Source organism: Lepisosteus platostomus, chromosome 7 (genome assembly GCF_059453375.1).
Source record: "Lepisosteus platostomus isolate fLepPlt1 chromosome 7, fLepPlt1.hap1, whole genome shotgun sequence".
NCBI lineage: Eukaryota > Metazoa > Chordata > Actinopteri > Semionotiformes > Lepisosteidae > Lepisosteus > Lepisosteus platostomus.
Window position 1 is genome coordinate 490,181 of NC_142617.1, and position 129,814 is coordinate 619,994.

The 129,814-nt window shown below is 41.4% G+C and overlaps 6 protein-coding genes and 2 long non-coding RNA genes across 13 annotated transcripts; 4 read left to right on the plus strand and 4 right to left on the minus strand.

Annotated features, from left to right (window-relative positions):
- Nucleotides 1-4,719: 4,719 nt before the first annotated feature.
- Nucleotides 4,720-10,021, plus strand: serpinh1b (serpin peptidase inhibitor, clade H (heat shock protein 47), member 1b). 2 transcript variants are annotated; one of them, XM_088638349.1, is made up of 6 exons: nucleotides 4,727-4,866; nucleotides 5,804-5,847; nucleotides 7,275-7,888; nucleotides 8,137-8,235; nucleotides 8,357-8,589; nucleotides 8,806-10,021. In XM_088638349.1, exons 3-6 carry the CDS (start codon nucleotides 7,306-7,308, stop codon nucleotides 9,106-9,108), a joined length of 1,218 nt encoding a protein of 405 aa, XP_088494475.1. In that variant the 5' UTR covers nucleotides 4,727-4,866; nucleotides 5,804-5,847; nucleotides 7,275-7,305; the 3' UTR covers nucleotides 9,109-10,021. The 2 variants fall into 2 exon arrangements, with proteins under 2 accessions (XP_088494476.1, XP_088494475.1); XM_088638350.1 differs by lacking the exon at nucleotides 5,804-5,847 and having other exon boundaries at nucleotides 4,720-4,866.
- Nucleotides 10,022-13,217: 3,196 nt separating this feature from the next.
- gucy2f (guanylate cyclase 2F, retinal) lies at nucleotides 13,218-34,388 on the minus strand. 2 transcript variants are annotated; one of them, XM_088638347.1, is made up of 20 exons: nucleotides 33,646-34,388; nucleotides 32,442-33,250; nucleotides 28,125-28,426; nucleotides 26,523-26,877; nucleotides 24,429-24,513; nucleotides 24,152-24,248; nucleotides 23,362-23,496; nucleotides 22,637-22,717; nucleotides 22,232-22,408; nucleotides 21,986-22,142; nucleotides 21,619-21,768; nucleotides 20,927-21,075; nucleotides 20,555-20,718; nucleotides 19,572-19,764; nucleotides 18,886-19,060; nucleotides 18,192-18,290; nucleotides 17,702-17,796; nucleotides 17,306-17,391; nucleotides 16,730-16,822; nucleotides 13,218-16,437 (listed from the first exon to the last, which is right to left on the minus strand). In XM_088638347.1, the coding sequence occupies exons 2-19, from the start codon at nucleotides 33,184-33,186 to the stop codon at nucleotides 16,750-16,752; spliced, it is 3,318 nt and encodes a 1,105-aa protein (XP_088494473.1). In that variant the 5' UTR covers nucleotides 33,187-33,250; nucleotides 33,646-34,388; the 3' UTR covers nucleotides 13,218-16,437; nucleotides 16,730-16,749. The 2 variants fall into 2 exon arrangements, with proteins under 2 accessions (XP_088494473.1, XP_088494472.1); XM_088638346.1 differs by lacking the exon at nucleotides 16,730-16,822 and having other exon boundaries at nucleotides 33,646-34,376.
- Nucleotides 34,389-40,929: 6,541 nt separating this feature from the next.
- On the plus strand, nucleotides 40,930-50,189 carry tsku (tsukushi small leucine rich proteoglycan homolog (Xenopus laevis)). 4 transcript variants are annotated; one of them, XM_088638353.1, is made up of 2 exons: nucleotides 40,930-41,680; nucleotides 47,743-50,189. In XM_088638353.1, exon 2 carries the CDS (start codon nucleotides 47,746-47,748, stop codon nucleotides 48,787-48,789), a length of 1,044 nt encoding a protein of 347 aa, XP_088494479.1. In that variant the 5' UTR covers nucleotides 40,930-41,680; nucleotides 47,743-47,745; the 3' UTR covers nucleotides 48,790-50,189. The 4 variants fall into 4 exon arrangements, with proteins under 4 accessions (XP_088494479.1, XP_088494480.1, XP_088494478.1 ...); XM_088638354.1 differs by having other exon boundaries at nucleotides 40,930-41,426; XM_088638352.1 differs by having other exon boundaries at nucleotides 40,931-41,426; nucleotides 47,740-50,189.
- A 363-nt stretch (nucleotides 50,190-50,552) lies between these two features.
- Nucleotides 50,553-54,368, minus strand: LOC148657710 (uncharacterized). Its single transcript, XR_015939970.1, has 2 exons — nucleotides 53,788-54,368; nucleotides 50,553-51,719 (listed from the first exon to the last, which is right to left on the minus strand). It is a non-coding gene; the product is annotated as an uncharacterized LOC148657710 (long non-coding RNA).
- Nucleotides 54,369-56,795: 2,427 nt separating this feature from the next.
- LOC148657711 (uncharacterized) lies at nucleotides 56,796-58,021 on the minus strand. The gene is made up of 2 exons (XR_015939971.1): nucleotides 57,924-58,021; nucleotides 56,796-57,538 (listed from the first exon to the last, which is right to left on the minus strand). It is a non-coding gene; the product is annotated as an uncharacterized LOC148657711 (long non-coding RNA).
- acer3 (alkaline ceramidase 3) lies at nucleotides 57,672-87,051 on the plus strand. Its single transcript, XM_088638355.1, has 11 exons — nucleotides 57,672-58,127; nucleotides 62,929-63,039; nucleotides 67,375-67,427; nucleotides 69,560-69,612; nucleotides 73,694-73,775; nucleotides 74,266-74,301; nucleotides 81,981-82,039; nucleotides 82,159-82,260; nucleotides 82,594-82,698; nucleotides 83,009-83,054; nucleotides 83,338-87,051. Exons 1-11 carry the CDS (start codon nucleotides 58,025-58,027, stop codon nucleotides 83,389-83,391), a joined length of 804 nt encoding a protein of 267 aa, XP_088494481.1. The 5' UTR covers nucleotides 57,672-58,024; the 3' UTR covers nucleotides 83,392-87,051.
- A 13,339-nt stretch (nucleotides 87,052-100,390) lies between these two features.
- On the minus strand, nucleotides 100,391-105,622 carry LOC148657713 (collagenase 3-like). The gene is made up of 10 exons (XM_088638359.1): nucleotides 105,476-105,622; nucleotides 104,783-105,024; nucleotides 104,222-104,370; nucleotides 103,922-104,047; nucleotides 103,645-103,800; nucleotides 103,072-103,192; nucleotides 102,479-102,612; nucleotides 101,915-102,074; nucleotides 101,206-101,309; nucleotides 100,391-100,980 (listed from the first exon to the last, which is right to left on the minus strand). The coding sequence occupies exons 1-10, from the start codon at nucleotides 105,581-105,583 to the stop codon at nucleotides 100,880-100,882; spliced, it is 1,401 nt and encodes a 466-aa protein (XP_088494485.1). The 5' UTR covers nucleotides 105,584-105,622; the 3' UTR covers nucleotides 100,391-100,879.
- A 10,839-nt stretch (nucleotides 105,623-116,461) lies between these two features.
- On the plus strand, nucleotides 116,462-120,611 carry LOC148657714 (collagenase 3-like). Its single transcript, XM_088638358.1, has 10 exons — nucleotides 116,462-116,612; nucleotides 116,801-117,042; nucleotides 117,463-117,611; nucleotides 117,829-117,954; nucleotides 118,292-118,453; nucleotides 118,544-118,676; nucleotides 118,997-119,130; nucleotides 119,342-119,501; nucleotides 119,602-119,705; nucleotides 120,134-120,611. The coding sequence occupies exons 1-10, from the start codon at nucleotides 116,508-116,510 to the stop codon at nucleotides 120,229-120,231; spliced, it is 1,413 nt and encodes a 470-aa protein (XP_088494484.1). The 5' UTR covers nucleotides 116,462-116,507; the 3' UTR covers nucleotides 120,232-120,611.
- Nucleotides 120,612-129,814: the final 9,203 nt, after the last annotated feature.

Consider the following 129,814-nt stretch of genomic DNA (forward strand, 5'->3'; position numbering starts at 1 on the left):
CAATTTTTTTAAATTTTTAACATATTCAATATTTCACATCTTAAAAGGTGATCACATATGATTACACCATAGTCTGAGTGTCCATGCAATGTTACTATAATTCAAGCAGCAAAATGTGCCAAAATGCCAAATCCTCAAACACATTTATACATGTTCTATTCTTGAGTTTTCCTTACTACTAATGCAATTTTAGCATTTAATCGAAACTATATGAATAGAAATAGAATAGAATAGAAAAAAGCAATACAGCAAACGAGTGTTTTAAGCACCTGAGGAGGCCTTCCCTGCAGGGGAGCCACAAGCACAAGCTCTGTTCATGGTGCGAAGACAGTGCTGCACAGAGACTTGCACTCGACGCCCCTGTGTTTGGGAGAAGCTCCACAGGACCGTGCTCAGAACACACAGTTCACTGGGACTACTGCATGGCAGGAATGTACACGCACTGCCTGACTGCTCTGGAGAGGAATAGAGACGGAGGAGCACACAGGGGGCGGTCCCCAACAGAAAGAATCTGAATTCTTATAAAGTTTGTTTGTTTTTGTCCCCCGAAAGCATCAGCTGCATTCCACAGCCTCTGTGTTAGACACAACAGCGGTGTGGTGCTCAGATGGGAGGGAAGATGTCTTCAAAGTTTGCGTCGCCCTGAGAAGAGCAGCCCCACAGACACAGGGACGGATTAGGCAAGCGCTCACTCACACGCGCAGAGGCCTGGAAGGCCATGCCTAGACCTGCCTGTCTTTTCTTTGAAATTCTGTTTAATCACAAATGCTATGCAAGCACACAATCGCTCTACTTTACACAGCTGCTCCAGTGTGTTCTTTTCATCATGGTTTTAGCGATCCAGTGTTTGTATTTTCCAGCTTAAAGTTCTCTTCTTATTAGAAAAGATTAAAATTAAAATTACCGATAAATTTCTAAGTTAGAGTTTAAAGGCGGTTTGTGCAAAATGTCCCCATCTGCCTTCATTCATAATTTCAGACACTAGTATATTTATTTTGATGTATCAATTAAAAGACAGATGCCGTGCATGAGATTGCAGTATTGACAGGTCAGTCTGACACCGAGCACGAGAAGGTGATTTAGATGTTGCTGACAAGTCTTTCCACGCCCATCGCAGGAGCTGCGGACTCCGAGTGGTCAGCATCACTTGTCAGCTCCCCTCTCTTCCCAGCCTGAGCCCCCAGCTAGACTCCACCCTCCGCAACATGTCATTATCGGCTCCAGAGGTCTGTGAAAGGCTATGAGAGCCATCCCACAGGAAGAGTGTTCGTCCCAGCATGTCTTTATAGTTTTACAGTCTCAGAACCTTAGAAGATACACTCATTAAAAAGTTGCAAAAACATAGTTGCATTCTGCTGTACTTGCATCTAATTAACAAGACCTTTACTAATCTAATTCTAAAGAGAGCTACAGATGGAATTTAAATTTCCCATTATAATTTGAAAGCCGAATTACAAAACTCATGAAATACAGTATATGTATGGTTTAGGCTGGAGCTTGTTGTAGAATGGACAGGATATGTAGTGTGATTACCAGTGCAGCACTATGCTGATGGAGTTCAGGCTGGGCAGTTTTCTACATGTTAAAAACAAAGGGGTGATTCATAAGAACATACCAAAGGCTGAAAAGGAGAAAAGGTCATTCAGCCCATCAAGCTCACTTGGGTTTTAATAATTAAGTGCTCCAAGATCTCATCCAGCCATTTAGAAGGAAACCAGGGTATCAGCATTGACAGTGTGACTGGGCAGCTTGTTCCAGACTCACACTGCCCTGCCTTCAAAGACCCTACTCCTGTTCTCAGTCTTAACTGCATCCCTCTTCAGTTTTTCATGACTGAGGTGATTATTCACATACCTTTGATTTTCACAGTATTGGTTAAACCAATGTGAATTTTTTAGACCATTCCTCATTACTGATCTGCACACACAATGTTTTTAGTGCAAAATATCTCAATTTGTATCTGGTATACAGTACCTGTTGCCAAATCAGGACACTCATTCACCACATTCCAACAGATTTTCTGAACAAATGTCTTGGAATCATCTCTTTATGGACAGGGAACCAAAATCACAAAGGTAAGCAAGAATTTCCTAATACAGTAAATTCTGTTTTTGTTGCAATGTAAAGTCCCAGTGAGGAGTAGCTGGAACCTGCAGGCTGAAAAGCTAGGTGTCCTTCACCACACTGGGCTCTGCTGGGCAGCAGCTGGGTGGGAGATCCTCAGGGTGCAGATGAGGAGTTCCGTTATTTCAAATGGCATCAGCACCTGTAGCCATGAGGTTCACACTGAGGCGACAGAGCCCTCTTTAACTCTCGTGAGCTTTCACTGGGTTTTCCCAAGCCTGCGCAACACAAGGTGCTTGTAGTCACTGCACAGAGGCTACCAGGACAGAAAGGCGAAATTCTAACAAGCTTTTTAACCAGTGCAGAGCATGGAAACGCTGTGGTGCTAAGCTAATATTGCACTCGTAAATCAAGTACAAACCTTTACAAAATTATTTCCAAAAGGAAGTTTGTCTATGTCTGAAATTACTCCAGATTTAGTTAGTGCTTCACCTCCATTTTAAAGAGAAAATTTAAGAGTTTAAAAAGCAGGAGTTCTGATAAGAACAAATGACACTTATGAAAAATACAAAATGATCCAGTCTCCTATGTGCTTTGTTAGTTTTACCATGAGTTTAACAAATGTGACAGGACTGCAAAATAAGCTACTTCATTCAGCACAAAACAACACATATACAACTGCTTTCACCAGTTAGGAATATTGTAAGGTATTTCACTCTTAGCATTCTGGAGTAAAAGCCTGCAGCAGCCACATCACAACATGCCCAGGAGATCAGCAGGAATCAGGGAGCACAGAAAACCTTTGCCTTGTCTGAACAGGCTCTCCACAGACAGAGTCTGGGCTGCTTTGTTACTGGAGTGCAGTGGGCTTTTCTTATATGCTTTGCCACATTCCCAGTGATGATTATGATTCCTAGGAGTCCTTCTACACGCAAAGCCTGGGAAGACTGTGACCTTTGTACAGTACAGGCACAAAGCATATTTTCTGTATTCTGGGTCCCAAGCTGAAAAGAAGGGAATTCCTACATATTGTAACAAGAGTTATTATTAATTATCATTGATTTGCTTAGCAGACTCCCTTATCCAAGATTATTTACAATGTGATTTAATGTTAATAATGTCACCAAAGCATTTCATTTTAACTCTTGTCTTCTGTTTAAGCTCAAAGGTGATGGAGAGAACATATGAGCTCCTCCAGTATAATGAGCATTCTTGTGAAATATTTTTTTCCATTTTTATTTTGGGGAAAAAAAAGTCTCGACAAAATGTAAAGTACAATTTACAATGGTGCAATGCTGTACGATGAAATAAGTGACATTTCTGTTCTGATTTCCACATGATATCACTTGCTTTTACAGCATTTGTTGTTTTTTTCCATTTTCAAAAATCTTGAGTAACATTTACCAGTGAAGAGTGGAGCTGGTGTGGTGTCCAGCTGAATGAATCCCTCAGTGTGTGTTGCAACAGCAGTCCTCCGTCTCCTTGTGCGGAGCAGGCTTGCTGAAGGCCTCACATTCACTCTGCGTGCAGCGCGGAGGAAGCTGCCTTCACACAAGCCCCAAAGCCGGGCCCAGACTACGACGTGGCACATCGAGGGGGAGGGGAGAAGAGCACAAGTCTTGTCCATTTTTTTCAAACTAAAAAACACTCTCTCTGCCTTTTTCTAGAACAAACTCTTGCAGCATGCTCCAAGTAAAATGTGTTCCAACCAGTGAAAAAGTAAATTCCAGATGTCAGGCAGCGAAAGTTATCTGTTTTTGTGCTTTCTCCTCCCCCACTAAGATCTGCTTTTAAATTGAAGTTTGTGCATTTATCCCTATATCGCTTCTATTGAAACATAAAAAGTATAAACCTGCACTGCAATCGAGAATCTTACAAAAACTGTTCACTTTCACATGAAATGCAGGATCTGAATTTTAGAAATACCTGTCACATCTTGAGATGAATGTGATCACAATATTCAGTTAATTTCCCAGCTTTTCATTCTTTATCAAAGAGACTCTTATTCCTGGCAGGCGCCACAGCCACCCAGGCCCATCCCAGAGGAATAGGGCCCTATATGGGGCTACACCCTGGATGGGACACAGGTCTATTGCAGAATTTCAAGACACTGATGAGCTCAGCCAGCATGATATGGGTAAGGGGATGAAACTGGGAGCAGAGGGAAAGTATGCATGCTCTATTGAACTCGAGAACTGAACGCTAACCGTCAAGCCACTGTGCCGTATTGTTACATCATAGAAAGAAAGAGTTTCTGGCATCCCTTAATTCTTAGTCATTTACAACATTTCCACTTTCTTAGTTAAAATTAATAATAGAAAAATCTCACTGAGTCAACATACAGTAGATGTGTACAATAGAAGAAAAATGTTTAAAAATGATCCATGTGCACCACACGATTGTATGTTATTTAGAACTCTGTATGAATCTAAATGTTAGAGCATACTGATTCATGTTTGGATATCAGTAGTTCAGAATGAATAAATCCTATGAATGTTTCAAAAGACTTCTGTGTGTTTTTACTGACAGTTTCCTTCAGTAGGAGATCATTTCCTCGCTGTCTTAGGCATTAGGACCCTGCGGGGGGACCGTTTGCTCAGCTGTAGCAACTGGATCCTGTGGGAGGTCTTATCCCTGCTTTGTGAGAAGTTCAGAGTTCCTCATTTAAATATTCCTTTCCCCAGTTCCAGAAATTTCTTTTGTGGAGTATATAGGCCTGGAGCAGGGTCCATCTTTGGAAGCCAACAGGACAGGACGCTCGGGAAGAAGGGGAGAGACCTGTGAAGAGCTGCAGGACAGCAGGTAGGAGCTCGCCAGGCTGGGAAGATCAGCTGGCGGTTGTGAAAGGATCTCTGCTGCTAAAGAGGACAGGATCTTCCTTCACTCACTTTGTAGAAATCTAAAAATAGCGATGATTTTCCTTAGAGCACCGAGTATTTGGGAAAAAAAACTGTGATTGGATTAGTGAGGTATTAGGTTTGAGATAAGATAAGGGTTTGCTAGACAGTCTAACCCAGTCTTTGGTATTTCGATGTAAATATGTCAATATAGTAAATCTGTTTTCTTCTCAAAATGATGATGCCTATACCGATTCTTTCAAGCCTTTCCAATCTTCAAGTCTTGAAGCTAATATTGAAACCAAACTTGTACAAAGTCTTTACATGGAATATATTTGTGCTGCAGAAAATCTAAATTTGTTCGAGTTCTGCTGTAAAGACAGTTAAAGGAAACACCCATCTACAGCATCTTTTCTCCAATATGTTGCTGCAACGTGTTGCCTAACTTGTGGGACTTTGGTTCCGAGTAAACGTTTTCACAGTGTTTATTTCTCATTTTTGAAAATGGTACATTTCAGATCCACTCTATATTACTGTCCCATTTGCTTAATGTAACACTTATAATTTCTGTAAGGAGATGGCGGCTATCATCTCTGTAAAGGGGTGGGGGCTTGTCAGTGTAACAAGATCTCCTTCTAGAAAGGCATCTGACTTTCCACTCTGGCACTACTGATTGGAGAGGTTCATAACTGAGGTCCTTTTCTGCCAATAAGAATATTTTGTGCATACATGTATAGGGATATGGGCTCAGTGAGGTAATACTAAACATTAAAAATACTTTTCCCTCTTATTTTGGGCAAAAAATAAAAAATACCAAGTAATGTTTACTGTAAGTCAGTTTCTCAGTTAGCATTTCCCCCTTTGCTGTATGAAGATTACTGTATACAACTCTTGTCTTTCAGAATGAAAAGGGCAAACGTTGGCTACAATATGAAAACATTTCAAGGTATCCCATGATGTAAAGGTTAAACAAACATGGAAACAGAATCTGTAAACTGACTAGCTAAGCTATTTGCTGCTTTTTTTTGGTCTCAGAAATTTAAAGTGTCGGAGGAAAAGGAAAGAGACTGAACGTGGTCTGTGAAAAAGTGTGACTCGGAAGTGCCTCAGGCTAGGTATTCTGTTCCCTTTGTTTAGATGGCTGGTATGCAGACTGTGCATAACAAAGGGTGCAGAAAGTTTGCCTCAGGCACTAACTGTACTGTTGATTAAAGCACAGAGCCTCTTTTCAACAACACCCTGGTCTGAGCTCTTGCTGATCTCAGTTTGTCTTCCTTTTGACATTGTAATCTATTTCATCTCAGAGTCAGAGATCAGAGTCAAACAGCAGGGGTATCTTTAAGAACAGGGAAAATACATGTACAAAGGCAATGGAGGTTTTGTATCCGAAAGTAAAAAATTCTTATATCTTGCATTAACTTTGTACTTCTCCTAATTTTGTTTTATTCCATTGCTTTCAAACAGTAATACATCATAGGTGCCATTTTGTAGTAATGAATCTAGGCATCTGCCTCACAGCTACAGGGTGCCAAGATATGCCTCTTATGACTGTGAGGTGTTATCTAATATCTTGTTGAAAATCTTCCAAGAATGAAGTTAGTCCTGCCAGTATCTCTCATGGCAGAAAGCCTTTCTTTTTTCTTAATACATCTAATTTAAAGAAGCTGATCATAATCACTGCGGGGTATTTGAAATTCAACTTTATTCAACTTTATTTGTCATTATACTTACACAGGTGCATAGCATAGTGAAAAGTGTTTCTCATTAGTCACTCAGGTACAGTATATAAATAGAACAGAAGATAAGACAATAGACAGTAACACAATAACAATAACAATGTAATAACATAACAGTGTAAACAAAACTGCAAATACAAACAGAGAAAGACAAACAGAGAAAGAATACAACAGAACAAAACAGTGCAAAAGTAATTCGGGGAACAGTGCAAAAATAATACGGTGATTAATAAATATTACAACTAATACAGTTTTAAGTACAATTTTGGCTTACATTCAGCTGTCGTGTATGTAGTGGTGCTGGAGTACAGTTATTGTGGGTACAGGAAGAAGTTAGGAGAGATCATAGCATGATGGGAGGGAGTGGGGTGTCACCAGCTTGACAGCTCTGGGGAAGAAGCTATTTTGGAGTCTAGTTGTGTGCGACTGGAGTGTCCGAGAGAATGATTAGCTATGGATGTGATATTTAATTTACTGTTTCATTTAAAGCCAGGGGAATTCTGTGTGTGGGAGCCCTGCAGACAACATACAGGAAAGGCTACACAGGACAATAGGACATTTAAGAATAAACATCACTAATAGTAAGAGAATAAATACATAATAAAGACGTTGTTTGTTTATTTTGATTGTTTTCCAGGATTGCACAGCTGCCTTCAATCACAGAAAGCATGTGGGTGACCAAGCTCATAGCTCTGAGCCTCCTGGCTGCTCTGGCCACAGCGGAGGAGAAGAAGCTCAGCAGCCATGCCAGCATGTTAGCAGACACCAGCGCTAGTCTGGCCTTCAACCTCTATCACAACATGGCCAAAGAGAAGAACGCGGAGAACATCCTCTTCTCCCCAGTAGTGGTGGCCTCTTCTCTGGGTCTGGTCCACCTGGGGGGCAAATCCTCCACGGCATCGCAGGCCAAGACGGTCCTCAGCGCCGACAAAGTGAAGGACGACCAGCTCCACACGGGCCTGTCGGAGCTCCTCACCGAGGTCAGCAACTCCACCGCTCGAAACGTCACCTGGAAGATCGGCAGCCGCCTCTACGGGCCCAGCTCCGTCAACTTCGCGGACGAGTTTGTCAAGAGCAGCAAGAAGCACTACAACTACGAGCACTCGAAGATCAACTTCCGGGACAAGCGGAGCGCTGTGAAGTCCATCAACGAGTGGGCGGCCCAGACCACGGACGGGAAGCTGCCCGAGGTCACCAAGGATGTGGAGAAGACTGATGGAGCTATGATCGTCAACGCCATGTTCTTCAAGCGTGAGTAGAATTATAATTTGGGGTTTTCAACTCTATGAGGTGAAATGGGGACTCTTAACTAATTACCCATGACTCATAAAGCTTCACAGTTGGCATGTTCATTGTTATATCGAATAGTCAGCCTCTAAACACCATCCATTTACGTTGGCACGTAAGAGGGAGCTGAGAAGCAAACACTATTTCTGAATTTGAGCTAGTCCCTGCTTTACTATGTGGCTTAATACTCGTTCCTTTGTCTTCCGTTACAGCCCACTGGGATGAGAAATTCCACCACAAGATGGTGGACAACCGTGGATTCCTGGTGTCACGCTCTTACACTGTTTCCGTTCCCATGATGCACCGCACAGGTGAGTTTGATAGACTTCAGAGGCTGATTGACTTTTGAAGACCATGTTCACTAAGAGAATGGCTGAAAACAGAGGAAAGGTGAGGTTCATTTTGAATGGATTGTATTTTTTTCCTTCTCAGGACTCTACATGTTCCATGAAGATTCTGAGAAGAGGCTGTACGTGCTGAGCATGCCTTTGGCTCACAAGATGTCCAGCATGATCATCATCATGCCCTACCATGTGGAGCCATTGGAAAGACTGGAGAAGCTGTTGACCCGCAAGCAGCTGGACACCTGGATCAGCAAGATGGAGGAAAGAGCTGTAGCCGTTTCCCTGCCCAAAGTCTGCATGGAAGTCAGTCACAACCTCCAGGTACCTGACTGAGCTTTACTACACTGACACAGCAGTAATAGGATACAGCATGACTGCAATACAACATTGGAATCACTGAGGCATGAATATCAAGGTCACGTCTCAAGAACACAAAAAGAAAAAAGAACACATGATAACTATGTGAGAATTTTTTTTTCTGTGAGAGCTGTATTTACAAAATTATATTCTAATGAACAAAACCGTTGTTTCTTGCAGAAACATCTTGGGGAGCTGGGCCTGACTGAGGCTGTGGACAAAGCCAAGGCCGACCTCTCCAACATCTCTGGAAAGAAGGACTTGTACCTGTCCAATGTCTTCCATGCCTCCGCAATGGAGCTGGACACTGAAGGCAACCCCTTCGACACCAACATTTACGGGAGCGAGAAGCTGAGGAACCCCAAACTATTCTACGCAGACCATCCGTTCATCTTCGTCATTAAAGACAATAAAACCAACTCCATCCTCTACATCGGCAGGCTTGTAAGGCCCAAAGGAGATAAGATGCGAGATGAGTTATAGTTTTGTCTGGCTGTAGTTTGTGTGTGAGATTGAAGTATGACTATGAGAAGCAAAATGTCAGTCACCTCATGATCACATTCCATTAGAAAACCAAAACCTGTGGTACATCCAGTCCTTACACTTTTCAGAAAAAGTAAACATGTCTGGGAGCCACTCTGAAGAGATTTTTGACTTAACAACTGTCTTCCCCAGAGCTGGCCACCAGAAATGTTTGCTTTATTCTGGAATATTTTGAACAATTGTGTTTTGAAAAGCATTCCTATTGGAGACCAAAAAACATACGTTGCCAACTAACTCTACCAATGAGATCAGGCAATCAAGTCACAGGAGACCTGTGGTTAATTTTTTTTTGGATATTTATTGTAGATCACAGATGAGGCCAGTCAGCTTATATTAAGTGTGGTTGTTTCAGGTAATTGCCTCCAGAACAACATTCCTCTCAGGGGTTCTTGAAAGGTTTGGCCACCTTTCCATGACATTCCCCTCGGCTCCTCTTGTGCTGTGTTGGTGAAGTGTTCGGGTGTTTCAATATCTTTAACATTTAAAGTGAACAGGGACAAGAGTTCAGGATTTATTTTGCACAAGTATATTGTGAGGTCTCTGGAGTATTTGGTGCTATAATTGACTCTGCGGAAAAACAGTCTTTTATAGTTGCATTTTGTTCATGGAGAGTACGCTTCTTCCACCTGCACTGACGTCCCTGGTCTTGTGCTCCAGCCAGCCTGCAAACACGAGGCAGTAGCTGTGGCAGCCGTTTGACTGGACTTTTCTCTTCCTGTGCTCCTGTGCTGTCTCAGGACACCTCCCTGGTGCTTCTGGCACACTCCCTCCTTTGGAATGATGTGATAATGTGTGACTGTTAAACCTTAAGTTTTGTTTTCATATTTTTTTCAATAAAATATATTTAAAAATATGTTTGTGTTACGTATCGGTCTTTGATGTTTTTCCCCATCAGAGGCTTTTGCAGGTCTAGAATCCAGAAGATCACACTTGATGCTTGGCACACAGCAACACAGTTGTTTAAGAAGGAGCTTACAAGGTTTCTAGTCATTATAGGTAATTTCACAGGAAGCGCCAACAACTGAAAAGTTGTGTATCATTTTGATCATTGTTGTAGTGCCTCATAGTAAAATGAACACCCAGTTACAGTCTCAGGACACATACAGTGACAGTGACAGGACACACATAGAATAGCCAACTGTCTGTGCTGCTGTGGGGCACAATATTCTGCTCCAGTAATGCAGTTATTTCACATTTAACTCATGTACCACACAATACAGCATTTCGACTGGCATTCTGGCCAGAACAAAACTCACAGAAAGAACCACAACAGCATCCCACCCAGGTAAAATGAATGATCCACAAACAAATTCAACAGCTTGAATATATGTTCTTCATGGTGAAATTGAAAGGGAAGTCCAGTGTGAGTACACACCACCCCCTGACAGTCTGGTAGCTTGTGTAAACCAAGAGCGGAGCCTGAAAAGATGTTCCCAGCAAACCCTCCAGGCTGAGAAGCTACACACTGGTTTAATCGAGAAGGGACACACTGGTGATGCCGAACTTGCCTCACTGCCTGCCATTTCCTCTTCAGGAAAAAAGAAAAAAAAACTGTGCCTAAATTTTCCATCTCAAAACACAGGGAAGCCTAAAGCAAATGTCTCGTGAATGAAATAGACACTGAAGACTTCTGCACATTTGAGAGCAGGCTATGATGGGTGTGGAGCAGAGGTCAGGCTGCGGAGCCTGAGCCCGAGGGTCTCAGCCTCACTTCTCATGCAGAGGCTGCTGGGGTGTTCAGCAAAGCTGAGTGTTTGCCCCTGTTCAGCCAGCTGTGTAAACATGCAGCTGTCAGGATTTCCTGGGGGTGGGGGGCAATCTGTTGAATGGGTTCCCACTGGGGGGAGAAGGGCGGGGTCACGTCCCCTCTGTCCACTCAGTGACGAGCTCTGGCGCCGTGAGCTGAGCAGTTTTCACTCTGAAGACACAGTCTTAAGCTCATGTAGAGGACCAGTCACCACTACCTGGGCTAACACCGTGCAAACCACAAATCAGGCACTAATCAGGTTCAGGTTTGTTTTTCAGTTGTGGTACACAAAATCAGACTACAAAGCCAGGTGGCAGGTCTTTCCAAAACACATGCTTTATTTCCAACTGTAAATTATCTTTGAAAAAGAGAGGCCTGAGCCCTTTACATGCTAAACTCTGAACATATATGTACATTACATATATGTGATCGTTTCACATAACATTCATTCAACAGCACTAGAAACATCTTTTTAACACGTTTTTTTAAATCTGTGTCAAGAACTGTCGGTGCCTTCACAAAAGAAACGGCAGCTCTCTGACCGTCTGCAGTAGCAGCAGCAGCACAGGAAGTGGAGCTGTGGGATCGGGCCCTGCTGTTCGGAGGAACAGGAGGAGCTCAGGGTTAACATGGTTACCGACAGCGTTTCCACACGGAAAAGCTCTCCACGCTTTAGAGTTCCAAAAAGCCTTTCTCACCGTGAAGAATGTGACTATTTATCAACATATTTTAGAGCAAAAATGCTAGGTGTTAAATTAAGACAACATTTTCTCCAGCATACGATCATGTTACATTCGAACATAAAACATGAGAAGCGATTGTTCATACCTTCTGGCTGTCCCTAGCAATATTCGTATTTTCTGTTGTGTTTAAATTCCAATTGAAATAAAAAAGGAGAACTTCCTCAAGAATAAAACTAAAATAACTTTTATTTTTTCTTCCGCAACTGAGCAAGATTTTCTCTCTCCCTCCTCCTCCAGATGAGCTCCTGTGTATTTCAGGTGTCTCTGGGATAGAGCTCGGTCTTCAGCAGCCCGTCGGCTCCCAGCCCCTGGCGGAGCAGAGGCTAGGATTCCTGGCGTCCAGCTGGAAACGCTGGGCTGCTGTGATCACAGTGCTGAGCAGGCAGCTACTCAACCTGCTAGGTTTGTCGGTGTCTCGAATTTGTTTTTTAACAGGTCTCTCTGTTGAAAGATCAAGGTTAATCCTGCCAGCAGAAATTCATGGGTCCTAGTGCTGGAAGCATCTCTGAAAAGCTGGACCCTTTGACACACGTTTGCCCCCTGTAGGACTGAACCTCTCTCTATGCATTTCAAAACGGTTTAGAGCCAACCCTATCTCTAACCCTAACCCAGACAAATGAAAAACAATTGCAATTAAGGTGTTTTTTTTATTATAGTCTTTTAAAAATACAGGGAATATACTAATGCGACAGATGTTTCAGGACTATTTCTGCATTAATGATAGTGTTGAGTCCACACTCTCTATACTATGTGAAACGAGTTCTGTCTTTATAGAGCTCAATTTCTTCATACTTATTTACCGTTCAGAGTTGTTTTAAAACAGTTTTATGTGTTTGTCTGTATGAGGTTTGGACTGTAATTGCAAGCAATTTGAAAGAATGACAACATTAATTCAAAATGTGTGTCCATTATTGCACTGAACTATTGGGCAGGTTTACCTTCGCTGACAGAGCTCTTTCCCCTGAGTCGTTGGGGTTTGTTCCTAATCTCACCTCAAAGGAGATTTAAAAATATGACAGAACATTGAAGCTGCTCAGGAGAATCCTGGTCTCAAAGGCAGAGCTGTCGTGTACTAATGTACAGTATTATGTAGCTTTACTACCATCTATTGGTGAAAGTGTAGTCCTACAAGTACTTCCAAAGAAACTGAATAGGAAATAAATGTATTTCAGTCTGAACAGAATAATTGCTTTGATTTATATAGGATTCCAATCCACTTTATATCTAAAAGGTTAATACGTTATGTGCAGAAATGAGAAATCGATTCACCTAAATTACTGCTCTTGTTATTACTGTCTTTTTCAGGAAAAATAAATAAATGTTAAAGGAACAGCTTATTTGCATGTCTGGATTTGCATTACATGAACATTTTTACATTATTTTCACTAATGTTAATATCATATTAATATCTCATGATGATCATTTCCATTAAAGTCTAAGGGAAGAGGCTGTTCTTATGCAAAGGCAAGCTGTTCCAACTGCAACAAGGATGTAAAAGTTCAACAGCATTGCAAACCTTTCCTTCCACTCCAAAGTGTCCTTCAATCAAAGACAACAAGTTAAAAATTATCAGGTTTGTTTATTTACATTTCAATTTTGTGTTACACAAAGATCTAAGAAAATACACCATAAAATATAATTGTACCTTTCAAAAGTATAAAGTACACTCTAAAAATAATCCTCTAGTTATCAATATGTCTTGTATAATTACATTTTGTACAATAAAATCTAACAATTTTAACAGCATATCATTTAAGCCAGTTTTTCCTAAGAATGCCCTACTGCAAATTCAGATTTATATTTGGACTTTATTTCCCAGGACCACAAGTGAGTGAGCCTGGAAGATTGCTAAATAATTTTTGAAACCTTCAAATTAGTTTACATCACTGATATATGGCTGTTTAATTCTTGTAAAGTTTGACATTGTGTATAGTTCAGAAAATAAGAGTTGTTTAACTCTTACTGTTGACATGTAGTTTAGGATTTGTTTGCATGTTTGTCTTACAAATCTAAGGATGTTTAAAAGCCTATGGTACATCCGCATAGCTGCACTATCATTATAAATATGAATTATTTCAAGAACCACTTTCTCTCAAAAGTTCCTATTAGAAAAAATAAATATTGCCTTTAACCAATATAATTACTTAGGATACTTTTGTGCTTCGTATTGAGCTATCTAACAAAAACATTCATAAGATCTTTACCATTATGCCCTAAAATAGGACAGACTTAGTTTTCAAAGTGCATTAAACAAATGCAGTATCTCAGTCTGCAATATGTTCACCTGATTACATATTGCAGCTTACATGTTAACAGTGCATGCAGCAATATATTTATCTTTTTAAAAATATTGCAGACTAATTGCAGACTACAATTGCTGAAAGTACAATATGCAGGCTGATTTAAACATTTTGCAGATCTACTTAAGGTTGAACAGTTCAAAGTGATGTGTGTTCTGTAGCTGGTTTCCAATTCAGTGATATACAAGCCTTTTAAATCAACACAAGGTGTTCATTTTACTTCCACTTAGATATTATGTAAAAACGACTAGTGTGAAAGGAACTTCTTCTCATTACCTACACTCACTAGGAGAGATAAATGTTTAATATATTTGAATTTGGAGAAAATAGAAAAAGATACTCATCAGCCTTCAGTTATTAAAAAATGTTAACACTTTTTAGTTAGTTAATAATTTTTCTATTTTACTGTCAGATTTTGCAGAAACATCTGACACATGTAAGTCAAAGGTTGTGAGAAGAACTGTCCCACTTGGAACACTCATCCAGAGTGATAATCATACCACTGAGAGTTACAGAGCTTTGTATTGAAAAGATAGGTCACTGATACCCAGATGTTTGTCCAAGATTATATTTCTTTCACAAATATTTACAAAGCGACATGAATAATGATTACTTCCTGTTCGTGTTTATGGGAGTCCAGTAAATTCCTTGTGCCGTGCCAAACATTGACCAGCTTTCTCTGAAAAACATGAAAGATTTTTAAGGGTGTTCAAGCAAAGCAATCAAGATGTTATCTTGTTCAAGATTCATAAAGGAAAAATGTTTTTAAGTTATTCAAGTATCTCTTATTATGTCCTGGGTTACAAGCCAGTTCACTGCAGCTCTTGTGGATCCTTTCTGATTCCTGATTCATGAGAATAAGGTGTCTTCTTACATCCTCCTGTTTCCCTGTGTCTTTTCTGTGTCACAGAAAAATATCCCCCTTTTCCATGTGGGGTTAATTCCATCTCCAATTTGTCTGTTATTTCTGCCGAAGGTCTTTCTTTTTTCTGCCTGTGGTCTTTTCAGGAAACATCTCCTCTTTAATTCATATTTTTAATTTTGATGAGATTTTGACTTGACTTTTTTCAACCTGTTCAAGCAGCAGCTGTAATGAGAAAGTCTCGCACTTCTGCTCCTCTTGCTTTCTCACAGTTTTCCAAAGCACTGCAGGAATAAACCTTTTGATACCTGTGTTTTCTTTTCAACCCGTCTGCAAGCAAAGATACTTAATATGACTTTGCACTCTTTTTTATTTGGATCTTTGGAAATCATTCTTTACCAGGTCGACCCTAGAATGCACTCAGTCCCTTTCTGTTCTCTCCCTGAGAAGGATCTTTTACTCAAATAAAGTATCATAATAAACACATACCTCTTAAGAATAAATCAATAAAAACATTTCCCTGAGAGATGACTTTCTCCAACAGTTGCTGAATGACTTCCACTGATGACTTTAACAGAAAAACAAAATATTATATTAGCAATACACAGCTGAATTAACGGAGGGGCAACTTCAGTGCTTGAGAGTTGAAGTCCTACGATTTTTATAGATATTTTAAAATTAGTAACTGATTAAGATCTATAAACAGCTGACCTGAGTTCTTAACTAAAGAATCAGTTCAGTGAAGACAATAAGAGGATGTTGTATTTAGGATGATGTAGATTGTATTCCCAGGAAGAGTGGGCTGTGGAACATTGAGGGACTGGTATTCTGGGTATTCTGGTGGTTTCATTCTTGGGCAACCTGGGAAAATCTCATGAGATTAGTAAGGTGCCAGAGTTCAGTCTCGCTGCCTGTTTCTGTTCCACTGAAACTCAGAGATGAAAGGGAAGAGAGAGCACATTTTTCTACCAGTAAAGACAATATTCCCCCTCTGTGATGTAGAATACCAACGACACTGAACATTTACATGAACTGCCACTGTTACAGTATTAAATTAAAACATTAACAAAAAAGTTGCAGTATATTTTAGTTTAAAAATGATATTCACAATAGGATTCACAAGCAGCTCTTTTGACATCCGTCTCCAGTATACAATCAAAAACACAATTGACATTACAATGATGATGAAAATGAAGTGGCTGAAGTGTTCTCACTCTTGAACGTTTTAACTTAACTCTTACTAAGAGCCACTTGGTGGCCAAAATTAAGAAAGGGAGCAGCTGCATGTTTCAAAATCCCTTTCAAAGGGGAATAATGTATCAGACTTGATTACATACTCCTATCTCCTACTCTGCAAAGCCCTTTAATTTTGTTACCGGTCTGTGTTTTTCTGCTGTGCTGGGCAAAATGGGATTAAACAGGCTGTGATCAATCCTATTAAAGTGCTCTCTGTAAGCTGCAGCAAATGGCCTCTGTCCCTTCATCACGCAGCCCCCTGGCTGGACTTCACACACCACGCCGGTCCCCTTCTCTCAGATTTTAGGTTTGTCCACCTTCCTGTTGGCCTTTCGGAAGATTGTTTTGATCTCGTCAGTCACCATTTCCTGCCAGTTGTCCCTGAAAGAGTGAGATGCAGATTTCTGTCAGCCACCTTCACAGTGAGACAGGTACTGGTCAGAACCAACCCCAGGTGAGAATACTTTGCAAAACAGTACAAATTCAGTGCATTAAAGTCAATGGTCAAGCAGGGTCCAAATTTCCGGCCATGTTTATTGTGGGGCTTTTGGCTCAGAGCATATTTAGACCCTGTGCAAAATGTGTACACAATCAACACCACCAGACACAAACACACAACAACAGCAACCTTCACAACACTGTTTTTCACATGACAGCGCATGCAGAGCACTACCTCCTCCTCTCCCCTTGATATCAAGCTTTTTTCTCAGCTTGCTTCCTTGCGTACTGGGCTATGTCTTCAAGAGGCAGGCCGTGATTAGCACTCCTGCAGCAGGCACAATACACAGAGCTCAGCACAAGCCCCATTTGTTAGCGGTACTAAACCCGCCAGCAAAACAAACATGGCATATAGTGCCTGACACAGTCTCTCTTTTGCCTCTAGAATGTTCTTATTGTGGCTGTTAAAAGAAAAATGTTAAAAAATATCTCTTTTATATCACATTTTAGTTTACGTCTCAGTTACACTTGACTACAGCACAAATAATATTTTAGCAGATTACATTAATGTTACTATTTATAAAATATTACATATGGTTCAGGCTGTGTTTAGGATGATGACTTTGTGACTAACACCCTGTTCATACACTCTAGAGGCTGGTGACCACTTGTGTCACCCAATTCTTACATTAAAAATGTATATTTAATTTATAAAACATTTCAAATTGCAATGTGCACAGCCTGATTTGAAGTGCTGCCTCTGTTTTTATCTCTTACACTGTCATGCAAAATACCCAATAGTAGCGTTTACCCTGGTTTGATTTCTGGAGGCTTTGGCAAAGGTTTCAGAAAGTCAGCTTTTCCCACCAGCCAGTACGTTTCTTCAATGCCCTTTCCCTACAGTAAAGGAAAAGTTGAACAGTAGGGGGAAAGGCAGAACGAGCAATGTCACAAAGCCAAGTACACATTTAGATTGATAAATCTTTATACTGAATTATTGAGTGTGTGGCCTCCTGCTGAAATGGTACATTTATGACTTAACACAGAAATCTATTGTGCCTGCATCCTGCATTGTTCAACGGACGTGTCTCATAGCAAGGGAAGCTGGGGGAATGGAAATCAGATCTATAACACTGTGATACAAAGGAGCTCTGGGGCTGGTAATAGCAAATGGGATTCTGAACAGTGGGACAGAGGAAGTCAATACCTTTAGCTCTGTTTTCCCTCTGACTTCTATCTGGTACCCCTCATTCAGAGACCGGAGGATCTTCACAGTGCTTTGATTAACATGAATTCTATAAGCTGAAAACAACCACAACAACAGCATAAATAACTAAAAGAAAATTTACACACACTGTATTGCAAGCTAAGATACGTAATGAAAAATAAGGGTGTGCATACTGCACATCAAATATTGAAATTGTTAACTTAGTTCTTTTGAGCTAAAGTACTTCTCAGTCACGGTGAAATTACTCCCTGTGCTGTCCTGTGTCCCTGTGTGACCTACTGTATGTGCAGCAGAGCCCCTGACAGAGAGTGGCATGAGGGGTGCCCACTGGACTGGGCACCACATGAGAGCACACTGGAGTTGCCACATGCCGGCCCAGTCAGGCTCTCGGCAGTGCCCAGTGAGATCTCTGGCGTGCTCTCCAGGGTGTGCGCAGGGCCTCTCTCCCGCTGCTGAGCGCTGTACTCACGCAGGCCGGTGGATTCCATGCGGGAGGCGGTGTTGACCGTGTCTCCGAACAGACAGTACCGGGGCATGGTCAGGCCCACCACGCCCGCCACGCATGACCCTGGGGACACGAGAAACCGGGTGAGGACCAGTAGGAGTCACAGCGACACAATGTAACATTTTCCCTGTTGTCGGTGCCTGAAAAAGTCATGTTGTCGGAAATAGAAGATGACACGCCTGTGAACTTTAAACAACAATGTTTTTATGCAATATATAATGTGGAAATGATTTTGTGAAGTATGAAAAATATTTCTCTTTCCTGTAATAAAAATTAATGAATATAGTTGCTTACTATGAAAAAGCAAAACTAAATCAGAAATTGAATTAGCACAATAAAGGTTACAAATTCATAAGATCCCCAATATTCCTTTCATCTTATAAAATACTGACTACTGTACCCAGAGCGGATTTGGACATTCCCCTGCAGTTCCAGTAAAGCCACATTTTACAGACCACAAAAGATTCAGCATCAATTTCCTGTTCAAGATATGGTTGATCTAGACATGCACAACTTAGTTGTAAAGAGTGACACTAAATTCCTAAGCTTTCCAAGATGTTTTTGGGAGCACAGCTCTGACTTAATAGCAGTACTCTGTGTGCTCTGAGCAGTGAGAGGGAGCAGAGCTGTGCAGTGAGAGGGAAGCTGTCTTCCTCACCGGAGTGTATTCCTATTCGTATCTTCACAGGCACATCAGGCATGTGCCGCATCTTGAAGGTGCCCACAGAGCTGAGGATGTTGAGAGACATGTTGGCAATCTCTGCCGCGTGCTTGTTGCCATTCCTCTTCGGCAGGCCTGAGGCCACCATGTAGGCATCCCCAATAGTTTCCACCTGCAGGGGAAAGGTCAGGGGGTTACTCAAGTTTAACTTATGTTTAATCCATTATCAGTCAAAACACAAATGCTTGTTTGGCACTCTTACTTTTTTAACTTAAAGGTCTCCTAACCAATAGACAATAAAAATAAAAAATTGGAGCCTGTTTACCTGCTGTATCATGACTCTGAGAACTCAGAGTATTTATTGAACTTTCATTCATTGGGAAGAAATTGACGTTCAAAAGTAGACATCTACAGAGCTTAGCTTGACCAAAAATAGCAGCTTTCATTTCCTCAATAGGTAGAGGTAAAGGGAAAACTCCTCCTAACTGATGCTACAGGGCAAAGACAGACATAGATACAAGCTAATAAACAAGAAAATGTTTTTTTATTATTATATTATAGCTTTATCATTTTATTTTCAGTAGGTGTCACAGAGCATATTTGCTAATGTATCCGTATTCACAGGTCTCTTTTGCACTACACTCAGCGGGCTGAGAAATACATGCTGTCTTCCTTCAGCTTACTTTGTAAACATCATGGTTGCACAGCACTGCATCAAAAAGCGTGTAGAGGTCGTTGAGGAGGTCGACCACCTCAATAGGCTCACTGAGAGCGGAGATGGTGGTGAAGCCGACGATGTCGCTGAAGTAGATGGTCACCTGGTCAAAGTACTCCGGCTCCACTGTGGCCCCAGTCTTCAGGGCCTCTGCAACAGAGCTGAAAAGACAGGATCAGGATGTGGAACTGACTGCCCGTATCGACGTACTATTATTTACGGGAGGAGATAGCAATAATTATTCAAATGTGGTTCAGACTGACTCACAAAACTAAGCTGTCCAGCATGGAGCACATTAAAAACTTCAGGTCGGGTGGTGTGTCTCAGACAGGGCTCCTCCAGCTGTCTGCTGTTGGCTTGCAGTGACACTGGGAGACTCACTCACTCTCCTGTAAGGCCACAGCAGGAATGGCTCTGACAGGAGGGCGTGTCAGTGGAACAGTCCTCAGTCCACGAGCTGAACTGAAGCAGTGGCTGCAAATCTGACTCTTACAAACAGTTTGCATTCCAAATGGAGGCTTGATACTGTATATGACAAATGAGTATTGTCTATTTCACACTTTCACACTAAAAACAATCTTTAATTTGACATATTTCCTGTCATGTTCCCTTGGAGACTTGCTTGATGTGTTGGTTACAGGAAGGAAACAACTCGATTTTTCCACTGACACAACAGGAACACGTTGCTAAATAGTGTGAAAAAGGACATTTGGACCTTGAGAAGATGCTCTTTTTAGCATTGTGTCTCTATCCATTTGCAACACTGTGCTGATGCCTTTCATTACAGCACTTAGTCCACCAGGTGCCTCATCTCTCTCTGAGCGCACTGAGCACATCTGCAACCTCAGCTCACTTCACAGCAGCATGGCATTCAGATCATCCAAAGGAGCACTAGAGAAGGAAATGAATCAATGTGGCATTACAGCCTGTTCAATGGCTTCAGCTACTCACGGGGGCAGCATTTCAGAGAGGAGCTTCTCTGTTCTCTGCTTCTCCACCTCCAGCTCCTCGGTCCTCTCTCTGATGAGGTCCTCCAGGTTGCTGGAGTACTGCTCCAGCATGCGCAGCATCGAGTCGATGATGTTGGTCTTCTTGCCCTTGTTAATGGTCTTGAACTAGAAAGCAAAGGCAGTAAGAGAGCCCTTCTTACTCCATCAGCTTTCTCATCGGGTGTCTAACATCAGACTAGACATGCGACGGGCAAAGCTCCACAGGCAGAGCATGACCTCTCGATGGCAGGTCTTTGCACAGCCTCCTGACATGGGAGTTTTGATGAGCTGGATGAGCAGGAGGAGCAGGAGAAGGGAGGCGTGAGGCGCTCACCTGGTCAAAGATGTCCTCGAAGGCTGGCCGCCGGTCAGGCTGCTCGCTCCAACACTGCTTCATCAGCTGGATGCACTCCAGGGGGGCCTGGTCGGGGGCGACTGTGGGCCGGCACATCGGTGGTGGCTTCTTCACCTTCCGGATGATTTCTGGGGGAAAGACACAAGAGCCGCATGGGAGGCAGGCCACACGCGTCCAGCTCCTGTGTGGGCTTGGGTGGCAGGGTCTGGAATAGGTGCCGTATATGGAAGAAAATATATTTCCCCCTTACACAACAGGTGACAAAGTTGAAAGCATTCTAAAATCTCTTTGTAAGTGTTAGTATATTGTTTAATCTATTTGTAAGTTACTTTGAACATTACCGCAACTACTGGAAACTCCAGCACCTCTACTATTACAGTGGAAGTAGTGTAGGGGTCATTAGTACTATCATAACAAATTATTCAGTCCAATTCGAAGTCATTAGTTGTAAATCGCCTGCCAATACGCTACTCTGTACTTTGTGCTGTTCATTAAATACAAGTATGGATAGAAGTCTGTCCTCTTCAGTGTAAACTGTAACACACACGGGCAGTTCACTGCCCCATTATTTCAGTCTTTACACTGAAAACAGCGTAAGGGATTTACTCCAGTCTCCAGCAGCAGCAGTGCCTCATGACTGGACCTGGGCACAGCGTCTAGTCACTCCTTACCTGCAGGGGGGAGCCCCAGCATGCAGTAAGGGGGGCCACGAACTACCACTTCCTGCAGAATGATGGCAAAGCTGTAGACGTCCCCTTTATATGTGCCCTTCCTAGAGTTGTCCAGGTCCCTGAGCAGCTCAGGGGCTGTCCAGAACAGATCTGAAAAAAGAAAGAGCAGGGTATCAAAAATCAGGAAGATGCAGTAGCTTTCAACTCCTGTTAAGGTGTTTTCTTTGGGATGGAGATGCCATCACACGTTACCCTGGGGTGTGGCTTTGTGTGTTCTTTGCGTGTTCTGGTAGTTTTCTCGTTCAGCTGCCAGGGCGCAGTCCAAGGATCCAACCTGCAAAACCAGCCTAGCGGTCTGAAACAGTACCTTCGGGAGGTGGCTGTGCTCTGGGAGCTTTCTGGGAGTCCAGCAGCTCGTTGTAGCCGTAGTCGGTGATTTTCAGGACAAAGCGGCCGTCCACCACGCAGTTGCGAGACTTCAGCCGCCCGTGGGGAAACTCGCGGTGGTGAAGGTACTTCATGCCCTGAGAAGATAGAACCGAGAGTGACCACCCACGATGCCTCTGACGCTTGGGCCCTGCGTCTGGACGGGGGAGACGCTCGGAGGGGGCACCTTGATGAGGTCCAGGAGGAGGGAGGACTTGAACATCCAGTCCAGCTTGACGTCGTCGTTGCGCAGCAGGTCCTGCAGGCTCCCCCGAGAGCAGTGCTCCGTCACGATGGCGAACATGCTGCAGTCCACAAAGAAGCCCAGGAACGGGTTGACGTTCTCGTTGCGGAGGTCCTTCATCTGGACAGGTCAAGCACAGCACAGACCCAATGTTAGAGCTCCCTGCCAGCCCGGCGCACTCCAGCCATCGGTCAGCACTGGGATAAAGCCTCACAGCTGACCTCCATCAGACGATGACACATGCAAGCAGGAGCAGTGTACGGGAGGTGAAAACGAGACACAAGTGTCTGTGAAGTGTCCTTAACAGTGTGAAGTGCTGATAAAAACGTTGTATGTAAGCAAGCACACCTTGGTCAAAATCTTGGTCGAGCTTGGCCTGAGTTCCTTGAAGGTGCCATCCTCAAACTTTTTTAACCAGACCCAGTCTCCCTGGAAAAGAAGAAAAACTGGACTATCAGAATAACCTTAGGGATGATAAGACGTTTTTGGAGATTTTAAGAACTTGCTGAAAGTGGAACAGAACTGAACAGTTCATTAATATTCCTGAGGATACACGGATATTTGAAAAAAAGCAAACAGCGCATTTTAAACCCAAAACCTAAAAGTATACCTTTACATTGTTTGTACTATTGTACAGAATTATACTCAGTGGCTTTATTTCAAAACTTCACTATTCAATAAAATAAATCCTACACCATATAATGAACACAGATCAATTTATGTGGGGTTCTTTAAACCAATAATATTCAGCATCTTTAAACACTGTTTAAAGATTAAAGTTTGAACACTGTTGTACAAAGTATGTGTATCAGTGTTGCTACTGGCCCAAGAGCCACACAGTGTCCCAGTCCTCCCCTGCAGCACTGTGCACTGTGGTGAACAACACCGCCCCCTGTATCACCATCACACCAGCACTGCTCTTCCATCACTGTGGATTTAACAGCCTGATGAAGCTGTGTCATACAAGCCAAACAAGCCCTATTAATCACATCAGACATTGATGTCAATGGACAATTCAAAGTTTGCTCCTGCTTTTTAAAAAGCGGATGCATTGCGTTCCGTTGTCCACACACCTCATAAACAGCGACATTCGAGGACTCGTGTGTCGCGGCTGTGATGCTGTTGACAGACTGAGACTGTGCCATGGACTTCACACTCTTTCCCTCGATGGTGCTCTTGGAATCACTCAGGTCGTCCAACGTGAGTTTCTGGAAGACACAATTAGAAGAACAGAGAGAAGTGTTGCCAGCTCCTCCTTTCGCCTTTGGCTCCCCGATCTATGAAATCCAGGTTTTAAAAAAGTTCATTTCACTGTAAACTTCCTTTATGAGATCTTCATGATCTTTATTAAAATCACTGAAGTTGTTAACAATGTATAATTGTTATATGAAACAACTTTTACAGCTGTTTGAGTATATGAAAAACAGCTTGACTGTTAATCAGTTCCACTATAAAGGCAGCAGGGAGCAGTAGTGCTTTGTGCTTTAGGCTTGTAACTGGAAGGTTGTGGGTTCAAATCCCAGGAGAGACACTGCTGTTGTACCCATGAGCCAGGAACCTCACTCCGATTGCTCCAGCAAAATTCACTGCTGTATAAAAAGGAGCCAATGCAAGCTGCTTTGAATAAAATGAATTATAATACGTAAAATACTATGCATAACAGCAATAATGAATTCCCTCTTAATATGTATCCCCCTTCAACATTGCTCGCTGAAGCTTCTTGTAGCTACAGGAAAGGAAACAGGTTTGTGAGAGAGGCTGGACAGCTCCTGAATGATTTCCTGGTTTAGGAAAGACTGTGTTTGAGTTATATTTGCTTCTTTACTCTACTACTGTGGACTGAACAAGTGCCACCGGGCTTACCCTCTTGCTCAGCTGTGGGTTGATGAAGGTGAGATCCTCCAGAGACAGGAGGATCCTGTTGGGTCCCTTCACAAGCTGGATCTGCTGGATCCTCCTCCTGGAAAACCAACGTCATGTCAGAGTGATCACCTGCCACCCGACACTCACACCCCCTCCTTTCTTTCTTAAAGAACAAAATCGTTAAGTTTCAATGCCAGCGTTAAAATGCAGCAGTTCAAACTTCCTGGACTAATTAACGTTTAATGGCGGAGGAATGTCAGAGGGGACACACAGTCACCTAATGAGGAAGGCGAGGCCCAGACCACCCACAGCCAGGAGGAAGATGAACACGAACACCAGGATCACAAAGGTCAGCTCCACCCCTGCAAGAAGAGAAGACTCCTTCAGTCCTCAATATTATCCTTTCGCTCGGTGTGCCATTCAATCCAAGCCAGTGAACAGAGAGACAAAAAGCCTTAACATGAAATAGAAACAAAAACAGAGCTCTTTCAAAATCTACACAAGCTTCATGTTTTGGTTTTTATTTTTCCCCAGATCTGAGGAAGGTTGTTTAGTAACTGTTGTGCTTTTACTGAGGGTTAATTGCTGATTAAATAACAGCTTTAATCCTCCCGCACACAAAAAAAGAACATGCAGAGTGTGCATGTTAATAGGATTTAATTTGTTTTCATTATCTGTGTTCTTTTCTAATCAAATATTAGTAGAAGGACAGCAGGCACTCAGTGAGGATTATAAACAAATTGTTAAGAAATGAGAAAAAAAGACTTCAGGGTATTTAACAACAAGAACAAAATATAAAGATGTTTTATCTCACAAACAAATTGCAGCACTGAAATTGTTATTTTTGTGTGAATATCTTTAATTGAGGAAAATTGCTGATGCACCTGTCTTCTTCACTGTCGACTGGTGTGCATACGCTCTGTATACTGGGTATACAGGTACAGGGTGATTTATCAGGGACAGGAAAACACACAGCCTGGGAGTGAAGCTGATACACTGGCTTCTTTCAAGAAACAGCTGGATAAGATCCTGAGATCAAATAACTACTAACTACCAAGCAAGCTGGATGGTCTAAAATTAATTCCCTCTGTTTGCTTGGAACCTTTCTTATCTTCTCATGAGTGGAGAGACCAACTGACCTGAACTGACTTACACAGCGCTCTGCCCACTCTTGCATATAGCATATGTGCAGGCCCAGCTGAAACGAGGTAAATGAGCTCCATTAGAATTCAGAACCCTGAGGACTCGGACACAGGTTCCTGAAATTTTCCTAAACATGTCTGAGGTCCCCTGAGTTGACATGGGGGTCAGCACCACAGCAGCAGAGCACTCAGTCAGCTCTCTTTCAGCTGAGAGGTGGAGGTAAAGAGAATAATGACACTATAAGCATTTCTGTTACATTTTGGGAGTGTAACAGATGGCCATTTTTTCAGAGTAATAACCCCATATTTTTCTCTTCAAAATCATTCACAGAGGGATTACAAATTGTCAGGCCCACATCTTTCTTCAGAATGCTCCAAGTGAAGCAGTAACACGAAGTGAAATGTTCCATTTGCCTTCTCATGCTGCTACCACTGTTCAGAGACGACAGCATCTGTATGATCAGGGAGACATCAGTGTGACCCTTGTTCCCCTGCACTTCCCCTGACTCCCTGCAGGATTGAGCTGTAACACAGTTACTGTCTCCGCAGAGCCGCTGAGATTATCCTTGACCCACACCAGGGCACTGGTGTTTTACTGTCAAACAGGCCTAAACCCTCCCAGGTCTACAAGCAGTGCTTTTTCTCTACAGACATCACTAAAAAAGGAAACTTGTTCTTCTGTTCCTACCCCTGTGTGCCTTGTGAAAGCTGGCTAAAGTGAAGTTCGGGGGCAGTGCTTCTATTGTGTGGTTCACTTCCCATGAATATGACATTGAATGTTTCTAGTGACAGTTTCACATTGAGGGTAATAGATTATCCCTATTGTGACCCAAATTCACACATTTCTAGTGATTTATTGATTGACAGAAAATAATCAAAACCAGACCTTACTCAAAGGTATCGACAAAGTCAGCCCAACAGATTTCTTCGGAATGAACAGTAAAACACCAACCAGGGGACTCAAGTGGAAACTGCAGGGAAGTGCATTTAAAACAGAACAGGAGGTACTTCGACAAGGGGCTGTGGCAGTGGGGAACAAGCCATGTTGCTGAAGCCAATACCCTGACTTCTTCCAAGAAAAGATGAGAACCCGGAGTGTATAAACTACTAACTACCAGACAGCCCAGAAGACCCTGAAGGCCCCCTCTTGTTTGTAACCATTCCTCTGGTTGTACAGATGAAGGATGGCGTCAGGAAACACTTCTGCTGCTTCACAGAGAACACATTACCTCCAGTGCAGATAGCGTTGGGTTCAAACCAGCAGCTGGAGTCCGCACTGGGCGGGGAGCCTCCTGGGAAGTGAATGCGCCGGCCTGCATAGAGCACGAGGTCAGAGGTCATGTCCACCAGGTAGGTGCGGTACAGCTGGCTCCCCTGCCCGTCTGTGTCCAGGATGACATAGTTCGTCAAACCCTCCCCTCGACTGTCTGTCTGGATCCTCTGGTTGAAACCTTTAAACGTCATGTTCTTGGTGTACGAGGCCAAGTTAGTTCCAGAAATCCACTGGCCAGACCTCCTGGCATTGTGGATGGCATTGGCCATGAGGTAAATGCCGTTATAGATGGTTCCGAATAATGGTGAAACCTGGATTAGAAATACAAGACAGACTTGAATCAACTCCTTCTGCCAAGAAGAAAAATTAAATTAAACGTCGTCAAACGTGTCGAGATAAAATATTTTTAACTTGAATGACTTGAACTTTAAATCATAAATCTACTGCACCAATGTGGCCACACTTATAAAGATAAAAATGTTTTGTTTTTGTGCATTATGCCTTAAGTTTTCCAAACTTCCTCAGATCAAAACCCATGGCAGCAGAAAGACCAAGAAGCTCGGGATTGAATCCCTGTGCACACTGCAGGCTTGTGTGCCTGAAAGCATGAGAAGGAGGACCTGCTCTTTTGTTCTCTGCATTTTCATTAGACGAAATGAATAAGCCACAGTGGTCAATAATAGTAATAATAAATAATTGCTTACATTTATCTAGCGCTTTTCTGGACACTCCACTCAAAGCCCTTTACAGGTAATGGGGACTCCCCTCCACCACCACCAATGTGCAGCATCCACCTGGATGATGCGATGGCAGCCATAATGCGCCTTATACTCAGAATAAGAGTTTCTACCAAGATCAGTCTGCACATAATTAAAAAATTACAACTAAGACAGTCCCTCTAAGGATTTCAGATTAACACATATATGAGCAGTGGTAAAAATAAAAGCAGTAACAATAATAAAAAAATTAATTGAGACTTCATCCACTGTGCAGTTGAGACAGAACCAGCATTTGTGTGAAAACTAAAGTCCCCTGTTAATAAAGTGTCAGTACCAAGAGGAGGTCCAGTCCATTTGATAAATGTCTGTCCCCTACGTCAGCGAATGTCATCTTAGAATACAAATGACATGAGTCAGGAGACCAATGGCTTGAGAACGAGCGACTCATGATTCAGACAGGCTGGGCTTTGCAAGACTAAACAGGAGTTCTGATGCAATTGTTTAGTGTTTCTGTGAGGCCCTGATAAATGTGACTGCCAGAATTGTTTATGTTTGGACAACAGAGGCATAGATCTCCTCTAAGTGCACTTTGTTCAGTTTATATTGCTGTAAATACAGGACTCATCAGGGGTGCTAAAACATTGACTAGCTGTGGCTCATTCATTGAAGCCATCAAAAGGCATGGCTTTCTGAAAGAGGTACACGAAGACTACTTGCACAGGCCAGCTGCAGATACACATCAGACTCAACAGTTTGACAATGCTGTCTGCTTCTCAGGTTCTCTGGCAAAAAGGCCATGAGACTGTGGAGGCTGACCAATGTCAAAAAGCAGAACATACCCGACTTGGGTCTTGAGGTGCTGTTATTTCGCCCATAGCTCTGGCCTCGTTGAAGGCTTCATTGAACGACTTCTCGTCGGACTCCACAGTGATGGTGAGGACAGAGTCATAGGCCTCCTGTAGCTTGCTGTCGTTCCTCAGTAGGAAGAAGGAGCTGTTCTGGTATGGAAGGCTGTACAGGAGCGTGTCATAGGGCACGAAGACATATCTGCCACTGGTGAGGCCCATCTCGCTGGCTCTCAGCAGGAAAGCTGCCTGCTCCTGTCCTCCGATCAGTAGGGAGTGCATGCACATGATAATAACTGCAACAGACAAAGCAGTGGCTTTTACTGGTCTTGTCATCACTGTTCAGCATTCTGGCAAATTGTTGGATTCATTTCATTACTTTTTCACAGGCATTGGTGAGGATCTGCAGCTGCACACGGACCTCTAGGTTCAGCAGATCTAAACAAATCTCAAAGCAGCTTATGGAGTTTTCAACACCCTGACAGAAGGTTTGTGTGGCAGCATTATGGCATCAATTAAAAAATGCTTCTTGTACTAACTCAGTTTCTGTTGGTGGGGGGTTGTTAGGGGAGGCTGGATTTAATTTAAGCAGATTTCATTTTTTTGTGCAATGAGACATCTTATCTTAGCAGGTAACACTTACAGCCACACAGAGACTGAAAATGCATTAAGAACCTTTTCTTCAGTTTTCAGTTTAGTTGTTTTAGTACCACTGGTGGGTGAGATAGTCCTGAATCATGCATTGTGGTCTTCACAGGTCAGATTCAAACAGATTTAAAATGGGGATCCCCTCCACCCTCACCAGTGTGCAGCCCCACCTGGATGATGTGACGGCAGCCACAGTGCGCCAGATCGCTCATCACACATCAGCTATTAGTGGGGAGGAGAACAGAGTAACGAAGCCAGTAAAGAGATGGGGATTATTAGGAGGCCATGATTGTTAAAGGCCAATGGGAAATTTGGCCAGGACGCCAGGGTTACAGCCCTACTCTTTTCAAGAAATGGGATTTTTTATGACCATAGAGAGTCAGGACCTCGGTTTTACGTCTCATCCAAAAAACGGTGTCTTTTTACAGTATAGTGTCCCCGTCACTATACTGGGGCACTAGGACCCACATAAACCGCAGGGTGAGCACCCCCTGCTGGCCCCACTAACACCTCTTCCAGCAGCAACCTTAGTTTTTTCCAGGAGGTCTCCCATCCACATACCGACCAGGTTCACACCTGCTGAGCTTCAGTGAGCTGCCAGTTGAGTGTTGCAGGTTGATACGGCTGCTGGTTAAAAATATATTTCAATAATCCTGTAAGCACTTGTACCAATTAGCACAGTCACGTGTCCTGGGTAGCAGAAACCAATGGTGATTGTCTTCCTTATGATGCCTTAAGTGTCTGATTGTGAGGAGATCCTTTTCTCCACAGCATGTGTGGCACTGAAACACCCTATTTCCTGGCAGTCTCCTGCAGAACAGAGAAGGCCGTAACGACCATGGTGTGGCCACTTGAGGTCGACAAAGAGACACTGTTCTCTTGCAAGTATATCGTCTACACCTCTTGTGAATTGTTCAAATGAGCTGCTAAAATGAATGACTTAAAAAGTGGAATGTGTTTATATAAAAAAAGATCATCTCACTGTGTGTTATTTTAGAGCAGTTTGAGTAAGGTTGGTAGACCAGCTCTGGGGCTGGGGGCTGGCTTGACATTTTGTAAATGAGTGTCAGGCTTTGCCCAAAGAAACCTTTTGTGTATTTTGCTTCAGCTTTAAATAATAAATCGGGAATGGGCCTGGTGTGCAGACTGTTGTTTCTGCAAAGCCTTCCTAAGTATCTTCCTTTATAGGTGATCGTTTACAATATTGTTCGACTACGCCAATAACAGTCCACCACCATCATGGCCCAGCATAGTTTTCACTTTTGAGTTTTGAAAACCAAAAGGCACAACAAAGCTAATAAAATGTACTCTCCAGTTCAGTTCTGTTGGACTTCAGTGCCAGCGAAAATACTGCCATATTCCCCTTGCTTCCAACAGACTGGAGAGTTGACATATCTGGTGCTGCTCTCTGGTGGTTCAGCTCTCAGTCCTTGAGAGAGAACAATATCTCTCTGGGTGGGTTTAGGTCTGCTGCTTAGCCAGGCTTGTCTGACGCCTGTCTGGGTTCCACACCTGGTCCTGTTCTGTGTGGTTTATTCATGCTTCACTTCTGTGGCATTTTGCAGCCTCATGGTATGAAACTCAGTCTTTAAACTGATCATATTCATATTTATGTTCAAACCACCACTGACACTGAAGTGACTGCATTTGTGCAAGTAAATTGTAAAACTGATATTATACTTCAGATGCAACATAATTTTTGCAGCTGAGGTAAATTTACTAGGTTTTCTGCATCCAATGCAAGAATCAAAAAGTCTTAGTATACAGTAGCTATCAATGATTTTTGAATTGATTAACGTGATAAAGTGAAAGGTTCTGGAAGCATTTATGGCCTTAGTTTGAACTCAAAATGTTTCATTTGCATGTCCAGCACATCACTATTGTCTGTCAATATCTGCTGCAGAGAAAGTAGTACATGTTTGTGTTTCATCCAGACTTGTTTGCTGTGATGCACTGCATGCCAGGTTGTCATAGAGCACTTTACTAAAACCCAGGTGTCCTGAGAACGCAGCATCTCCAGTCTGGAGCTTGGTCTTATTCTAGTGGAAATACAGCGAGACTATGAATCTGTGAGAGAGCCCACATCTGCTGTGCGCCCAACCTGAGGAAGACTCTTCCCTGTAAGATCAGACCTCCCCAGTCCCTGCCTCTTTTCATATCTCACTGCAAATAGAACTTTGGTATAAACTGACATTCACATTTATTTTATTACATCTATTATCTGATATATACTGATACTTTTTGTTGAATTTTTATTTAGATTTTACATTTTGGTCCTTAAAGAATGATTGTACAATACTATTCATTTTTATGAAAGGCAGCTAATCAATGAAGTTTAATTAATTCTAACAATTTCTTTCTTCTCTTGGAGAAACTTGAACTAATTGACCTTGACTTGGTGATTGCTCTCCACTTTTCTCAATGAGTTTACCCTTGCTAATTCCTCCCGGGTTCCCAGGCACTGTGGTGTGTCACACACCCCGTGGAGAAGGCTCTGGGCTCTGCAGGGCACAATACTGTGCACAGGGGGTATCTGCACTGCAGTGATGAGTAATTAGACAGATCACCATGTGCCTGGAGAGAATGTCAGCTTCTGAAATCTTCAACCCATTCTCTGTGTTAGTTCTGAAACAGGCAAGAGCTGTTGCTTGATTTCATATGCATTTGTTATGTCAACTCGCCAGACTCACACTGGTCTGCAATAATGTGTTTACAGTATAATCGTGAGCCTGGCATTCAAGGCAATCAGATTGTGTACTTCTTGACACCTGTTTTGCCTTTGCTGAAGTGTCAGACATTCTGAAAAGGGTATCCTCCTTGATTGAGTCTAAATTGTCTTAGCTGATGTCAAAGCTTTGTTCCTCACTCACAGTAGTGATGCCAAATCACTACTTTGTTCCTCACTCACAGTAGTGATTTCAAGAAAAAAACACAATCTGGGAAAATCACACCTACTCTTTAGCAAGACCACAAAAACTAATTTTCTGTTATTTAACTTCTTGAATGATTAAGTAGGATACCTCTAAGTCATAAAGATGAGGGAAAGCAATATATTGTTACGTCCTACATTTACCTAATTAAGATTAGGATTACCATAGCTATACCATAACTGATGTTAAGGAGAACATGTGGGTTGAGAAAGTAATTAGGAACAAATTGCAAAAATTGTTTGCCTCAAAATCACATTTACTATTTTATAGAAAGTTTTCTAAATGTATCGTATTGCAACCTTCACTCACCAAACTCTTTATTCTTAGTTTTATTAACTAATATATATATATATTTTAAGAACTTGCCAACCTGACAATTGTCTTGTCACAATTTCAATGAGAAATACGGCTCCAGTTTTCAGCAATGGCAACTGGTCCCACAATTTTATTCTTTGCCATCCAACACAAACCACAGTGGTCTGTCAGCATCGTGCTCAGCTGTGCCGTGGAAGTCTTTCTCATCTAATTAATTAAAAGGGGCATGTCCTAGGTGCATGTATTTTCTTTAAAATATTGTTATGTAAATACAACCCTCGCTTGTATTCACACATTAGCAGCAAATGATTTAAAACCTTTAAAGACTTAACGAAAGTCTGCATGAATGAGCACCTCTGCTTAAGCACTCCAGGCTCATCACGACAGTGACACACCTTGCCGGCCAGAGCACACTTACTTTTTAACTCTCCAGCTGCTTGAATTTTCTGCAGCGCTTGTTCGATCCCCTGGGTCCCTTCTCCCACGGACGTTACGATGCCCACAGGAAGCCCGAGGCTCCGGAGGGAGTTGGCCACTTTACTGGCTGTGTCCACCCATATATCCTCGTTGGACGAGACGATGCCGATGTTGGCCCAGCTGAAGTGCCGCATCACATTGAAGAGCACCCGTGTGGGCGAGGGCAGGGTGCGGGCAAAGGTGGGGTAGCTCTGGATCTTGTCCAGCTCGTAGTTGATGCAGGCCCAGGAGAAGATGGCCTTGTCCCAGTTCTTGCCCAGCAGCGTGGCCGCGTCGCAGTATCCAGGATTCAAAGGGCCCACGAACGCGGAGGCGAGTTTCTCGTACTCCACGAACCCCGTCAGAGCCTTGGAGGTCTCGCACGCCTCCTCCAGGACCACGAAGTCCAACCTGCACCCCAAGTCCAGGGTGACGTCACTGTTGATCCGGCTCACCGCCAGCGCAGCGGCCTCACTGGGAAGAGCTTTCAAGAACAGCGGGTCGCAGCTCCAGGGCCCCAGGACCCCCACTTTGAAGACGAGGCATTGCACGCTGGAGGGGAGCACCAGTACCCCCAAGAGGGCCCAGAGCACACAACTGGAGAATGGCAGGGCTGGGAAGGAAGGGGTGCTTCTCAGGGGGGGCCACCGGGGGTGGTGAGATATCGCCAACAGAAAGCCTCTAGCATGGACTGCGATCTTTCGCATTGTCCCCCGAGCGTGCCCAGATCCAGAAGGAGGGTGATTCAAAGCCTTAGAGAAGGAGACTCCTCTGTAAAAGAGAGCAGGTGGGTTTATCAGCGAGCCTTGCAAGCTCACAGAGACACTGCAGGTCCTGCCTAGTGGAAACGCACACAAGCACACAAGCTCCATGTCTGAGAAACTCCTGCCTGCATCCACACACAGACTTCAATACTTCAGTCCCAATGGTTCTAACTGTTTTCTGCACCTTAGCATTAATTTCTGTTCATTCAAGTTTGTTGAAGATAAATAGCCATCTATTCTGTCACCAGCAGGAGGATTCTATTACAAGAATGTAACTGGCATCAGTAATTTCAAGCATCTGTCAGACTTTCAAAAGGCCAAAACTGTGAAGAAGCAGAAATAAAGTGAAAACTTTATTATTATTATTATTATTATTATTATTATTATTATTAGGTCACTTACCATCTTCTGGACTGGTTAGAGATTTGATTCAGGAAAAATACATCTTTAGTAGCTGTCCTGCACACGTATATTTCGTATCTCCTTCGTCGTTGGCCTTCTTTACAAAGAATTGAGGCGTTTGACTCCCATGTCCTTAACATTCCCCAAACATGCCGACACTACAAAGCAGGGGCTGAGTTCACCTTCACGCAAAAACACCTCTCAACACAACTCACAACCGGTGCTGGATAAACATGACAGCCGGGAAGGGCTTCTCGGAGCGTGTGAAATGGAAGGAGATGGTTTGTTGCGTCGTCAGAGCCCGAGGTTAGAGGCAACTTCAGCACTTGGGAGACCAACGAACTTCAGACGCATTTTTTGCGGATATGGTACACCACGATGCCTACTGCGACAACTAGCGAGCCACTGCAACATTTTGACAGCTTGTTCAATTTATTTGATAGTATTTTCACATTTTCTCGTCTTCAACAAATGTATTCCTCGGAATTATTGCAGTAGCGGGTCGGGATCACACATATCCTTTCAAGTCCTTACAATGTGACCTGCGGTCGAGCTGCAGGAGGGACACGCAGACCTAATCCATATCTGTCCAGGTAGATTGTAAGAGGATTGCATTTCTACGTTGGAGCTTCGGAAACAATTTGCAACCTAGAGAGACTCGAAAGACGACCAGCTAAAACGTGACTTTAGCTGCCCCTGTGGACACAGATCGATAAACATCTTTCTTTGTTGTCTTATTTAAGACTTTACCAATAAAGGAAAAAATCGAAAGTTTTTTTTTTAATGTGTTGTTGTTCTAACCTTAATTTGTACATAAAAATAACATCACTATTCCCTACCCGTTATTTACGAAATAATTAATTACGCTCACACGTCGACCCCGTTGATTCGAAAACTATTATATCCCAATACTGTCTTAAACAGCAAGGAAAGAACGCGAGCTCTGAGGTACAAATTATCGCGTAAAGCAGAATGATTTTTATTTTTTTTTAATTAAGAAAAGGTGTTCAAAAGAAGATCGCTACGCTTCCCGCATATTTTTAAGTGCATCAGTTATCTATTTAAATTGAAACGTTATTACAGCCCATATCGGTGCGTTGTGCTCTCCTGCCCTCCTGCTCCCCTGCTGCCCTGTTGCAGAGAGTAGGAATGGGCTTAATTATTCTTTCTGGTCTACAGTTTCCCACATGTGTTGTTGTGCTCTTTACATTTACATATTTAAAAACATGCAACAATGTATTATTTTTGTTTAAAAATATAAATTTAATAAGTAAGGACAATATCCTTTCCCTTCTGCTCCCTGTTTAGACATGAGAGCTGGCCTCTTCATCTCAATATGTGATAAAGGGAAATGAATCGACAGGAATACTTTTCAGACACATTCAGAGCCGTGAGAATGCTCTGACAGATTTGTCCTGGTGAACACACCTATATCTCCACTGAGTCACCGGCTTGGCCGAGCATCACATTTGCAGCCAGTGCCAGGTTTCAGCCTCGGCTCTTGAGCAGTGCAGCTCTGGCTCCTCAGTTCACACGCAGCACGTTAACAGCTTGCGGTGCTTTCTTCCAGAGACAGGCTCTCTGTGTCAGCGCAGCGCGGGGCTGCGGAGCTCTGGAAACTGGGAAGCTGAGTGTGGGGCTTTGCTATGGAGACACAGCCAGATGCATGAACATGTCTAAGCATGGGGTGCTGTAATTGGACTCATGTATTCAAAACAACAATCTGCTCTGCTGTTCAATTGAATTAGCACGCAGCTCCATATGGAATAATTAAAGTAAACAGAGAGCTCCCTTGTACATCATCCCTCGAGTTCATCTCCATTTTCATGCATCAGTTAATTTGTTTATTTCAAGTATTCCTTAAGGGCTCAACCAGGAGACTAAGAGATCATGGTCACAAAGCTGAGATTGCACATTTGTTTAAAGAAATAGAGGAAGCTCGAATATAGTAGTGACTAATAAATTACTTGCCAAGAGGTGATGCTGAAGAAGATTTACATTAATTTTCTTGTGTTTTCTGCAAACATTGTGCTTCACTTTCTGTAGATACCATGCAATAGGAACCACTTTCTATGTTATTCATTTTTTATTGTTTAACTATGTTAAAAACAGTTTGTAATGTTCCAACCCTGGGAGAATAACTGAAATAAATTTACTTCTAACTGAGTAATGAAAGGGTACAATATCTTATTCTACAAAAACTAAAAGGACTTTTAGAACATTAAACCGTATGGTGTCTACCCATCAGGGGTTTCTGCTGCTTGTATCCAGAGTTTCTAGCTTGTAGCAGACATTCTCACTTCAGCTCGTTAAAGGTTTAATTAGACTGTGGGTTTCCACCGTGTTAATGTTCTGTGCATCTGAGTGAGTTGAAGACCTTCGGGGGCCAGCTGGAAACACTCCCAGAGCCCCTCCTGGACAGGTGAGTGCTCAGGCCCTCAGTCAGCGGCAGTGAGGGATTCCAATTCCCTGCTGACCTACATCCCTTAAGCTGATGAGCCTCTTATGAATTACACCTTGACACCTCTGTCCTGCCTCCAGAAATAGACGGTAAGGAGTTCTGTACGCTCAGCAGAAACAGAGCACAAAGCATGTAACCACTGTAACCGGCCGAGAGCGGCACGATGCTTTGCGAAGAGCAGTCCCCGTGAGGCGAATGATGAAGATCGAGTTCCACCGCCCGACTGAGACCCAGGGGCTTCACTCTGTTGTCTGTCCTGGCAAGTTTAGTAACAGACAGCTGTTCCTTTTGGGAGACAAATATCCCATATCAGTGACTGGGATTCTCTTCAGACTGCAGTGCAGCAGGTAGACAGCAGTGAAGGGCAATGGCCTTCAGGGTCTTCCAGAAGGTCCCTGTATGAAAGTCTCTCACCTGTGGGTGTCGTGGATTAGGAACAGAAGATCCACATGTACAGTATAATGGAACAAATGTTTATATTCATGTTGAATAGAATAGATTGTGAGTTTCTTTTAACAATAACAAACTTCCGGTGAGCACAGTTTTCTAATGAAGTAACTGGAAAACTACATCAATCTGTCCTACCTGTCTTTCTGCAGCACAGGTGCTCATTTGTATATCCCCCCTGTCATTCTGCTCTTGTCATGTAGAATACAATTCCTTCTACAAGGCCATTGTTACCCAGTAACACAGTAGCCTCTTGTTCTTGCATTTTATTCCTTATACTGTACGTCTGTCTCGCCTCCGGGTACAAACCTGGTTAAGGATGGAAGTGCTTTTTGTTTTAATTTCTTTCCATGCTGCTTTATGCTCTCTGGATTCCACCAGAATTGGAGCTCCCAATTCCCCTATCCTGGTCTATAAACTCCTCAGCCGCTCTGTGAAAGCATGTTCCCAATACTGTATATCGCTGCCCCTGGGGTTCAAGGGCAGCCCACTGTGTTTGTACAGGACCCCTTTGTGCCAGAAAGACTCCCATTTCCCCCCTCTGGTCCCCACGTGTCCTCTCGTGTCCCGGGGCTGAGGTCAGTCGGCTGTACACTGGGCATGACCAGGATCTGCAGCTGAATTGCCTCACAACCTTTTCAAAAGTAGTTTTTTTTCCTGCATGGACCATGACAGCTGGATCCTCCGTGGCTCCAGAGCATCCATGTGCTCAGGGTGGACAGCAGCCTGGGCACAAGGCTCATGAATACTACACTGACAATAGCTTGTGTGACAAAAAGGGTTATTGCTAAATAATCAATAAAGTTACAACACAATGTAAATGTTGTAATTTAAAAGCATATGGAAGATATTTTTGGGTGGCTCTCAATTATTTGTTTTTGTATTTGTGTCTTACAGTTCATTTATTTTGCACATTTTCTGCTCTCTGTTGGGGAACATTATTGAGTTTTTCAATGTTATTATTTTCTGCCTGTGATGTAATGGTGTCGCGTCCGTGTCAGGAGCAGTTGTGTGCTTTCTGTGCTGTCATCTTCAGGAAGAGAGGTCAGGTCGCAGAGTACCTGACCAGAAATGCTTTCAGATGGCTCTGTGGCTCAGGAGCTGTGCCGGTGGCTGGAAGGTTGCTGGTTCAAACCCCACAGCTGGCAGAGGAATTCTATGAGCACGGCCCTTCACCCCAGCTGCTCCAGGGGTGCTGTGTAAATGTCTGACCCTGTGCTCTGACCCCAAGCTTCTCTCCCTGTCTGTGTGTCTCATGGAGAGCAAGTTGGTGTATACAAAAAGACAAATTCCTAATACAAGAAACTGTATATGGCCAATAAAGGGATCTTATATCTTACATAACAGAAGTGTGGGTGGATAAAAATTACACTCCTAAAAACTGATTTAGATAATAGCTCAAGCCTGAGTAGTTTTTATCACGTGAAAAAAATGTTTATTAAAAGTAATTCAAACCAATTTAAACAGAAAAACGGTTATAGTTTTTACAAGGTATTTTATCAACTTTTTGATCTTGGTTGAACTTCTATGTCTGCCCTGATCTCTGCCGCCCCCGTGTGGAGAAAAGCGAGATTAGCGATAAACCGGGAGGAGGCAAAGGGTTTCAGCTAATTTGCGGAGTTGATGTTTTAATGCACCACGCTGCTGAAGAGATCTGAGCTCTGCAAGGGAGAGGTACTACTGTGGGATGGGACACTTGAAAGGAAACCAGATTGCTGTTGTTTTCCCGAGACACACATTTCCCAACCAGTCACCCAGTATGTTCACTGAGGTCACTCTGCTGTTGTTAGATGTGCTGTTAAACCAAGGTGATGATTACTTGGTTACTCAAGCAAGTGCGTCATTAGTGTGTTAACTCCTGTATCCCGGTTAAATTGTTCTCTGGGTTTGAACTGCCTGGCCTGCCTCGAGCTCGCTCTTAATTGAGCTGCTGGAGCAGTTTCTCACTCCCCCCCTGCTGTGCACTTTTAGTGCAGAAGAGCTGCCGTGAGTCTCCTAGGTGAGGCTGCTTCTATGAGTAGAATATTTTGGGATCCTTCAGGGTGAAAAGCACAATGTAATTACAAGAAAACATGACCTCACATATTAAAAATAAAAAGGAGCACAGATATCTTTACCTTGAACTATGCAGTTTAGCGGTGATTCGCTTACTTTGGTCTTGCAAAGGGGTGTGAGATTCCTGGCTCCTACAATAAAACACCTCCTGTTCTCAGTCTTAAACACACTACCCCCATGTCGCGGTGCGCTCAAACCCTCATTAAGGCGGAGAAGAGGTGTGAAAACGCTGGGTTTTACTGGGACGGCTATCCTGGAGCCGCAATGGCCGGGCTGTCAAACTCCCACCTCCCGCTTACAGTGAAGGAGATTCAATCCCCTTCGTCTCCAACTCTGTCAGACACTTTTGGGATTGTTTAACCTTGCATTGCAACTCTGCTGACAAGAGCAACATCAAAGGATTAAAATAGGATTAGTTTGAGAACATTGCCTAATAACTTAACAAGATTCAGAAATCACAGGATTCTCTCTCAAACATGTTTAACTCTCCCCGTCAGTCGGCAGCATCAAGCATGACACAGCTGGGGGAATGGAGCGCAGACAAAGCTCTTCTAGGACAGTAATATTTGCAAGCCAGTCACATCCTGATATGTGCTTGTTTTTACAGAGATCTCACTGTCTCTTGGGCAAAACTGCACCGTCCTGGACTTAAATTCTCCCAACAATGAACGAACGGTCTCCTCTCATCAAAAATGACTTTTGGGATACCCTATATAGCACAACACAGGGCTAAGCTGCTTCATTAAGCAGAGACCTTCTAGTAACTGGTAACATAGATGGACATAAAGATATTCTAAACAAATCATTTCCTTGAGCGCCTACCACCATCATTATACGGATGAATTCTTTATAAGGAATTTTATCAAAGGTATTTCGAAAATGTAAATATTTCATATCATTTTCTGTGTCTACCCACTGTTGCTGTCTTCTCCCAGAACTCTAATAACCCAGTTAACCTCCCTTATCTAAATCTAGAATGACTTCCCCTCGAACACTATTTCCACAAAGGTGATACTACAGATAAACTACAGTAAATCCTCTCGTTTCGTTTTTTTAAGAAATCTGAACAGATCTGAAATGGTCTATAATCATTTGGGTGGACTTTGCCACAATTTCATGCATAAACGCTACTGAAGCAAACGCCCAGTATTACCCGTGTCTCGGACGGGAGGGTTTATTAGCGGTGTATGGCTAACAAAGCTAATTTTCTTAAGCACAATTGGTACCATACCATCGGGTCCGGCAGATTTGTTAAGAGATGCACAAATCAGTTAGGCAGAAATGTGTAGATTGTATACACGTTTTATATGTATAAAAATGTGATTTTTATACAGCAGTTGAAACTGTTGGAGCGCCCCTTTCCCTGCGAGCAGAAACTACCCGTTCAAACCCCCAGCCTCGCGTCCTGGGCGTGAGCCCACATCTGCGCTGTGCTGCAGGCGGAGGGCGGCTCTGAAAACTTTTAGGGCATGTTGTGAAACTACGCATCCTGCCGATAACGTTTACAAGGTTTTTTTCTCTTTCTCATGCGCCATCAATTAAAACCGTGCGTCAAAAATTAAAATCACCTCATTAATGAATTTGCCATTTTGCAAAATCTCTACTGCAGATATGAGTAGCGCCACGTAGGAGTACTACAGACATGTGGTGCCCATTGACATTTTACGCTTTCCAGTTTTCCTCCATTTGAGACCCCAAGAACATCCTTTTAAACCGCCAGAAAACGCGTGAAGGGTGAAATATTGTAAAACTGAAGTAGTGACGGAATCGACTGAAGCAGTTCGGGTAGGGAGCTGCGTCATCATCCGTAAGACGCAAAGGGACAGGTTAGGGCCCATGGTCCCGGCCGACAGGGAAAGAAACACGCGGTGCCTGTGCTGCGGCCCGTGTGTGAGAAACACGCCTGCACGGTTCCTTCGCAGTCACGAAACACGCAGAGAAATGTGACCCGGTGCGCTTTGCCGAAGATGGGTCATGCATGAATGGCACTACCTGCTTAGCCGGTTTATGTTCTATTACAGTTTAAGGTTTCAGAGTCTAGGTGTTTAAGGATAAAGTTAGATATATTACCTTGATTCACTAATTCAAATTAAAGCTTAACGGGTTTAATTTTCAACTGTGGGTACAAAGTCATATTTAATCGACCCGATAGAAAAGCGCAATATAAGTGTAAGGAATAATAATAATATACTAGAGAAATGCACAATTCTCTAATACTGGTCCTGGCGGAATGTGTTGGGTTTGGTTTAAGTTCTTATCGTTCCAATCAATGGCGTCATTCAGCTCATTATTTGTCAAAAGGAGAAATTACACAGCTCCTTGCAGTTCTTCGGGCCACGGTGTTCTCAGGAGACCTAGTGTGCTGCAAAACCTGTTGACACGCCCGCTGTCCCAAACCAGGAGAAGATGCGTTTGATCTCAGTCATTGATTGGTTAGATCAATGACTTTATTGAACCAATTAATTGGACGCGAGACCAATCAGCCTTTTTAAAAAATTTTTTTGCTGGTCTTAATCAGGTGCTAATCGAAAGGGGTTTCTTACACCCGGCCACCGGTGGACTCGGGGGGTACCTGGCGTTCTGCCCAGACGGGGTGCGTGTGTAAGTGGGGCAGGTAGATGACATCACAGGAGTCCGTGCTGTTTTCGTTTTCGCGGGGAGTTGGCTCTTTCGAGCTGGCCCCTGGGCGGATCTCGCCACTAGAGAGCGGTGTGCGTGTGGAGCGGTCAGACTGGAGCAGGCACCGTGCGGCCGGGAACTGTTAGCCATTGGGTCTCGGGCAGACGGGACGCAGGACGACTCCGAAACTGGACAAAAGGTGGGATCGTGTGGGGGGATTGTGCCGTTTGGCAGCTGGGACAGACCGTGCCTGTGCAAATAAAAGGAGCGACGCCCACTGAACTCTAAAGACTCAGCTGTGCTCCGCAAAATATGAGATTTAAAAGTAAAATCGCGACAAGAGTATCTGCTCGATTACAGGAGAACCTTAAAAAATAAAGAGCGCTAAACAGACCATCCTGGGGGAAAAGAGCGAATCAAACAACTTGTGGACCGGCTTCTGTTCTCTGTAAGGTAAGGAAGTAGAAAAGGAATATGTTTAAAAGGTTATTCTAAACTGCGTAATTGCTTTATTTAAAACGAGTGCACGCTTAAAATCATGCTTAAATGTAGTTAACTCATTGACGATAATGCGGTTTAGCGATTGCTTTGAGTGGAATACACAGAAAGCTTTACGCGTTTCAGGCGTTGTGTCGCGTTATTTTATAGTGGTCCTTTTTTTGGCGTGAATTCATTTTTACACTGAGTGCAGATGTTTGAGGGCGCCGGGGACTGGACAGCGGAGCACGCGTGGTTTCAGAACCGAACTGCCCTCTCGGGTCTGAAAATGTGGCATCGCCGGTGCCGGTACCGCCTGCACAGCTCCGGTACCAGACCTGTCGGGGACCGAGGCTCGGCAGTCGGGGAAGCAGGAGTGCGAGCCGGAGCCAGCTCGCTGCAGGACGCGCTCTGCCACGGCTGCAAGTAATTTGATAGCGGCGGCGCGAGCACCCGCACGGCCCCCTCTGGAGCGGTCCGTCCACGGCTCGGCTCGGCTCGGCTCGGCTCCTCGCTGCCCTGCGCCCGCCGGACCAGTGGCTTCGTGACCCGCGTCGATACGAAAGGGGTCACCTGGCCAGCATGGCGTGACCAACGTTAGGTGGCAGGGACTTCCAAGCCTGGCACCTGAATTGCGCTTGGTAAAGACACGAACCGGGCTAAGAAGGGAGTGAAGTTATTTCTGCACATTGAAGTTGGTTGCAGGTCAAATGCCTCTCTGTTCTTTCAGGGATAATTTGTCCTTTCATAAAATGAGACCTGGTCGATTTGTGGTCCGGCGTGGATTTTTTTTTAAAACTAATTGTATTATTGTTGTTGAAGATTATTTTCGGTTCTGCGGGTTCAGGCGCGGAATGCCGCTGCGCTCTCCCACAAACGAAGCAACGAGTTTCACAAGTTCTTTGTCAAAATTATTTTTATTCTGTTGAATATTTCAGTGTTCTTCGTGTACGCCTGCCGTTTTGTGGAAAAGTGATCTTTACGATGGCTCTTTTGTGAAATGTTTGAGACGGGTTGGTGTACTGGACTCATGCCCGACTGAGGTACTGAAAGGACGCAGGAATCGCAGTAACTTTTTTATACATCTATACGCTTTTATACTTCCCTCACACCGACTTTCTTCAGACGTAGTGTCACAGGAACATATTCAGTAACATTCTTAAAGCTTTTTAAGTCATTTCTGTTTCCTTAATGCGCAAGGGACAAGTCTTTAATAGCAGTTACTCAATGTGCCCCGAATCCAGTTGAAAAGAGGGGCGCTGCTTAATGTCTGGATCAGGGGTTCCCCGCTCTGCGCTTTGGGGTCTGGAATCCTGCAGGTTTTATGTCATTTTAAATCACCAGTATCTGGAGGGGTTTAAACCTTATCATTGATTTTTGTCCTCTGGTGAAGAGCTGGGTGTAGCTGAAGAAGAGGCAGTAACTCTACTGCATTGGCGACTGTGGGGTCCAGAGTTGAAGACCACACTTTCTATATTTGCTGTAGTAACCGTATGTAATTACATCTCTTCTATGGCAGTCCTAAGAATGGCAGTACAAGTGTACGTCAGTGGCACAGTCAGTGTTTGGTTTTGGGTGCCTTTTCTACAGCTTGTTCCAGAGTCTGTACATCTGGTTCAGGACCACTTGTCCCAGTGCCTCTCGTCAGCCTGTCTTGGCTCAAATCGAAGGCACAGCTGCCCTCGGGATCTTCGCTGTGTGTTTTGGTCTGGTCAGCTTCGTCGGCTGCAATTAGCCCCTGCAGAATAGTCCTGCCTGTCCTGATGGTGGTGGACTTGCCCATGACTTCTTCCCAGTCTCATTGCCAGGAAATAGCTGGAGAGTTCGTCTTTAGACAGTGGATTCTGAAAGCGTACACAAACTTGCATTCCTAGAGAGTCTAACATGATTGTTTTCCCCAGACTGTGCAAAGGGATTTGGCCTTGGTGTCCTGGTATTCAACAGTGTCTTGAGTGGTGTCAGCAGTCCAGACCGTGGATGCAAAGCCTTTGTCAGTCCTCCCAGCAGGCCAAGGCCTTGTTCAAGTGTGTTAAGTGCACCTTCATATTTTCTTGCATCACTTCCAGCACATTGAGTCAGCATGACGAAGTAGCTCATCCAGGCCCGCATGAGGAAAGCACATGTTATCACTGATCAGCAAGCTGCGTCCTTCCAATAAGAGCAGAGTATCTGTGTTCTAAGGTGAAATGGTGAGTTGAAAGCACAGAAGCTGAGTTTCCTCTGCTGTCGAAGAGGAGTTGCTCTTGTCTGCACAGGACTGCTGCCTTGTGGATGTAATTCTTTTGGAGGACAGCGATGTGTGCAGTAAGTTAATAGCCATGAGAAAGTCATTTGCTATTGCAGTAGCAAAGATGTGTTTAGGATATGTTTGGTAAGCCGTTAGCTTCCACACCACATGCCGATTCAAATCTCTGATACGAGACGAAACAAAAATCATCTTGCTCAGACTGTGACCTGTTTAATTATTTTTTTTCCACTAAAAGACTTTTAGAATTGCAATGTGTCCCATTTCCAAATCTGTGACTTTAAAACTTCAGCTCGTTAAACATTAAGGCCATCAACTGATGGCATGTTTACTTTGTGGCCTTAATACGTAGCCCATCTCTGTCTTCAGTTACTGATTTGTTCACAAAATTAGTAGGGAAAGGGCAGTAGGTAAAATTTAAAGAACATATCAAAGAGGAGGGTGTGCTGCACGTAGTTTTTAATGCTTTGCAGATTTTCAAGAAAACACATCAGCTGTTTATATGTGCTTTGCTGTGTAACAGTTTAAAAGGGATTTGATGTAATTATTTCTAATCCTTGATCTGAATCTGCAGAACTCTGGCTTTGTGGCAATTCTGACAAGAAAAGAAACACGTCAGCGCCGCGTAGATGGGAAATGTAATGAGTAAATCCCACATGAAACACTTTCACTTGGCAGATACAACTTGGAATGAGATGACTTTTTTTCCTTCTGCATCTCCACCCTAAATAAAACATAGCTTTTTGTGGCTAAAAAGAGTGTGTCGTACAAAACAATCATAAACCGACCGTCAAATATGAAATTCGCTTAGATCCAGCTGCCACCTGTTTCCTGATAGGCTTTTCTTACACCTGCACAGTGACGCACTGTGGCACTAGAGCAGACGGACAGCTGGATGTTCGGACACACTCGGTTAATCTGGCCAGTCCTTTTGCTCTATAGTTGGTACTGAGAGAAAACCGCAAATCATGGCTACACCCAACGTTTGGTAAATTACAGATTTCTAGTTTTGCTCATTGTAAATGTCCTATCATTTCATCAGACGCCGGGATGATGCTAGTCTGCCAGTTAGGATTGTGTAATCGCACAATCACACAGGCCATCATGTATGGAGCCTCTGGAACTTTCCCACCCAAAGCAGTCTCGTTTCTGGATTTTGCACTTTTTCGCATTGGATTCCAGTAGGATTATGCAACATTTGCTGATTTATTAACTGCTTACAAGTAAAATAACTTGACCCACTGTCAAGGCACTCTCATGCCATTTGTTAAGGTTCTATTGAGATTGTGTGAAATCTCTTCATACAATCAATACGGCACACGTAAGTCTGATACCGGCTGGTTCTTTGTATACAATTGCTGTCGTGAGTCTCCAGCAGCCTCTTCAGGTGTGCGCAAAGAAAAGACTTGGCATCACAAATGTCTGCTTCTTTGTCCCACGAGCATTAATATTGAGTGCGTTCAAAAGACGGACATTAATTCCTTTGTATGTGGGGAAACCTATAATTCAAAATTGGGGTTCTTGGAAATTTAGAAATGAAACAAGATTATGAACAATTATCCTCCAGGAATTGCATTGGCTGAGCTCCAGAAGTTTTCATTCTAAAGAACTTTGCACCTGGTTTTTGAACAGCTAACAATTCAGTGAAAGTTGAATAGAAACCCAGCTTGACTTCAAGTGGGCCTGGCTTGCTTGTTTTTGCTTCTTCAATGATGTAACTTTACCTTTATCCTAAAAAGATGGCTAAGCCACTGTGTATCCAACTCGGATAAAAGCAGTAACCTCTTGTCTACTTCAGCAGTAAGCATTGCTTGGCATGCAGTGCCTTGTCATAGCCACCCAAGTTAATGATTGCCTTAGAGGGGATGTCATACTTACACGGCCTCTGTGAAGGAGTGTGAATATGTTGCAGTTTTGTTTTCCATTCAGTCAGTGTTTTGTGATGCTTTTGTTGCCAGGCACTGTCAGAGGCTTACCAGTAGGTTACAGGGATTTAGAATACCAACTACTGCTCAGTGCTCTCAGGAGTGTTTAATTTCTTTCAAGCCAGCTCATATTGTCCTGTTCCAGTGTGAGAGTGCATGCGGAGCCTACTGGCACCATGAGTGTCTGTGACGGTGTTACTGGCACACAGCAGCTGTAGAGGTTCAACGCAAGCTTATGTTAGACCTTCAGAAAGATGACATTCCTTTAACTGTAATACTGGATAAAGGAAAGAGACTTTGATCTGCAACAATCTTTTACCTAGAAAACATGCATTTTATAACAGAGGTTATAAAAACATTGGTTGCAATACACCAGTATGAGCTGAATTTGTGGGATGATTGATATCTAGGAAGTACTATTCTTGTTTGCTTAGCAAATGCCCTTATCCAGGATGAGTGGACACAGGTACACGAAGTTCACATTACGTGGTCAGTTAGCAGACTCCATTGCACCATTGTAGGACTGACGTGAGGTCTGAGGTTTGCAATATTGTGATGAAGGCAAATGTACTCTGGCCTTTTGTTCTAAACATAATGTAGGAAGTGATGCCCCAAATTGCCTTTAAAATGTGATTTATTCCCCAGCCAGACTATTGTGGAGCTCCTTCTGAGGATAAAGGAAGTGTGAAAAAGTAGACACTTTCACAGTTGATGTTCAAGTCAATGGCCGACCTGTTCACACCTGCAAACTTTTACTTTGTAGTTCTTACCATGTTCCCACGGTCACATAACAAAGGTCATAAAACACTGAAGGTTTCATTTGGCATTTTTCTGACCCTCGCATCACTCTACTGAATGCAGAAACCATTTGCTCAATCCACTGAGCTGTTCTTAAAGATATCTACTCACTGGTTAAATAGTCTGTGCCACTATCATAAAAATCGATTTGTTTCCAAAACAGAAAGTTGATAGATGTTCCTTCAGTATTGTTCTTTGCTGAAGAGCTATGGAGTTCTCCATCAGTATTGGCACTAACCACTCAATATCCTCTGAAGAATTAACTAGTGTTTGCTATTGTGTTCTGTATCTCACTCATTGAAAATTATGTGGATCTATGTATACTCATTTCAAGCAGAGCTGATTGCTCTATACCTCCAAATAGAGATATCCAAAGCTAAAGTAGTTGTTTCCAGTGAAGTCATGTAAGGATGCATGCAAGCAAACTGCTATCAGATAAATGTGAGCCCTGTGTTTATGGGAACTGGCTTTATTTGGAAATAGCAGTCTATGATTTAGTCTTTTGGTTATTGGGCTCTCGCTTCAAAACAGCAATTCCTATTAAGCATACAAGATCCATGTCACCAGGAAAATTCTGTTTTTAACACTTGTTAATAGCTGTTATGAATTGTCTGCAGATGTTTCAGGTGAAAACCAATCTAGACCCACTTAGCTCATTAGACGTCTCAGAAAGACTGACTCCTTTTCAGGTTAAAAAACCATTGCTACCTTGACCACTACAATCAGTTCTACAAACTGTAAATTTGTCCAACAGACTGCTAAGAGCCATAAAGTGGAGAGCAGGGTGGCTGTGTGTTTACTGAAAGTCTATGCATTAGTGCTTTGAATTTTGAAGGTAATATAAAGTGTCTGAGGGCATGAGATGCTATGGAATATTGTTTCTTTACATGTCATTCTATGTAATCAAGCAGAACCTTTATTTGCATTCTGCCCTTTCTCTGTTACTGGAGTCTGCTGCTTCTTGTGAGCTGTGGTCAGGAGGTCAGAGAATTTGCCAGAGCTGAGATCCCCCTGCCCGTCCCAAGGAGCAGAATGTACTCATGTCCTGTTTTTTCTCTTTCTTGCAGCAGGAGATGGCTTTGACCCTGTGGATAAGCCTGTGTCTGCTTTTCAGTCTTTATGTGGGAGCAGTAAGGAACTGCTACCCTGGGTGCCGGTGCGAGGTGGAGAGTTTCGGACTGTTTGACAGCTTCAGCCTGACCAAGGTTGACTGCAGCGGAGTGGGTCCTGATGTGGCCCCAATTCCCATTCCTCTGGATACCACCTATTTGGACCTGTCTTCCAACTCCATACGCACCATCCCGGACTCCATGCTCTCTGGGCCGGGCTACACCACGCTTGTCAGCCTGGACCTGAGCCACAACCACATTACGGGGGTCAGCAGGAGCACCTTCTCCAAGCTGCGGTACCTTGAGACCCTGGACTTGAGCCACAACGCTCTCGAGGATCTAACGGACGGGTGCTTCTCGGGCCTCCCACTCTCCGAGGTGGACCTGAGCCACAACAAAATCCGCGAGTTCAGGCTGGACATCCTCACGTCCCAGGGCCACGGGAAGCCAATCAGCGTGGACCTGTCCCAAAACCTCCTGACCGCCGTCTGGAGGAGCCCCCAGACTCCCCCTCCAAACATCCAGTCCTTGAGCCTGGCGGGGAACCGGCTGACGTCTGTGCCCAAGCTGCGGGACGTTCCCTTGCGACACTTGAACCTGGATGGAAATCCGGTCGTTCGTATAGAAGGGGATGCGTTTGCAGGGTTGAAGGATCTGGCCCACCTTTCCCTCAGCAGCCTTCCTGAGCTTTTGGAGCTCCAGCCTCACAGTTTTAGGGGACTTGAGAGCCTCCAGGTTCTGGACTTGTCAGGCAACCCAAAGGTGAAGTTCCTCAGCCCGGAGGTGTTCAGTGGCCTTGTCTCCTTACTGGAGCTCAACCTGTCCCACTCTGGGGTGATGTCCCTGCCAAACAGCGTGCTGAGCCACCTGCCCAGCATCAGGAGAATCACGCTGCGGAAGGATGTCCACTGCTGGAAGACCCAGAAACAAGAGCAGTTTCACTGGCAGGTTGGACGGACCAAGGGCGGGGAAGTTCTGACCTGCGAGGTCGCGGGCTTAGTCTCGTGAAGTGAGCTCGTCTGCCGCAGTGCCATTACTTGAGGTTGTTCAAAGCTGAATTGTGCCTTTTTACTCATTTTGAGGAAACCACAAAGCAACTTTTGAAATTATTCCTGCCAAAACTTGATTATTTTTGTAATATTTTATCTTGTAATTTAAGAAACAAAATTTGCACATTATTTCTTTCAACCTTCGCAAGTCCAGCTAGCTAATTATTCTTTCCAAGAATAATTTATGCTTGTTCTTTTAGCCAGTATTCCCTTATTCAATATCCACAGCACTAGAAGACCACAAAAAAATAAAACATACATGAACTGTGGGGCGTCTTGGAGGCAGAATGAGTGCACATTATATTTTTCTTCAGTGGCATTTAATACTGCTCACATTAATGTAGCTCACAGTTCTCTGGCTTGGGAGATCACTGGCAGACGTCTGGACCAAAGTGGCCAAGATCTGGTTTCTAAACCAGCTACTGCATACTTAATCTACAAATGAAGTAATTCCTTATATAGATTAGAGACCTAAAGCCTGTAAGTGTGGATACACATCACTGACGAGCTGTTACAAATCATTTGACTCTGCAGGGGTTCTGATCAACTTTTCCCCCAGAAATGAGCTGAAGTGCCTTAAGTGGATTTTCTGTGCTGAACGTATTCAGGTCGCTGCTGTAGCTGAATAACACAAGTTGTGGAAAGGCCAGAAGCCCAAATCATCACATGTCAACAGAAGGCAAACCTGGAAAGTAAAATGCATCTGAAATTTAAAGCACAATTTACAGAAGTAAAAGCTGTTATTTTCTGACTATACCCAAGTCTGCAGAGTGCCATTGGAAAAGCTCTGTGGTTTGGACAGGTTTAAGATCCTTTTACCTGCGGGGTGCTTGCAGAACTTCTTTTAACAGGCTTTTAGGGTTGGGATCTGCAGTGAAGCGGTTTGGATGCACATGCTTTCACATTGAGCATGATGGACATTTCATGTCCAATCGTTTTTTAAAGCACACTTGCATTCCTTGGAGTTTCGTCCATGAGCTTTTAGCAGTTTGCAGAAATGGGCTACTGGGGATCACTTCTTTCTACACAATTTTCATAGAAAGGAATAGAAATGCTCTTTTCCCTCCCCTCACAACCTGGGCTTTGCTTTTTGTATAGCATTTTATCCCATAGGTGGTTTAAAACATCCGTTTACTTGTAAAGCTAAACTTGGATTGTTAGAAGCAATGTGCTGTGTAATTTTCCTTTCTTATTTGACTTCCTGGCAAAGATCCACTGTGTCGTCACAGTATTTCTACTGTTTCAGAGCCTTTCACTGATTCGTTCCTTTAACAATACATATACATGTTCTCCTTTTTTCTTTTCTGCTGGCAGAAAACGTTTTATTCTAATAAATCATCTTTGCATACATGGCTAATACGGATGGTGTGTATACTGTATTTTTTTGTTTGCTGTTGTTCTTATACTTGGGGTATCTTACAAACCTTCCAGCTTTGTTCATGAGGAATGTGGATAAAGAACCAGTCAGAGCCTAATAAGCAAGTCTCTGTGTAGAAGGCCGTCCTGTATAGTTCTGCAGTTATACCTCATGTCGGATGAGCATTCTTGTGATGCCTTGGACACAGTGCCGCAATCATCTGTTCCCGTGTGTTGGAAGAGGACTTTTTTATTTAATCACTGTAAATACTGACAGACAGATTGCAAGCATCTCTGATACTTCTAGAGATCACTTAAATGGCCCAAGTTGAGCTTTTAATGTTTCCATAAACCAGACATGTTCTGATTAATTAGTGTTTCAGGGTACAACATGGCTCATAGGTGAGCTAAGACAATAGGCATTATATTTTGAACCTTAATAAAATGAAGACATTATTTTAAAATGAAGACCTGTCTGAAAAGAATTTGAAAAAAGTGGAATGAGTGATGTGGCATGAATGATGAATAACCAGCTGATTACTTACAACAGGTTTAAAAATAAGTAAAGTTCTTAAAAAAGAAATGTATTTAAAGACGAATTAGCAACTCACCCTTTGTTTCTCAGCTGGTTCTGGTTAAATGTTGACCCAAAGGAGTCAGCATTTAACCAGAACCAGACATTCATCATGTTTGGCTCTGCATCAGTGGACTGATGTCAGAGGGGGATCAGACAGGGAAGGAAGGTTTAATCACTGCAATAACGGCTTGAATTCCGCTGTTTGTTTATACAGCTTCATATCCAGCCCTGCTCCAGGTCCCAGGGTCCTATAAAACAACCTCTCCAAACATGTCAGGGTATAATTAATCATTCTTTAACCACTTAAAGAAATTGCTGCATCCTGAAAGCCCCTGGGCCTGGATCTTCCCGGAACACGCAGGAAAGTCTGAGAATGATGCACCAAGAGGAGAAACTCCAGCCACAGGAGAATCCTGCACGGCACTCCCATCTGGCTCAGATCCAGCCCTGAAAGAAGTGTGTTGTGAAAAAGAGTTCTTGTGAACGGGTCTCTCAAACTCCAAAGGCGCATGTTCAACTGGACACACAGGAGAGCCGGGAGCTTCCTGGGCGGGGACAGGTGTGCGACTGGCCAGAAGCTCCCCCCTGAGTTGGTCATTCAGACAGATTCTGACTAGAGCTGGATTTCTGCTGCAGGAGCCCACTGGTAGCAACGGGGCTCGGCTTGCTTTTAAAAAGCTACAGTATATCCACATCTCTCTCAGTTTCTGTCTGCCAGCGTGTCAGTTCCTCGCATCTCTTTCTGCTTTGCAACGTTGTTACCCCCTGTAACCTTCTCTAGGGTTAAAAGGGCCTGCAGAGTCTCCACCTTGCTCTAGTGTAAAGCATGTAGTGGTCAAGGCTTGGGAGAGGAGGTCAGAGATTTGTGGCCAGGTTGTCCTGGAGCTTCAGTGCTGCTGATGTTACAGTATCTTCTGACGCAGCCCACCAGGTACTCCTGCAGTACTCCTTTCCCCCTGCAAACGATTAAAAAAGCACTGAGCAATGGAAGTGGGTTTCCTTGCTGAATTGCTTATCTTACACATAAATACAAGAGAACGCAGATCCTGACACTGAAGGAAGGATCATCGGAGGCTGACAGTGCAGTCTGACAGCATTCCTGCCAGAGCGCTGGAGGTGCTGACTGTGGGAGCTCAGCGGAGGGCTTCAGTCTTGAAACTCTAGATCACTTTTGACTTTAAGACAAATAACTCAGATTTCTTTCTTTTTTTTTCTTTTCTCTATTCATTAAATATCAGGAATGATCACTCACTCCTTCAAAAAAGTAGACATCTCTTTTTTTTTCTCCAAAGAGTTGCTTCTTGTTTTGAAATACTATCCTTAGCTAAGAGGATGCAAAGCAAAGCCTGAAGCCACTGCAGACGCAAGGAACTCCGGCTGAGCAAGATTTAAACACATTGTCATTGCTCATGAACACGCACAACCCCTCCCCCTCCCCTGTCTCCTGCCCAGGGGAGAAACCGCACCTGCAAAATGGTCTCGTGCCGCCTAGCGAGATCATGTCGGCTGTACGCACTGTGTTCAGGTAAGAGAACGCGGCCTGAGCTCCACCGTGGTGAGGAGGGAGTCTGGGCTTTTCACTGGCCGGCCGTGAAGAGTGAACTGCACCCTGCTGTAACGAAGGGGCAAAGACCGCGATTGTCGCGCATCTCCACAACCGGAATGAGCCACAGAAACTCAGCCCTCGCTTCATGGACAGCACGTGAAAGCGGGGAGTGGGTCATTTCGCCTGCATCACGTGAGAAGGAAAAATAAAAATCCCTTTTTGTTTGTATTCTTGACCCATCAACAATAATAGTGAGGAGTGATTTTTTCCAGCCTACCTCAGATCCCACTGATGTCTCTAGGGGGATTTTTATTTGGTTTAGCAGTTTCATCATCATTACCTGGGAAATGTTTTTTTTCCATTTTTCCCATTTTAGTAAAAGTATGTTTCCAGAATAGTGCAGGCCTCTCATCACACATATTTAACAGGGTGATTGATATTTGTTTGGAGAAGAGATCTTGTTTTTTTTATCCGAGGCAAGTCAGTGTATTGTTTAGCTTAATATTAAAATGATTTCTGGAGTAAGTAACTTAACTTTGGAAAGTGTGTGTTTTTCAGTAACATCATGTTCTTAAGCTAACTATGAATGGGTTCTCTATTTAATAATGTTAAGACAGTTAAGCCATTTACTTCACTTGACTTTTCTCTCATAACAACACCAAAAAGGTGAATAAAATAAACGATTTCAGTTGTTTCTGTTGCAAATGGAGGTGAATCCCAGCATGTGCAGTTGCTAATTAACCTAGCAGTGTGGCTGTGGGAGGAAACACGAGCACCTGGAGGAAATGTACGCAAACACAGAGAGAACATTCAAACTCAATGCAGATAGCACCCCAGGACCCCCGCACTGATACCCACTGCACTGCCATGATGCCCTCCAGTGTGGAAACTATTACAGCTTATCATTGCAAAAGCAAACTTTCCGAAAGGTTCAGAGAATGGGGCTCTCTGTACACGGAGTGCACTACACTACAAAGTCACAACACGTTCCTACTCCAGAAAATAAATGCCTTAAAAAACTTCATTTTGTGTCTTGCAGAACATTTAGTGAATCTGCTCAGGAAACAGCATGGAACTCAGATTAGATAGAACGCTGTGCCTGCAGCTACCCGGGTAAAGAAAACACTTCATTCTATTAAAAAAACACAGATTTTAGAGTGTAGGATTTGAGGCATACAGAGGGGAAGAAGACCCAGCCATTTGCACTTAAATCGCAGCAGAGTTAGTTTGGGTGTTTATTAGCAGGAAAAAATCTACAGCTCTAAACAAACACTTCAGCAGTCAAGATCATCTTCCTGTGTTTATCATTAATGTTATTTAATGTCTGTCTCTAATCTCTAAATTGGGAATATGCATTTTTTGAAAACTTGAGAAATGTATGGCTTAAGAAATGCATACATTTGCATACATTAGAGTGTGATAACAAAGGCGATGACATTTGTTTTCAAGTGGACTGTTTTTAACGAACAATGATTTACCAGTTCACCACGGGGGTGTGGCAGCTGGTGCGGACTCTCAGCTCTGGGGTCCTGGGTTCGAATCTGGCCTGTGTTGCCCTCTGTCCCCTGTGTGGAGTCTCACGATCGTCTGCGGCCACATGGACTTTCTCCGCTGTCTCTCCGCTTTCCTCACCCGGTCCAGACACAGGCTGTCTCGGACAGGTCTAATCAGCGATCAAGTGGATTTATCAGTCAGGCTGGGAAATATTGATGCAGATGTTTAAGTTCAGAAATACACTTCAGGAAACATTCCTGTAGGTGGAGACTGTGGTTGAAATCAGTTCAATACATTAGTCTATATCAGTATTTCTGTTTTTGTCAGTATTTATATTTGCTGTAAAGAGGGGTTTCATGTTACCCGTTCAGTATGAGCATGAGCACTATAATATCACCTGACCTGTTAACCTGGCTCCTCTCCTCTCTGAGTTTGAACAATTCAGCTGGTGATGTTAAAGTCTCACTTTCCTCCTCGATGTTCTGTGCAGTGGGGCTGCTGGTGCAGAATGCCTGTCGTGTGTCTCCTAGGTGGGGCAGCATTTCATTATGGCACCAAGCTGATCCCTTCCTATATACTTTATAGGGAATATTTTGGATGTCAAGCACTGTAGTAATGCAAGGAATTATTATTATTATTATTATTATTATTATTATTATTATTATTATTATTATTACACATGTGAAGCAATCTTAGCAGGAATTTTAAAACTATTGCAGTAAATAATTAAATTGATTAAATTGATTTCTTTCCAGGCAGTAAAGTAGTTAAGTAGTTACATTTTTTATGTATTTAGGTGTTTTGCATCTTCATTGAAAGATAACAGACTAGTCCTTTGACTGCTTAAAGCCCTTTTCCTAGGCAGTACCAACAGCTAAGAAAGAAGATGACTTGTAAATGCAGCCATTTCACTTCACAGTGAATTACAGCTAAGTAAATTTGAGTTCACGCCCTACATTTCCATGAAGCAGTGAATTTTATTTTAAGGATGCTTGCAGATCTGGTGTCTGTTGACACTTCGCTGTGTGTTAGAATGGTAAGTCCACGAACACAGATGAGCACTTATAGAATCACTCCAGTACTCCTGAACTAGAAGTATTGACAGATGATTAAGAAATATTCCAAAGACACAATGTCCCAGCCATCCAACTAAAATTGTACACAGCCAATTCAGTTTGGCCAGGAAATCAAGTCTAATCTCTTAATAGACTAATGTTGGCTAGGAAATTCAGCAGTTTTAGTCTTAATTCCTTTTTGCGGCAGATTCTCTGTGGGCATGTACAACAAGGCTGGAACATTTAATAATGTATGATGAGATCTGGAGTGTATTTCCCTGGAATTTCCAGTCCTGAAGCACAGAACATTATGAATATACAGAGGAGTGTATTTCTGAGCAAACCACTGTTTGATTTGGCTCGACAGAAATCACTTGGCTTCATCAGTTCTACTGCAGGGCTGATCTAATGCAGATATTACTAATGAAGCCAGATTAAACACTTTAAAAAAAGCATTATTTTAAATTGGTGCAAAAGCACACAGGATACTGCATGCCAAGATCTTGACTGGCGGAAATTTAAGACTAATTCTCTGCAATAATCTGCAAAGCCATAACAATGAATACCTTTCCCAAACAGATCCAGACCATCCGCAGTTCCTGAGATTCAAAGTGCCTTTCTCCTCTGTAAAAGATTCTCAAATCATTGTTGGGTCTGGCAGCAGCACAACCAAGACTGCCCAGAGAATTTCCTTGGCTGGAACATTCTCATTGTATCTGCAAACACTGGTCTTGTGTGTCTGCAGTGCAACTCACCCCAACAATCAGAAACCAGTCATAGTATGTCCTGTACGTAGATTATTCCATAAAACCACCGTAGCTTTTATGTACATGCGTTTCCATTCAGTGCCTCCTTTTCTTGGTGGGTATTGTCTGTGTTCCTAAATGCTGCTCTGGGATTTCTTGACCTCTTGCATGTAAGTTCAAGCGCCATGTATCTGTTATCAATGGTAATAAATCCTCAAGTCTTCTCTTGCCAACTGTAAGAGATGACACAGTGTCCTTCCTCGGTTGAGAGTGAGGGGACAAAAAATACTCTCAGTGTTCATCATGTGCAACCACTCGAAGACCTTGTTTCTTTTCATCTTTTCTGCCCTGATATAGACTACAAATAAATTACAAAACTGCTAGAACAAATACTTTCCAGATGGTAAGAAACAAGGAAAAAAAATGAAACTCTGTGGAATCAGAATCACATATCAAGATAACATGAATCCAAGTGAAATTGAACTGCTCTGGAGAATGCCTTAAGCCCTGAGTGGTTATCTTAGATAAGCAACAGAAAAAAAAAACACAGAAGTGATTTCATGTTACGTGTGCTCTTTCTGATGTTTCACTACCCTGTTTTCAGAGATACCGTATGCAGCCACATGTCTGTAAAAGGTCAGTGATGTGTTGTGAGAGCACGTCTTAGAAAACTGTGCTACAGGAATATACAGTAGCTCTTTATACAGTACTGTATATAGTAACTGTATAGTATAAACTGTATATAATAATGCGAAAAGAAGGATGAATTCTGCTTTGCAGAGTTCGATTGGATGCTTGTGAATTCTCCGCAGATGCGCCTGTTTGAGTCCCCCTGCTGTGTGGTCTCTGGTGGACAATGACACTACTGGCCGGCTGGTGTTAATCACAGAAGAGCGATTTGCCTGCAGCTCATCTGCAGTGGAACCACTGCCAGTGGAACACAGCCTGTGGCCAGATTTAGAAATGACCTCTAGGTTCATCTGGCTCCTCTTGGTGTCCGTTCCCTCTGCTGTTCAGTGGATGGAAACACTGATGCAGTGTCACAATGATGTCATTAATTCCCAGCCAGGGAACAAAGGGAGGAGCTCCTGGTGTGCCTGCTGTGGCAGAGAGCAGCAAGAGTGGGAAGAGAAATCTGTGCACACTGTGCTGCTCAGGTTTGGTTTGGTGAGCTCAAACAGTTAAAAGGCATTCAATACAAACGTATAATATGTCTTTAACATTTACAATATACAGTACACCATACACGTGTTTATATTGTTAAATGTATAGTATTGTATATAAACACAGTATATGTCTTATCCGGGGCTCTGGAGAACTGAATCATAAACACATTTTCCAAACTGAGATTTTATTTTTCATGATACCAGTCTGGCTCTTTCTTGTTGTTTTGCTGGTTTTGTCGGGTCTGGAGCCTACATTCCTTGCCCTGGTCTTGGGGGAACTCCGTCTCTTCTGGGCTTTGTTCCAGCTGAGCCCTGTCTTCAGTGCTGATCGATGACTTTTTCTTCAGGCGCTGCTGAGCGTCAGAACTAGCCCAGCTTAAGGAATATGCACACAGAGCTGTACACAGCCTCTCCTCAGCTTGCTGGCTGTCGTTTCTAGCCGAACAGCTCTTAACTCGTTGATCGGTTCATGATGAACAGACACTCACTGTGTGTGGGTTTTCCTTCTACAGAGGTCCATGTGGTCACATTTCAGGCAGCACAGTTCGAAAAAAATGAGAGACCGGCGCAGGGCTGATAACCAAGTACAAATCCTATTGTTCTTCTAGAGATGAGAGCAAATGTAGAAACATGCCAGCAAGGAGCCTGAGACCCAAGCCCAGAAGAGAGTGTTTGCTGCTGTGAGAGGTGTTGGTGGACCAGTAGGGGGCGCTCCTCCCTCTCGTGTGCCGGTATGTGCTGTGACAGCGGGGGAGGAGTCCGTCCCTCCTGAGAAGCACGGCGGGGTCATTTAGGATCAAATATTCTGTATTATTACAGTTCACTTAAACCGTAGTACTGCTAGACAAACGTTTGTTTAATATCCATTTTTTGTATGTGCCACATTAAAGAGTTTTGTTCGTGACGTTGCTTTTCGATAGGACTGTAAAACAAAAATGTTTCAGTGTGCACGGCGCTTCGTGAGGGGCCGTGCATTAATAACAGCTACACTCCTATGATATATCCACCTTGCCAGTGTCTCGGAAGAGGGAACAGCCCCTCTAGGACTGTAATTGTTAATTACAGCTCACGTGCTCAGTAAAATCCCCGCGAGGCGGGTCCGCGCGGCTCGGGAACCTGCCGGGAGCCTCGCGCGCGCGCAGGTTCCGCTCACCTGAGATCACGCTGCGGCGCTCGCGTTTCATTGGCTCTGCTATCCGGTTGCCATGGTGACCCGCACCCCCCTCCCCGGATACCCGGTTGCTGTTTTCCATCATGGCTCCTGCGGCAGACAGGCCCGGGTTCTGGGGCCAGCCGACCTCGACCCTGGACTGGTGTGAAGAGAACTATGCCGTCTCCTTCTACATCGCCGAGTTCTGTGAGTAGGCCGGGGCCAGTCGGGCAGCCGCAGGAGCGCCGGGGGTGGGCGAGGGGCAGCGCCGGCTTGCCGGACCGGAGGCCCGGGTCTCCGCCAGCCGAGACCGCCGGCGCCGCCGCCGCCTCCAGAGGAGCGAGTGCTCGGCTGTGGATTTCTCCTTCTCGGGAAGAGCAAGAAGCGGAAGGAGCGTGAGGCAGCCGGCGAGCGTGATTGCACTGTGTCTAACCCCCCGCTCGCTTCCCACGCGTGGGTCGTGAGTCATGCCCGCCCGGGGGAGGCGGCGGCTGTGCGGTCCTGTCCGGTCCGGCCCGGCCCGGCTTTAATCCGGCCTGCGCTCAGTTCCGCGCTGGCTCTGTCGTCCACATCGTGACCCCCCTGAGCCTTTCTAACTGTCACACGCCACTTTGGATCTGGGGGTTCTGTGCAGCTAATTGAAGTGAAATCGAACCTCTCCCGCTTCCCAAGGCTGGATAAAAGTGTTTTCACCTGTTTTTCCTTCTTGATCAATAAAATATAAGCCAGTAAACATGAGCTAGAAGGTGTAGCCCGCTGTATAATCATAGCAGGAGTGAAAACCGGGACAGGAAAGGGGCAGTGAACACTGTAGTACGATGCGGTGATCTGAGGTTCAGGTTGGGTAACGCGGGTTTAAAATGAGACTTCCTGCAGTTAGGTATGAGTTGGACATGCATTTCAGTCGCATTGGACGGTGGTTTCACATGCAAACCGTAGTTGTGGGAGAGATCTTAAAGGGTGACGCGGGAGAAATATTTAGACACGTATTCAAGGTTACAGTTGGTGTTTAATTATGTTGTGAAATGTTTGGAAGAATGGCTGGAATACGCTGTCTTAGCTCTGTACCTGTCACCAGACTGCTTCAAGGCTTGTTTCAGTACAAGGGCTGACTCTGTATTTGGTGTTGAGGGTTATTAATTGGCTCCGAAAGAGGTTGTCAAGAGGAAGAGTGCTCAACAAAGAACAGGACGGAAACCGCCATGGCCTGAGACACACTGCCCTGCAGGGGTTAGAGAGCTGTCACTGTGGCTTCGCTGCGGTGCGAACTGAGCTCGGTCAGGGCTGGGTCTGCTCAGGGCCGCCTCCTGCTGCTCTGCCCTAGAATCGCCCACAGCAAGAGCTTCTAGGCCATGTGTCTGTGGCATGATGATTGTTGCAGTCGTTAGAAATGCCTCAGTCGAAATTGTGTTCATCAGTAAACGAGGCGACAGGGCGCTATCTCGGTGCTGGGGTGCAAGCTCTGAGCGCTCTGGGGTACTCTCTCTCTCTCTCTCTCTCTCTCTCTCTCTCTCTCTCTCTCTCTCTCTCTCTCTCTCTCTCTCTCTCTCTCTCTCTCTCTCTCTCTCTCTCTCAGCCGAGTGGCTGCAGGCCCACTTCAGCTCCTCTGTGACTGTAAAAGGTCAGACGGAGGTTTTGCTTCAGTGCGCTGTCTGGGTGGGGCAGAGGAACAGGAAAGTAAGTAGTGACAAGTAAAGACTGTGGGAAGCTAGTGATGATTAAAAAAAGACTCTCCTGTACAAGCACTCAAAACAAATGGCAAAATATAGTACTTATTGAAAACCCCCAGGAAGATGGTTTCAGCTGTTTTGTTGTCATAGCATTGTTTAGGCTTCAGCTTCTGGTATAAAATGCTTTGGCAAAGCAGAGAGTCTTACAGCTGTTCTCTCAGAGCTCTCCCGATCAGTGGTGTCAGCGTGAGCGTAGTCCAGTGACAGTGGAGTTTCAGAGGGGAAGTAACCAGCTTGATCTGCTGATGGAACTGAACTGAAGATCTACAGAGCAGAAACATTTCATTGTCTGGTACTGGATTCAGATGTTCTCATATTTGTGGTCTGTGTTGTATGTTTAAAATGACTCCTGTGCATAAGCACGTTTTCCACTTCATTAGAATACCATTATCAGATTTAACATGAGCATGCACTGCATGTTTTCTCAAAAGGCTTTGTGCTTTAGCCTTCATGCTTGCTTTGTTAAAATGTTGTGCTGGTTAGGTATTCTTTTTGAGCGGCATGAACCATGCTTGTTAGGATTTGGGTATTCAGGCATGACAACGTATCTCAGAAGCTTTTTGAAAAATTGTTAAACATAACTTTAACTTGCTGTGGATGTTGATAAGATCACATTCTCTGAGGTGGTTTTAATTTGCAGCGACATCTTATTTGACATTGGGTATGGGAAGACTGGGTCTAATTATGCTCCTACTGGCCTTTTTCAGCCATACCAATGGCCTAGCATTTAAAATGTAGTTGCCTGTCTAAAGCACAGAAGTCGTCGAAGCAGAAGTGTTACTTGCCTTGTGTTTTCTCTGGTCTTAATGGGCGCAAGGTTAAAACTAGTCTGAGCCTGGAAGGTTCTGGTTTCCTGAAAGTCTCCTGCATCATATGTTTCCTGGTCTGTGTAACACACAGTGAATCTTAGGATGGTTTTTAAGTAAATGCACTTTAAATACATGTGAGACATAATTCTCACTAGCACTAAAATGGGTGGCGAAGGAAAAAGACGCAGGACAGCGTAGCACTAAGCTCAGAAACGCCTCCCGGCTCCTGGCACCGAGCACGACGTGTGTTTCTCCAGCCAGCGGGAGTAACTATGGCAACTCCCTCCTGCAGCCGAGCCCTGCCAGTGAGCCCTGCTGCTTCCCGTTGAGCCCCACACCTCGACTCGTCAGCCCAGGACCCGGAGTCCTCTGGCAGGCTTAACAGCACTGTGCTCAGACTGAAAAAAGCACTTTAAAACACCAAAGAGATTTCTTTAGAGGCTAAAAGTAATATCTGAGTGGGGGGATTGGATTGAGTACTTATTAAATTCTTGTTGCCAATGTTGTGCAAAATGCATAGAGGTTTGTCCTTTTAAAGGTGTTTTTTGGTAGAATGTATACTTTGCTAGACTAGTGAGCCAATTAAAAGTTAATTAATGCTATATATAGTTTAACTTTATAACTCCATAGATATATAGTTAAATGCTTGCTTCTGTAGTTAACTTATTTAATTCATTTTTTCTTAATTAAAATTGTTAGTTCTATTACAATGTTAAAAATCTGAATACAGTTCTTAGAAACATATACATAAGGCCATCTAGCAAGTATATTTATTGCATATAATCAGTAAAACTTGTGACACATGCAGATTAACCCACAACACATCAGAATATCACACAGAAGCCCCCATGTTTTGCTGCTGTCTGAAGTGGATGGAAAAACACCTTTTTTCCTCCTTATATTGGTATGGTTTTGTGTGTTTTTTACAGAGTAAAACTTAATTTTGCTTGATAGCTGTTGTGCACACCTGCTGCTGCAGTAGTCTGCCAGTGGGGATGTGAACGATGTTCTTGACACGTTCTGTGAGCCTGCCTTCAGCTCAGAGCAACGTGGAAGAACTTTTTTTTTCCACACACTACAGAGGACGAGTCTTGGTAATGCTTTTTGGAACTGAAAACAAATGGTTAAAAAAACCCCTGCAATTCACAGGGCTCAGCTTTACAGGTGTGCATAGGGCCTGCAGCTGTACAAGGCAGTATCTGACACCCTCGGAGATCTGTCAGGTGTTGGTGCACATCTGTGGCTCTGGGGCGTTGCAGTATTCCCACTTCTCGAGCTCCAAGAGCTCATTAGCCAAGGAAGACCTGGGAGACTGTAATTGTTTTAGACAAGTAAAGGCAACTAGTTGTTTTTATTGAGGTATACAGAGACGTTGTGATACACTTATAACTACGTGGTAAAATGGAAATACTTTTATGGTGCCCTCAAGATAAATTTATAAAATAAAATCACAAGGGTCATATTTATTCACACCTCTAATTATTCCTTTAAATAAAATCCAGCAGTAACATTCTTGAGGCTTTGCTAAGAGAGAATCCACAAAAAACAGAAGCTACCAATTTCAGGTTTTTGTTATGACAGTGCTGGACACTGCCATTCAGAAGCGCCTGCTCTGTGGCAGGGACATGGTCAGCTTGCAGAGAATAATCCTCTGCTGTGGGTGCACCACAAAATGAGGTGAAAACAGAACCTTGTCTTGTAGGAGGTTTAACACTGAACCATTCAAAGGGACAAAGAACAGAAAAGCTTGTATTTTACTGCATGAAACAGTGGATTAGTTTGTATAAATTAAAATTAATTTCTGGACTTGGATAAATGGGATATAATGTGGTGGTAACACAAGTTAATTTTTTAAGTTTAAATGTGTGTCTATATGAAACCTTCTTTTTAATTTTAGTTTATTTGATTTATTTAGTTAAGTAATTATGAATAGTGCAAAGGAGTTTCTGTTCAGTAAAACTGATACTTTGGAAGGCAGCCAAAATGGAGAGACTGCAGTAGTTTTGTCTTCTGTGTAAAGCATTCTTTGTTTTTACCCTGGGAATAATGCTTAAATCTTCTGAACATCAGCAAATTAACACAATGTTGGCTATCATGCATGGGGTTTGATAGCTGTCCGAAAAGGGCATTATTGCACAGTGAAGAGTGAATAAAATGTTCATGTTGTAAGCATATAGTTATGAAATAAAAGGCATTTAATAGGCACTCTGATAATTACATTGGAGAACTTGTTCTTCTGCTGTTTTATTCAGAAATAGTTGCTTGATACAGATGATAAATCCTGCTTCAAATAAAAAAAACAACTCTCCTGTTTCTGTTTACACAGTAAACTAGCTTTTGGGGTTACATTTATAACTCACTAAGACAGCATTCAGATGTTCTGGTTTCACGAGGCCTCTTTGTTAGTTCACTGGATAAACTGTGTGCTGTGTTATTAGTCTGAATGCCCTCTGCCCTCTCTCTCTACAGGGAATACTGTGAGTAACCTGATCATGATACTACCTCCGATCTATGGTGCCATACAGACTGTCAGAGATGGCCTTGAGATCCGTTACGTTTTTGCGTATTTGGGTCTCACAGGTAAGCATGTTTCTTTCCACCATTGATTTTTCTGATGGAAACATTTGCACTTTTCTGTATGTGTATATTTGCCTTTAAATACATATGGAGTTAAGTGGCATTTGTCTTCATTCTAACTTAAGTACTTAGAAGACCAGTGTCTGGTCAGTAACGTTACTGTTAATGGTGTCTTCTATTTAGTTGCATGACTAGTTTTATTTATCCAAAAACAGGACACAAAGAGTCTGACAGTTAAAACAGTTAAAAAAAGGTTTCTAGGGGTATTTATCTAATTGCTTGATAGGCTGTGAAATGTTGCTTGTTTTTTAAAGCAGAGTGGAACAGGAAAGAGTGAAACTTCATCTAAATGTAGGTGTTTACAAATCATAAGCAAGAACAGTCATAGTTCTGTAGTGGTGTCTTTTACAGGACAGCTCTCATTAAATCTCTAAATGCCTCTGTACTGATTCTGAAAATTAAAAATGTAGAAAAATGTAAAGTCTGTTTCCTTTGTACATGTACATTTTAACGATAAATCCACAAATTGTAAGACTTTAGAAAAGGACATGAAGTTGCAGATATTTTAAATCAACTTGGCTTGAAGGTGGATTCAGAACAAACAGTAAGAAAAACAGAAATGGGAAACCAGAACTGGGGTTTTAAGAGTTCCTCCTTATGACCACTGGGATTAAAGTGCTTTAATCTGTGTTTGATTATATGAATAGTTGCAGTTAACAGTAACACAGCACAATATACAGTAAACTGGCTACTGGCAAAGAGCAGTCAACTTCATGCTCGCAAAATTAAAGATCCTTAGCAGTATTTGGATTCACAATTTAATGGTAATACTACAAGCACTGTATTAACAAGTCTGTTAAATGTGACCTGACCTTTGCTCTTTTCAGCCATGAATTTGATGTTCTTTTTTAGAAAGTAGTATTATGAATGCTAAGAATATGGTTCTGAAAAACATTGCGAGGAAGTGTGAAATTGCTTTTTTTTTAATAATGCCAAAAGACTAGTTAAACATGAGGCAGGAGGACGTGCTGATGTATGAACTATTAATAAAGAGTGTCTTTGTCAGTGAGGTCACCAGCTCGTCCTTATCATTTCACTCACAAAGGAATGGAATCGTTGCAATAGGTAACATGAAAGATTTCTTTTTCCTGCAGATTGAATCTCCTTTTTATAACCTTGAAAAAATTATTCTACTATGTTTAAAAAGTGAAAATTAATGCCTGTGAGTTTTTATTTTGCTGTGTGTATGAGGAATTTCACAATGTTTTGAAAGAGAAGAAAATGGAATAAATCAGAATTACTGTTCTGTGTAGTAGTGGAAGTACACTGAGAATTAATCTCAGGATTAATATCTGTGATTCCTTATTATGGCACTTTATTTGACAAATTCCAAAAATATATAAATGCACGTTGACCTTGGGATTTAATTTTTTGTTTACTGCCCACAGGCAGTGCTCTTAGTTTAAATGGCTGAAGTGTTTTGTGTATCTGCAAAGTGCCAAGTATTCCTGATTTTAGATTGGCTTTTTAAGGCAATTCCCACTTTTGTTTGGAAGGAAATTCAAGTCGCTGCGGGGAGGGCAATGTTATTAGTTGTTTTTTTTCTTTTCCAGTATTTACAGAAACAGTGTGTAGCTGGGGCTATTGACTTTCTGTGCCCTTGAAATGCAGTAGTTGTAACACATTCGATGACTACATCGAGTTATACACGTGAACAGGCAGTGTCACATGGCAGCCGTTAAACATCTTTCATGTCAGATTGCTTTATTTGTTTGCAGCATGACATATACTTCAAAGTAAGTTTGGTAATTTCTTCAAGGTTTCTGTTACTATTTGGCAGTCTTGGTTTCACATATGACAGTTGTCTAAAGGGTGTGTTGGATGCAGATTGATTCTAAAGAGCTCACCCCTGCTGTTAAGAATGATTTTTGCTTATTCGTCTCTTGAATTTGAATTTTGTTCTGATGATTTGGCCTATAGTAAAATTTTAAGTGTTTAATGTTCTTATTTTTATTCCATCCTACACCTTAACTAGTTTTATGATCATTGAAGTAGATCGAGAATTCATGTCTTAATCTTGTGCTAATTCAGAGATGCTCTAAAATCTGCAGGAACCGAGTGCTCAAGAGCTAGGTTGCTTACCCCTGACGTAAAGGCTGTGCATAGAAAATTTGCTGTTTGTGAAGTCTGTCTTAATTTTAATAAATTTTCTTCTGTAGCAGCCCCTGCAAGACCTTCTTAAGGCATTGCCTTTTTTTTGCTATTATAAACAGAATAGATCAACCATCATTTAAGATAAATAGCACAAACTCAGTCACCCTTTTCAGTAATTTCCATATGTATTTCCATACTAGAAATACATATTAGTATCTGACAACCATAACAATTTTTTTTTAACTTATCAGTTTCAATTCCACTACGTATCCAGGTCTTTACTTTCTCTAACACCCTGCAGGGCTTGTGACCTTCTCAGGTTTACGCTTGGGTTTGATAAGTATTTTTTCTGTTCCTGCCCAGTGCCTGATCACCTTGCAGTGCTGCTTAACACTAATATGTTTAAACGACACCTGTGTGTTCCAGGCTGTCAGTTGTATCTTCCTGTAGCTCTTGCTCTGTATTGCACTACTCTTGTTTTTGGTTCTGAGTTTGGTAATGAAACACCTTAACTCACGTTTAATAAGGGCACCTATTAAGCAAATAAAAGGCCTTGCTAAAGTACTGTACAGATGAACTGATTCTGCCATGCTAAACAGGAACATTGCCTGTTCCAAGAATTACCTTGTACTGTTTTTGTCCTGTTATATTTTCTCTTTTTGCGGAATTTTGCGCAGTTTTGATTACTTGATTACATGTTATTTATGTTATGTTATTACATTTTACTGTTATTGCTATTGTGTTACTGTCTATTGTCTTATCTTCTGTCCTATTTATATAATGCACCTGAGTGACTAATGAGAAACACTTTTCATTATACTATGCACCTGTGTAAGTTTAATGACAATAAAGTTGAATTGAGTTATCTCTTTGGCATCCCACCCAGCATCCTGTTCTGCATTAGCTTCTGGGTTGTCCTGACTCCTGTCAGAAACAGGCATCCCTCTAACACTAAGTGGATGAATCTTTATTCTGCCATAAGTATTTATGTCAACGTTTATCAATAACATTTTTTCACTTGGTCAGCCCTAAGAATGGTATAAAGCTGAAGGGTTGGTATAATAAAAAAGGTTGTGCTCATGAAACATCCTTCACCTAAAATTGCAGTGCAGCTATTGCCAGGTGCCTAGTGAGAAGCTGATAGCAGTTGAACAGGCCTCGTGTTCCAGCATCATTGAGTTCTGTTTGTACAGTACGTGTCGACTCCCTGTGCACTGAAAGCTTGGCAGCATGCCATCTACCTTTATCACAGCTCCACAGCTAACAGATCATGGCCTGCATGTGTTTATATCTGTTCTGCAGTCAAGCTGCAGTGTATGGAAGTTGTCTGGTTTTCTAAACATTTTCCATAAATTTGAAAATGTACTCTGTCAGATACTTTCATCTTGATGACGTACTCCAAAAGTTTTATTTGGTGTGGCGTAATATTTGAATATGTTACCGAGCTGTTCAACAGAAGTTATGAAGTTAAAACACAGGAAGAAATGAATAAGGCAAATCGATCTGTTGTACTTTGTCTCCTTAAGGGTTCAACATTAAAGTGTAACATACTATGTTGACTTTTTCCGCCCATAATTCAATTTAAATTTACTTTTAATCCCAAAATGGGGCAGTCTAATAAGGCATATTCAGTTTTCTGTCCTGAATCCTTATTATTTAATTCTATTACGTTTGTTCTGAACTTTTAAGTACTTGAAGAATTGAGCTTTGTTATTTTTAATGATTTTTCCCTGATCCCAGTGTCACCTAGAATAAAACAAATCCTTTTGTACAATCCATGAAGAGTTGTACATTCAGACAAACCCATATAACCCATTATTATTATTATTATTATTATTATTATTATTATTATTATTATTAGTCAGTGAGGAAAGAAGTACATCATGCTTACATAAAGTACTTCCTAACGTCATGTTAGCATCATCATGTAATTTACATTATGCTAGACTTTTGCTCACTTGCTATGTTAAAAAAACAGTTTATACTGAATGTGTTTGCACGTGTGTAATTTTAATGGTACTGTGCTATGCTTTTAATTTATTGTGATTTGTGTAGTATAAAGTATTCGCTGTCAAATGTACATATACATACAGGATGTATTAACCATGATACACTGGTGTCACCAGCTGTCCTTGGCTTGTTGCTTGTGCCTGGTGTTTAGTGACATTTCTCATCTGTTTGCAGCGGTTGGTATTGGCTCTTGGTGCTTCCACATGACACTGCAGTATGAAATGCAGGTGAGATGCTTTTCTGTTTATTTAACAACTCTAAGGTGTGCAATCCAGCAGTTTTCCATGATGGAAATTTAGGTCCAATTGTCTGACCTGGAGATCAGCAGTATATGTGTAATTAATACTTGCTGTACTGCTACAATATAGCACTATACTCCCATAGATCGACAAGCTGCAATGCCCTCAGGTTCTCCCCTCCTGGATGCCCCTGGGCACTGTCAGTGTCCTGTCACTGCAGGGATGTGCTGGTCTGATTCTTTCAGCTCTGCTCCCTTGTTACCAAGCAGCAGATTCTCTCTGTTCTTCTGTCTTCAACATGTGTAAGCTCTCTTGCATGCTTTTGTTCACACTTTTATCACTCTGTGGCTTACAGTGCCGTACAGTATATAGACAAATGCAAACTTCCTCACTTAGAAAAAGGTAAAAACTCTAAATGTAAGACCTCCAGCCTTTTTGTGTGATGGATCCAGAACTGTTTTTCTTGTTTTAGTATATGTTAATGTTTTAATTCCATTGTCTCATCCTTTTTTGTCAAGGAAGAGCATGTGACAAGTGCTGTCTTGCATTCTTTCTGAGGGATAAAAGCCTTCCTTGTAATTGAAATCGAGGGCCAAGGCTTAGAAGACTTTTTTTAATAGCATTGAGTAACTCCCTGAATTTACAAGGGTGTGTAAATCCTCTGTATCATTCATGTTATATTACAAATCATCATACTTTGTCAGACGTAGCTGCTTCAAGAACATCAGTAAATATTTAGATAAATACCAACTGTATCCATGCTGTTTCTTTGTTGGAGCTCCTTTTCCAATGTTTCTTACTACATGAGTGGAATGCTGTTACTCATTTCAGTGTTTTTAATTCTCTCCCCTGCTATTGTGTGAGCTCTGTTATATAGCACTCCAAATTTCTGCATGATCAAAATTCTTTGCCTAACTTGTAACTTTTCATGTTAGTTTCTGCCAGAGGAATTGCCAGATTATTTGAAATTTGGATGGTTTCTTGCTGTTGTCATAGATTTTGGTCTTACTTTTAACTCACTCACAGTAGGTGTATCTATAAGGGATGCCACTGCATATTCACTTATTAATGAAATGAACAGAGGAAGAGAATTGATTTAGATAACTAGAAAGAATATGAATCTAATGATTGGTTATAGATCTTTTTCATTCTTCCAGTAGAGGCTCAGATGTAGATTTGGGAGTTATCTGCGCTAAATTCTTACGAGTGAGGGAAGGGGGCTGGTGATATCCATTGAACCTGGCCTATAATGCTTAATGCAAGCATCCAGCTCTTCATGACTTTCAATACCCCTGTTACTGTATATGTTCTAAATCAATAAAATCAAAATAATTGGACTAAATACCTCCTCTGGCCTCTTTAATCAGTCCTCAGCAGTTTTAAAGTGAAAGATGTGGAGACGTAGCCCTTGAGAGCCAGAGTTCAGCACTGAGTCTGCTTGGTATTCTGTTGCTTCCCCTGTGTGTAGCTGTCTTATTGATCTGGGTCTTGACCATCACGATAACACTAAAATACCCAGAGTTTCTAGATCAGATAAAGGACACAAAGACTTTTGTTAAGGGGAAACCCAACTCTAATGCAAGTGGATTTTTCTTTCAGAACTACCTTAAGAGTAACTGTTTCACTGGCGTTTAACTATCCTGGCAGTTGAATGTAAATACTGTATATACAGTATACATATGGTGCCCGAAGAAGGCTCCATAGCCGAAATGTTGTTTACTTTCTTCTCTTTACAGCATGGAATTATTACTTATTACTCGTTCATATATATTTGCATGCATGCATATGGAGTTTGTTTTGGTTTAGATGTCACTAATTTCCAGACCCTTATCAAAACTGCAGTGAAACTTATTTGTTATTAGAGTTAGAAGATTATCATAGGCTTCAGAAGAGTTGGCTTGCATCTATAGTTCTGTCATCATTAAAGGACTGTCAAAAAAGTCTTTGACCTCATGTTTCATTGGAACCACCACCTGTTAGAAATTAAACTGCAAATCGTAAATAAGTCATCCTTTTCTTTATTGTTTTTCAAAAATGATGTGTCTTTATGATCAGCTTTACTACATAGCTCACACATTTAAAGCATTCTGCTTTTTGTCCCCCACCTCTCTCCTGTTTAGTTACTGGATGAGTTACCAATGATCTACAGCTGCTGTGTATTTGTCTACTGCCTGTAAGTGTTTTCTGTCCTTCCAATAATATAATTCATGTTCAGATTCTGGTGCAGTTTTCTCAGTTTCAGATTCCACTCAAATATGTTAAGGTGAAAGTTTGGAATGTTATCATACAGAAGATTTTGAGAATCAAATTTACAGATTTTGATTGTTCTGTATTAAAATGCAGTCTAGCTTATCTATTTGAGACTGAAAACGCTTTCCCTCTTATTACTTATAAGAACAACCTATGGATTAGTAGTGGGCATTGTTGAATTGAAGATTTAGTTGCTGTAGGAGAACCTTTTTTTCAGACTGCAGAATATAGTTCAACACATTTGTTTCTACAGAATTTGGAATAATATGAATTAGACCGGGCAGATGTTTCAGGTTTCTTCATTCTGCTGCAGTTTTCAATTGATGCTGTATCATTGGAAATAAGAGCCACATATAGTCAATTGTTTTATGTTGTTTTTTTCTCTTTCAGTCACAGTTCACTGTATGGGCTACACTCTTGACTCTGTCTGGGCCTTACGATAAGTCCTGGATCTGAGTTTATAGCCTAAGTCAGTTGCTTGCCAACTCCAAATGAAGAACATTTAAACCAAGTTATTCAGGGGTCTGTTCTTAAGGGACATAAGCACTCTTGTTATTAGATGAAAGGCTTTGCCAAACAGAATCAAGGCTCCTGGATTTGCTGCTGTGGTAAATGTCCTAAACATTCACAGTTATCGTAAAGCCCAGTGCGGTGTTTGTAAGCTGTTGTGAGAAGTGACTTGGGAGATGCTGTACTGTTCATGGAACAAAGGAGCACCCTTCCAGATACCTGCAGGACCAGATCGATATGAACGTGCTCACTGTCCTGGCAACAATCTGGTATTTGGGCTGTGTGCATTGTTTGCTCAGTGTGGGCACCTCTGATGGCTCTCTTCCCCATTGGGGTTGGGATATACTGTAAATGGGTGGAGCTGAACTGAATTAAATATCAACATTTTAAGATGAAGAAAAAATAAGTTGTGACAACTGCAGTGTTCACAATGGGGGAACCCCCCTGCTTTAAATATCAATTTAAAGCCTCAGTGCTGTGTAGCTCTTATTTCATGCAGTTTGTCAGAGCTCCAGACAAGACTGTCCCACAGTGTGCTGGGAGGCTCCCCAGGTGTGAAGGAACCTGACGTAACTGTCTGGTGAGTCCGAGCTAGAGGCATGCCATGCGTTTGGTGCAGTCATCTCAGGAATACTCCATTCTTTCAGAGCTACCAAGGGCTCAGGACAAGAGCCAGATTTGCACTGACAGTTGTGTTCTGCAGTTGATTTGCTAATTATGCTGCTCAGTATTGTGATTTCCAAGGGACATTTATTTGTGCCATGTAACAAATCTTTCATCTCAGTAGGAACTTCTTAGCCATCCTTCAGTTGTATCGCACTGACAGCTGTAATTTTTTTAGTTCAAGATTAAAGGTGTAATTAGCTGTAATAAGTCAGTGCCAGTTAACTCTAAAGTGTTTTCCTGATTTGGCTGAGAATGACCGTGCTGTGATATATTTTTTCCATTGTTACACACATGACCAGTACCATACTGCTTAGTGGCCATATTTAGGTTGACAGATTTATTCAAGACAGGCAGTGGAGCAATGCAAGGCATCTAATTCACAAACTGTAATTGAAGAGCTTCTGCAACAAGGCTGAGGCACTACCAGTTCCTTACATATAGAGTCACCCGGTAATGTGTATTGAGTTTCATAGGTGTTAAAACTGTCTGGATGATATCTTTGAGATTAAAGATGCAGCTAATATCTGTTAATGCTGTTGTTGTTACATTTTTCATCAGCAGGTGATGTGTGTATGCCTTATCTGTTCAAGTCATTTTAATAATTTTGATGTTGTATTTGTCTTCTGATAACCTTTAACTAATGTTTGTTAGTCTTAGCAGCTTTTACTATTAAGAGTATGGACTAGACTGTTAAAAGTGACATTTGGGACTATGTATTCGGCTGCTGAAAATCAAATGATTCATCTAATTTTTCTTCACTCTCTTTTTTGTGGAGAGTGCACTGTGTGAAGGGTATGTTCTCATACACGCTGTGTACTACGTTATGGAGTTAGTCCCTATTCTCTTGTGTACTTTTTGTCCAGGGGCCATTATGGGCATCTTATTTTGGGAATGTGCAGATGTAGTTCACATCTGGAAAGAGATTTCTTCTTCTTTTGTCCACTTGTCCTAAACAAGGATGTTCCTTACTCCCCCCATTTTTTGAAACGATAGCTCGGATCTCGGCCCCTGACAGCAGTGCGAGCAGGTTTGAACTAATCTGAAAGATCTGGAGCCTGGGTGGAGGTTCTGGGGGGCTGCTGCAGTCAGATCGGTGCTGCGCAGAGCCCCCTTCACGCAGGACTGAGTGTTTGCTCTGGGGTTCCCTGAGTGGAAACTTGGAGGAGGCACTGCTGGGGGGGGGGGGGTGTTCACTGTCTTAAAATGTGAAACTAATAATAACTGGATCACAAAATGCAGTCTAAGCCTTTTCTAGTTGTTCTGTTTTTCATTTTTTCCGTGTTGTTGGAGCAGGGCTTTCTGCTTCTTTGGCAGTGTGGGTTTCTCTTGTGTACTGTTGGGTTGAAGTATTGGTTGCAAGATGAGACTGCCACGTGATGCGACAGTTCAGCTGCGAAACACAAAAGGCACATTGTTCTCCACTGTCTTTATTCCATGCTTGTTATGAAAGCCACACTGGCAGTGAAGTTTCGCGGCATTGTTTTTCTGCTTATAAATTCATTGTCCAGATTTGTATTCATAATAAAGCTTCACGGCTTTAATGGATTTACATCAAAAAGTACACGAATAGTTATAGAGCTGTCAAACATGGTTGGCTCCATGATGTCTGAAAACCTTGGAGACACATATAGAATGTGTTTTGGAATCTGTTTATCATTTGTATTTTGGTCTTTTTAACAGTTTTTGACAGCATAGATCCGTAAGCTGTTTCTGTGTACCAGGAGATTTCTATATTGATGTTATTTGATAATGGCAGAGAAAAAAATCCGTTGCGTAATTTTCTGTGTCACTTGTGTATGATTTTAGTACATGTCAGGAATGGCAGTATAGCCTCAAATGAGACATCAGGTGAAACGTAAAGAACATAAGAAAGACCCATCTAACTCATCGAGGAGTTAATTGATCCAAAATAAACCAGGGTATCGGTGTCAGCAATGTGTGTGGGTTGCATGTTGCAGACTCCCACAGCCGTTTGTAAAGTTAGAAATGAACTCTACCAACTGCACTTCAGGAGATCTTGTCATTATATGATGAATGTGAGCTGCAAACTATCTTTCCCTCAAAGAAGTGTTCTTATAGTGACAAGAAAGAGGGGTACCTACGGTGACTGATTCAGGCGCATTGTGCCCTGGGCATGCTGGGGACACTCACCTGACTGAGGAGAAACACTGGCTTGCGAGTGTCTCCTGAATCAATAGGCAGACACGACATTCCTTAATTTATTGATTCTAGTACCCTCCATTCACTCTGATCTTGGTTGTCAAATACACTGTAGCTACCTCTAAGAGAGTCGGCATACACAAGTGTATTAGAAGTAAAAAGATGGATAAATAAAATGTTGGTCGCTAAATGAGGCAGTTCATGGTACAGTGTAATTATTATTGGGAGCTCAGCTCTGTGAAGGTTGGACTGATTCTGAACTACAGAAAGTAAAGTTTGATTTTTTTCCTTGCATTTTCTCTTGTAAGTCCCAGTGATAAGCCATCACATTTTTTAGATTTCACTAGTGAAAATGTAACACATGTATGCGTACATGCATCTGTTGCTGTGTTTTTAATGCATCTGCGCATTGCTGGGTGAGATTTAAATAGATGTTAGAATGACAGTCAAGCCAGTTTTTAATGTTCATTAAGACTATCTGCACTGAAAGATTGTCATTACTGTAGTTCTGATGGCAAATGGCCAAGCCCCTCATTCAAATGAGCTGTTTCAGAATTGGTCACTTTCAGACACTTTTAAGATTTGCATGTCTTTGTCCTATTGCTTGGAATTTTTTATTTTTTTTATTTTGATAATTGAGGACTAATGTTAACTCTTTACCATTTCAGATATGAGTGTTTCAAGCAGAAGAGCTCAATGAATTATTTTCCCATTGTCCTCCTGCTGGTCTTCAGTGTTTTAGTGACTGTGGTAGGTTCACTTTGAATTGCTTTTGAGTCAGAGGAACAGAAACTGATGCTGCTGCCAAAAAATTGTCAGCGTTCATCATTCTGAAACTATAGAATTTGGGTTACTGTTTATGGAGTTGGTTCATATCTGCTTTTTCAAACCCCTGTCAACTACTTCTATTTTCCCAAAATACTCTCCACGGATGACTCCACTGACTGCTTTTCCTGTGGAGAGATTTTTCATGTCTCTTTTTTGTTGAGAGATACCTTTCAGAAGCCCCTTGACAACTCCATTTCTGTTTATTTTGACACAAAGCTAGCACAGGAATACTCGTAGGAACTTCCTGTTGGCAAACCTTAATCGTCAGGAATATGTTCTACATGTGAATCTTAAAATGTAAAATGGAACGTTTTAGGATGATAATCTAACATAATAAATAATGGTTATGTGCAGTATGTGTAATGTGTATAAAAGTGAAATGTGTTAACACGCATGTGACTTTATATTGCAGGTATACTTACAATGGAAGGAGCCAGTGTTCCACCAGGTTAGTATGTTAATTAGGGATCACTGGGTGTGCTTTTCCCCCTTACTTTTTGGAGTAATGGATGCATAGGTTTCGGCTGCGTGATGGTGGTGGTCAGTAGTGGAGAAGGATGTCTGAAGGTTTTGAGACCTGCAGGGAGCTCTTCAGTGGTCGGGGCTGGACAGGGGCATGGCCTCCTGTACTCGCACGCGCTGACAGCAGCTGCTGATGAGCCCGCACTGCCGCAGAATATAAACAAAAGAAAGAGTATGCTTTTTTTAAAAAGCACTGCATCAGTGCCCATGAAAGGCAGACTGCTTAATATCATCTACCACAGAAGACTGCGCTGTGGCATGGCGTAATTAAAAACATCCACTACTGGTAACGGTATGTGCTTCTTTTGTATTGACAGACGTCTACTGCATACTTTGACAAGTGCAAAAATAACTTGAAAAATAGAAAAAAATGAAAAATAAGAAAAGTGAAGATGTCCTTTCTGTTTCTGTTACCTTTCAAACACACTGGCTGTTTTTCTCAGATTGCACAAACCACCTGCTGTGTGTTTAATTCTTCACTAGGGTTGTAACTGGCTGTTTTTACTTTGCCCCTCGTGAAAACAGTGATGAAAACCGCAGTCCCCCTTTGCACTTCTTTCTGTGCCGGGAAATCACTGCAATACAAGTCCTTCCGCTGTCTCTGAGGCTGGCCCACTGACAAAATCAGACGTTTTTCTCATTTTAATATGTTGCATCACAGTCCAAACTTGTATTGAATGTATTTCATAAATGTACATGAATCAGCTTGTTCCACATACTCAAAAGTTACAAATAATGGTTTATTTTTCCACTAAAAATGCTAGTATGCTAATTATGATGACTCGAGGACCTAAAAAGATTTCAGTTTTGCGGGGTTTCACTGACAAAAATCTGTAGGAATTCTTAGGTTCACCCTAAGCAGGTAGGTATGAAGTCTTAGCTTTGCCCATTTCTGCCTCTTGTGTAAATGCCTGCATTTTCTTGTTTTCCTGTCTGCTTAAAACATTTTTATGGAGGAAAACTGTTCCATTCTTTAGAATATAATATAAGAGACAAGTTTCTATATTAAATTGTTTTTGTCAGGAGGGGAAACTTTTTAAATATGAAATCTCATAAGATAAACTGTCTCCAGAGGTAAATGCTACAGAAGGTGTGTGGTAGGCAGAAGACATTGTTCCCTGCCATCATCTTAATGCTGCTTTTCTCTTCTCTGCAGAGAACATGTCAATGCACTGCTTTGTTTTGCTGGTACTTCTGATGGTTGTTTAGACTGCAAGCTCTGCATACCATTCTACACAGTGTCATGCAGAGTGCACTTCAAGTACTGAAAGTATCCATTTCTTCATATGTATAAATTGTCTTGGTTTAGATGCTTGGAAACAATATATTCAGAAATATACATATAAAAATTAGTATTTTATTCCATCTTGAGCAAAAATTGATGATCCCGGATTAGCACCTGGAACTAGATAAGAAGATAGTGAACAGAGGTAATGTGTGAGGTTTTGGTTGAGTGTTGTCTGTATAAGGAGACTGTTTTTTTTTTATTTGAAAGTCTCTAGTCCTCCTATTCCTAAGGACCGGTAGGGAGCCCTGACAGGCTCCCCACCCCTCTTCCTCCTGGTCTAATCTTCTCCAGCTGTGTGAAACAGGCTCAGTTCTGTCTAAACAGCTGTGCTCCATTCAGAGAGATGAGATTTCAAACGCTAGCATCACATTTTGTAGTGGTGGACGTGATTGGTTATAAAATAGCAGGGAAAAGTTTAATATCCCCTGGGAGCACATAGTCTTTCCATGTTCTCCCCCAACATCTGCTCTCCATCAGGATCTCTTGTCAGAGGATCTGTGACTCAAGTTGCCAGCTACAGGAAATACCCAGTAATGCTCAGGTTAACAGCTCAGGGGCTTGTTCTCCTTTGGAATACTCAATTGTGGTGAATGAATGTGGTAATCTCTGATGTTCCCAAGTTTTTACTGAGGTTTGTCTGTGAGTAATTAGGACCTGCTGTTAGCCCACGCTTTCTGTGCGTCAGTAGGCTTTAACCATGTTCTCATTTTCTGCAGGGATACTGAAAAAGTATAGTTTTGTTTAATTGTAAGACATCAAACTTAGATGAAATCTTTACACTTTCAAATTAAGTTTTGAGTTTTGTATTTGTTAATATTCTCTAACATTTACGAGATTTTGTTGTTTCTATTGACTTGATGAGCTAAGATTCACAGCGTAGGACTAGTTTTTGCAAATGCTCTGGAAAATGAGTGAGCTCTTGTTCCTGTGACCATGTATGAGCTTTTACCCTGAGGATTTTACTCATTCTTGTTAAAGAAGTATAAGTGTTTGGTCATAATAGTTTAGGGGCCCGTTATTTGTTAGATTATTGTGAAGTTTATATACAGTTATTGTTTTGCATTGTTGTCTTTGCCAGTTTCCTTTGTAATTCTCTCTCTTGGATTGCCCAATTGAAAGAGCACTTAATCCCTGCAAAACAAATCCCTATAACGCAGTTTGTTGTAGTTTGGTTGTAGTAGCTCTTCATTTTTACCTGCAGCTTGCTGAAACCTATCCTGTCACCTATAAATAACACTGGGCCAAGTGTGGGGCATTTGTAAGATAAATTAAGGATGCTAGTGATGAGAAAAGTATTTGTAATTGAAAACACTAATGCTTAGCTATCATAATCCAGGCTGAGGTGTTGAGGAACTGCAAAGGAGAAAAGCTGCTGCCTTTCAGAGCAGGAAAGAGGCCATGAGCTGAACAAATGGCTTTGTCTTGAAGGTATTTTCAGGTATTATTGCACGGCTCTCTCCTTCGTCCTGCAACATCAAACCAAACATTTTCATTTGGAAAGATTTGAAAATACTTAAATTCTTCATTACTGCTTCCTTAAAAAGGAAGCGTTCAGTGCATGCAGTATTTTGCAGTGAATCAGGTCTCGCTAGCAGTAACAGGATACCATTATGACACCTTCTAGCCTGCCGGTTGGTCTGTTATCCATCCATGCATGTTAACACACACACTGAGAAGAATATATCCACTGTGACCATTTCAACTGTCTCTTGTTGGGAGAAATAAACTGATGACAAAGTGATTTTAAGGATGCCATTTAATGGTCAAACTGCTAGGAGATTTTAATAAAAATTTAAAATCAATGGACGGATGACAGGGTAAAGTGGTAGCTTTTCAATGAAACTCTTCCTTAAACATTGATATGCCCTGATTTCTTCTTTCTTATCTCCCATTTTCCTGCTGTGTTTTACACAGCCTGTACAGATTCCATCACTGTTTTAGTTTTGCTGAGTTACACAGGTAGGCCTGCCACAGTCTTCATGTTGGCTCCGTCTTCACAGGGCTGGTCTCTCAATAGTGAATTGATGTTTATGTTGTGAACATGCTGTCCCTGTGAACAAGTGCAGCTGTGCTGTGGGTCTGTGTGGCGATTCCCATAGTGTGAAACAGCTGCTTTCTTCAGCTCACATGAAGAGGCTGGAAGTGTGGAAGCAGTTCAGATCTCATTTTTGGAAAGTGTTTTTTCGTGTAGCCTTTTAGCCATCTCTTTTGTTTCTCTTTCATGCATTTTAATGATCTGTTTTCATTTGGAAATGTCTTTTGTGCAGCACACAATAGATATTTGCTTTCTGAAACTTACAAATGGAAGTGTTTTTTGCTTTGTCTTTATTAAGCAAATGTAATATTGTTTAGTCACTCTTCAATTATCTATTAGGATTTGTTAGCCACAAAACATTGCTTTTTCTTTTTAAAGTCTCCTTAATTAGACATTGCTAAATTAATGGTTTCTGGGGCATTTCTTCTTTTGATCCCTTAACACTTTGGGGATCTTATTTTTAAGTGCACTTGATTGTTAATTTGGATGCTGCATGGCCATCACCAAAATGTCCAGTAATTTGGATCCTTTTCGGTCGTAATATAATGCATTAATTCTAACAGTGCAAGTGCTGGCACTATAAAAAGTGCTCAGAGGAAGACAGAATGCCTCATTTTAGGATAACTGCATATAAAAAAATCAGTTTTATTCATTGTTTAAAAACATGACTAAGGTTCTATCCTGTCTTGCCTTCATTGGTTTGGTCCACTGGAGGAGATTTTACACAAATACATTTATCTCACAGTTTCAGTGCACATCAGGTTGAATATTATTCATGCAACGGTGTGAAAGAGACTTGAACCATAAACTCCTCAGGGAATAAAAAGTTAAGGTGATTGAGATGTTAATGGTGTTAAAATGACCCTTTATGCCGTTTATAGTAATTGAGCATTAACTTGGCACCACCTGGTGGCTATTTGTTGTAATTACACAATTAATTTGATTCCACTGCAAAGAAACCACCAAAAAAATTAGCAGATAGCGATTTACATTTTTGTTTTTTTTAGTTAATCTATATATATATATAAAATAAGTACTGTTGTATTTTAATAAAGTGTTCAGCTTTTGTACTTCACTGTGGTGGAATCGATGTATCTGAGCTTAGGCAATCTGTTGATGACATTGTAAAAATGTATCCTCTGCTTTGAACATAGCTTGATCCTGCATACTCAATGCTTGATGCTGAATTTCCCTTCCACTGCCTGGTGAAAGTTTGTCTTTGTATTATGGTATAAATTTTCAGAAATATGGCAAGAACCGGCTCTCAAGAAGGTGGGTCTCACCTCACTCCTTGCCAAACCCATCAAATTATCACCTGTTAAATACTGACTTAGCTGTTTTTTTTTTCTTAAGTGGACAGATTTATGGAATAAAGATGAATACAAGTTAATCTGTTGAACCTATAAAATACTTCTGCCAACTATATTGAAATCCAGAGTGAAAGCTTGTTGAACAATATATTGATAAATGCATCAAATGAGTTGTTTCTTGTCTCAGCATATTACCAAATGCACAGTATGTGCTGGGTGTTAAGATAGACACTCTACAAATCTTCAGGTTTAAGTAAAAGAATGGAAATCTACTGTTGTTTCTTGAAACTTTATGGAAAAAAGATAAAGTGCGGATATGAAAGCATTTTCATTTATAATATAGGCTAAAATGCGAAAGGGGTGTTCTGAGAAAGATTGTTGAATGCATAGAACTAAATAGTGGCGAGAACTCTTTTCAAATTAAAACTCACTTCTCACGGCTCATCTTGGAGGTGGAGAAGAATCGGGCTCCAGTGTCCTTACAACAGCTGCAGTCCCTTATATAGCTGGTGCTGCTGCAGCTGGTATTACTTTGAACATAGTGCTGGTCTGCCTGGCATCTGTGCTTTTCAGCTAAATTTAAATTTTAAATCAATGGTTTTTCTACACCCAATTATAGATCATATGGTATTAGTACAGACTGCATTTAATCTTAATGTTATTGTGTGCAGTAACTCTTCTTTAGACTTTTGTGTACATTATTTGGCCTTTGTAAATACTATTTTGTAGTGCCCTTTCTACAGCTGAAGTATTTGTTTTCAAAAGCTGTATGATGTTAAAGACTGTGTAGGTATTAAAATAATATAAAACATTTACCTGTGTAATATTTGCAACATATATTGTATTTATCAGAAGCATAATGTTTTTAATTACTTTGAGCAAATGGTGTTGTTATTTAGTATGACCAAAAGCTCTGATTGTATTTCTCATAGAAAAACATAAACTGTGCCTTAGAGCAATAATTTCTTCAAATGCATTTCCTTGCCCTTTTCTGCACCATGCTTTTTGCAAATGGAAATGAGATGTCTGACAAATTGTGATGCCTGTTTACATTTCAGACTTGATTGACTTCTGAATTGTTGTGGAAGGTTTTGGCTTGCTTTTTCTAAACAAACTTTAATTGTGCTATTTTTCTTTAATGCCATTCTTCAACTCCACAGCCTAAAATGACATATTTAAATAGAGAAAATAAGAGAAGGATCTATAACTCTTTGAGCCCTGTAAAACCTTGAAAAGCTGTTATAGTTATTGGTAATACAAGGGGTTTGTGAGAACTAATCTCCTTTTGAAAATTGGACTTGATTGATTATAAATGCCATCCTAGAAATTGATAAGAAATACCACTTTTCTGTAATCACCTATTTTCCCCTGACTGTAATTTGTAGTTATGTACATGTCAGATCAATACAAACGTGCTACACACCACAGAGCTTATTCTTCTTTTTATATGTATAACCTGATGCAGGTTAATGCAGAAATAATATAAAGGAATTTTGCCAAAGTGCATCTTTTTAGCCTGCTTCTGTAGCTTGAACTCATTTTTAATTTCATTCAGTGCCAGCTGACATTCTGGTGTGTGTTCAGTATATGTGGAAATAAACAATAGAAATTAAAAAGTAAACCTTTTCTTCTTTTAAAGTTTAAGATGTAATTTCAGACTCGTAATCTGAAAATCAAGTGATCTTGTTGTAGCAAGGGTCAGCTGTGATTGCTTCACTACCTTCTGGCCACTGTGATGCATTTTAAACACCTGATGATAAACTGAATGTCAGAAAAATGGGCTTTGAACAGGAGCCAGTTTGCGCATAAGTAACTTAATATATTCGTTTTCACCCACTGCGACTGAATTTGCAGAGAGAGTGAATGAGGAGGCTACCAATAAAAACAAAAATGTGCACTGTGAAGCCTCATTAAAGTATTCAAATACAAGAAAGACGCTACAAGGCTTATCTCAGTTTGTGTTGTGCAGCAACAGTTCAAGGCTGTACCCAAGATGTACATTGATTTTTATATTTAAATATTGCAGAAAATTTCACTCATTGCAGAAATGTCAAAATATCGTAGTGTTTTATGTTACCAAAAACAATTAAAACCAACATTTAGCTTTATAAAGCTTCTAAAAACAATATAAAGTTTTAGTACTGTTTTCCATGCAGTAAAGCATTATGTACAGTACAGGTCTGCAGACCACCCCGCCTGACCTTTAAACTTTATAAACCTGCACAGTACATACAGCTTTAGCCTTCCACCTTTTTTAAGACACTGATGTCATGACAATGATTCAGGATGACAAATAGAGCAATTTTACTAGGGAAGTGGAAATGCATATATTTTTTAATTGGCAGAATCAAGTGCATTAATTTCAAAATCTGCAGTCACCCTGTTATCCTAAAATTGGTAACAGAGCCAGCACAAATACTAACACTGAGTAACTGACAGAATCACTGAACGATTCTGAGACTTAATTACATTTTTCAAATCTCTTTCCTGCTACATTAAATAAGTGTTTTATTTGAATGAAGTGAATTGCCCAGGTAGAAAATTTTAATTTGATCACCCACTGTTCTGAAGAAAATTACTCTGCAGCTTGAAGCAAGCTAGTCGGAAACCTGGGCTCAGAAGAGCAAGGCACATCAGTGGGACAGCAAAGTGGGTTTTTGCTTTGTGGTATGCAGGAGCAGAATAGATACACAGCTATGCAGATCTTTTAAAGGAACAAATACAAAGTCAGTGTCTTAACATGGAACAGTGTGTTCAACCACTGACGTTTACTAGGAGAGACGAGTGGAGAATGAACCTGATTAGTATCTGCTGCTCCTAGTGAATTGTAGGTTAGCAAGATACGTCAGCCTGTACCAGTCCCTTAGAAACATGACTTAAATATTTTGTACTTTAAAGGAAAGTTTTTTTATTATTGAACATTAAAGTTGCTGGATTTATGAATGCAGATTTCTGTATCTGTTTTCACCCAGGTGATGTATGGTATACTGGTGGCATGCCTAGTTCTGCGATCTGTATTCATCGTTACATGGTAAGTATCGGACTGATGGTGTAAAGCGTATTGTTAAAATTGTATACATTTTAATGCATTTCTTAATTACTTAAGGTGCCATGACATATAATCCCAGATATTTATTATCCTGCTGTCAGGGTGTACCCTTGGCTCAGGCCACTGTCCTACACATCCCTGAGTGTGTTCATGATGGGATTCGTACTGTGGAACATAGACAACATCTTCTGTGATACCCTGAGGTAAGAAACCATTTGCTGAATAGAATTACAGGACTTCAAAAAGTGAAAAATGTGTTTTTCTGCAATAAGATCTTAAATAGTGTGCTTGGTTTGGAATCAAGCTGTGCAGTTCTTCACTCTTGTGTACAAAAGTGTGTTGTATGTCACCAATAACAGCAGTTGCTGAAACAGGCTTGCGGCCAGAAAGCAACCAGAAAAAACACAACCCCCCACTTAAGCACATTCGGAATCATGCTGGTTGAATTCACTGATGAGCTTTTGTTGCTTTTTGTTATTGCTGTATTGACTGGCTAAGAGCGTCCAGTTTATATCGCACGTGTCCTTCTCCTCCAGAGAAGCTCGTCTGAGGCTCCCTGCTGTTGTTGGTGCAGTCACCCAGTTTCACGCCTGGTGGCACATTCTGACAGGCCTGGGGTCCTACCTGCACATTCTTTTTAGGTAAGATTTTCCTACCAGCGGTCAATAGACAATTACTGGAGTAATGCTGTATATCCGTCACGCTAAAGAGCAATCAGAAGAGTAGTATGGTATACAGACAGTAACAGTATGGTAATATTCTGTTGATCTGGCATCAAACCTTTTTGCCATGAGGAAAGCTGTAAAATAGTGTGCCGTTTCGGTAACCGAATATGCTATCGAATGCGGAGATCACTGTTCTGTATAGCTGAGTACCGAGAGAAATATATTTTTTCCATTCTTTAAGAATGTGTTAAACTGCAATTCAGTTTGCTTTCCTACCTCTTCACAGCCTCTATACTCGAACAACCTACCTCAAGCACAGGCCGAATGTAAAGGTATGTTTATTCTCTTTTCTTTTTCTGAAAAATAAGGAAACAAGTACAAAAGGTAAATGGAAAAATGGATCGCCTTCCCGAATGGGCGCTGCATTTTAGAAGTGCATAGTGTCATGCCACTCCTGCGCTGTAAATTGAGTTCTTTTTACATGTCTGGCTGCAAGGTGCTGTACTGATGGAAGCAGTGCATGCATGAACGCAATAAAATCTGTCAGTGCTGCTTAGTTCAAGTACAGTTTTGAGGTGAAGACCCTGCTGACCTGACCTCTGGCTTTGTTCGCAGTTCATATGTGGAGTGTGGCCTGTGATCCGAGTGGAGCCTCCCAAGAAGAAGTGAGGGGGAAGGGAAAGTGAGGACCAAGCCTGTGGCAAGCACACGCTCCAGAGCCAGGCAATAGGACGGCATCCCAGTTACAGCTGATTCCAGTGGCTGGAGGCCAGGAGTTTCCCATCTCTTGATTTGGAGGGATACTTGAATTTCCACGAGTGCAAGATTTAGCATTTAGTATGGATAACAGGGAATGGTTTGGTTTTATTTTTATGGTTTCTTCTAGGGGTGAACATTTAGTCAAATGATATGGTGGAGATTGTGTTTATAAAGACACACTTGAGTGTATATTTATAATTATGGCTGCAGTTTACAAGGCAGAAATAGCTATGTATTTAAGAGCTCTTTGACTCTTTTCTGTTAAAACCACTGTAATACCAAGAGAAAACACAAATTTGATAATAAACCAGTCCTGCAATATTGAAACATTTCGTTACGAAAGAAGTTCATCAGATGCTACATTGTAACGACAACATAGTGATTACTTGGTGATTAATAGTAGTTACATACTGTAGCTCTTTATGTCCAGTAACCTTAATTGTTGACAGAATCATGTTAGTGGAAAGGGAAAGAATCTTTGAGCTGGTCACAAAACTGGAGGTGGCTTTCACTTTATAATCAAGGCATTAGTGTTGTTTGTTGGATGATTTTTTCAAAAATGGGCCTGTAGGTAAATACCATACAAGGGTGTTGTAGTGCATACTTTACTGAGGCCAGCCAACAGACATGAATACGATAAAACTGCAAACTGGTGATCGATGCTTAGAACCTGCTAATCAAGAATGTGATGGATTTAAGATTTGTGCTTTTTTCCCTAACGCATGGTAGGTTATGGAATTTTGACTCGGAGGTGCTCAAGGGCCTGTGATATTATTAGTCTGGTTCAGCGGCACTGAAGAGCATAAAACAGCAGGCTGACTTTTTTTTAAACTTTATCGAACAAAGTGCAAGTGATTATACCTTTCATTGTTTGTCAGCAGATTAATACTAGAAAGGGGTGCTTTTTAAAAATGTCCAGTTAACATTACCTTAATATCTGCTCTGTGCAAAATGACTACACAGGCTATTCTGTATGTGTGTATCACGTGTTATTGTCCAATAAGGGGCTTAAAAAAGCTAATAAGTAAACTGTAAAGAGTGGTAAGATAATACCTACAGTACATACTATTGCTTTTCTTGCTTTCTAACACGTAGTTTCAGGAGTATGTGTACCGCTAAATTGTATTAATTGGATTACATTTCAAATTTAGTACACATTTTCAAACATTTCTGTTGGGCATATATTATTTGGAACATGCCCATCAGACAATGGGAAATAAAACCAGCTGGTTTTTCACTTGCTCCCAAGTTTTCATTGCATACTGCAGGTTTTTATATCTAGTGTAGGGCTGGCTTTATTCTGGCAGGAATTAGACTGTTTTTTCCAGATATTTCAAAGTAAATGGATGTATCCTTATGTGATCCTGACATATGTCCTTAGTGTTTTTTTGTTTATATTATTATTTTTCACATACAGCATTATTTAAAACCTTTGGGTTGAATATGCAGTTAGTTACCGGTATAGTATGCCTGAACTGGCTTTAATACAGTCTTTTAATGATCAGGGATTGCTTGATTGTGTTGCTCAGTCCGAGGCTCAGCTGACTGTTTTCTTCAGAAGCCAAGCACCCGTGCAAAGACTGTGGGTTCTTTGCTAAACAAAATGATATTTTTTATACAAGTTTTTTAGTCATGGAATTTATACCATCTGTGTTTGGATAAATAACAGAAGATTTATTAATTCTTTATTGATTAAAGCAGTTCAGTAAGTGTAAAGTATCAACTTGATTCTCTTTCATGACAACAGAAAAACCAAACCTTTATACAAAATTGAAAACTAATGAAAAGTAAACTAACCACGTTGAAGAAGCTGCTTCCAAACCAGTTTCTCTGCAGCACAGTCATTGGTGGATATTTGGTGGTTAGTGCATTTTACCTATTACATACACTTGCATGTACTCGAGGTAAGAAAGTGGGTGCATTCCAATGTTTATAACCGTGTATCCTTTAACAGCAGCTGGTATACGACTGTGAACCCTTGTGCATGCTATTACATTGGTGAAAGAGTCAGGCACAGGTCCCTGTGTGGGTTGTTATCAGGGATAGCTCTTCTGAGCAGTTTCACTAGAGAACTGTATTCCCACAGTTGTCTAATGAACAGTGTTAATTAAATATGTACCGCAGTCTCCCCAGTAGGGCAGAAGGGACCATGGTCCTCAGCGTGTGCAGCAGGGACATTGCCTCAAAAGGAATAGGTTTCTTGTTGGCAGGTTTAAAGAGGAGTTCAGTTGTCACTACTAAATTATGGATGTTTAACAAAAATTACAGCTGCAAAAGATTTGAAGAGCCCCAACTCATTTTGGTGAGAGCAATTTTCCAAGAGAGCAACTCTAAACTACTTTTTTCAACCAGTCTTATTTTTCAAATTAGACCGAACTGTCATTTCAAACTGAAACACCTCCTGCTTACTGTGTCAAACTGGACCTCTGACCCTGTTATGTTGTGGGGAAAAATGTTCCAGCACACCACAGAATAATCCAGTCAGCAACAGAAGCATTATGTCAAAAAGCACCATAATATCAGAACTTCATTTTGCTTCAAATGGCTGTTTCATTGGAGCAGTAAATATTTGTCCACAGAATCTGAAAGGCCTTTCATATAGTTCTACTTTACCTGTGCTGGTGAACAAAAGAAAATAATTGATCTCATTAGATAATTGGTTAATTCGAGTCTTATTTTCTGTTTTTTGCATTTGAATTGTGAACTGGTGTTTTAAGGCTAGACTGTTGTTCAATCTTCTACCAGATACTACTTTGAAATACTAAACTAAGAATGTTAAATAGATGCTGCTGGTTGGGGAAAATGACATTGTACTGATGTTGAGTGTGCCTTAACTTTTGAACTACAACTGTAATCCATGTTGCCTTGAATTTCATTGTTTCATTTTTTTAATGTATAATAAAACACAACAGGTAAACAGAAAAAAAATTACTTGGATTATATCTACACAGAAATACAGAAATCATTGTCCAAATCTGTACTATAGTGTGTATCACATGTAGACAATTGCGGCAGTATTCAAGTCCTGTATACGTTGTTGTGCCAATGGTACAGAAAGATTAAACACATTCTGTGATGGTCAGACCTATAGTATTGTTGCTTTCTCTGTCTTATTTTTGAACGTATGCTCAATTTTTCGTTAAATCATACTAAGTGTTGATCATTCCCAGGAAATTTTTACAGTTTTGTTTTAGAGGCTATGAAAAGTGCTAGACTGGGGTATGGGTTTTTTTATTTTTAATATTGAATATTATGAACAAGGAGCAGTAATGTGAAACAATATCATGAAAAGGGAGTACATATAATAAATTATAAAAACATCTGCTTTGGTACTGGATACAGTGCTTGTCAAACTGGAAGTTACCTTAACATGCTGAAATGAAATTCTCTACATGTTAATGCACTGATCTGTATGGTTTTATACAGTCATGTATTTTGTGAAGACATTCTGTTATACTTACATAATGTGTCTTATGTAACCAGTTTTTTATGTATTAACATTGTATTAAATTGCATTTGTACTATGTAGATTTAATTTAAATGGTGCATTATAAAGGGTTGTATTGTGGATATTGATTGTTTACTTCATTTTAACCTTCGAGTTTTTAGATCTCCAGTTTTCTCCTACTCTGAAAGTTTCAGGTACTTTGCGTGGCTGAGCAGACTCCAGACAGCTCCATCTCACAGCCTTTTGGGCTGATGCCTCTGGAGCTCACTGTCTAAATCCAAGGGACCTGCAGTTTCAGATGTGATTTAAGACAGTTAAAGGACGTGTAAAGGCTTTTCTTGTGTCATTACGTCTTGCTGATTGTCACTTCAGAGCAGTCACAAGCGAGTGGGGCAGGCCCACGCTCCCGTTTGGTGGGTAGAGCCGATTGATCCAGGATCTCATCCTGCAGTTTCTCCCGTGAAGCTGTCGTAGGCTGGGCAGCTTGTTCCACTCTCCCACGCTTTCCACTTTATTTTTTTGCTTGCGGATTGTTTGTGCTGCTGTGCGTACAGAATTGTGCCATTACAGATCTATATGCAGAAGAGCAATTCACATGTCACTGAAATCGCGTTTATTGGGACAGTATTTCAGTGTCTGAGAGAGCATGGCAAAGTATTAGAAAATCAATGAAACACTGAAGAGTTTATTTTTATAACCAATTAACCAGTTCATTTGTTTAATGCTTTTATATAATGGTCTGTTTTTCTGGCCTGAGGACCCCATGCCTGCTGGATTCTGTGCCAGCTGAGCTCTGTTACATAAATGGACTTTTAACTAGTCTAATTGGAATAATTATTGCTCTTTGTTTTTCACTCTTACCTATATTGGAGGTTGCCTTTTAACTTCTGAGTTTTATAAGTAACTTTAGACCTCCAAGTTCTGAGTAGAAATAAAAACATTAAAAAGTTCCAGTCGGGTAGCTTGTTAGTTCGCCTGTGTTGGGCTGGTCAATGAATCTTGGATGTCGTGGCTGTGTTGGCATGGAGTTCATTTTGCTGTCCACCAGAGGGCAGTATAACAAAACAATTTGCGTGAAGTCGCGTCATTGAACTGAAGTGCGGTCTGTGGTTTATATGTGCACGACCCCCATTCTGGTGTTTAAAGTTTGTGACGTTTTAATTGCACAAACTTGTTAACCTGTGAAACATCCCCATGCTTCGACTATTTAGAGTCTAGTTTGAATTTTCGTCTTAATCTTTTTAAGAACAGAAAGCTATAAGCCAGAGGAAGCAGTGTGCGTCATTGTGCCTGTTTGATTTCTAGGGAACAATCCAGCTGTTTTTGAAGGTTTCTAGGGACCTGGCTTTAGTACAACTCTGTACCTCTTGCTCTTGCTGCTGAGTACAAAGTAACTCATTTTGCAACTTTCTCACTCTTTCAGGATTTTTGAAGACTTGTAACTTCTCCCTCTCTACGTTCCAGCATGAAAACCTGTTCCTTTGCAGCTCACACTCTGACACAGCTCCCCACTCAAACCGTTTGGAGGGTTTGTTTTCACACCCTGGACATAGCCCTTGCGCTGGCTTCTCTCCAGCCCTGAGTGTTCTGTATTCCTCCCCACAGTGTAGGCTGTCCCTCCTATGAGTGTGTCCTCTGTGATGAAGTATGTCGGAGGCAAGATCGTCGTTGGAAATCAGGACAAGCAGTGGGCCTAATACAGACCCTGCCCTGGGTGCTCAGTGAACACCCTGTGTATAATATTTATTCCAAATCCCAGCCCTTTCTTCTCATCGTCTTGATGCTCTGCAGCTCCTCCTGGGTGAAGGCCTGTGGAGACCCAGCTGGGCTGCGCACAGGCGCCGATGTGCACAGCTTTCTGACCAGGTGGCCCAGCCAGTGTGCGGCTACTCAGGTGATGTGACACACAAACCATGTTTTCACCTTTCTGTCTCTAGATCCTGCTGCTGCCAGATATCTGGGGATCACTGACTTACTAGCAACCGAATAAGCTAGACAGGCCGTTAGCCTCCATCTGCTCGTAACATCCCCTGTGGTATCTCTATGCTACCCTAGTGAAACCCTGATGTTCACCCTTTTAAATCTTGATACTTTGTTTTCTATGGGTTTTGTCAACTCCATATAGAAATGTCTTGTCACTGTGCTGTCCTGTGAATCTGCGTTGCTTTCATGGTGTCTTGCTATACTTGCCGGTAAGACCAGAGTAGATCTCCCCGAGGGCTGTGTTGTACTGTTCTTGTCAGTCTAGCTCAGTACTGTACATAGACAGTGGAATAATATCAGCATTTCCAGAATACACTTTTATCGGAGGATAACTGGATTTCTATGGACAGCTGTCACAGATGAGGAATGTTTTCTGCTGATCATTAAATTAATAATCCGCATAAGCAATTTACATGAAATGGGTTCTTGCTTTCAATGGGTTATTTAGCCTCATTTCTGAACTCAAAAGGAAAGGGAGAAACCTCCTCCTCATTATTATTAAATTCTAATAACTGCAACAGGTCTGTTTTTTGTTTAATCATTCAAACCATTATTTTGTCAGTAAATTTAAGTCTGTAGCAGTCTCTTGGTCCCGGTGCTGTGCTGGGTTGTGTGGTCAAGAGCTTAAGTGTTTTGGTGCTAGCTTGTGTTGCAGACTCCTGAGAAGGAAAAGGCCTTGCTTGTTTGAGCCTTCATGCCACACAACAAGTAAAGATAAGTCATTCCAACCACCTCTGGGGACAAATTATTTGGGATCTCAACGGTTGCTCTTTCTTGGTGTGTTTTTTTCCTTTAAAATGCCTTACAGAGTTTGCTGAAATCACAAAGGGAACGCTTACCAGGATCAATTAAAATGACACACTGGTGAGGCACATTAGCCTGTGAGGCAGCTGTTATTTGTGCTGAGAGTTTTTCTCAGGATGTGAATCATTGATGTGAGCTTGGTTACTCGGATGATTCCCAGTGATAATTGCAAGCTGTCAGCGTGTTGTTTCGTCACGCTGCTCTGGGGCGTGGCAGAGGTCTGCTGAGCAGGCTGTATCGATGCTGGCTGTTCCCCAGCAGAGCACGTGGCCGGTGTTTGGAAGCAAGCTAGCACAGAGAGGCTGTGAGCAACAAAGTAGCAGCAGCAACACGACACAAACAAACGCTGATTGATGATGTTTGCATTTGCGCAGTAAAATCGTACGATTTTATATTAATGAAAAATACTCACCACTGCTCTGCCCTATAATGCAAACAATGACGAGAAAAAAAGACTTTTGCCTTTTATACCTCAGTGTTACCTCCTGAGTCATTTGTCTTTAGCTAAAGTCTAATCCAGTTTCTGGGAGGAGACACCTTTTCATCTGTTCCCAGACGGCTCTGGCCTGGAGCCCACAGTGTTGACTAGTATTCGCCATGTTGATAGCAATGGCCGTTTCCTCTGTTCAGAATTTTGGATACTCTGGTGTTTGTCCTCTGCTTTTTTTCTGCTTGATCCTAAATGAACCGTATCACAGACACAGAAGATGCATCATGTTCTGAAATGAAAATGAAATGAATGCATTATCATGAAATGAGCAGGCACAAAACTCACAAACATCTGGTTCTTTCACTATTTCTTTGGTTTTTGTTTTATTTTCAGATCTATTCCTGTGACTTTAATTACGTAATTTGCTCTATTTCCTCGTACAAGCAAGGTCTCTCAAATGTTATTAGTGGGTTTAATGCTGATATCCAGGCTTTCATTACCGATAGAATGCTATATTAGAATAGCTATGATAGGCGCCAGGCTTTCTAGGTGGTTAATCGTTTCAAAACAGATTTTTCCAGAGCTAACCATAGTGTGGGTTATGTAGCGATTTTTGCTTGCAATATTCTTACTATCCTTCTAATATTATCCATGTAAATAATGACTCATGATGTATAATAATATAATAATTGTTACTTTGATACAGCCCAGCCCACAGTTTTCAACAAGGTTTTGAAAACACCTTGTACGGTTTGGAGTTGGGACGTTTTGCTGGGATGATGTGTTATGAATATTTGGGGCTCAAGAGGTCAGCAGCTGAATTCCCCTTGAGGGGGGTGCAAGCTGCACCGTGGGACATGATTAAGGAATTTGGCTGCTGTCAGTAGAGTTTGTTTAGCTGTTTTCCAGCTCCAAGTCTTTGCAATACCGAGAACTCCAAGCTTGAGTAAGCTCCTTTCATCACCTGCAGGAAGGTGGCACAGCTTTGTTATTCAGTCTAGAGAAGCCTTTGCTTAGCTGCAGTACTCAAAGGCATGAGTAATGAATTAAAGTCAAAGTATATAGGCAGATCAGCACAGGCTCAAATCCGGATAAAAAGCTGAAATCGCTTGAAAGTGTGTGATTTAGGTTTTTTCCTATTTAATTACTAGATATTTCCTTTAGATACAATAATCACAAAGTGATGCACTGAGCAAGGAAGAAGCTTATAATCACATTTTCTCTGCAATTACTTCTTTTTGCACTCTCCATCTGACATATAAATGCTGTATATGTTCTAAATTAATTAGCTTTTATTTGACATTGTTTGGCTGGTAGGAAGAAAACATTTTTATTAGCACTTTTCAAGAAACAAAAAATTTTTATAACTTAAAAATAAATGTTGCTTTGATATCTTAGCCTCACTTGTCTCTTTCCCCTTGCATTTTATTCTATAGCACTGCCTGTCCTTACGTGTATTCTGTTAGTTTTGAATTATTTTATAAAAGTGCTCTCTTCCATTTTCTATATTTTTCTAATAATGTATAAAACCATTTGTGCATTTGGTCAATCTCTTTGCTTCAAGCAAGAAGAACCTCTTTAAGCTGTTGTCTCCCATTCTCTTCCAGACCTATCCTGAGTCCACTCCTCCTTGTCTCATTCCTTCAGTCCTTCTGAAATCGGAAACCTTTGTTTGGTGTTCAGTACGTGTGCGTCTCACAATGTACCTCAGAGCTACTGTATCCATACCAGATTAACTAGATACAAAAATTCCCTCTAGTAGGTGTTCTGATGAATAGATTAAGAAATCAGTCATTAGCTTAATCTTCTCATTCAGTTTTTGTTGCTGATTTTTCCTATTGTTTTTTTACAGTCTATGTGGGGGAAGTTTTCCACAACAGTCATGCAACCCACTCATGACAGAACAGTGTTCTGTTTTCAGAGGGACACTGTAGGACTGGTGTTGAACTTACATCATTATTAAGAGTCAAAGTCCCAGCAGAGTGGGTGGACATGAACCGTCTTCAGAGTACAGTAGACAGGTGACTCATGTGCCAAGGTGCTGGCTGACTTGCTCCTGATCGGCATCTTTCCATTTCTTTCTTTTCGTGCTTTGTTTTTTCCCTTTTCTTCCTTGGACATTTCTCCAGATCTTGTGTTTTGTGCTGCTCGCTGAATTCGTTCTCTCTGTCATAGCAGCACCCAGGACGATCCCACTTCGTTTGCGACCCTGGGCCGAAGCTACGTGAGAAATATGTCTATTCTTTTCCTGAAGTGTGGGTTGTGGCTCAGCAGAGAGTGAAAAACACACTCATTCAACACTCAAGTTTGGGTTCAGAAGTCAATCGATCGATAAGATCGAACAGTGCTCCAGCAGTGAACAAACACTAACTCTGTGACCTATTGCTGAGCTCTGAGATACATTATTATGAGGTCTTTGTAAAAAGGCATCATCACGCAGCAGGTGATTAGAAAATTGGTACTCTTTCATTTCTGCACAATGGACTGTGCCTGCAGCACAATCTCGGCATTGAGGAATTGATGTCATTTACTGGTGTGTCATATCCTGTGAAGTGTTTACTGTGCGTTTACTTGGAGTTTTCAGGAATGCAACACCAGCTTAAGGAAACAAGTTTAGGAAAGCACTGGATTTTCCCAGGTTTAGTTCGGCCAGAATGGAAATGTTTATGCCGCCTTGCCACAATTTCCCATAAAGGATTTTTAAGCTTTTAGGAACCCAGTGTCCCAGTTAAAATGTAATATAATAAAAGTTCAAGTTCCATGGCTTTTCTGCTTGGTTAAATTCTGAAGGTGGAAATATAAATCCCCTAATAATGAAAAGCTATTTCCAAAGTAAACATGGAGATCATCCCTCATGAAATTGCATCTTTAATTAAGAAATTAAGCATTTGTGCCAAACTATAGCCTTAAACTTGCAGTTGCAAAAGTGTCTTTCTGTCTTTCTAGTGTATAAATGTAGTGTGCATGTACATAGTGTGGTGTAGCATAGTCCACATCACATGATTACACTGGACACGGCTGTGGAATCACTGTGTTGATCCAGTATCTTTTAGCACTTTTTCTGAGTTACCTGAAAGGCATTGTTACAATAAGTGTAATGTCAATAATGTAATGTCAATTGTTTGTCTATAAGTGCTTTAGCATATTTCTAAACTTTCATTCTTGAATGGTTATTTACCTAGTAGTAAAAACATTGTACACAGTGTCTAGGGTTCTGGATTTGAAACTAGAAGGTTATGGGTACAAATCCCAGGTGATTCTCTGCTCTTGTCCCCTTGACCAAGCTGCTGCACCTGAACTGTCCCAGTAACACACACCACACCCTTCACCACCCTTATTATCCGATACAGTAGTATAATTGCTGAAAATGTCAATTCCTAAACCCTTTACTAGTTAATAATTGCCTAATTCACCTCTAGTGTGGCTATTTACAAGAATTTTAAAAGTTTCTAGTGGCTTGGGATTGAGCTAACGTGTGGTCTCTTCTTGTTCGACACCTTTGCTTTGTTCGTTTGTTGTGCAGAGCAAGAGGCTGCAGGCTGGTTCCCGTCTGACCGGGACGCTGAGAGCACTTCCAGCTCTGTGTTTGAGTTGTTAAGGCTGTGCCAGGGTAGCAGTCCTGTCTGCAGGCGGCATCAGTCTTCCTCGGGCTCATACTTCATACACGTACTGTTTCCTCAGGGCTTAAAGGGCCTGATACAGTCATCATCTCCCTCCACTTAGATGACACATAAATCATTAATTTCTTTCCCGGATCCTTCTTAAAACACATACTAACAATTGCAATATGTGTGTGGAGACAAACACAAGTAGGAACTGTGGTTTCTGAGGTGGGGGAGGGCATCTAGCTTGTTTGGTATTTAGTAGCAAATTGTACCAAGGATCTTATCCAGCTGTTTCTTGAAGGAGGGCTGCGTATCGGCTTCAACATTGTTGCCTTACAAATATTGCTTTCTAATACTGCTTGGCGAGTTTGATTGTGAAGAAATGGGACTGAATTTGTTATGTTGCTATTTTGCTTTGAATGTATCTTCAAATTAATAAGTTTTCCTAAGAAGACATGCATATACATTTCAAAATCATGGCTGTGTAGCTTGTTAGATACTCTCCTTACCCTTTGTGTAAAGAAGTGCCTCTTGTTCTGCAACGTCCTCAGCGATCCTCTCAAACAGAATAATGATCCTTCCACAATTTGGACAGCTCACTCTGTTGCTATTATTTCAAGAGAAATTTAGATTGTGTCAAGTATTTCTTCTCTTCCTCCAAAAGAACAGATAACTGATAAATGCCTATGTAGTGTCACATCCAGCTGCCACTTGCAGTTGATGTCTAGGTTGCAGGTTGCAGTGCTTCCAGTTCACACGACAGATAGTGTCAAAGTCCTTGCAACTCACACATGTGACAGCTAATTCATCTCTTATCAAGAAAGTCTTTCCTTTCATATGGGAATTTTTTTCAGCTGTGTCACTGTGTGCTGCACACGTATTGGACCAAGTGCTTCATCGTTAATTTCCTGACGATATTTACTGTGGGACCTCTGGCAGCAACAACTGAAAAAACAATTTAAAAAACAGTTTCCTACACCTCTGTTATTTACATATATTTCAAAAGCACCCATGTCTCATAGAAGTCAAAAACATGGGTTTGATTTTTAATTTTTTGCTTGTGTTGGATTTGATTATCAGCTGATTGTGTTAAGATTATTCTGGGAAATAGACGCTCTGGAAAGGAGCAGCAGTTGCCTCTCAGTATACTGTGTAGTTCATAAGCAAAAGAATCAAACCAAAGATCAGTCTTTGGTTTGGCCACCCACTGATTGCACAGATCATTTACTGGAAACCTGAATCTTATAAATATCCTGTTGTTTGCATCTGCAGTTAATCTGGATTCTGAGGGAAAGACTGCTGATGATAAACAGGGTTTGAGCCACAGTAAATTCCAAGGTTTCTGAAGTGGCTGACTTGCACCACGCTATAACGCTATCCCATCAAATGCCAGGTAACCAAAACCAATCATTCTTCGACCTCTAGACATACTGTTTTAACACCCTGACCGGGGCAGGAGCAAAGGGAACTCTAGCTCACCAACAATGTGGACCATGAGGGATCACAGAAATGTTCTATAGTTGCCCAAAAATGAGAATATATGACAATTTAACCTGTGTGAAAAAGCAGTTACTCATTTCTTGGGGTTTTAAGAAAATGCATTTCGCTTGTGATCAAATATGTAAGAAAAAAATATTTTTTATGGAATTAGTTTTTACTTCTTTCCTGTTCTTCCCCAAATCCCTGCAGTGTGCCCCCATGAAACAGAGAAAAGGAGACACTTCTTTACACAAGGGGTTGTGGGAGTATGCAACCAGCTACCAATCTGTATCCATGAGATTCTCAGACCTATTAACTAAATAACCACACAGACTCTGGACCAAATGACACCTCTCTTTTGTCACATTCTTACGTCCACAAAAAAGCATTTTAAAGATTGTTTCTTTTGTTTTCTATTTTTTTGTTTTAATTGTGTGCTGTTTCTTTCAGTCAGGTTGGCCGTGTAGGTCATGCTCTCGGTATATCCGGCTTTGGAAACACTGGGAAGGGGGCTGAGCTTTTGCATGAAAGTTTGTGGCCAATGGAACTCCACTGACAGCTGCTGTTAAACTATCTTTGCTTTGGAATTTTTGTGTTAACAGCCTTTGTGTTTATTCCTCAAAACTGTGGCATGTATACAGAAGTATCCTCGATCACTCAGCATGTGAAATACTGAAATAAATCAGTAATACGGGATGCAAGATCAGACCCCGACCCTCTGCCCTGGGTGTTTTCACCTTGTTGTGCATGAAGTTGCAGAAAGTGTGGATTCCCATGCTGCTGGCTCTTCCAGGGAACAGCGCGGTCTGATGTGGCGGCAGTGGTTTGGTTGCTCAGCATGATGGTGCTTCCTCAAAGCCACCCAGTTCCCTCAGGCTGACCCAGTATACTGTAGGAGACAGCTTCTGCTTCTTGCAGAAACTCTGTATTCTTGCGTACTACTGTATTTCTTAAGGAAAGAGGGAGAGGTTTGAGGGGCCTGAGTGGCTTTGAGAAAGCACAGTCCAAAAAAGTACTAGTTTTTCAGAGAATATCTGCAGACCAAACTGATAGGAGATAGGAGACAAAGCCGATGAGAAAAACTTCATTAGTGAATCGCAAAAGCTATATCAATCCATATCTACTCAGTGTTTGAAAGCAAAAAAAAGCTGAAAAAATGATTTGGAAAATACAGTAGTGTAACACATACTGTAGGATTTAAATCTTTTCAAATTGTATATCTTGGACCTCAATTGGAATATTGTGTTCAGTTATAGAAAAGGTTTTTTTTTTTAAAGAAGTCAATGTAATTTCTAGATTACAGGTGATGTCTTCATCAGACATTTTCCAGAACTGAATCTTTTTAACCTGGGTCAAAGTAAGCTTGTCTAGATCTAGATTAAAGGTATTGAGATAATCAGACCTTCGAATCAACAATAATACATGAACATGGACAGACAAGTACAAAATAAGATGAGGAGCATTCAGAATTGAAAAAAGAGACACTTCTCAGAAAAGTGCTCTGTGGGTCTGGAACACATTACACAGCTTTTGGTTAACATTTGATCCATTTTAGTCTTTATTAAGTCTAGGCATATTTCATTTCCAGTTCATTTATTGCAACAGAGAAAAGGGTATTGTCATGACTTTTGTTGCCAAAAGAGTTTTTCCCATGTTAAGTCATTATTTTGCAGAGCATTTGGCTGGACATGATAAGATGTTAGTGATTGTCTGTCTTTCAGGATGTGTCCAGTTCTCTACAGAGCTGGTGTCCTTTCACTATCTGCCTGTTGATAATTGCTTGGCAGTGGCTCTCAAAAACAGGTTTGCTTCAGTCATATGAACATCAACCAGCTAATCTTCATTATACAGGATGGGTATGGTTGTGTTGTGACTAAAATCACAGCTTTTTAAATGTCTATTTGTGCAGATTCTTAATCAACAAATTTAAAAAATGTTATTGAAATACCAACCACTGAGAACATTGTGTTTTTTTAAAATGATGACTCGAGTTCAGTATTTTGTTAGTGCAAGGAACACTAGTACTCAAACATCATGCCTGTTTGGTCACAATTTGAAATGTAAGTAGTATTATGCCTCAAATGAGATACCAATGTAAAAGAGGCTGTTCTGTTTTTATTGTACATCAGTATTTATATGTCTCTGCGATCGGGGGCAACGTGTTGTAGAGATACAGGTCTCGTTTGAACACATGGTCCCTGCACGCCGTTAAAAGCTGATGGACAGGACAGTGGCGAAAATGAGAGGGAAGTGTTCTCCTCAGGAACATGAAGGCTGTCTGGCAATGGCTCTGTATTTTGGCTCAACTCTGCATGGCTCTGGCTTCTGCACTGCATTTGGACAAAACGAGCGATGAAGACCTGAGGTTTGCTGAGGTATTTCTCCTTTAAAGTCCCACGTCTGTGGTGTTTTTACCAAAACATTGGATAATATTTGATCAGAGTTTAATTTACTTTGCAGTTTTAAGTGATGTTCAACTTGAATCTGATTAAAACAATACACACCCCACTCCTTGATTAATGGTTCTTTGTGTTTTGTATCATTCTATTGTACAGTTTAGGCTGCACTCGAAAATGTCTTTTAAGTTCAAAGCAGACTCATAATAGCAAAGACTTCGATGTATTGCTGTTTTGTTTTAGCCTATCATTGTGAGAACAAATCTATTAATAACAGCAGAATAACACTTGCAAAATTACCAATGCACTTAAGGGACATTTTATTTTAATTTGGATTAGTTTTATTCTTTATTAAGTTCGGAAAATGTTAATTCCAGCTAATTTTGTATTAGTAGAGAGGGTATTGTCACAACCAGTATTTGATAAGAAACACCACCTTTAGATTAAAAACATTTTCCTTCAAATTTGTTCAATTCACCTTTGCAGTTAATTAACTATTTGAAAGGCGCCTAAAGGGACAACAAACTGTACTAGAACCTTTAAGATAATTTCCGACATTCCTAATCTTGTCTCTGACACATTTAGGCTTTTATGAGGAAAACTGTGAGAACACTTCAGTTTTTTCATATAGATTTTTTTTCTTATTTTATTAGCTTTGTTAGCAGCTCATGAGATTTTTACTCAAGAAACTCTGACGAATCCCTTGATTCATGGAGTTCATGATTCATGAATCTTTCTATACTTGCAATGTCCTCCTGACTGAACTGATTTTTCATACTTTCTTAAAAAAAATTGTGATTAGTAATGTTGTCTCAATAAGTGATGCCTTGTGGTTGAAGAGACTATGAAGGCAGCGATATAATGCTCCAATGCTCCAAGCCAGTAAAATGTAGAAAATTGGTGTTGATCAGAAACAAATGGTCCAGAAATATTCATGTTGGTTACAAAGATTCCAGAATTTCATTCCACAATAGAAAGACAATTGGTACTTTGATCTTCATGACCCATTACGTCACTCTCACCTGTACGTCAGATCACGTTTCTCCCGAAGGCCTGCTCGCCTGAGAGGCTGCAGCGGGGCCTCCTCATGGCCGCCAGGGCCTCCTCTGTGGGCTCCCCGCTCTCCTGCTGCATGAGCTTCAGCCTCTCACGCAGCTGCCCCTCCCTGCCCCCTTCGGGGCTTCAGGCCAGAAAACCTTCTCAAATATCCCTAAAAGGAAGAGTAGGTTATTGATCGGTATTTGACCAGCTCTCCACACTTTCTTCCACTCAGTCTTGCTAATTAATAATAATAAGAATTGCTTACACTTATATAGCGCTTTTCTGGACACTCCACTCAAAGCGCTTTACAGGTAATGGGGATCCCCTCCACCACCACCAGTGTGCAGCCCCACCTGATGAGAATGGGCTGCACATCACTGGGATGAACCCCCAGAGCTCCACAGGAGATCCACAGCTGCAGTGTCCGTCATTACAAACTACCAGCACTGGCTCTGTGGTGGAGGAGCTCCGGCTTATCAGTACTCAGGTGGGAAAGCCTTGTTTTCTGCTTTGTCAAATATTTTTATATTTTTTTATATTTATATGGCATGGGAAAGTATCGTAATGGAATGAAATTTAAAGCAGTGGACAGGAAGTGTCGGAGGGCCTTCTGGTCACCCGGGGGACTTGGTCATTTTCGCGCACAGCATGGAGACTGCCGCCTGGTCACCCCCAGACCTTCGGTGGGCCTCCTGGTCACCCACTATGAACGGTTAGCCGTATGGTCACCCGCCAGTGAGTCACAATCGCTAAGGTATTTGGCTGATTATTTACCTTTGTACTCATTTCTATAGCTGGGCACTTTACTGGACCAATTAGGGTGAAATACTCCACATTTTTCAAGGGTATACCAGCAGATCTAGAAATATGTAATTATAATAATAATAATATTTCTTTATACTTATAAAGCACTTTTCTGGACACTCCACTCAAAGTGCTTTACAGGTAAAGGGGACTCCCCTCCACCACCATATATATTAGGCTTTTTGCAGAGAATTCCAATGTCTTTATGTAAAGATACTCCAAGGAGATCTTATGTACTTCTCACTGAATCTTCTTCTCACAAAGTTTGCTGTCTTACTGGAGTAGAAACTTTTGACTGTTTGCCAATGTCTCTGTCACTGTTATTCACTTACATGACTATATTAAAGCCATTTGAGTATTTGTAGTGTAATGTAACTCAATTGTGAGTATTAAGGATGCTCAGAATTCATTTTAAAAATTGCTCCAAGAGCAGGGAAATTGCAAACCGTATTCTTGATTCATTGCTGATAGAACAGCTGGAGGGTTTAAAATGATTGTCCTACCTGATGATTGTTCTACGTTTTAGGATAAGTGTGAATAAAGAAATATAATCCCTGAGCACCTGCTCAACCGAATGTCTTTAAATGTCATTTCCTATAGTATGTTGTTTGTCACTGAGAGCACTCCTCAGATATGGCTCTGTTTCTGTGCATCTATCAGGATAGGACTAAACCTAAAGTTCTGTTTGAAAGACTTTTGAAGTTTTTAACCACTAATGTACAATAAAATGCTTTTTATTTGTAGATTTGTTAACTAATAAGATTGTTACCAGCTATGATTGCCGTTGTGTCCTGTCGATGCAAAAGAAGCCAATGGCTGACCTGTCCTTTGTCGGTAGTGTCAGGAATGATCCTGTATTCAGAATTACACTGTTTATTTTTATTGGACATACAGAACACACTAGACAAAGGGAACAGTATTGTGTTGAGATTTTTATTATTTCTGTTTTTCCTTTTCTCAGGCTTTAAGTGCTCAAACCACTGAAATTAACCACCACAAATGTTCAGTTCTTTAATAAACTCAATAAGTCCATTCTATATTCCACACAGCACTCCTCCTCTCTCTCATACACACAATACAAATTGGTTTTCATATCCTTCTTAAGAAATAAGAAGCTACTTCTTTCACATACACCATGAACCACAGAAATGGAAAATCCCCTCATTTTGCTATGACTCCTGTAACTCAGAAATACAGAAGAACACATGCAGAATAAATTGGGGATTTTTCAGTCACGTAATAATTTATTTAACAAAATCAATAATTTAATAACATTTGGCCTCAGACCAAAATTAAATAACTGAACTCTGGTTTCCAGACCAGACATGGCTTGAAGTCTCAACAAACCATAAAATAAAGTTTTTTGAAAAAAAGATGTGCAGAAATGTTATTTTTTCCTTGTTGGGTTTTAGCAGTTGAGAATGGAGTTTGTCCTCAGGATGCGAAGAACTTTGCGTGCTCTGTAGTTGTACTCAAACTGTATTGCACCCCTGTAGAAATACAGATATCCTGGCAGGAAAAAAAAACAAGATAACTTGTTCAGCTTGAGTTGTAAGATAAAGGTGTATTCAAGATAGCCAGCATCAGTGAAGATCATACACAAAACTCCTAAAAATCTGCATTATTTTAGGTTCCCAAGTTCTGCCTTTTTAGTGCAGCTAATATCTGTCTCTTCTCCAGCCAAAGACAGCAGACACTTCTCTGACAGGTCCATAGAAGAGCTTGGTTACCCACCGTATTTGTAGGAGACAGCATCCATCTCTTCCCCAATGCCCGGGAAATCGTCTTCTATTGACCTGGGATACCCTGGGTCCATGGTCCCACTACTCTCATCATAGCTGAGAGAGGAACAGACATCAGTCATTTCATTCGTGCTCATACTCGGACAAGGGAGAAATTATGAACGTAACGTAAGAAAATCTCAGCCTAAGTGAAGTCCATCTGGCCCTTCCAGCTCCTTTAGTTGCGAGTTGATAATCAGTATGAGCTGCCCCTTGAAAGAACTCCAGTTCAACATGGTTGGCTGGCTTGCTCCTCTCTGCAACAGCCCCTCCATTGGAGTATATTATTGTGTCACCGCATCATCGAAAGTGTAGAGCTGTACTATGGTCTCACCTCAGTTGAGGTGTGGTTTCCTACGGTTTCAGTTTCAATGTGATTTACTACTATATTGCAGAGGAATACCCTGATTTACCGCAGTGAATTAATAACATTTATTGTCACATTGTGGCATTCCCATGGTCCACTGTATAAAAGCACGGTGAAAGCACAAGTGTGGTAAACCACTGTAAGACCCCAGTGAGTACCACTTAAAGGAGCAAGAGACATCCGCCTGCCTCTTGGGAAACCTAGAGGAAACCGTGTGAGATCAGGCGTCTGTGATTCACGCTCTGCGCAGCTGTGTCAGGGGATGGATCATGGTGCTCAGACTGCTGATACTGACCTCCAGTAGTCTTCGTCTGTGAAGAGCAGGGTCTTCCCACTGTCCTCCATGTAAACAGCAGCATCGATCCTGCGGATGCTTTTCGGAAGGCCCAGCTTGTGAATGTACTTTGGGTAGCCTTCCACCAGGTTGTACCCATTGAGAGCCCACATCCTGATACCTGGGGAGAAGTCACCACACAGACAGCCCTTCAACCAGCAGAAGCTTGCAGTTTTCTTACATTCGATCGGCACATTTCTTAAAGGAAAGACACGTTGATGAGATTTTCACTATGTTGTGTCAAATCTGAGCCCTCCAGCCCTTGACAAAACACAGTCCATAGGAGAAACGTGTCAGTTGTCCACCTGATAACTCCTTACTAGGCATTTCTTACACAGGTGGCGTGCGCACAGCACAACATTACTACGGAGAGGAAGGTAGAGAACTGTGCGTACTGCGTTCAGGAAAGAATGAATAAAACACACAATGAGAGGAATGTGAACTACTGTGTAGAGTACAGCACGCACAGCACAGTATACAGTCTGTCCCATAGCTGCACAGTGCTGATTGTAGTAGAAAACCAACCTTTAAATATGAAAACGAGGTCTTTCACAGGATTTTCATAGGCTGCGTCAATCTTGTTTGGAATAGATGGCCAGGTCATCTTAATGAGCGTTTGCTCGGGTTCCACCATCTGGGGGTGCAGGCGCCAGTAGAACCTGGGACACAGACGCAGTCAGCTGCACCAGCCCACCAACACAAAGCACAGAGCCCCACAGAAACTGGCACTAGAAGACACCTGCAGAGCAGAACCACTGCCAGCTGCTGGTTAATGTACCTCCCAACCCAGTCTGACTGGTGCAGGAGCTCTGAGGTGAAGGTCTTACAAACTTCTCCTGCAGCACTTCAGTCACGCAAAGTCATTACCCACCAAAGATCACAATCCACAAATCAGGTAAAGCAGTTAAGTTATTCTATGACTTTTTTATGACAAATGACAGTGCACACTTTCATAATGCTTCATTAGCTTCATTAGCTTATCAGTTGTTCAATGTTAAATTTTGTTAATCATCAGTAGTTTGTTTAAAATTTTGGATCTTTACGTAAAAAGTAATATTTATATTGCACATCACTGCTCTTATATAGCGAGTGGTTACAGAGGTTTTTTCAGACGCTACCTGTCCTTAAAGATGATTGTTTCCCCTCTGAGTTCAGTCACTGCATCAAAGGTCAACATGGGGTCACATTTGTCTGGGGCGTCAGGCTTGGGTTTCACTTTTCGATGGTCGGGGTTCGGGCCTGCATTTGAGAATGACCCACAAAAAAAAAATGACTTTGTGCAAAATTTAACAAAAATACCTCTGTATTTCAGAAACATATATAAGCATGGCATTTAGAAAAATATTAAAAAGGGAAAAACTTTCTGAAATATGACTGCAAAAAATAAATTCCAAAGTTAACACTGCAGCCACCTCAAATTATTTGCATATGGATGCTGAGATCGGTGCTTAGTTTTATCAGAACTCCTGTAGAATCCCCAGGTGGCAGAGCACAGCCGACAGCCCACTGGATCATCTTGGCCACATGCAAGCCTGCAGTGTCGTCAGCGAGAGTCACACCGCTGCTCCAGCCAGCGCTAACCCTCCTTCAGGGCTCCTGGGAGCAGCACCGTGGTTCTCACAAGTGTGGACACGGGTTCTCACTGTCCCTGTGCGGCATAGGATAACCGGCGAGCTCAGTTCCCCACTTGCCGTAGAGAGCCTGTATTCCGTGCATGTCGTCCTCAGCGAGGGGGAAGCCCCGGGAGTAAGAGTACACTGGGAACATCAGAGCCCCCGGGTCCGAGGAGTGGGCGAGGCCCAGAGCGTGGCCAAACTCATGGGCTGCAACGACGAACAAGTTGTAGCCTACGCAGGAGACACAGAGCACGCTGTATTAGTGAGGGCACAGCTCTTTTCAGTGGGCTTGCTCGGGCTACATGGGTGCCATGGCTGGAAGCTAAAATACAAGCCCTGAGAATTACTGTACCGCTTGAGTCGGTTGACCATGTTTCGTCTTCGTCAAAATGCGTGTCTCCCCCAATCCCATTCCCTGGAGGGTAGGCGTGGGCCAGCAAGCCGTTGGGCCCATCAAAGGGATTAAAGTCTCCGTGTTCTGCGGCAGGAAGGAAGATCAGGGTTAGACACAGAGTACAGCTGGAAATGGGGATTCAATTAAACATCCTATCGCTGTCCTCCAGCTGGGCAGAAATGGCTCTGAAACACATCTCCCAGGTACCACACAACTGTCACCGTGCTGTGAATCTGGCGTGGAGGGAAGGAAGGTTACCTTTTGCTCCAAAAGCTATCATGATGTCTGCAGTACCGTTGTGTATCTTCTTGAAAACCAGAGGGGTCACATCACTCCATGCTTTGAGAGCATTATGGATTGCCCTGTCCACTTCAGAAGGTTTCAGATCTGGGGTGTAATTTACAATCCTGAAGCAAACAGTAATAAAAAAAAATCAAAGAACATCTACTCTAGTCAAGTTAGGAGAGAGCATTTTGCTTCCTTATTTTATAATACAGAAAATAAAAATTAAAATGTTATTCATTTGGAGTTGACTAGTCAGGAAGTACTGTAAGTTCTACTGTTTAATACACATTGCTGGTAAATTCAAATTATTCCTCTATAGTAAGTTATATGAGTAAAAAACATATATATATAACATATTCAGAAACATTAATAAAGGAAGCTTTCCTTTTGGTACTGTACGTTAGACTGCTTCTAACAGTGAATTTGTGGCATATCTAACTCAATGCTCTTCTGAAACACAATGGCAGCTTAGAAAATATTTCAAAACACTGGCATGTCTTTCCAGGTGACGTAGCCCAGCTGTGACCGTCCTACCTGAAGGTCACATTGTTGTTTCTCCATTTGAGATTCCTGGGGAAGAGATTATACTCCCCCACGTCAGGGACCCCACACCGGGGCATGTTCATGACAGCCAGCGTGTCGGGGTCCAGCTGTCCGGTCACCTCCAGCCCCAAGAAACCCTGCATCTCCTGGATCTTCAGCTGCACAGAGTCGGGGGACCCCGGCTGCCCCCGCAGACCAGGCGGGGAGAGGCCATAGAACCTGCGGAGGTACTTCTGCAGACACAGACACAAGGAGCCAGGCTAAGAAGATAGACAAGACTTTCTTGGAGACTAAACGTTTTCAACTTGGAAGAGATTTCACATTTTCGTGTATCTGTACTTCAAGACCATTGCCCAGTTGTCAATAGCCTAATATTTTGAAAGAACAAAAAGACTAAATAATTCAACTAACTGCATGTTACAGTACAGTAACAAATTAATACAATGGACCCCCTCATATTTGTTCAATGTTATTTAAATTGTGTTCGTCTGAGCTGTTTAATTTGTCCCTCTTTATTTTTTCAAAGAAAGAGGTGGTACTCTGGAGGGTTTAAATTTGAAGTCTGAATTAAGTGCTAGCTGGATTCCTGACAGGTTATCACTATTTTCTGGGGGTCCTCTCAGAAAATGTGCTCATTCTGACTGAAAGTCAAGGAGACATGATCCTTTAAAAGGCTCAGCTAACCTCTGCAAAAATCCAGTTGTCTTCTTTCTGTTCTGCCTCCTTTCTGGACAAAGGGGCTGCAAAAAGAGGTGCAACTGCCAGAAAAAGCAAGAGTCCGCTGGCCTTCATGGCGCCTCGCTGCAGCGCTGTCCTGGCAGATGTGAGAGTCTGTACAGAGAGCAGGACTATTTATACCTAAGTGCCATCTTTGTCCCATCAACTGATCCAAGTGATTCATTTTCATCCTTCTACCTCCAGGCCACTTCCTCTCTGACATCGGCTCAAAAGTGCTTATAGTGAGTGATTGTGGTTCAGTAAGGAGGTGAACTCCAGGTCTGCAGCTGGGAAGTAACCTGAGAAGATTTACAGACACCTACATGGTATGACTGTACACATACACAGACGTCTAAACAGCTCTCTTTCGCAGATTGCACTGCAGGCAGAATTTGCAAAACTTTCATCATGACACTGCAATGTTATTTTTATGTTGTTGTCTGAAAAGCCCCGCTTACCTTTGCTAAAAAGAACCACTTGCTTTGAATATTTTTTGCTTGTTTAATGACACATTTGCATTCAGTGTACACAACATCTCCACTGCAACGATCAAGAATGATTTTAAATAGAAAGACAAATGCCTGGTCAAATCCTACTCATCATATAGATGATATGTTATTTCTTGATAAACTATACACGTTTCAGGGTGGAAATTTTATATCTTGCAATTTGTACAGACAGATTTAAAATAAAAACATATCAGGTAAGCTGTTTGATGGAATAATATTCAGGAGAAATTGTGATTGAAACACTTATGACATACTTGTTTTTTGTCTGTCATCCTTATGTGTTGCTTCATTACCCAGGTTTGAATCCTCATCTTCTGTAGAAGGAAGCACTCTTGCAAAGCAATCCTGTCTATTGCAAAACTTCACGTTCATTCTTCACATTACATTTGAAGTGTGAATTGCAAACAACAGCATACAGTTCCTTTTTTAATTTTCCCAGGCTTCTGCTAGAAATACACACCGTCAAGTGACTGAGTGACATTATTAGTTGTTAAACAGGATGTACTTATTTAGTTGTCTTGGGACAGATAATCTGGAAAAACTGAGTCAGTCCTGATGCACATTGCCATGCTAACCCAGAGACACCTGATTGACAGCTTTGTGGAGGAGAGGTTACGAATGAGAGGAGGCCATCTAGCCCCTCTTGCCTTTTTGGTTGCTGGCAACTTAATGATCTAAGAAGTTAATTCATGCATCCATCCTTTTCTGCAAGGACCCCACAGTCTACAATTCACCCACATGACTGGCAGATGGGCTTCAGACTCCCAGAAGAAGTGTAAAGAAATATCAGCAGACAGTTTATCACCTTTCCAAAAACATGCTCAAGGGTGGAGTCACATTCAGTAGCTCTCCAAGAACAAATAAGAAACTAAAAAAAGTTCAAGTAGGAACTGTAGCTGCGTCAGCATGCATAGACTGCAAAGGAACAAGTAAAGGTTTATTCCTGCTGAAAGGGAAAGAAAAGGGACACAACCTTCTGGCTGTGGAGCCTTCCTCAGGTGTAAGGGATTTACCTGTTCCTAAGAAGCTAGGAGTTTGTCTTGGCACTTTACTTTCTTGCTTTGACTGCAGAGATGTTTTAGGACTTCATTTCCTGTAGAAAGCCTGCGTCTTTGCGAGTGGCTATGCTGGGATGCTGCAGATGGGAGGGGAGATATATTGTGTGCATTTCCTTGGAACAGACTAGACCAAAAAAAATTTAACATGAAGAATATTTTTCAATACTGGAAGGCTTTGTGTTTTTGTTCTTGAACATATATTACAGTAATACAGTATTATATATATTGGTAGTGAACATGTATTAAAAAGATCTCATGAAGAAAACGCACGCAGGGTATTAATAAAGGCATGATTCCAAAACATTCTAAAAGCACCCTGCTTGTCCTTCTTTCTTCCCCAATATAAATCCCATGAGCTCTGACTCACAGCTGGGAAAGCCCGGAGAGCAAGGTGCATAGCACAGCTCTATTGTTAGAACATCTGACTCAAGCTGGGGAATAACATTGAACAACAAGCTTACTTACTTAATAGCTGCAAAAGACTGAAAAACATAATTTACTCAAAATTAACTGAATTCTTGTTGACATCAAGAATCTTGATTTCTTGGACATTAAACTCTCCCAAAGACGAATAAGAGCCAAATTAGAGGAGGCCATTCAGCCTGTCTTGTTTGCATGGTTGCTAGTAGATCAACAAGGGTCTCGTCCAGTCTTCTCTTGAAAGACCCATGAACCTGCCTGAGCAACACGATTCAGCTGTTTGCTCTGCACTTCCAGCATCCTTTGTGTCAGGAAGGTATCGTATTACCCCTGCTGAATGCATCCTTTCTTAGTTTCTACTCTTTACTCAGCTGAGCCCCTGTTGAGTTCTTTTTAGTCTGAGTAGCCTTTCAAGATTGTCAATGTGGTATTTGTTTTAAGTCCTCTTAGATGTTTTTGCTTAGAACTACAGAAATTCAATAGCACAGTCGTTAATATGGTGGAACTTGAGCGGCGTGTTGGTTAAGAGCAGACCTGTGGCAGCTGGAGCAGTCCAGGAAGTAGTGCCTTCCTCAGTGCTCTTCCTCTTCTCACCAGAGCAGCAGGATGACCTCTGGAAGCGTTTCAGCTTGGACTTCAGTCCTGCTGTTCACATTTACCTAAAATAAAAATAAATGTAAATGTAATAAAATAAAAACAACCTCAAAGAGTCATGGATAGGGGAAGCTGAAATCCCGATCTTTATACTTTTTAAGCAGATCATATATTACAAAGTTGCCAGTTTGTTCTTTAATTTATTTTATATGTGATAGAAAAAACATCAACCTGCCTTTGTAGCATTCATAAGAATGCAAGGTCACTAAAAATAAATAATAACAAATAAAATAAGAAAGTTTCCAAATAAGATAACATCTGGCCCATCTTACCCATTCCATAATTAGTAGTTATTTAAACCCAGAATCTCTCACTTTTAACTTTCAATGGACATGTCATTGGCTCCTTCTTTAGTAAACACGTGAGTGAAATACTGATTTAGTACATCAGCCATTCCCTTTCTTTGTTTAGAGTTTTCCCATTTTCATCCCAGATCTATTTTACTGTATTCATTCAGCTTACTCTTTAACTTTTAACAAAAAGAACATGAATAAAATGTTATTCAGCATTTCAATAATCTTAATTTAATTTTAAGTTTTGTAGAAGCTGAAGAATATCTTTTTTTTGTCTCTTCAGATCGGAAATGTAGCAATTATGGATTCCCTGTGGCCCATACAAAAAGAAGTGGAATGGTTTTCTTTTTTGGTATGGTTTTGATTTGTGCAATAAACAATAAAAAACACTTGAAGTCAGCCAGGCCAGCCATGATGCATTTCTAAACACTGATGATGAAACTGCTGTTTATTTCAACTTCTTGCTTTGCTTTGTGAGGATACAACACAGCGCCCTCCTGTGGCCACCTACCGGAGGACACCTTCACATACACCAGTCAAACCTAATTCAATTCACTGCCAGGTGCTATATGTCATTAACATACAGTATATCCTCCATACACACCTGTAAAGCTAAGAGGCTATTTTTTGTATAACAAAATACAGCTTAATCAAGATTAACTGTGAGTTTAAAGTGGCTAAAAGTTTGGTAGACACCACGATGGAATTGTGCTTTTGCAATAAAGCAGGAAAAACACCGAGCAGAGCAGTGTGGAGCACAGCAACAGGAAATATCTTAGACGTTTTTACTGCAGTGTGAAGTCTTTTACTGTATACCAAGCCAGTAAAATTCAGGTTAGACTATTGTGCCCTATACGTTTGCTTGCTGTGCTGCCTGCTGCGTGTGTTTCTCTATAACTCCACAACAGAGGGTCCATTATCTCACAGTCTAACACTGTACTGCCTCTGCACCTGCTTCTGAAATGATCTGTCACAGTGGCAAGAATTTGGATAAGAATATCATTCCTCAACATTTCAATTTAGTTAGAGTTTTTAGACATTTCTATACTATTTAAATTATATAGAAGATAATCACCAAACTTCTGTCTACCCACGCTGTCTACACATTTAGCCCTCTGGAACAGATGACCAACTAAGACAGAGACCCTGAAAGAGAAGTGTGATGGTGGAGTCAGAAGGTACAGTATGCTGCACTGGAAGACAGTGTTCCTTAAAATGGCAACAGAATGAACTTGAATTTTAAAGTTACAGTCAGTTACAATGCACAATCAATTCGAGTTTCCTTCAGCTGTCACACAGAGATATACAGTATGCACTGTACAGTAGATATTCCTCATCCTTATTCAGGAGTCAAAAGCACTTGGAAAGTATGCAAAAATGGTAAAGTGAGCAATTTAGCCAAAATGTGTGTGACTAGCTTCAGGGCCGGTGGAAGCTAGTTAGTAAAACAGATCACTTCAATTTAATCTTAATTGTTTTATGTACTGTAGGTGAGTTTGCAGTGTGCAGACCAGTGCTGAAAGATGACTGGAGTTCAGCGCAGACAGTCGGCCTGAGTCCCTTTCTCCCCTTTTCGGCTAAGAGTCTCCTTCCCGCCCACTCAACTCCGTTGTGTCATGGATTTCCTGGTTTTGACATGAAAGAAACTCCCTTTGAAAAAAAACAGAAACATTCCCGAAGGTAATAAAGACAGAATATAATCCCCGTTTTCTTATTTTCTTAGAAGTGATCGTTTTCTTGTGATTTTGCCTGCATTGCATTTAAACGCTAATCCTGAATAATGTTTTTAGTTTAATCCATAATGATTAATCCTAACAAAATGCACCTGAGACAAGGTTAACACACAAATACAGGAAATACTAAATTATTTACATTTAATAAAATAGATCAGTATATTAAAAATATGTTTTTTTTACTTTATGTTATGGACTAAAGCCGCTATACAGACACAGCGACTGCTGTCATTTGTGCTAATTGAGGACAAAATGCCATTTCACACAAGCATTCACAGGCAGTGCACAATGTCCTGCTTCAGTCTCAGGCCTTAATCACACTGAGTCACTTAAACAGCTGCATCATGTTTTTATTAGCACTTTTATATACTTAAAACCTACCTACATTTTAAAAAAATATTTAGATTTAGATTCTTCCACTTAATTAATAAAATTCAAGTCACAGTTAGATACTGATTTCATTTTTAAAACATTTTCATCCCACGCAGTTCAGAAATCTTCCTTTTGAGTTGCTAAAAGAAGAGCTCTAAAATAATCCATTGAAGTGAAAGAATCCTCTTGGTTTAATTAAGAACTTGCAATATTTAATATCTCTATATAATAAGAAAATACATATTTAAGAAATGTTTTGGATTACTCATGGGAGAAAATGGTTCAAAAGAGCAGAGGTATCAGAGCAGTCATTAATGGGTTAAATGGTAAAATACAAAATGTTGCTTCACTAAACAAGACAACCACATTGTTTACTGATTTTTTAAGTTTCCTTCAACCATTTCGGAGCAGATTACTGGTAATGCCTATTGCAGCCTTCCTGCAGACATAATTTGCCAATGAATTCCTGCTATGCAGCGGAAATGCAATGCCTGCAAGACATTGTTTTGACTTTCACACCTTTAAGTTAGAGCTTGATTAAAAACACAAAATAAATAACCTGTGTCTCAGCTACTAGAGCATACTCCTGTAAAATTAAGTTGCTTGGTGCTTCTGTGCTCCCAAGTCCTTTGTTTAAATTATATATGTAAATATTATATTATGTGGTCTATATGTGAGGTGACCCGGAGAGAACTGTAAGTTCAGACAAGCTCATGAGTTTGTTCACATCTTTTCTTAAGTGTGCATTGATCCAGTAAAACTGAACCTGCAGTACCAGTTAACAGAGCTGTACGGACTTACTGTGGTGGTAAATCAAGAGGAAACCCCTCCATGTCTTTCCTAAGCTCAATGCTTCAGGTGCCCACTGAACAAATCCCTCAAAGATTTCCCGAGGCTAAAAGAAAAGAACCATATGTACAGTATTTCCTGCACTTACCTGTTTTGTCACGTTTCTGTTCTGTCGGTCTGTTAAATGGGTTAAAGACTGACAATTACTACCTATTATCTGATGATGTCATTGTCTCACCTAAACAGATCTCAATTCAAGATGCTAATTAGAGAGATATTAGACATTTTGTTTTGCAAAACACCTTTATTTTGTCAAACACTATATGACCACTTCAAACAAGGAAGTCTACAAATGTGGACAACATAATAAATACTGTGATTAGCAGCATCCTTTGTGAGCAAATACTATGTTATTGCTCTAGGCAGTCATATTAAAGGTAACCTATCCCAACACTGGTTTAATAAACCAATTAAAATGTGATATTTAACTATTTCACCTTAATTTAATGTTTTTTTGTATTCCAGTAGGTTTCATTTCAGATGTAAAGTATATGAAGATTGAACGTGCTCTAACTTTCATCACCTGTTCCTTATAATTTTCTACGTAAACAGTGTTTCACACAAAGAATGGGGAAGGAAAAGAACAATGCTCATGGTTTGTGGATATCCTGAAATAAAACTTGCAAAATGTGTAGGCAGGCTGTAGCTCTTTTAAGGTAAAGAGATTACTTTCATGCATTTCAAATCAGTGCAGATAGGAACTGTGCTTTACATTTTGTTATAGTGAACAGTCATATGCCTGTTCTTGCAAACTTGCTCATCATATGTATTTAAAATTTAAAAATATAAACTTTAAAAGTCTACTTTCTTGATTATCTCAAGGTCCACAAACATTTGTATAAAGAAGTAGCTTCAGTTCTTGTTTTTAATCCATTTTCCATGTAATTTTCACTTGCGCTCTCTTGATTTGTGCAGGGTTGACTTTGTCCTCAAAAGCCTTGAGGATTTTGAATGTTGATCATCTTTGTTCTAAAACAACTAAAGGGTTCAGTTCTTTGAGCTTGTCAGAATTTATCTAGATGTGAATGATGTGTCAACTGAATGTTTCCAATTTTGTATTTATAGTTAATGTTTTGACTACCTGTATATAAAACCCTACACTAGTGTTTGACTAGTCTTGAAGTTTATTTATATTTTATTTCATCTGCAGTTTTGGGAATCCTCCTAATACAGCATCACCTTCAAACCTGACTAGTTTACTAATCATACCAAAATCTCCAGCTCTGATATAAATCAAGAACAGCAGTGATCCTAGTACACATCCCTGTGGTACTCCACTAATTACATCACTCCAATGAGAACATTCCCTCCTGATTTTTTACTGTTTTCTCTTTACTGATCCTAACAAATACAAACACACATTTCTATGAAAACCTAGGGCCTGTAATTGGGGAACTAATCTTGTATGAGAAACTTTAGATGTCATCGAGACATACTGTCTGCTGAGTACAAGGATGAAGAATGAACTCGTTCTGCTTGTATGGATGGCCTTTGCCTCGACTGCAGGTGAGACCTGTGAGATTTGGGATCAGTGATGGATGAGTCCTCTGAGATGCTGCACTGAGCTCCCTTGTCTAGTGCGATGTTGGGTGGCTTGTTGAAATATTATTTCTTTCACTACTTGGAACTTTCTTCTGTCACTAAAGTTCTCCATGTTTGTTGATAGTTTAGGTTGCACACTTCCCTGAACACTGGGTTCCTAAAAGTCACTTGGAGCCCTTTGAGTGTCTTAATTTCCTTCTTCATTACTTTCACTTTTTCCAGCAGAGTCTGGATTTTGTGGCAGTTATCACAGCTGTTGGACAAACATCTAAACACAAAGAAGCAGGAATATGACTGAGAATTGTGCAATGTGTTCTAACGTGACTCAGACAATCTGCAGTGGACCTTAAAACAGACACATACAGTATTAGAAGATCGAAGGTTTGATGGTCTTTATTTACCACAGTACCAAGATACACAAAAGATCCTGTGTCTGGACACTAATCTCCTTCAACAGCAAACGCAATGATTTCTCTCAACACCCCCTAGCTGGTTACATGCTTGATAGAATGAGGGGGTGCCTAGAACCAACAACATAGCAGAATTTTATTGTCATCCTTGCTCTTCCTTCCTGGCATTTTCTCTTGTATGAGCGAGACTGTGGATGCATGACACTTTACCACTGATGTCTACACCAGCAGACTCTGGCCTGGTAGAGCTGTCAGCACTGCTTGCTTTGTCGGACATTGTTAGACACAAAATCAACAGTTAATTCTCCTATTTTCAAGTTCTGCTTTCTCCTGTTATTTAACTAGGTTCTTACAACACAATCGTACAACTAGAAATAACTAGACATGCTATTAAATCTTCGCCGTCAGTCTTTCACAATCTCTTGTGAAAAACATTGCTCACATGTATGCTTGCAGCACTTACAGGATGCGGAGCAAAGGAAGTTCTAAAGCAATTACTGAGAAGTTTACATGCTTGGAGCTTTCAGGTCCTACATACCTGTTGCTGGTACAGACAACTGGAATTAGTGAAAGAACAGACTTAGGAAACTTAAAAGAAACAGACATGGATGAAGGTAGATGTTTGCTTGAAACATGTGCTTAGCATTGGATATATACATCATACCATACATGCACAACTGTTGCTGTCAAATCCTGCTTCATATAAATATGGTTTGTATAATATTTCACTTTGACAATAATGAAAGTAACCTTTATTTTAAATAACACACTTAATGTATGACATCAAAGTGCTTCATATTCTTTTTGAAAAAGATTAAACCAAATTTATAAAAAGGAATCAAAAAGGAAAATTAAAGGTAGAAATGTATTTTTCAAATCAGATTTAACAACTCAGTCACAGATGTTGATGCATGTGCTTTGTGTGCGATGGAGTTTAATTAAAATGTTAACGTGGTAAAACCAAAGAACCTGGCAGCAGAAGGATTGCTGTCCAGCTTTTGAAACTGAAAATATGCCAGATATCAGAGATTAAAGGCTTTGATGAGAACAGGGTAAGACCAGAACATATTATGCAACATGACATGGGCTTTTTAAAGCCTAATGTTTGAATGTTTCAGAAAGCCTGTTAAAACACTGGATGGTAAATTATTTGCACTTTTATCTATTAGAATTAGAGAAATTTATATAGTTAAATTACTTTATTCTTTGGGACCAAGTCCTGTTGCTGTTCCAGAATTAAAAGCCAAACAAATCAGAAAACACTATATTCCAGGTTTCTGACAACCCATGTACAGTATGTGCAGCCAGAGATATTTGAATTACAGCCACTAGCCAAGTTCTGAAAGTTGTCCATTACCTTCTGAATGAGAGTGAAAATCCACTCCATCACACAGATCAGTGTTTACATCACTTTCATTCGGTAACCGAGGTCAGAATTCAATAAAGTATTTCCACACTGACATATTAAAGAAAATGGCTTTAGGTCAGGTTTCCAATCTTAGTTGGACTTCGATGCACTTGCAGACAAAAGTAATTTAGTAATGTATAGTTGTTCTACCTAAAGAAAGAAAGCAGATTCAACCCTACAATAAAATAATTAAGTACTACATAGATGAAGTATGAAGATGAAATATTATTTATACAGACCATTTGTACTTCTCTACAGTTGTTCTGTCATAAAAATGTAAAAAACTATTTTCAGAATGTTTAAAATGTCTTCAAATTCTAAAGAGATTTATTGAGTCGTTATTTTGTCAAAATTGTAATGTTATTTTGAGACAAATGAAAAAAAAACATCTTATCATGAAGTTAGATTTTTTTAATTAATAAATCAAAAGATGTTTGACCACATACGCCCTCTGGTGGCAAATATCTGACCAGTTCAGACTTGAAAAGCTACAGTTTGCTTCGGCCAGGCAGGTCTGAACTGTAATCTTAAATGTGTCTCTGCACACACTGTACATGTAGTTGTCAATTCATCCTACGAGGACAGAATACCAGACTGTGTCATTATTTTACGATTGTTAACACCATATATATGTCTTATCTTCTGTCCTATTTATATAATGCACCTGAGTGACTAATGAGAAACAATTTTCATTATACTATGCACCTGTGTAAGTTTAATGACAATAAAGTTGAATTGAATTGAGTATATGCAACGCAACAGTAAGTATTGTTGCCCTCACTGAATTTCCAGTTTCGGTGAGCTTCCTTCACCACACAGTCACAGTGCTGAAGGAGAAGGACAGCATTCTAGACCCAGGCAGCAGGTCAGGCACAGGGAGAGCTATGTGCAGGACCACCAGACTGCCCTGCGGCAGAGAAGGGCAGGATGGCACTGGGACAGACCGCACGCGATCACAAGGGCTTCCCCAGCCTGGGGAGGAGACTGTGCAGCAGCAGGAGACAGTGTTGAAAACGAAGCGTCTCCCCATGTCCATCAGTTACAAGTGAATAAAGCATATTCCCTCCTTTAATGAATTCCAGTTACTCTTCTCAGAATGCAGATACAGATTTCCCACTCTAAAATTAAACAGGCTTAGGACTAATTTATTCCTGTGAAATAACCCTGCTCAAGAGAGGATTCTCTTGTGTGTTTCTGTGTATTGTTTATTTCTGTGATTTTCTTCAGATTGCCTACTGCTGCAAAAAAAAATGCCCCCTGGGGATAATAAAGACTCTCTCTCTCCTCTTACCTGGAGAGCATTTTAGAAGCTTTTAATTCACCAGTTCACACCATTGACTTATCCCTGCAAGATACGCAGAGCTGACATTTTGTGGACGTTTCCCTTTATTGTTTTATTTCAACACACCTGAGTGAATTTTGGTGGACTGAACTAAATTGCTGGAGTTTTCTTTAATTTTAAAGCTCTTCCATCATATCAGAGTGCCACATGTATACTCTTCATCAACTATATACACGTGTTATATATCTATTTTTAATTAAAATATTTTTTCAATAATTATAGTGGGAACTGCTTAATGATTTCCTCATCGATGACAAAACAGGGTGTAAAATTTCCTTCCTGAAGTTTACTCACTGGACTTTGAGAAACATGACTAAACCTGTTTCACAACAGTCCAGACACTTGGGCTATAAAAGAGACAAGGGTTCCAGGAGGCAGAACACAAGAACCCACAGCTCCCTGAGGAACGATGAAGACTCTCAGCGCATTGCTGCTCCTGGGTCTGGCGGCCGCCACCTGCTCCCTCCCCATAGCGCTTCCCAGCACCGCGAAGAGCGATGAGGAGGTGGCAGAGGTAAACCTTTACTGGCTTGGCTCTCTCGAGCTTCTTCTCCTGACACCTGCTGCTCCTCGACATCACAGTGCTGACTTTCCTTATTTTTTAATATCCAATTTGATACAAACGCTGCATTTAAAAAAAAAATGCATAGCCAAAAGGCAGCGAGAGCTGTGCTTGTAACGTGACCCTCGTCTCTTCGGCAGGCCTATCTGAAGAGGTTCTTTAACCTCACCACTCCGGAGGGACCCATCCAGAGACGCCGGATCAGCCCCATGACTGAGAAGGTGAGAGAGATGCAGAGGTTCTTCGGGCTGAAGGTGACCGGAACCCTGGACTCGGACACAATGCAGATGATGAATAAACCTCGCTGTGGAGTCCCTGATGTAGCCCAGTACTCCACATTCCAAGGGAATATCAAGTGGCCAAAAACCAGCCTGACATACAGGTAAGTTACAATACAGATAAGCTTCCTCCATGGTCGAGAGACTACTCAGGTGTCCCAGCGTTGTCTTGCCCCCTCTTTGCATATGAGTGGACTGACTCCCCACTCCGGCATGGTGTTGCCACCGTGACCCTGTAGGGCCTCATTATTAAATATATTTCGACCCAGAGTGTGATGCACTTGCACATCAAAATAGACTTTAGGTGGCGTATTAAAAATGCCGAGCTTAAATCGGATATACGTTTTTTTCTTTCTAACACTCCTAAAACTTTTTAATAGACTTGTTTAAAGTATGTTAATGCCATCTAAAGCTGCTCTGGTAGCAGTGTGTACAAAAGGCATATAAACAGGAAAAATCTTGAAAAATGCTGATGCTCTGGGGAAAAGGGGCATTTTGGGTTGATTCTGAATGAATGCCTGCAGGATTGAGAACTACACGCCGGACATGGCAGTGCAGGACGTGGACAGAGCCCTAGAGAGAGCTCTCCAAGTGTGGGCCAAGGTCACCCCTCTGCGCTTCACCCGGATCTACAGCGGCACCGCTGACATCATGATCTCCTTTGGGGCCGGAGGTAAACCTCCTCACACGTTACCTGTGCCAAAGTTCGATCAGGAGAAATCTTTTTCTTTTTTTGCATGAAACGTTAATTAGCCTAGTAGCACGTTTTTCTAATTTTACAACAAAAAGGTCTGCTTCCAGCTTTAGTACTGCCAGCTACAGCTTCACTATTTATCTTGAACCTGGCCGGGGCTGGGGCACAGCTGAACTCTGTTCTTTTCCGCCTGTAGTTCACGGCGATTACTACCCTTTCGATGGACCAGACGGTACTTTGGCTCATGCTTTCGCTCCCAGCGAGGGCATCGGTGGAGATGCCCACTTTGACGAGGACGAAACATTCACCAGCGGATCCATGGGTAAGAAGCCAGAGGCGAGGACCCATTTTTGAGAGGAGTGTTGTGTGTGGGAATTTCCTTCTGACCAATCTTGGGAGCAAAGCTGTCTGAAAGCACATTGTGATGCCTTATCGCCTTGTTGGCCTCTGATAGTGGTTAGTTTATTGATATCATCTGCTTAGCAGATGCCCCAAAGCCATTTGAACCAAACCGAGCATTTCTGCGAGAGGAAAGACCCTATTTTGCTCAGATGCTTAACAAAACCTCAGATGGATCAGAAAGTCCTTTTATAGAACCTTACTTCTCTTCTGAACACACACCATTACCCATTCTGAGTGTACAACGATCTCTCCTGCAGGGTACAACCTGTTCCTGGTGGCGGCCCACGAGTTTGGCCACTCTCTGGGCCTGTCCCACTCCACCGACCCTGGGGCACTGATGTTCCCCGTCTACAGCTACGTGGATCCCGACACCTTCTCCCTCCCTCAGGATGACATTAAAGGAATACAGTTCCTTTACGGTAAGAAATCAATGTATAATTTCTAGAGGGAATTAAAGAGACACATTTCCATGCTCCGTGTTGATTGGTGTTCATCTGGTGGACCCTCAGGCCCAAACCCAGATGTGGACGGAGGCAACCCTGACCCCAACCCAGGCCCAACCACCCCCAACGCCTGTGACCCGGGCCTGTCCCTAGACGCCGCCACAACCCTGCGAGGAGAGAAGATGCTCTTCAAGGGCAGGTAAATACAACAACCAGGTACATTCCTATACAGCGCAGGAAACAGGCTCTGGGTGTTTCTGTGTTTACAGCCCCTTTAATGGCAGGAATACACCACGTCCTGTTTCTTGCAGGGTTAAGGATAAAGAAGAACAGAGCACTTCTGCAGATCCCCTCAAAGTTGAATGTGATACAACAGGATTTCTACACTATATTAAATCAGGAAATTAGACTTGGCTTTACTAAAATACGGTTTGAAAGGGTTTTCAAAAGAAATTTAAAGCAGTTTTCCTGTTTGGCAACAAAGCAGACACCTGACTAAAAGTGTGTCTTTCTCTTTAGTTTCTTTTGGCGCAGTTTCAGCCAGTCATCCCAAGTGGAGCAACACAGAATCAAGTACTTCTGGCCTGAGCTTCCTGACAACATCGACGCAGCCTACGAGAGCCTGGAAAGTGACAGGGTGTATCTCTTTAAAGGTCAGTATGTTCTGTCTGTGAAGTGAAGTGCACCAGACAGCTGTGACCATGCAGTCTTAACCGGGCATCAGAGAAGATGTTACAGGGTACCTCATATGATCCAAATTGCAATAATTAATGTCTACATCACATACTGTATATGATATCATACTATACCATATAAAGGTAAGGAAAGATATGAATGAAGATGCTCATCTGTGATTTTCCGCAGGAAACCAGGTGTGGGCTCTGTTTGGATATGACATTGTCCAGGGATACCCCAAAAGCATTACCACTCTGGGCCTCCCACGGAGTGTGACCAAGATCGATGCTGCTGTTTACGATGAACAGTCTCGCAAAGCCCTCTTCTTCACTGGCAACCAGATCTACAGGTAGACCTTTTAATGTCAAACATCAGAACCTCTGAACCAGATGCTCTGAGTCCTGCTGCTAGATCCTTTCTCACCTGTTGATCTCTGTCTGTGGTCACAGCTATGATGAGGCCACCAGGAAGGTGGACCAAGGCTTCCCAAAATCCATTAAGGACGTCTTCCCTGGAATTGGCAATAAAGTTGATGCAGCCTTACAAGACAGAGGTATGTGTCTTCCCTGACAAGTAGGAAGAAATCACTTACAGAACAGTCATTTTGACAGGTGTCTTTTTGACTACAAACAACGAACATGTGACATAAGTTAAGTCAAAAACGGTTACTATGTTTAATGTAAAACAACAAACATTGAAAAGAAAAGTAATTCAATTAGAATTATTTTTACTACTTCACTTACTTTTAAGAATAAAAAAAATTGGGGCTATACCAATAATCTTCCCCAATAAAGCACATTTTTGCCTGATCTGTTCAAGACATCTCATATAAGATATTTCCAAATTCCGAAATAGTTTTCTACAAGGATATTTAATGTCTGCGTGATTTTGCTATTGGTGTGTATTCACTAACACAGCTGTCATTGGTCACACTTATAATCCATTGTATTTGTTTAACTTATGGCAATTCCTATTTTGCAGGTTTTACGTACCTCTTCAATGGACAATACATGATGGAGTACAGCTATACGAGAAGGGCTCTTCGTGTTTTGTACACCAACTACTTTCTGGGCTGTTAGACCAATTACCAAGTCATGTGAAACGTATCTTTTAAATTAAGAAATCATCAGAAGGATTTAGGATTTATTTTTAAAAACATGTCAATTCAAGGATATTTTAAGTGAATGTATTTATTTGGTTATGTTAAATTATTATACAGTAGATGCTCTTTGATGTTTTCTGGTTATTTTATTTCATAAAACACCAGATGTTTCCATATTTACATAATGATTGATTAAGCAAAGTATACAACTACCTGGTAAATGATTACTTTTATTTTATTTCAATGGTAAATTATTGATTCCTTTTGATATTTTTTATTGTTTTTCATGGCTTCAAGCAAAATTGTTATATGTTTTTTATTTGCCTTGTATTTTTATACAATAAAAAAATTTAAATACACCCCTCTTAGTGCATGTTCTTTTTGTTATAAAGGAAAGGTATGTTAATCCCTGGAATGCTATTGCAGCCTGCAGAGTTGTGGTACTCTATCTTATACCAGTGTGACTCTAACAGGATCACTCAGCCCCACAAGCTCCTCACATTGAACTGTGTCCACAATGAGACCAGTGTGTAGGCTGAAGCTCTTTTTTTCTCAGTAACGTTATTTTATTTGGTGTGTGGCGAATGTTGCACTGCTTGCTGCTTAAATTACCTCCTTGGGGATGAATAAAGTATTTTGAACTGTTCTGATTTGATCATTTCAACTACCAGTATACACTGTGTATCTCCTGTATGTTACCTCTCTATATTCTTTAGCTCTTTTGTAAATTATGTTACAAGTGACCCAAGTAATACAGTACATAGGAGGGCAATATAGCTTTTCCATTTGATTGGACCCATGTCCATCTCCCACAACAGTACAGCCCTGCCCAGGTAATCCTTCCATTGCCAACACCTGTTAAATAAACTTCCGTGCTTCTGCAGCTTTCCACACAGCTCTGCTCGGTGCTGTCAGAGAATGACATTCTGTTACGCCCGGGATTGTATCTGCTTGGTCCATGCGGACTGCAGTACTAGTTTCCCAGTTTGACGCATATTATAACACTATATAAAGAAATCATGCTTGGCAGGGAGTTCTGAGGGACTGCACAAGTGATTAAAAACTGATTTTCAATACTTTTAATTGAATAATATGCTGAACCCTTACCATATGCATTGTAAATGTCTGAGGATACGCGTGATTTAATATATTGTACTCAAAATCTAGAATCTGTGCAAAGAGCACGTGCAATAAAAAAAACCCAAACAGTTGGGTTTGACACGATGCAAGCACATTCATCCTGTCTGGGCACGACCAGACAAGCCTCACCCACGCTGGTAGGCTGTGTTTGTGTCTTACTCCTGAAGCTAAAAACACAGGCGACCACCCCCACTGCCCCCAGGCTGTGGAAAACTCTGGCATGAGATGTGACGTCAGACTTACCTGCATATGGGGGATTCCAGGCAGTGGAGATTCTACCTTTAAGTGCTTTACAGTGGGCTGACTCATGTGTTTGTTGATCCCTTTTCGTAATCCTTTTCTTTTCTCCTTCAGACTTGACCAACTCCCATATTTTATAATAGATCTATTCATATGGGCTTCCACTGTCTGGCTGACTCAGTTTTATGGATAAAGAACTATGCTCTGTTTTGGCTCAGGCTCTCTCAGACAGACTGACCGACCAGTCTGGGGGTGTACAAAGAACAGAACTAACCCAAATGACGAACATGAAAAACGTTTCTTAGCAACACTGCATGATCATGTGCTCGATAACCACTGGACCTGCTGAATCTACCCACAGGAATCAAAGAAAGGGACACACTGTCACCTTTCACACTTGCTGTACTCTGTAATTTTAACCATCCTTCATTTTCAACCCCTGACCACGAGGACAATGGGCACTTTCACAATCTTCCTTCCTTTAACTGTCCCAGATGGGAAAATTGCTTTGCAGGCACGTAAAAGACACAACACAATCCATTTAACACAACATGAAACCAATAACAAATAAGACGCGTACTGTACGTGTATGATGAGAAAGAAAGAAAATAAAGTAAAATTTACAATCGATTAACCAACAGGTTAATAGCTTTGGGAATAAAAGATAACTCAGTGCTATAGTACTTGAACCTGGGCAGTCTAAATCGTCACCGAGATAGAAGGACCTCATACTGGCGGTCTTGGAAACATGGTCAAGACAGTTCTGACCACACTGCAAAAAATTAAAGATCCTTGCTTGGGTGCCAAACTAATGCAGAGCTGCTTTTCATCAGTGTTCTTTTTCTGTGTTTTAAAGCTCAACCTTTCTTGCCCTGTTCTTCCTGGATGCACCGCAGACAGGTCTGTGTAGTACTGCACTACTGCCCCCTAAGACATCCACGCCTGACACACTCTCGGGCCTGATCAGCCTGGGCTCACCTGCTTCATCGTCCCAAAGGGGAGATCTGCTTTACAGGCAGACAGGGCCCCCCAGAGCCCCCAGTTGCCTCTCTAATAATGCTGCTCTTGAGATGCAAATGTAAGCTTTTTTAACAGACTTACAAAAAAAACATCTTAATATAATTACTTTGCTTATGAAAACCAACACCCCTCCCCACACACACAGCAGACATCTCCACAAATATCATTCTGATTTAAGATAAGATCACTTTATTGGTCATACACAATTTCTTGCGTTAGGAATTTGTCTTTTCGCATACCCCAGCTTGCTCTCCATGAGACAGACAGACAGGGTGAGAAGCTGGGGGTCAGAGCGCAGGGTCAGCCATTTATACGGCGCCCCTGGAGCAGCTGGGGTGAAGGCCTTGCTCAGGGGCCCAATGGAGTAGGATACGAACCGGCAACCTTCCAGCCAGAGGCGCAGATCCTGAGCCACAGAGCCACTCCACCACCCCGATAAACACACAAGGCATCCCGTTTAGTTACTTGCACTTTGTGTTGTGTTGTTGTTATTTTTTTATTGAGTCAGCCGGTTCCTTAGTTGAACTGATATCAAACCTAAATGTTTGCAGGTTATGAAAAATGCTGGTTTCATACTTTTATTTAAAAAGCCATCCAACAATGGCCGATGGTTTTCCTCTCTTCTCCATGTGCATAGACCTCATATAGTACTTTATTTCTTAGCTAAATATCATTGCAAAAACATTTATTGTCCCTCAGATAACAATGACTACAGGCCGGTAGCACTGATGACTGTTGTGATGAAATGCTTTGAGAGGATTATGGTATCCGTGCTGTGTTCAGAAGTGAACACTGTACTGGATCCATATAAGTTTGCATATAAACACCAGCGGGGCACCGATGTTCTAAAACACCTAGAGCACCCCAATGCCTATGCTCAGATGCTGTTTGTGGACTTCAGCTCTGCATTTAATACTCTGCAGCCCCATCTATTGATAAGTAAGTTGAAGCAAATGTCCATTAACCATAACATTATAAGATGGTAACATTCGCACACAGTATGTCAGGGTCAACAAAACTCTTTCCGAGTCACGATCTATCAGCACAGGTGGCCCTCAGGGCTGTGTGAGCTCTCCAGTTCTGTTCACACTTTATACAAATGATTGCACAAGCAGTAGTCAAAGCAACTTCATTTTCAAATTCTCAGATGATACAGCTGTTCTTGGCTTAATGCATAGAGGTAGCAGCTCATCTGTATACATGTCAGAAACTCAAAGATTTGTGCAATTGTATGACAACAACAGCCTAATTTTGAATGCTAAAAAAATAAAATAAATAGTTTTCGATCCCAGAACAGTTGGTGATGACTCACAGGTAGTAATCTACAACGAACTTATCACTCAGGTTGATTCATATAAGTACTTAGGTGTACACATAGACCATAACCTGTGCTGGTCTACTCATGTTGAGAGTGTTTGCTCAGTAGCGCTTATATTTCCTGCAAAGACTAAGAGTGTTTGGGATCCGACAGGAAGTAATCCTACTCTTTTACTGTGCTGTAATTGAGAGCATTAATCGGATATGGTATTTCAGTGTGGTTTGGTAATCTATCGGTTCAATTTAAATCGCAAATTACTCATCTCATCCAGACAGCTTTGAAGGTCGTGGGAGTGAAACAGCACCCCTCCCTGCAAACAATCTTTGAAAAAGATCCTTCCCACATCCTCAACTCTGAATATCAACTTCTTCCTTCTGGCAAATGTTTTAGGGTTCCAAAATGTATGTCAAACAGATACAAACATTCCTTTGTTCCACTATCCAAGCTGTCAATGCAAATGTGAAGGATAAACACAATTTTGACACTCACAACCCACTTGAATGCAATATGTTTTGTGATGTGTTAGAAATGTTACATGTTGTTATGTGTTATACTATACATGTGCAATAGAGTGATGTGCAATGTTTTTCTTATTTTTTGTAATAGAATAATGTGCAATGCTTTTCTTCTCTCTTTTTCGTTTGCATTCTATTTAAATGTACAGGAGTGCTGTCCCCTCTGGGGACAATAAAATCTTATCTATCTATTTAAAAAAGAATAGATTCTGAGGCTCAGTCCTCCACCACACCGACCTCCCGTCTGACCTTTATTCGTTTTTAACCTTTATTTACGCACCTGTATCAATACAAGCTACGCTCACGATGATGACCTCAAGGCGTGTTCGACCTTGTATTGAGGTTAACAAGCTTTATTACTGGTATTGTAGGTCCCTTCCACCCTGACCACAGGGTGTTAGTTGTGATGAGTTTATATTTGTTGCATTCGTTTGTATGTCGAGACATAACCGGTAAGCGATTCATTCACTCATGACTTTCAGGTATTTAGCTAAAATTTAATTGAAACAGATATGTTGCATTCTAGAAGCGCACATTATGCAGAAAACGGATGCTAATAATTTTTTTAAAGCTAAATTTGGAGAGTTTTCAAATTCTGCATGTGATAATATTTGTCGTATAACAAACCTTTCACTTACCAGTCACCGCGCCAGGACGTTACTGGCGCGCCCTCTTGTGGCCGTGTCCTTCCACTGTTCGCTTTCATTAAGGGCTTTCCCATGTCTGTAGATCACAAATTAGAAAAACGATTATAATAGCAGAATATATTTTAAAACAAATGATAGTTTTTTTTATTATTGTAAACTTACACTTTTAATTCTAAATCAGATGGATATTTGACTTTGAGCCTCCTCGGTATGATTTCATCTTTCCTTTTACCGCTCCCGGCGGCCCTAACGCCGGTTTTTAAGTTGTATAGGAACAAGTAAAGGTTTCTTTCACGTTGAAAAGAGAAGAAGAGAAACAACGTTTCGGCTGTGGAGCCTTCTTCGGGTGTGAAATTCCAAATTGGCACCCGAAGAAGGCTCCACAACAGTGGAACACTATCACATTAACTACTCCGCAGAGCAGAGCAGAAACCACACGTCGGTGTTAAGATATGTTCATTTCACGAGTCACAGACTCGCCGGGTCCCTGACTTATCGAAGAGAACACCCCTGTGGCTCGCTTTTCAAACTATTAATTTTTTAAGGATCACTTACTGACGTCAGACAGCTGCCAATTCTCCAGACGCATCTCTGGAAGGATAAACACTTTATCCCCCTAGGTTCGTCCAATTTGCTAAAATTGTCCGGGTCCGGATGGAGTTTCAGCAGCTGTCCGCGCTCAGGTTTGTGATCCCGGACGAGCCCCCAAATTGTCATGGAAATTTACCTATCAAGGAAGCCACAAGAGAGAGTTCTCACCTGAGTCAGGTCTTTATTTCAGTATTGCAATATTGAGTCTCTGGTTGCACTTTGTAAAGTGGCAGCAGGGCTCCCAATATTGCAATATTGAAATAAAGACCTTACTCAGGTGAGAACTCTCTTGTGGCTTCCTTGATAGTTATATTTCCATTACAACCTTTACCTGTTCCTTTGCAGCCTAGGCATGCTGACGCAGCTCTCTTCAAACTTGAATTCATTTGTATAGCCATCGTCACAGAAGCTGACAAGTAGCACCGCTAGGTGGCGTTACAACACTTCACACTGGTAGTGGCGAAGATCTCTTTGTGTTGTTTCTCTCTCATCGTGCGTGTCACTTTTTAGATGGCTTACATTGGACATTTGAAAATGCAAGCATGCACGCGGTTTAGTTCATTACAATGAAAATTTTCAATAGATATCAATTAACTGTGATCCAGCTTCTCAAGGAACAGCCACTACATATTTAAGACATTTAAGAAATTGTACCCGAGAGAAGATTACAGTCTTTTATTTTATTTTTATTTTAACTTTTAAATAATACTTTTTTTGTTTTTTTTATTTTCCTAATTGTCACTGGAAGAGGAAATTGTTTCACCTTGACTACCCTGCTTCCAAAAAGTCCCGAAAAACCACTCCAGGGGCTTCCTGGATACAATTTCAATTTTGGGGTAACTTGTGGAGATCGAATGTGGGTATTTTCACCCCCTGACTTTTGACATATAAACATCTTCATCAAAAATCTTTGTGGTTTCAAGGAATGAGCTGAGTTAACAGCTAAAAAAACCCAAAATTTGCAGAGTTCCTAATCTGTAACGTTTGCTCTTCTGCTCGTTAAACGTGCAGTCTTTGTTCAGACAGCTGGTAATTTGTAGAGGTGAGGCCCCGCAGTGCCCATAAACAGGCATTAGACTGTGCTGACATGGCAGATTGATTCCTGAGCGGGCGTTCTCTCTCGTTCTCCTCTTCCTCATTCTGAAGGCTCCAGAGGCCAGCAAACCCACATTTGGGACTTTATCATGGAAGTTCCTTTGTTTTGTTTAATTTGGACTAATTGTAATTTGTGCCAGAATAAAAATAATCAAATAAAAGCTAACTTGTTCTTTTTCTAAGTCTGGACACCCTGTAGAACTCAAATAATACTCATTCAATATGGAATATTGGTATTCATGTATCTAATGTAGAATTAATACACCTGCCTCTGTAAAACTCATCAGTCAGGTAGTGAATATCATGCAGTCAAGTTATAGTTGTTGCTGAAAAGCTGCAGAAAGGCACAGAGCAGAAGGGTGTACTAAAAGCTCAAAGACACTGAATATGCCTTTAAGCACGGTGAAGCTAATCATTAAGAAGTGGGATCTGTGTTGTGCCACCAACACTCTGCCTAGATCAGGCTGCCCTGAGCATGCTTTTGCAATGCACTGGAGATTCATACGTGATAAAGATGTGTTTAATGTATGGATAAAATCAAATCAATCCAGCAAAAAAGTAAAGGAAATAAACCAGGTGAAGACAGAAATCGTTTACAAGGATTTCATAATTTCAGTGTAAATTGTGTAAACTGCATCTTATCTTTCTGTTTCACACTAATGATGGGTGTGTGTTTCAATGTAATGTACTCATTGACATTCAAAAATGTCTCATCGTATTAGTCTGTATGCTTCATTCATGTATTCATGGTCACACTCTTGTAGTGTTTGTCCTGCTGGAGAACTGCAAGTTAAATGTGAAAAGTACCTCCACATTCTCCAGCCTTTCCAGAAATAAAACTTCTTGATCCCGAAAAGAAACAATTGGAGCTCAATGTCCCAGACCAAGGGTTTCCACAGAGCTGCTTAGGTTGGCTTGTTAATGTCCAGTTTTCCATTTTTTTCACAAACAGCAATGGTAATTCTTGGTGTATGGTTTGGGACAACCACCAAAGAAACTCTGAAGTATTCATCAGCTGCAGGGCCAGGAGAATCTCGGCCTTGCAAGAGACTTTAGCTTATATTGTTGTTCTTGAATTGTTGATTCTTGGGATGTACTCCATCAGAAGCAAGTTGAACTGACCAGAGGAACCTGTACTGGATTTTGATGGAACCCATTATGATGGACTGGGAACATTTAGGAACCCTAAGAGACAGGCAAAGAAAAAAAAAGGAAAATGTATAAAGCATAATTATCTCTAAAATGAAATAAGCAGGAACAATAATCAAAAAGAGAAATGCAGCTCTGATTCTAGGCCATTATTCCAACATCATGAAGCAACAGGAGGAACAATAGAAGAGAAGTGTACCTCTGATCCTGGGCAGTGATTACACTTATACACCAGTGAGGCTTCTGTGAACATGGGTCACTACACCCCCTCCTCAAACATGAACGCTTTCAGAAAGCACCATTCCAGGAGGTGACTACTGTAGTAACAGGGCGATACTCTGTTTTAATTTCCACTGATCCTTTCTTCCTGATAGTAGTTGATGTGAGACCACAGAGTGGAAATTCCACAAAGGATTATTGTGATCAGCAAATGGAATTCCACACCGATATTGTTGTGAGCAGAGAGCACCATCCCTGAATGAGACTCCAGTCTGGTATTCCACACAGAGACTACTGTGACCGCAGAGAAACTCTGCACAAGATTATTGCGATTACATTATGGAAATATTCCACATGGGAATTTCTGTGATCAGTTTCGAAAACAAGATGTTTCATCACACAGATTGCCTCAATGATTATGCACTCCTCCCCGCACATGCCACTGTGACTGCAGACCGAAGTGCTGCTGTGGAGAACTTGTGTATCTGCCTCTGCACAGCTTCTATGATATACAGTACAAGGCAACATTTCTACAGTGATCTTTCCTATTGGACTAACTCAAAGATTTTTGTTTTCAGATACTGGTGCTGAAATCTGTTGTAAAAAGCAACAATAACAAGATTTTAGAGATCTTCCAAGATCTTCCAACAGCAAGGAACTGCATTTGGCTTCGTGGCAATGTTTAGATTGATAAATCTTGTAGATTTATTATCAACATGACCTGTTTAGCAAGGCTGTGTAGATTTTCTTTAAAAATACAGCTTCTCAAAAGCTGTATATTAATTACTGTGTCTGTGTACAGAGCTATCCTGTTTAACTAACGTTCTGCAAGTAAAGTCAGGAAAGGTCCCGAAAGGACACTTCAGTTTTTTATATAAAGAAGTAACTGAAAAATGACTGATACAGCAAGTGTAAATATAGTGGCTATGGAGTTCTAGCAACTTAATTGATGTTTTTGCATGATGTCCAATAAAACATTCATTTAAGGCTTAAAAGATTTTGGAATAAATAACTGGACTTTACTGGTTCCCACATCTTTTAACTTGAGAACAGGATTCACGTCAGTGCTACTGCATTTACTAAGGTCACCAGGGTATTGAGCTGTGAGAGAATTCTCTCATTTACAATAAACAATATCTGCCTTCCTCTGCCAATCCTGTTACCCCTGTGGGAATGATGAAGAACATGAAGAACAAGTATTTCTAATTTTCTCATTTATTTTAATAAAGATTTTATTACCATATTTTCACATGGTATTCTTGACTTACGTGTAAAAAATGAAATTTTATTTCACAGACACGGTAATTTAAACACAACCTTTAAAGAGGGTGATGCTTTTAATGTGTAACTTTGAATTGTATGAGAGCTTGCAGCTAAGACAACTGCATTGCTCTTCATCTTACACCAATGCAAAACCTTATATGCCAGTCCATTACTCATATTGAAATATCATGAATACAGACTGTAGAAACTGCACCAAATTAAATAACTCTTTGCACAATGTTCTCCCTAGGATTTCATGTCTTTCATGAGAGCAGCATTGATGCTGAGGTCTACAAGCTTGAATACTGAAAGTGAGTCCTAAACAGTCCTAAGAATTAAATTAGTTCTTTTGAATTAATGCTA

Coding starts and splice junctions, on each gene's coding strand:
- acer3 (XM_088638355.1), top strand. CDS start 58,025: ATGGCTCCTGCGGCAGACAGGCCCGGGTTCTGGGGCCAGCCGACCTCG. Junction 74,302..81,980: donor AGGAGCCAGTGTTCCACCAG/GTTAGTATGTTA, acceptor GTTTTCACCCAG/GTGATGTATGGTATACTGGT. Junction 82,261..82,593: donor ATCTTCTGTGATACCCTGAG/GTAAGAAACCAT, acceptor CTTCTCCTCCAG/AGAAGCTCGTCTGAGGCTCC.
- LOC148657713 (XM_088638359.1), bottom strand. CDS start 105,583: ATGAAGGCCAGCGGACTCTTGCTTTTTCTGGCAGTTGCACCTCTTTTT. Junction 102,075..102,478: donor CCTCGTTTTCATATTTAAAG/GTTGGTTTTCTA, acceptor ACTTCTCCCCAG/GTATCAGGATGTGGGCTCTC. Junction 100,981..101,205: donor TGCTGTCTCCTACAAATACG/GTGGGTAACCAA, acceptor TTTTCCTGCCAG/GATATCTGTATTTCTACAGG.
- tsku (XM_088638353.1), top strand. CDS start 47,746: ATGGCTTTGACCCTGTGGATAAGCCTGTGTCTGCTTTTCAGTCTTTAT.
- LOC148657714 (XM_088638358.1), top strand. CDS start 116,508: ATGAAGACTCTCAGCGCATTGCTGCTCCTGGGTCTGGCGGCCGCCACC. Junction 117,043..117,462: donor AAAACCAGCCTGACATACAG/GTAAGTTACAAT, acceptor GAATGCCTGCAG/GATTGAGAACTACACGCCGG. Junction 119,502..119,601: donor ACTGGCAACCAGATCTACAG/GTAGACCTTTTA, acceptor CTGTGGTCACAG/CTATGATGAGGCCACCAGGA.
- gucy2f (XM_088638346.1), bottom strand. CDS start 33,186: ATGCGAAAGATCGCAGTCCATGCTAGAGGCTTTCTGTTGGCGATATCT. Junction 19,765..20,554: donor CTCTCTGAAATGCTGCCCCC/GTGAGTAGCTGA, acceptor CTGTCTTTTCAG/CTCTGTTGCAGAGGCCCTGA. Junction 17,797..18,191: donor CATGGAATCCACCGGCCTGC/GTGAGTACAGCG, acceptor GGTTGTTTTCAG/CTTATAGAATTCATGTTAAT.
- serpinh1b (XM_088638350.1), top strand. CDS start 7,306: ATGTGGGTGACCAAGCTCATAGCTCTGAGCCTCCTGGCTGCTCTGGCC. Junction 7,889..8,136: donor CAACGCCATGTTCTTCAAGC/GTGAGTAGAATT, acceptor CTTCCGTTACAG/CCCACTGGGATGAGAAATTC. Junction 8,590..8,805: donor AAGTCAGTCACAACCTCCAG/GTACCTGACTGA, acceptor TGTTTCTTGCAG/AAACATCTTGGGGAGCTGGG.